This window comes from Manis pentadactyla, chromosome 4 (genome assembly GCF_030020395.1).
Source record: "Manis pentadactyla isolate mManPen7 chromosome 4, mManPen7.hap1, whole genome shotgun sequence".
NCBI classification, from domain to species: Eukaryota; Metazoa; Chordata; class Mammalia; order Pholidota; family Manidae; genus Manis; species Manis pentadactyla.
Genome location: NC_080022.1, coordinates 4,291,072 through 4,425,910, shown reverse-complemented (window position 1 = coordinate 4,425,910; position 134,839 = coordinate 4,291,072). Strand labels below are relative to the sequence as shown.

The 134,839-nt window shown below is 56.0% G+C and overlaps 7 protein-coding genes and 1 long non-coding RNA gene across 37 annotated transcripts; 5 read left to right on the top strand and 3 right to left on the bottom strand.

Moving 5' to 3' along the window:
* Nucleotides 1–1,694: 1,694 nt before the first annotated feature.
* ZBTB48 (zinc finger and BTB domain containing 48) lies at nucleotides 1,695–8,951 on the bottom strand. Of its 5 annotated transcripts, none has more exons than XM_036925348.2 (11): nucleotides 8,798–8,951; nucleotides 7,586–8,282; nucleotides 6,852–7,093; nucleotides 4,669–4,780; nucleotides 4,041–4,133; nucleotides 3,597–3,683; nucleotides 3,302–3,456; nucleotides 2,834–2,970; nucleotides 2,600–2,764; nucleotides 2,175–2,314; nucleotides 1,695–2,053 (listed from the first exon to the last, which is right to left on the bottom strand). In XM_036925348.2, the coding sequence occupies exons 2-11, from the start codon at nucleotides 8,273–8,275 to the stop codon at nucleotides 1,757–1,759; spliced, it is 2,118 nt and encodes a 705-aa protein (XP_036781243.2). In that variant the 5' UTR covers nucleotides 8,276–8,282; nucleotides 8,798–8,951; the 3' UTR covers nucleotides 1,695–1,756. The 5 variants fall into 5 exon arrangements, with proteins under 5 accessions (XP_036781243.2, XP_036781246.2, XP_036781245.2 ...); XM_036925351.2 differs by having other exon boundaries at nucleotides 2,175–2,263; XM_036925350.2 differs by having other exon boundaries at nucleotides 3,597–3,662.
* A 155-nt stretch (nucleotides 8,952–9,106) lies between these two features.
* On the bottom strand, nucleotides 9,107–16,684 carry TAS1R1 (taste 1 receptor member 1). The gene is made up of 6 exons (XM_036925346.2): nucleotides 16,425–16,684; nucleotides 14,694–15,000; nucleotides 12,238–12,999; nucleotides 11,617–11,829; nucleotides 11,274–11,394; nucleotides 9,107–10,354 (listed from the first exon to the last, which is right to left on the bottom strand). Exons 1-6 carry the CDS (start codon nucleotides 16,613–16,615, stop codon nucleotides 9,423–9,425), a joined length of 2,526 nt encoding a protein of 841 aa, XP_036781241.2. The 5' UTR covers nucleotides 16,616–16,684; the 3' UTR covers nucleotides 9,107–9,422.
* An 860-nt stretch (nucleotides 16,685–17,544) lies between these two features.
* NOL9 (nucleolar protein 9) lies at nucleotides 17,545–36,762 on the top strand. Of its 2 annotated transcripts, none has more exons than XM_036925359.2 (12): nucleotides 17,545–17,934; nucleotides 18,719–18,938; nucleotides 19,297–19,424; nucleotides 21,928–22,063; nucleotides 22,196–22,289; nucleotides 22,811–22,908; nucleotides 27,192–27,353; nucleotides 27,545–27,842; nucleotides 28,792–28,903; nucleotides 31,457–31,634; nucleotides 32,804–32,937; nucleotides 33,840–36,762. In XM_036925359.2, the coding sequence occupies exons 1-12, from the start codon at nucleotides 17,572–17,574 to the stop codon at nucleotides 33,987–33,989; spliced, it is 2,073 nt and encodes a 690-aa protein (XP_036781254.2). In that variant the 5' UTR covers nucleotides 17,545–17,571; the 3' UTR covers nucleotides 33,990–36,762. The 2 variants fall into 2 exon arrangements, with proteins under 2 accessions (XP_036781254.2, XP_036781253.2); XM_036925358.2 differs by having other exon boundaries at nucleotides 22,193–22,289.
* Nucleotides 36,763–61,338: 24,576 nt separating this feature from the next.
* On the top strand, nucleotides 61,339–91,834 carry PLEKHG5 (pleckstrin homology and RhoGEF domain containing G5). 12 transcript variants are annotated; one of them, XM_036925371.2, is made up of 22 exons: nucleotides 61,339–61,473; nucleotides 69,671–69,747; nucleotides 82,099–82,228; nucleotides 83,164–83,266; nucleotides 83,635–83,692; nucleotides 84,011–84,102; nucleotides 84,521–84,657; nucleotides 84,930–85,075; nucleotides 85,590–85,784; nucleotides 85,856–86,044; nucleotides 86,382–86,477; nucleotides 87,131–87,181; nucleotides 87,314–87,463; nucleotides 87,799–87,909; nucleotides 88,038–88,187; nucleotides 88,289–88,426; nucleotides 88,564–88,683; nucleotides 89,169–89,301; nucleotides 89,393–89,508; nucleotides 89,955–90,145; nucleotides 90,615–91,385; nucleotides 91,626–91,834. In XM_036925371.2, the coding sequence occupies exons 1-22, from the start codon at nucleotides 61,341–61,343 to the stop codon at nucleotides 91,633–91,635; spliced, it is 3,297 nt and encodes a 1,098-aa protein (XP_036781266.2). In that variant the 5' UTR covers nucleotides 61,339–61,340; the 3' UTR covers nucleotides 91,636–91,834. The 12 variants fall into 12 exon arrangements, with proteins under 12 accessions (XP_036781266.2, XP_036781271.2, XP_036781273.2 ...); XM_036925376.2 differs by lacking the exon at nucleotides 61,339–61,473 and adding an exon at nucleotides 68,696–68,843; XM_036925378.2 differs by lacking the exon at nucleotides 61,339–61,473 and adding an exon at nucleotides 69,429–69,568.
* A 1,424-nt stretch (nucleotides 91,835–93,258) lies between these two features.
* TNFRSF25 (TNF receptor superfamily member 25) lies at nucleotides 93,259–96,879 on the top strand. 4 transcript variants are annotated; one of them, XM_036925387.2, is made up of 9 exons: nucleotides 93,259–93,505; nucleotides 93,646–93,780; nucleotides 94,113–94,280; nucleotides 94,362–94,440; nucleotides 95,177–95,232; nucleotides 95,324–95,431; nucleotides 95,605–95,639; nucleotides 96,152–96,332; nucleotides 96,486–96,879. In XM_036925387.2, exons 1-9 carry the CDS (start codon nucleotides 93,262–93,264, stop codon nucleotides 96,812–96,814), a joined length of 1,335 nt encoding a protein of 444 aa, XP_036781282.2. In that variant the 5' UTR covers nucleotides 93,259–93,261; the 3' UTR covers nucleotides 96,815–96,879. The 4 variants fall into 4 exon arrangements, with proteins under 4 accessions (XP_036781282.2, XP_036781280.2, XP_036781279.2 ...); XM_036925385.2 differs by having other exon boundaries at nucleotides 95,312–95,431; XM_036925384.2 differs by having other exon boundaries at nucleotides 94,113–94,440.
* A 470-nt stretch (nucleotides 96,880–97,349) lies between these two features.
* Nucleotides 97,350–126,102, bottom strand: ESPN (espin). Of its 10 annotated transcripts, XM_036925361.2 has the most exons (15): nucleotides 125,605–126,101; nucleotides 122,361–122,554; nucleotides 114,197–114,383; nucleotides 113,891–114,073; nucleotides 113,628–113,759; nucleotides 110,913–111,114; nucleotides 109,784–110,061; nucleotides 107,085–107,246; nucleotides 106,805–106,997; nucleotides 104,294–104,439; nucleotides 103,936–104,199; nucleotides 100,541–102,176; nucleotides 99,411–99,490; nucleotides 99,305–99,316; nucleotides 97,353–98,158 (listed from the first exon to the last, which is right to left on the bottom strand). In XM_036925361.2, exons 1-15 carry the CDS (start codon nucleotides 125,896–125,898, stop codon nucleotides 98,078–98,080), a joined length of 4,044 nt encoding a protein of 1,347 aa, XP_036781256.2. In that variant the 5' UTR covers nucleotides 125,899–126,101; the 3' UTR covers nucleotides 97,353–98,077. The 10 variants fall into 10 exon arrangements, with proteins under 10 accessions (XP_036781255.2, XP_057355645.1, XP_036781256.2 ...); XM_036925360.2 differs by having other exon boundaries at nucleotides 97,350–98,158; nucleotides 106,805–107,246; nucleotides 125,605–126,102; XM_036925365.2 differs by lacking the exon at nucleotides 100,541–102,176 and having other exon boundaries at nucleotides 97,377–98,158; nucleotides 125,605–126,099.
* Nucleotides 114,195–118,355, top strand: LOC130683290 (uncharacterized). The gene is made up of 3 exons (XR_008996862.1): nucleotides 114,195–114,301; nucleotides 115,218–115,276; nucleotides 118,046–118,355. It is a non-coding gene; the product is annotated as an uncharacterized LOC130683290 (long non-coding RNA).
* Nucleotides 126,103–130,203: 4,101 nt separating the features above from the next.
* Nucleotides 130,204–132,284, top strand: HES2 (hes family bHLH transcription factor 2). 2 transcript variants are annotated; one of them, XM_036925391.2, is made up of 4 exons: nucleotides 130,204–130,355; nucleotides 130,446–130,541; nucleotides 130,867–130,903; nucleotides 130,981–132,284. In XM_036925391.2, the coding sequence occupies exons 1-4, from the start codon at nucleotides 130,311–130,313 to the stop codon at nucleotides 131,247–131,249; spliced, it is 447 nt and encodes a 148-aa protein (XP_036781286.1). In that variant the 5' UTR covers nucleotides 130,204–130,310; the 3' UTR covers nucleotides 131,250–132,284. The 2 variants fall into 2 exon arrangements, with proteins under 2 accessions (XP_036781286.1, XP_036781285.1); XM_036925390.2 differs by having other exon boundaries at nucleotides 130,804–130,903.
* Nucleotides 132,285–134,839: the final 2,555 nt, after the last annotated feature.

Here is a 134,839-nt window from a genome sequence, read left to right as displayed (position 1 = left end):
CCAGTCCTCGCTCCACCAGCACCGAAGCTGGTTTCAGCCTCCCCGGCCCCACCTCCGGGCCCTCTGCCCCTTGCCTCACTCCCCCACCCACTTCAAGGTGCTGCCCTAAAATGCAGAGATCCCCATCTTTTCAGTGGGTGAACCTTGAACCTGGCTGGGTAGACCCTTAAAGGAGGATACAAGATGAGGCCAGGGTGTGAAACTGTCCCCACATCTTCAGGGCCCATCAGCACCCAAGGAAGAGGCCAGGGCCTGGGCTGGGAAGGGAGCAGCTTTGAGGCCAGTTTGCCTTTTTAATACCCTGGCCAACACAGCTCTGAAGCACGTCACCCATTACATTTTGACAGTTGTCACTTCTGAGCTCCCCCGTGGTCAGAGAGCAGAAGGGAAGATGCTTCAATGAGTTCTTGGGTCTAAAATAGAAGGTAGGTGTCCTCCTCAAACTCCAGGAGGAATTGAGCACAGCACAGGCTGGTGTTTCAAGTCCTGCAGGGATGGGATTGGGAAGGGAGCCCTGACTGAAGCCCTTGGCCGTGACCAGTACTACCAGTGACTCAGCTCACTTCATGCCAAGCTCCACCAGCACGTGCTTCAGGTGGGGCAGGTGTCAAATGCTCACACAGGTTCTTTGACATGCCTTCCATCGCGTGGTGGGGTCTGTTTCCTTCCCCTGGGTGTATGTGGGGAGTGATGTCTCGGGGACTGCCTGGACCTGTACAACATGACGGGTGACGTGGCCTCCAGAGTTGACTCATCAAGGGCCTTGCAGCACTGGCCTCAGGACATTTGCCCTCGCACCCTGCCGCCGTGCTGTGAGGGAGCCCAGGCAGCCTGCGGAAGGACCAGGCCCACAGCCCACGCCGACCTCCAGGCACAGAAGTGAACCACCTTGGAATCAGACCCCTCACCCCCTGGGAAACTTGGACACCTTGTTACCCAACAGCAGGTGACTGGGACATTGGCTTTTTCATTTAATCCTTGTCCATGAAGCGTGTACTGTTGCTAATTGCATTTAAAGATGAGGAAATGAAGTAGTAACTTGCCTCAGGTCACAGAGCAATAAATAAGGAGTTAAGGGACTTGCAGCCAGCCTCCAGTGCCCCACCCGCCCATCTCTGAGACACAGAGCACCCCACTCCGCCTTTCCCCAGGACTAGAACTTGGGTCCCCAGGGGCTCTCACCGTTCTAGGCCTGGCCTTGCCTGAGCCCCTGGCCTCCTAGACAAGCAAACCAAGAGAGCCCTCTCAAGGAAAGGGGCCTACAGTTGTCATGCCACCAGTCAGTGTCCAGAGCTTGCTCGGCCATGAACCCAACCCTCCAGCCAGCAAGGCCCTCACCAGGGGCCCTGGCTACTCTGCTGGGACTCCAGAGGCTTAGTAATGAATTCTACCCAGCAGGCTGGCGCTGTTACAAAATAGGAACACTACTGTGTATCTGGCCACTGTTCCCAGTTCTAAAACCCTGACAGAATGAGGGACAGGAGATAGATGAGTGTTCTGGGCAGAGGCTTGGCCCCCAGAACTACCCACCAAGTTTCACTGCTGAGATCCAACAAGGCAGGGAGGCTGCTGGCCCAGCCGCGAGGTGCAGAGAGGACTAGACAGGGCACTTTCTTCTAGAGGACATGGTGGGAAAGCACACGTCCCTGGAGGCCAGGTTACTGGGGAACACACCACTGGATGGGCTGAAACAATCAAGTCCAAAGCCATGTTTACTGGGGGCTGGAGCCAAGGAAGCTGTGGTGGGCAGGGTGGGCTACGTGTCACAGTCCTCAGGGATGGCAGCTGTGATGATGAGTGAGGGCTCCATGACACCCGGGCTTGCAAAGCTCTCCTCCGCACACAGTCTCTGGCCAGGGAGCTGGGAGGCCAGGCCGCCCTGGGCCAGGGACTCTACGATGACCTCGGCAGAGCCCACCTCCAGCTCAGCAGGCGGCTGGAGTGCCACCACCACCATCTTCTCATCCTCAATGACCAGGTTCCGGAGTTTGCGCTGCCGCGGATTGTAGTTCTCCACCCGGTCATGGATCTCCATGTGCCTCCGCAGGTGGGCCTGGGCAGAGTGGGGGCTCAGGGCTGCGAGGGCAGGAGGTGCTGGAGGGGAAGGGTTGGGGGGAGGGCTGGGGGTTTGGGATAGAGGGATCAGGAGCAGGTGACCCAGGGTCCAGGCCTACCTGCCGGGTGAACTTGTAGCCACATTCTGTGCACTCAAACTTCCTGACCCCCTTGTGCCTTCTGACGTGCACACGGAGCTGCTCCACCGCTGCGGAACGGAAGGGACCCCCAGCATCAGCAGAGGGGACGGGGGGGCGCCCTGAGATGGAGGCAGTCCTGTGGTTTGCAGCTGCTGTTCAGGGCCCTGCCAGGCTCTATAGTACCACCCCAAGGTGCACAGGACCCCTGGGAGCTTCCACCCCCCCACCAAGCCGAAGCAGCGCCAAGCTCACAACTAATGGCGTGGGAAATGGAAGAGATGGCTGCCCTGACCCCCCACCCCGGGGCGAGGAGACCCTCGGACTCTGGCCGTTGGTAGATGGCCCGGCCCTCTGTTCCCCCCAGGGCAGGGGCTGGGGCAGTGGCCTTCCGCAAGCCCAGGTACCTTTGAAGGTCTTCCCACAGATCTGGCAGAAGTGAGGCCGGCCCTCCTGGTGGCGGCTAGCCACATGCCTCAGCAGGGGCCCCTTCTCGGTGAAGCGCTGCTCACAGAACTCACAGCTGAAGGGCCTCTCGCCAGTGTGGGTGCGGTTGTGCTTGTCCAGGCTGGCTGTGGGGACAAGGCCAGGGCTCACACTGGGCCTCGGCACCAGGATAGGAGCGGGTGGGCCTGACTCACCTTGGGTGCGGAAGGTCTTGCCACAGAGGTGGCACTGGAAGGGCTTCTCGCCCGTGTGCGTGCGCAGGTGCATGTTGAGGTTGGCCTTCTGGGTGAAGGCATGGCTGCAGAACTCACAGACATACGGCCTCTCGTTCCTGTCCGGGTTGGGGACACAGGGACAGGCCTGTCTGAGCAACTGGAACAGGTACAGGCTGCATCGAGCTGCCCAGCGGGAGAAGGGCTTGGGCAGTGCCAGCGAAAGGGCACCAGCTCCATCGCCATGAAGTTCAGAATCTGCCCTTGTCTTAGCCTGACACCACCTCCCCCAGCCTCTCTGCCTGGCAAACCCCTCATCCTTCAGGTACCCCCACCCAGGAAGGCTACAGGTGCCAGACTCAGGGTGGTGGGTGCTCTGTCCCGTGTGACAGCGAACTCTGCCTCCCCAGCCCATTCCCTGGCCTGGAGCCGGCGGCAGGGCCAGCCCACCTGTGCTTGGCCTTGATGTGCATCTGTAGGCCGTTTCGGCTTGAGGCCCGGTGCCCACACTCCTCACACACAAACAGCTTCTCCCCACGGTGCTTGAAAGCTTCGTGCAGCTGGAGTTCTGTTCGGGACAGGAAGCACTTGGCACAGGTGGGACACTGCAAGGCAGAGGCAGCAAGGCCAGGGTGAGGACAGGTGGGCCCACAAGACAGAAACCACACTGCCTACCCATTCTGGACACAGCTACAACTGCCTCATGCTTGCTCATCCCCAGCCCTCGGTGCAGCCTGGCACTTACAGCATGGGGCTTGGGGGCTCCATGCAGCTTGATCATGTGGCTCTGCAAGTCCTTCTTCTGCATGAACTGCTGGGAGCAGGAGGAACACTGAAAAACAGGCCCACATCACCTTGGAGGTGGCCTGTGCCCACGGAACCCTGGCCACCCCCTGGGCTAGAGGCAGGACCCAGCCCGAGGCACCAGGAGGCTCCTTGACCTGGTGCAAAGGACACACCAGAGAGAGACCCCAGTGCCATGCTCACGGGTGCTAAGCTTGCTCTCCAAGGGAAGAAACAAGAGCCCAGAAAGGGCCTGTGGCCCAGCCTAAAGGTATGGGGACACCAGATGAGGCTCCATGACAGCTGGCAAGGGAGAGGCACTGGCACCATCCCACATTCAGGGCTCTCGGGAGGGGTCCTGGGGCTGTCCCTTAGCCCACGGCCCTGGAGACAGGCCAAGCCTGACCTTGTAGGGCATCTCCCCCGTGTGGGACACCGTGTGCACTCGCAGCTCCATCCTCCGGCGGAAGGCCTCCTGACACACGGAGCACGTGAAGACCTGGCAGTGTGGGGGGCAAGCGGGGCCGCATCAGGGGGGGCCCTGCCTGCAACAGCAGCCTCTGCCTGGGCTTCCACTCGCTGCTGGGAGGAGTCTGCCCAAGGCGGGGACGCTAGGTCGGGAGAGGGCAACACAGAACCTGCTTGCCCTGACCCTGACCATCGCTGAGCGGTGCACACCCCCCGTGACACCCCCAGCTACACAACGCTTACGGGCCGCTAGAAAGAAAAGGGTAGCGTTTAGCCAGTCATGTTGCAGGGCAGGCCAGTGGGGTCAGGGAGGTGGCCATTCTCACAGCCATCCCCCACCAAAGCCCAGGGGGCCAGGCAAACCCCAAATGCACCCCACAAAGTCCCTCTGGGGTTTGTCCCTTCTACCCCTATGACCTGTGTCTCCCACCTGTAAAACCAAGGAGTTGACTTGACGGCATCCAAGGACCCTGCAGCTCTCCTGAGTTTACATTCCTACAACAGTTTCCTGGGACCCCTCACGGATGACAGAAGACAGTGGCCAACAGGTCCCTGCCCACGAGTACCTGTTCTGAGCGGTTCATGCAGTTCCGGGCTTCATGCTCCAGGAGGTTCTCCTTCCGAAAGTAACATTTGCCACATTTGGGGCACTCAAAGGGTTTCTCCCCAGTGTGTTTTCTGCCAGGAGAAGCACAGCAGGTGTAGGAGGGCAACAGGCTTCCCACCTCTCCCTCATCCAGTGCCCCCATGTGCCCCGACCATGCTGTGAGCACAGCAAAGAGGGCAGTCCTGAGGCTGCGCTGGCTCACCATCCGGGTCAGTCAGACCCAGCAGGTGAGCCCAGGAACCTCTTCCTGTGTGGAGACTGCAGGGAGAGGGCTGGGGCTGGACCCCACACAGCTCGCTGCCAGGGACAGCCACACAGGCCAAGGGGGAGGCCAGCAGGCTGGCATCTCTCTGAAGGCAGAAATAATCCCTGGCTGCCAACTCCCTGGAGAAACCACTCAGTCTGCCTAGAACTCCTCTATGGAGGCTCTACCTTCAAAAGCATTCACCTCCACCACTACCCACCTGTGCGCCCATGCGGTCCCCTGGCTGCCGTCAGAGCCTGCCACCTGGTGGTCTGCTCCACACCTGCCTCCTTCAGCAGCCACAGGGGCCTCAAAGAGGGTCAGACCCTGTCACCTCTTTGCTCACAACCCTCCAGTGCTTCCCTCCTCATCCTAAGAAAAGGCCTGGGGCCCAGGAAGGTGTATGTGGCCCCTTCCCCGCCACGGCCCCCACTCTGCCTCTCCTCTTGGCCCACGGCTCCCCTGAGCCTCCCTCTGCACTTCCTCACCTCCTCTGAGGCTGCTCAAATCTCCTTTAAAATCGCCACCTGACCCCACCCTGAGCTCCAGCCCAGCAGCGCTGCTGCCCTTTTTCTTTAATCATGGTGCTTTCTATCTTCAAACACCGTAAAGTTACATCTCTGTCAGTTCAGGGTCTGCCTCGCTCTGGTGGAAGGCAAGTGTTTTGCTCACTAAGGTATCCCAAGCACACAGAACAGTCCTGTCAGCTACCCAGCAGGCAGCTTGTTGAATGAACTAAAAGAACCCTGACCTCAGAGCACAGAACAGTGCCAGGAGAGCTCTCACAACCCACCAGAGACCAGACGCTTCTCTCATCCTCTGCTGCTACATCCTGTCCTTGTTCCCCAACCCAAAGACCTCAAGAGGCTGTCACTCCCTCCCAGTTCTCAGAGCCAGTCCAGCAGCCTGCAGCCCAAGGTGGGGATGCGAATGGGCCTGCACTGTCCTACACTGGGGGAGTGCCCAGGCAGCTGCAGACTACCCAAGGTGCCTCCCACACTAGGCCTTCTCCAGAGCCCACACTGGCAGCGGCTGCCCCAAAGCAGGAAGAGCAAACAGGTTTCACCTCCAGCTCCAACTCCAGTCAGCTGCTAGTGGTTTCCCAAAGTGTCATACTGAGAGAACACATGCCCAACTGATTTGGCAAGAAATCTCACTGTGGTGGCCTAGTGATGCCTTGAGTTAGGGAGTGGCAGGCATGTCACCTAGCTGCCATCCCTGGAGGCCTTGTGGAGACTGGAGTAACGCCATCCAAGAGAACTCCCAGGGATAATGGAAACATTCAGTCTGTGCTGTCCAGTTTGGCGGCTGGGAGCCACATGTGGCTACCAAGCACTTGAAATGTGGCTAGTGTGTTTGAGAAACTGAACTTACTTAATTTTAAGTCAAAATACCTTTATATGACACCTGATTACCTTATTGGACACTGCAGCTTTAGACAAGTGACCTTTTGTGCTGCACTGACATCCACCCTAGGGCTAGTATTTCCTCAGAAATGCAGGCGGCACCAGCCCTAAAGATTGACATCTTGGCCCAAAGCTCACACTGCCAGACTTGAGAAACACCCAAGGTCAGGCTTCAGCCACAGCACAGGGCCACAGGCTTTTCTCGATCCCTGGGCAGACGCCAGCTGGAGGTCCAAGTCCACAGTGGGTGGAACCTGTAGACAAGGTGTCCACAAACCCACTCCAATCAGTGGGCTCACAGGAGGGGGGGAAGGAATCTGAACCAGGGCTAAGTTCTCTCTCTTTGATTAGAGGCATTCCAACGCCAGGCATTTTGTGGGTTTGAGGTGTAGTCCCCAACCCCCACACAGCCCAGAAGTGTTAAGTGCAGACCCCCTCTCCCAACATGGGGAGGGCAGATGGGGAGAGAAAATAAAAAAACAGAACATTTACCTGTTGTGGACTTTTAGATAGTATTTGCTGAGGAATTTTTTATGACATGTAGGGCATTCAACCGGCACTGCTGGACCTTTTCTGTTCTCAGTGGGCTCAGCTGCTATGGCACCTGTGCTCAGGGCTGGTTCGGCAGCACAGGGCTTTCTGACTACGTTTGATTTCCTCCTGGCTGGCACAGTCTCAGTCTCAGAAACATAATCGCCATCCCCATCGTCTTCAACTTGAACCACCACTTCCCACTAGAGCAGAAGAGGCAGTGGGAGGGAGCAATGTCACGAAATTAATTGGCAGGGCTTCTGGGGATGGACCTAAAGGGCAGGCAGCTCCATCCAGTTCCATCCCAAGGCCCAACCCAGACACATCACCAGGCCAATCCCTTCATCAGTGACTCTTCCCTTCAGGGTCCCAGAGCAGGCAGCTTCTGGATTTTGGATTTGGAGGGCAGTGGATCTATCTATGCGGAACTTGAAGTTTGGATTTTACTATCCTGGGGAAACATCTGTAACCCTAATGCTACCTATTCCACCCCAAAAGGCTGGCAACCATGGACAGCTGTGACTTGCAGAAAAGACAGTGTGAGACTGCAGGATGGAGCCAGCTTCCTATATTCCCGAAAAACTTCTCCCAAACCCACATAACAAGAGACTGCACCTTGGGATCCAGATTATCCCAGAAGTCAGTCTCTTCCCCCCACTCCTGCCTCCCCACCTCCAGCACCCTGCAAACAGTACCTCATTACTCCCACCCTGCAGCTGGGCACCTTCAGCCTCGAAGGGCCTTGGGGGCATTTTGCAATCCTCAGGCTCCTTGTCCTCTGGGGAACAAAGCTTCAGGGCCTGCTTGAGTTTCCCACGGAGGAAGAAGGGGCTCTCGCTCTGAGCAGGGAGACCAAGCTGGGGCCTCTGGGGGCTGGGACTGCCACTGGGCTCCTGATCCCTAGGAACCTGACCCAGGGTCCTTGAAAATTCCTCTTCCTCCAAGTCTGCCTGCTCCTTAAGGTTGTTGTCCACGTCCTGGGGGGCAGGTTTCCCCAGCCCACTCTGGCCACTTGGTGCCTGTCCCACGGAGGTTTTGGCCTTGAAGCTCTGGCACAGCTCCACAGCCTCTGGTACTCGCAATTCCCTGGCTGCCAGGAGCACCTGATCCCAGTTCCCTGAAGTGAGGGCAAGGTGACCAGTGTAGAAAAAGTCCAACAGGAGGCCAAAGATCTCCGCGAAGCCGGCAGGGAGGACAACACTACCCCCCGAGCCATCCCCGTAGAGGCTCTGGAAGAAGTGGCTGCAGCAGGCAAGGACGCTCCAGTGCGCCTTGAACACCAAGCCCCCTACGTCCAGGGTGGCGTCGCAGTACTGGCCCTTCTCCCGCTGCTTGTTGAGCTCCTGCAGAACCCTCACACTGTGCTGGATGAAGGAGCCATCCATGGTCTGTCTGGAGAGGAGGAAGGCGTAAGTGACACCCTGGGCAGCCCAAATGGAATAACAAGATAAAGTCCCCAGATTTGAGACGAGAGAAAGGGGAGGTAAACTCCGCTCTATAAATAGTCACGTTTATCACAAGGAGGGCTTGGGTCAAAGAATGCACGCCGAACACCTCCGTGGGGGCGGGGCCCGGGGAGCAGCCCAACTTGAGGCCGACCACAGAACATGGGTGGCGGTTGGGGGAGGAGGCATGGCTTGGCGGGGGGACAGGGCATGATCGTGACGGGGTGCTGGTGGGAGGTACTAAAGTTTGGGAAAAGAGGGATCAACGCGAACTGATCGGCCTGGCACAGCGAGAGGACCTCGGGCAGGGGACAGCGGCGGCTGCGGACAGGTGAGCGGAGCCCACGCCGCGCCCACACGTCCTAAGCCGCCGGGCTGAAGGCCACCGGTCACACTTCCGCCAGCGGCCGCAGCGATCCACAGCTCTTCCCTCCCTCGCACCACGGCCCCCGACCTCCTCACCCGGGACTGTCCTGCGCAGGCCCCACCGGTCTCGGGCCGCGTCGCCTCCACAACCCCACCGACCAACCGCCCTGGCCGTACGTGCCCGGGCGACCGTACGAAGACGCGGTCGCTGCCGCCGGAAGTGACGACAGGGCTCGCTGCCGTGGTGGGACGCCTCAGAAGCGCAGGGATGCCAGCCCCGGCCTCTGGGGGCGGGACCACTCAGAGAATGGGCCAATGGAATGAGGACATGGGCGGGGCTAGCCCCGGATCTCTCGGGGCTAGGCCCGCCTCCCTGAGTTGCCCGGCAACGGCAAGCTGGGCTCTGGCTCCGGCAGGGTTCTGGCGGGTCCCGAGATTCCGGCTGCGGTTACCCCGCGCGGCGCCCTCAGGCTTGAAGAGGCCGCGCCCCACCCTCGCCCCAGACAATACGTTCAGCCTAGACGCACATTTCACCTCTTTATTGGCAGCCGGGAACCCGGACTGTGCTTTCCTGTGGGCTTACACTTCCCGAGCCAAGACCAAGGAACCCAAAGGCCTCCCAGACAGCCCAGGCCCTGCGCGCCCCGCTCGACCTTCAGCCCTCAGGGCAGGGGAGGCTTCCAGTTGGCCCGGCCTGGTGTGGCCCTGCGCGACCCAGTGGTCAGGTAGAGCCGCAGCGCCTGGTGTAGTTCAGGATGGAGGCCTGGAAGTGCTCCGTGCTGTTGAGATCTGGGCGGCACAAGATCACATAGCACTTGGGGAGGAAGTAACCGCTGAAGCCACTGCTTAGGCTGCTCAGCACTGCCAGCAGGTTGACCGCGGGCAAGTACTTGCCCTGGTAGACACTGGCCGTGGTGAAGAAGGCTATCCAGGACACGAAGTTGAGGAGCAGGCTGAAGGTGACGCATTTGGCCTCGTTGTAGTTCTCTGGCAGGTCCTTGCCCAGGTAGCTGCAGGCAAAGGCGCTGACCGAGAGGAAGCCATTGTAGGTGAAAGCCAGCATGAAGCCCAACGAGTTAGCCTCTGTGCAGTCAAGCACCACCAGCTGAGGGAAGCGCTGGTATTCTCTGACGGGTAGTGGGGTCCACACCACAAGCCAAGTTAGACAGATAAGCAGTTGGGCTGTAGAGCTGATCACCACAAACAGGCCAGCACCATGGTTTCGGACCCACGCATTGTAGAAGGTGGGTACCTTGGCAGAAAACTTGAAAATGAAGACCAGTTGGAAGGAGCGGATTGTCAGGCAGGACAGGAAGATGGCAAAACCAAGGACAAAGAGGGCTTGGCGTAGCAAGCACATGGGCACTGTGGGCTCCCCAAAGAAGCCGTAGAGACCACAACTGCCCCCAGCCAGGGAGCCCAACATGAGGAAGCACAGCCTGCCCCCAGCTGACCTCACCACAGGGGTGTCCAGGTGCCAGGCAAACAGGCCAGCAGTCCCAGCCACCACCAGCAGGAGCAGGGTATTAGCTGCCAGCAGCATGCAAGAGATGGGCTCATGCCAAGTCAAAAAAACCACTGTGCGTGGGAAGCAGGTCTGGCTTCCCTCAGGTGCCCACTCTTCTCGCCCACATGGCTGGCAGCTGTGGAGGTCTGAAAGGGAAGGTGGAGAGGGCTTCTGAGAGCCATATGAGCAGAGCAGGAATGGGGAAGGGAGGCCGTGCAGGCCCGCAAAGTGCTGGGACAGCTAAGCTCTGCTGGGCACAGTGAGATAAGGCTAGCTCTAAGTGGAGCCCCAAGATCATGTGTTTCTTCAAAGTGTCTGTGTTAATTACAGATTCTGGAGACCCTTTGGTAGGTGCTGTAAGCTCATGACCACAGAAGGGGTTTACCAACCAGGAGGTCCAAAGGGAGGGCCTTACTCCAGTAGCTCCGCCACACACCAGGAAGGCTGTGATCCAAAGGGAACAGCCAGCCCCAAAGGATGGGCTCTTTTATCTCTCTCCAGTACTTCCACTAACTAAATCCACCTTCCTGAGCTGCCACTCTGTGATTTCTCTGAGTTAACTCTCAGTAAAAAGAAAGAATGTGGGCAGTGCCCCAAACCCATGTCTACTTCAGTATGTTCTCTGATCTTGGTTTTGCATCTCTGGGTGGAGTATGCTGCTTGTTTTTTTCCTGCTGTAGATATGCCTGTGTCTGCATTCAGGCCAGTCTATTCAAGGTCTGGCCTCTTTTGCTTGGGCACTAGAAGGGATTTTATGCAGACAGCATGGGTGGGCACAAAGGAAACAGAGCTACAACTCTCTGGATAAAGAAGTGGAATAAGGACAAGATTGTACCTGTTGGAGTTGGGTTGAGAGCTCTCTAATAAAGGACACAACTAGGTCTGAAGCTTTCAACTGGTTGTTTCTGCTTGATCAGAATTCAGTCTGGTGGCAGGCATCCTTAAACCTGTACCTCACTGGCAGCCAAGGGATTGAGCCCCAGGCTCTGCACATGTGGGAGAATCCTTCATCTGTGCACAGACCCAGGAGTGCTGGCCATTTCGCCCACTCCATGGGTCACTCACCACTGCTGTTGAGGAAGGTCCCAGCCTCACAGGGCACACACTCAAAGCAACAGTGGTAGAAACCCACAATCACTCTTTGGTGCCCTTCAGGACAGTCACTGGAGCACACGGACTTAGGCACCTGCAAGAAGCCACAGGGTTTCTTAATCACATGCCACAGTCAGGGGATGCTCATATGGGAATGGAGAACATTTGTCCTGGCAGGGCTGGGTAGAGCCAGGGTGGCCTAGTACCTGGCATTCCCCCCCCACCCCCTGCTGGGTAAGCTGTGTCAGCGTTGTCCCCAGGCTCCAGGCTGCTGATAAGGCAGTAACCTGGCTGGCAAGTGACCATGTCTCATTACCTGGTTGTCCTTTCCATGCCACTGGATTTTGGTCTTATTTATGTCCAGCCGAACTGGAGACTGTGTGGAGGAGCCAATGACCCTGAAGGTCCACTCGGGACCATTCCAGTCCCAGACAATTATGTCATAGCCGTTGAGAGGGTCCCCACTGTCATTAAATATCACAATGTCCTCGTGTAGAAGGAAATTCACCTTGTGGATCTGCCCCAGCAGCTGGAATAAACAGCTGAAGATGACACAGGCTGCTCCGACTGGGCCCTCCCAGACCCAGACAGCCCGGGAAGCAAATGCCTAGGGCCTGGTTGGGCTTCTATCAGGGCAGTTTCGGCCTGTCTGGAAGTTCATGGCCCCTTCCTCAGACCCCCCCCCTCCTCTCTTTGACCCTCCCATCTGGCCTCCTGTGTGCGAGGAAGCCTCCAAGAAAAGAGCCTTTACAGAGATTTTTAGCCCTGGCCCAGAGGCACAGCAGGTTGCGGGGCACCAAGGTTCAGAGAAGGGAAGTCTGGGAGAAGGAATCTGCCTTGTCCCCACCCCCAGCCCTTAGGGTACCCACGGGGTGACCACTCGGCTTGCCTCAGGAAAGCCCCCTGATTCAGGGTGCAAGGGGCTAGGCTGCCTCACCTGCCAGGGAGAGACTCGGCCCCTGGAACAGGCTCCAGAGGCACAGCCCAGGAGTTGGTGGAGGCCATGCGCCACAGCATAGACAGCCTGGTACACGTTGTAGGCAGAGCTCATGGAAAAGGCTTCAAGCGTGGGCATCTTCTGTGCCGTGAAAGCCCAGCACTCTCTGCACAGCTGGTTGCCGCTGCACCGGGAGCCCCTGGAGCATGGCTTTTGGGCCCCTTTTTCTGCCAAGACATAGGCCTCTTCAAACTCCTTCAGGCCAGGGACAAGCCTCTGCCGGATGGCCACTCCCAGCACCGTGCCGATGCCCCAGATGCCTGGCACACTGGTGATGTATCTGGAGATGGCCCAGTCTTCTGAGGCAACCCACACCTTGGCAGTCAGATTGGCCAGCACCACGGACTCGAAGAACACCCTGGCCAGCTGCCTGCTGGAGAAAACGACCACAACAGTGGTCCTTGCTTGTGCCAGGTGCTGCATCATGCTCTGCATGCTCTCATCACCTGGCCGAGCAGAGAAGGGCATGATGTCCTTGGAGGCGATGCAGATGCCCTGCTGAGTGGCCCGGTCCTCAAGTGCCTGCAGCCCTAGCTGCCCGTAGTCACCATCACTGCCAACCAGCGAGATCCAGACCCACCCGAACCTCTGCAGCAGCCGCACCATGGTGTCTACCTGGTGCTCATCACTGGGAATGGTGCGCAGGAAAGAGGGGTAATGCCGCTTCTCCCCAAGCAGCACACTGCTGGCCTCGTAGCTGATCTGTGGGGGTTCATATCAGCAATTCAATGATGTCAGCCTCAACTGAGAGCTCCCCCTCCCCTGCTGGTCCTGCGCTGGGCACAGAGACACAGGGAAGATGGAGTTGAGGTCCCAGCCCCCGTTCTAGGGGAGAGCATTACTGGACCCTTGAGGCCAAGTTACACACAGGGAAGGGGCAGGCCCCAAGGGGAGGCTTCTGGGAGAAGTTTGGAATCTGCCTGGTGGATGGAGGGGACAAAAGTCGCAAGCAGGGGATGAAGTGGTGTCATGTTCTGTGCCCTACAAGGACTTTCGCTCAGCTGGAGGTCAGATGCCAGGAAGATGGGGAGCATGGGTAGGTGTGTCTGGGCAGGAGGCCTTAACTCGCATGCTAAGAGGCCTGGACTTCATCTGCCGACCGTTGGGAGCCCCTACGGGTGTAGGCAGAGAAGTGATATGTTCCGACTTGTGTCTTAGGAGCCTATCTCTAATTCCGTGAAGAATGTGTTAGAAAAGCCTCAAGGCCAGAGTCAGGGAGAACCCACTGGAGGCTGATAGAACCATCTAGAAGAAAGACATGGTGGTCTGAGTTAAAGATGTGGCAGTGGCGATGGAGAAGATGGGATGGACCTGGCAGCATGGGAAGGTGGGAGCAGAAGCCATGGTGCTGGGGAAGGAGGAACACAGGCAGGATGGCTGGGTCTGGCTTGGGTAGAGATGGTCACTCAGGCAGGTGGGCTGGCACCAGGATGCAGGAAGAAGGGGCTTTTGCTGTGTTAGGAGGTAAGTTCAGTTTGGGGCCTGCTGGGTCCATGAAGTGGAGACACTGGGTGTGGCTCAGTGCTCAGGAGTCCAAACAGAGGCTGGAGAACGGGAAGTTCAGCTGTGGCCAGGGCCTGCCCGGAAATGGGAGAGGTCTGCCCTCGGGGAGTCACCCACCTTTTCATGGGAGGCAGGGGAAGAGGTGCCACAAGGGAAGGTGGGTCGTAAATGCCAAGGACAGAGTGTCCCAGAAGGACTGGTCAAAAATGTCACAGTCGTCACGTAAGGTAAAGAAGGGCCGAAGAGCTTTTGGTGGTCTCGGAAACTAGAAGGCTGAGATCACAGCAAGAGCAGGAGCAGTGAGGGCAGAATACGGGGCAGTGGGTCGAGAAGCAAATGAGAAGAGTGAGAAGCAAACCAGCGAGAGATGGTGCAGGGGCGCCTCAAAAAGGGGCTGAGAGCAGCGCTGGGGGTAGATGTGCTGGCAAGGTGAGGGGATGGAAGCTTCCAGGCAGCCTGGGGAGAGGTGGGCAAGCAGAGGGACAGGACTGGTCATCAGCACACTGAGAGGCCCCACCTCTGAGCCACAGCCTGGACGAAGGTGGGGAGGGAAGTGGGGAGATGTGGAGAAGTCTGTGGGGTGCAAAACGAAAAGTGTTCAGTCCTCACAAAGGACATGGGACAGTGGAAGGAGAGGGGGCAGAAGTCTCAAAGGAGAACAGGTCTTCCCGAGGGCGCTCAGGCAGGCAGGTCTGGGAGCAGCTCTTAGGGAGGAAGGAACCCTGAGGCGGGAGCATGAGAGGCAAGACCTCTGCGTGTGACTGACAAGCAGTGACCACCCAGGAGATCCAGCAGCCAGGCCGGCCTCGGGTGCAGCAGCCCCCTCCCCCTGCCCCAGCACAGGCTGGACTTGCCAGAAGAGGAGATGGGCCAACTGCTGGGGTCCAGCTTACCAGGGGCACCAGGAAGGGGCTCAGCAGGGCAGCGCTGGTGGCAGCGTGGTTCGTGCTGTCGGGCCCAATCACCGCCATGGCCGTGGGGGAATAGTGGGAAGGGTTTCCTTGGATCTCTATGTGATGTGTCCCCAGCAGGGAGAGCACACGCAGCGTGGCGTACACGTTGGCTGACTCCGAGCACACGTCATACAGCTCATACCCCAGGGTGACATTGGGCAGCAGGGCTGTAGAGTTGTTTATCTCCTCAATGCCAAACCGCATGGCCTGGAAGAGGTGGTAGCCATGGCCATTGAATCTGTCAAGGCTGCAGGTAAAGCAAAGCTGAGAGCTGAGAAGGGCGGGGTCCTGCAGAGACCTCCAGGCTGCCTAGAACCCCCAGCTGAGTGGGGAAGAAAGGAAGCTCTGAGGTCATTCCCTGCAGTTCCCTACAGCCTTGACCTCAATGTGGGCCCAGAAGCAGACACACAGTTCTCTTAACAGGCCTTGGGAGAGGTGGGGAACAAGTTGTAATGCACAACCCATCCCACTCCCCCCTGCCATTAGCATTGAAAGGCTCAGGGAGTCCTGAAGTGGAGAAACCAGCTGTGTTAGCCAGGGTTCTCCAGACACATAAAACCAATAGGACATATATACATATGAGAGAAAGAGAGGGTTATTTTAAGGCTTCAGCTCACATGATTGTGGTGGCTGGCAAGCCTGAAGTTTGCAGGACAGCCTGGGAATTCCTGCAAGAGTTGATGTTGCAGTCTTGAGTCTGAAGGCAGAATTTCTTCGTTTTCCAGGATCTTAATCTTTTCTCTTAAGATCTTCAACTGATTGGATGAGGCCCACCCATATTATGGGGGCAATGCGCTTTACTCAGTTTATTGGTTTAAATGTTAACCACATCTAAATATTCCTTTACAGCAACATTAGACTGGTGTTTGGCCACTGGGTGCCAGAGCCCAGCTAAGGTGACATGTAAAGTTAAGCCCATACCTGCTTAACCTCATCTGACCAGTGCTTCTTATAGGAGCACTCATGAATGTGGTGAGGGCCTGTGCTTCTCATTGCCTAGTTTAGGAAACTGCTGGCTGGATCCCAACAGAGGCATGCTGGGAACCTGCTTGAAGTGCTGCCCATTTCACTTTCCTTATTAGAAGGGTCTTCTGTCATTTCTATCATTTCTGTCCTTGAGTCACTCAGGAAACTCAATGCCTCCTGCCCAGTGCAGTCCTTCAGTTAGTTATCTGCAACCCGTTTAATGTGTCCCCCAAGGCTTCTGTCCCCAGGCTCCCATCTGCAGTCTCTTTAGGCCAGTCCTCATCTGAGGCTTTCTAGCACCTTCCTCTGAGGTCAGCCATCAGGTTTGCTTCACGTTCACGGCATCCTGCTGTGGAAGCCCTGATTCCCTCAAGCCACTTCATGAAGACACTGATCAAATTGATTTCTGCTAAGCTCCTGAAGCATCCATGCCATGTGTTTCCTCTGCCCTCCTTATAGTGAACCACACTTGCCATGAGGAGTCTAAGGAGTTTGAACTTGGGTGGGAGTCAGGAGGGGATGGGGATGGGGGAAGGCCACACCTGTGTAATCCTTCTACCTCGTTATGTCATAAAGTCAGGAAATAACCGGACTGTAATTGTGATAGAAAGGGCAAGGTCCTGGCTGAGAAGGACAGAAGGACAGACAGACGTCCTGGATGGCAAGGGCCCCACTAGGTGGTGGTTCTGATGACCCCTCACTCACCTGTCACAGAGGGTCACGGTGGGTCTACGTCTCACCCCCAGACAGTCCGAGTGGAGAGGAAACAGGCCTGCAATGAGGTAATCCCCAGGGAGGCTAAAGTCGGGAGATGACTCTGTGCCGTGGCAGCTGGAGGCCCAGCAGCAGGAGAGGGAAAGCTGCAGGCCGACCAGGAGAGCTGCCTGCAGTAACATGCTGGCCAGACAGCCCTGTGCCCAGCATGGCCGAGCAGCACCCTTGGACCAGGTCTGGGCATTTAAATAGCGTAGACAGCAGTTGCCCGGATGCTTCCCAACTTCATGCCTATGAAAGGGGTGGGACTGGACCCCAGCTGCGGGAACCAGGCTGTTTGCCTCCGCCTTCCGGACCTGTGGTCCTCAGGAGCTGGGCAGGGTGAAGGCACAGATGCAAAACTGGGCGGCACCTCTTACCCCTCCTCTGGAAGGCTGTGGTTCAGTCCTTGCTCTGCTACCCGGGACTTCTTCACCTGCTCAGGAGTCCTGGCTACTGGGGTGGGGTGGGGTCAGAGGAAGGTAGGGACACAGGGGCCCTGAGGGACGGGGTGTGGAGGGTTGCTATCAGGGTGTGATGCGTTGTAGAATCTTTGACTTGGGTCTCGGTTTACCGAATGAGATATAGCTTTGAGTAGACCTCCCACCAGTCCTTGGTTTCTGACACCGAAATTCTGAGTGAATCATTGTGGGTTTGCCTTGTTATTCAGGGTTGCTCCCTTCAGCCCAAAGACAAATGCATGCAAACAGAGGGTATGCAAATAGAACGGTTTTGTTTAAATTGATCCTGGAGCTCTTTCTGCCAGGGAAAAAAAAATACCAGCTGGATTTCTAGAATGGCGGCCCTGGACTCAGGGTAGGGTATCTGGCTTTCCCTGCCGAGGCGGCCGGAATGGGACCTTTGCATAACGTAAATGGGGCCCTCGGTGGGTCGGCCAAGACATTATGTCCCTGAGGTAGCCGCCGGGAGACCCCGCAGGCCGGCGGGAGCCTCTGTGGGAGGCTCTGTAGGACCCGCGGCAGCCCAGGTGCGCTGCCAGGGCCGCCGGCAGAGGGCGCCCGCGGCTCCAGGCCACTCGAAGGTCCTCGAGGCGGGGCGACTGGCTCTCGCGAGATTGTCGCAGGCGCCAGCGGCCAACATGGCGGACTCTGTGCAGCCGGTGAAGCGGGGGCGCCTACGCTCCACGTGGCTGCGGGCCCGCAAGGCCCGGACCCAGCTCGTCCTCAGTCGTCGGCCTCGCCGCCGGCTCGGGGCCCTGCGCTGGTGCAGCCGGAAACGCTTGCGGCGGCGGCTGCTGCAGGCCCAGGCGGCCGGCGCGGACTGGCGGGAGGGCGGCTCCCTGGTGTGGCGCGCGGCGGCCCGGAGGCCCAAGACCGCAGCCCCCAGTCCGGCTCCCAGCCCGGCCGCGGCCCCGGCCCCGAGCGGCCCCGCGGTCCTTCCCATCCCGCCAGTGCGCCCGGCCGGTCCGGGCCGCGCGTTGTTGCTCCTACCGCTCAGGCAGGTGGGTCGCGCCGCGGAGTCCGGCAGCGGCGTCGGGGTTGGAGACGCGGCCCGGGGGTGGCCGGCGAGCGAAGCCCGTGGCCCACTGGCGGTTCCTCGCGGCGGTGGTTCTGAGCAGCTAGTAACGAGGACCCCGCTGTACGGTTCTAGGCCTTCGGAGCCGAAGGGGATTGTAACAGTAATAATAGTAAAAGTAGTCGCATTTACTGGATGCTTAGAAATGCCAGGCTCTAAGTATTCTAAGTGTGTCAGGTTTGTGAACCCATTTAATACTCCCAGACCTTTATTGAATCTTATCCCTATTACTATGAATGTCACAGACGAAGAAACTGAGGTAGCTTAGGTGATTTGCCAAAAGGTGTACAGTAGAGGCAGAGCCAGGATTCAAACCCACGCCGCGCGCTCGCAGGGCCCTTGCTCTTTGCTTGGATGCCTCTCTGGGAGGGCCCTCTGCAGTGAAGGAGAGAAGTGAAAACCCAGGAATGGCAGAGACCTGGCAGGCAGTGTGCCTCTGGGAGGACGTGGGGCTGTGAGAACAGCAGAACCCAGCCCTCGGGACCCCTTGTTCTTTATGTGTCAGTGTTCACCCGCCCTGTCCAGCTGTCCTGGAACATAGTCTTAAGCTAAAAATAGTGAGTACTTGATCTTTGCCTAGTGCAATGTGTGGTTACTTAGAAACCAGCCACCTTTTGTTATGAGTAGCGATTTAGATTTTAGAAAATCCCAGTCATTAGTAACAGAATATGTAATGTTATTTCTTACCTTCTTTTCTCTTGCCCTGCTAGGGTTTTACTTTTAGCGGGATCTGTCGTGTGACCTGCCTCTACGGCCAGGTGCAGGTGTTTGGTTTCACCATCAGCCAAGGCCAGCCTGCCCAGGATGTCTTCTCTCCCTACACCCACTCGCGCCTGACTATCAATGCAGTTCACTACACGATGCCTGAGAACAGCAAGAAGGAGATGAAAAGGGAAGCCCGAACTTTGCTCAGATCTCATCTTAACCGAGGTAATACTGGGTAATTGACTGAGGGTGTACTGAAATGAGGCTGGCAGTTTTTAGATGCTAATTATAGCCTAGACATTGCACACTTTTTTGTATCTGGTTAAACCCTCACAAGAGTCGTGAGATTGAAACTATTCTCACTATTTTACAGGTGAGAAAAGTTGCCCAAGGCCCACACAGCAAACCTGGTTGACTTCTATTATTATTATTTTTTATGCAATGGGGCCTCCTGAAAAAGGCTCGCAAATACAATTTCTCCTCTCAAAAAAGTTTACAGTTTAACTGAGGAAGTGGTAGTCCTAAAGGGCATAGAATTTAATGAAGTTACTATTTTTAAAGTAGTTGATTTTTCTCTTTACAGATGACAGGAGTTGGTTGATGAAGAACTTTTCTCCTCTGTGCTCCATCTTGATGCTGGAACGTCTGAAAACCTCCACTGTAAACTTCATAACCAGCCACCCAGGTTTATCTAACGTTTTTGTACAAGAGGTAAAACCAGTTCTCTTTCAGAGTTTTGCTGATACTTTGACTGAAACAGTCGTGTCAGATGACTGTAGGATGCTCCCTTGGAAGATGAGTCTGTCGTGCTGTCGGTTATACAGCTTGTAATACCTATGAACAGTAAAGAAAGTATAAGAAGGGATATTGTGAAAAAATGTCTCTTTTCCCCTCTTGTGTCATTCTTCAGTGAAAGTCATCATTTCATATTGTAGTTGGTTAAATGCCTTGTGGTATTTTCAAAATAGTTACCTTAGTATCTTGATTTATTAATCTAAGGATATATTTTCTCAAAACTATGAATGAGTTCAGAGTAATTTCTTGGACTTTCTCCCATCTCTCTCTCTCACCTCCAGATTTTTTGCTGGCCATGTTATTAATTTCCTGAAGTCCGGTTTTATTACTCTAATTGTTTCCCATGAGCCATAAATTGAGTCTAATCTATAGGATTATTAGACAGATTGGATGTGAGGAACAATCAGGGAATAACACCAGGCTTTTTGGCCTGACCACTTCGGTGCACAGAGCTGCCATTAACTGAGATGGGTGTGCTGTGGGAGGGGCAGGTTTAGGTTATGCCTGTTAGACATTCAACTGAAGATATCAAGTGGGCAAGTTGAATATATGTCTGAGTTCAGGGAGTTGAAAATTTAAATTTGGGAGCTTTTAGCAGAAGAGGTTTCCAAAGGTCTCTTCCCTAAAGATCGTATAACACCCAGGGAGTTGGTACAGACAGAAGTGAGAAGGTTCAAGGTCTGAGCCCCAAGGCACTCCTGAGAAGTGGTCTAGAGGAGGGAACAGAGAGACTGAGGAGTGGGCATCACTGTTAGAGGAAAACCAGGTGAGTGTGCTCAGGGAGTCTTAGCAGGAGACGGAAGTGAGCAGCTGTGTCTGTGGGTGCTGATGGTAAGATGAGGCTGAGAAAGGAACCGCGTGTAGAAGCGTGGTCTGGACACGAGTGGTGGAGTAGATTGCTTAGCGGGATGACATCAGAATGGGTTCAAGAGCCTGGGAAGAGAGGAATGCAAAGGTTTAGTAGTAAAGGATTTTGCTTTTGTAGAGTTTTGCTGGAAAGGGAAGGAAAGAAATGACAGAATAGCTGGAGGAGTAAGTGTTCAAGATAATTTTTTTTTTTTGGTGGGATGGATTGAAAAAACTTAGCACTTTTGAACACAGCAGGTGGAAATGATCCAGAGGGGAGAGCCCTGACAAATGCAGTAGAGAGAGGAGCTGGTGGTGCACATGTGTCGAGGATGGGCTGATATTTGGTGTCTGAGTGGAAGAGGGGTTGGCTTTAGGAGCATAGGCAGTTCATCCAAAGTAACTGGAGGAAATGCCCCAAGGGGGCCAAGGGCAAGTAGAAGTTCTCCAATTGCTCCCTGTTGCTCTGAGAAGTGGACCAAGGTCATTGCTAAATGGGGGTGTATGGAGCAGGCAGGTGTTGGAGGCTTGAAGTGAGAGAAGGTATGAAATGAGGACTGGAAGGTGAACAGATACTGTGTTCTCATATATTTAATCTAGTGCAGAATGGCGGAATCCAGTAGCCTGGCCAGGGCTACAGAGAAGGAAATGGGCATCCCCACCTTTGCTACTTGTAAGTGGGCATTATAAATTCCATGGCCAGAGACATTTTTTTTTCGTTTGTTTTCAGTGTTGGTTTTTTCTGGGACTTACCCAACCATCACTGTTTATATTCTGTATGCTGCTATCCCACATTTACGTGTTAATACATCCTGGAGTTATTTTTTCATAGAAAGTAGATAATCTCATTTTATAAGATACTTTTATTTTGCCCTCAGTGGCTGATAGTTGAGCACAGTGTAGAATTGTAGTTTCAAAGGATTTTTCCTCAAAACCTTGAAGGTTTTGCTCTGTTGTTTTCTAGGACTTAGAGTTGCTGACAGGAGGTCATTCCGTTTATGATGTCTTTCTCCTCGGGGTTCAGGAATCGCATGAGGATGTGATCGTGGGTGGTCTCTTCCACGCTGTGGCCTTATTCCCTCTGAGCCCCACTGCTTCAGCTAGGAGCCTGCTCTTCCATCCCTTAGGTTGCTTTCCCATGGTTTCCTGACATTTTTCCCAGATGCCGCTGCACTTAGTGGCCCTGTCTTCCACATCCTGTCCACTCTACATATCGTTTTTGTCTTCTTTATGTGTTTGGAGATTGTCTTGGCTTTCTTCCACATCACCAACCTCATCCACAGCTTTGGTCTTCTCTTGAATTTGTCTTGTGGCAATCACTTTAGTTTCCCCACATTTTCCTTTTCTTTGGAGTCTCCTGTGGAGGTGATGACAGCTTGGAAGTAAGTGTGCACTATAAAAAAGAGACGTTAGTAATAGACTTGATAAGACTTACTGAAGGGTTGTATTTGGGGGGTGAGAGCGAGGGGATTGAGTTTATATTTTATAGCTCATAACTGCATGAGGCTTATTAATTTAGAAGTGAACTGCCTTTGTTTTTACTTTTTCTTAAAGCTTGAATTGTCAATTTCAGACTCCAACTTTCCAAATTAATTCTGAATATTTAGCCTTGAGGTCTGTTGGCATTAGAAGAGAGAAAAAAAAAAAAGGCCTTCGTTTAACAGAGAGGATGCTTTCAGCCGTGGAGGAGCTTGTCAGCGTTTCTCGTGGTGAGTAATGCACACCAAGCAGCTCGGGCACTTATCCGCATCTGCCAAAGCCTCGGAGCACTGCTTATGACGATTAGAGTCCTGAAGAAGGTGGCTGGTGCTCAGGGTCACTGTTTGTTTTGCCTCCAGAAGAAGTAGATGGCTGCCCTATCATTCTAGTTTGTGGACATCAGGACGTTGGAAAGTCAACTTTTAATAGATACCTGATGAACCAGTTGTTAAATAGGTAAGTGTTTTCATTCTTGTTTTGACATGAGCATGAAGTAGGATTCTCAGTTTAAGAAACTGGATGGGAATGCATCCTGACTTCTAAGTAGAGATTACCAAAAACTGTATAAAGCTGCTCAGCTGAGTGTTGGCATTCTCTGAGTGCTGTCTTCGGACTGAGGTGACAGCGCTCTCTATGTACAGACATTGCCTATGGGGGAGCTTGGGAGAGGGGACACTTGGTCTCAGAATCTCTTTGTCCATATCCAGAGATTCAGAATAGGGATAAGTTCTGTTGTATTTTAAAGGTGAAATGTTAGGAAAGACGAAGTTGTATCCACATAATGAATGGGCCCTGTCACCCTGCCTGCATCACATTTTTCTTTACATTTTTTTTTATATTGATTGTCATCTTTGGCGCCTTCCACCTTAAAGGCCACGTAGGGTGGATTATGCCTGTATTGCACAACATCTTTAAAGTCAGTTTGTCGTTTTGACGTAGTAAAGGTAATTAAGATTTTCTTTCTTTTAAATTTTCAGTATTCCCTGTGTTGACTATTTGGAATGTGATCTGGGACAGACAGAATTTACTCCTCCAGGTTGCATTTCTTTACTTAATATTACAGAACCAATTCTAGGTGTGTATTATATATTTCTTAAATGTCTTGGTTTTATAAAACTAAAAAGTGATACTTAAAAAAAACTCAGAGAATATGAAAGTATAAAATATACAAAGTGAACATCGCTCCCTAGCAAACTCATGGTCTTCCCATAAGTGTTCCTCTAGCCTCAAAAAAAGAAATGGTACTTTGTAAAGGTTCCATTTTAGTAAATAGAGCTGTCAATTTTGTTTTATGTAATCTAGAAACATGCCATTCTGTAATACTAACATCTTATGGAACCCTGTACAATGAACTACACCAAGAAATGAACACTGACAAAATAGTATTAATTAAACTATAGGTTTTATTCCACATTCACCATTTATCCTTCTAGTGTCCTTTTTCTGCTAGAGAATCCAATCCAGAACCCCACATTGTTTTTTTAATGGTAAAATATATATAACATGATATTTGCCATTTTAATCATTGATATATGTACAATTCAGTGGTATTAAGTACCTTCACAGGGTTGTGTAACCATCACCACTGTTTATATCCAAAATTTTTCATTGTCCCAAACTGAAATGCTCTACCTGCTAAATAACAGTTCCTCCCTTCCTCTCTCCTTCCAGCTCCTAGTAACCTCTATTCTGGTTTCTGTCCCTATGAGTTACCCGTTCTAGGTACCTCATATAAGTGAAATCATACAATATTTGCCTTTCTGTGTTTGGCTTCTTTTACTAAGCCTAGTCATTTTAAGGTCTATTTGTATTGTAGCATATATCAAAATTTAATTCTTTTTTATGGCTGTATCACATTTTGATAATACATTCATCTGTTGATAGATACTTAGATTGTTTCACTTTATGGCAGTTGTGACTAGTACTGCTGCGAATATCGGTGTACAAAGATCTTTTCAAATCCCTGTTTTCAGTTCTTTTGGATATATAACTTGGAGTGGAATTGCTGAGTAATACCGTACAGTAGTTCCATGATTGACCTTTTGAAAAACTGCCAGACTGTTTTTCACAGTAGCTGCATCATTTTACTTCCCATCTGCAATGCACAAGTGTTCTTACTTCTCCACAACATCACCAGTACTTGTCATTTTGATTATAGACGTTTGATTATTTACATCCCAGGTGTGAAGTGGTATTTCACTGTGGCTTTGTCATTTCCTTAATTACTAGTGATGTTGAGCATCTTCCCATGTGTTGATTGGCCATTTGTATATCTTCTTTGGAAAAATATTTATTCAAGTCCTTCCTTGGCCTGTTTTTAAATTGAGTTGTTTGTTTTTGTTGAGTTTTTGTAGTTTTCTGTATGTTTGTTTATTATTTGTATATTATCAGATACATGATTTGCAAATACTCCTTTCTATAGGTTGTCTTTTTGTTTTCTTGGTACTCCCTTTGATGCACATAAGTTCTTAATTTTTATGAAGTATAATTTATCTGTGTTTTCTTTTGGTGTCATATCCATGAAGTTGTTGCCAAATCTAATGTCACAAAGATTTTCTGTAATGTTTTCTTCCAAGAGTTTTATAAGTTTTAGCTTTTACATTTTGGTCTTTGATCCATATTGAATTAATTTTTGTATTTGATATAAGGAAAGGGTTTAACTTCATTCTTTTGCATGTGGATATCCAATTTTCCAGTCACTGTTTGTTAAAAGGACTGTCTTTTCCCCATTGAATGGTCTTGGCAGCCTTGTTGAAAATCATTTGACCATATATGTGAGGGTTTATTTCTGGCCTATTTATTTTATTCCATTGGTCTATATGTCAGTCCTTATGCCAGTCCCACACTAAAAGAGAAACATGAGTTGGGAAATGTGAGTCTTCCCACCTTACTATTTCTCAAGATTGTTTTGGCCTTCTGGGGACCCCTGCAATTCCATATGAATTTGAGGATCACCTTTTCCATTTCTGTGAAAAAGGCTGTTAGAGTTTTGATAGGGATTATGTTGAATTTCTAGATCACTTTGGATAATATTGACAACAATGCTATGTCTTCCTGTCTGTGAACATGGGATATGTTTCCAACTGTTTAATTTTTAATTTCTTTCAGCAATATTTTATGGTTTTTAGTGTGTCAGTCTTTTATTTTCTTGGTCAGATTTGTTCCTAAGGATTGAATTCTTTTAGCTGTTACTGTAAGTGGAATCACCTTCCTAACACCTTTTCAGATTATACATTGCTGGTGTATAGAGACACAAGTGATTTTATGTGTTACTCTTGTATACTTTGCTGGGTTCCTTTATTACCTCTAGTAGATTACTGTGGATTCTTTGGGATTTTCTATATATAAGATCATGTCATTTGCAAATAGAGATAGTGTTACCTCTTCCTTTCCAATTTGGCTGCCTTTAATTCCTTTTTCTTGTCTAATAGTTCTGGTTGGAACCTCCAATACAGTGTTGAGTGGATGGAAACATCCTTTTCTTGTTCCTGATCTTAGACAGAATGCATCCAGTCTTTCACCGTTTGATGTTAACTGGATTTTCCATAGTTGGCCTTTGTCAGGTTGAAAAGGTTGCCTTCTATTCCTAGTATGTGGAATCTTTTTATTATGAAAGAACATTAGGTTTTGTCAAATGCATTTTCTGTGTCTGTTGACATAATTGTGTGATTTTTTAGTTGGCTTTTTAAAAAAGCAGGTGATGATACGTTAGGTTACTAGATATGTTAAGGATTGAATAGACTTTGTCAGGAGGAAGTCGTAAAATGTTTACATTGTTTTACAGCTCTATCAGAAATAATTGTGTAAAACTTGGTTCTTTAGCTGGTTTCAATGTTTCTTTTTATTCCTTTTACATCTTCTCTAGTCCATTTAGTTTTCTTTTCTCTTTTTACTCCTTAATTTTTCAGTGGGTGTTTCTAAAAACAAGGACACTGCTACATCATCACAATACAACCACCAAAATCAGGATAGTGGCCCTGCAGGAGCACTGTTACTCGAGCCTTGTCCAGTGTCCCAGCATCCGTGTAGGTCCCGTGTATACTTCCAAACCTGTAGTCTGCTTCGGTTGGGATCAGTTCCTCTGGCTTTTCTTATCTTTATGACCTTGTCAGTTTTAAGGAGTGCATTTCTAGGCTGTCCCTCCTGATTTGATTTAGAAGTAACATTGTTGCATCATGTCAGCATGCTGCCAGTTTGTCCTGTCACTAGAGATGTTGGCTTTGATCACTTGGTTAGGTAGCATTTGTCAGGGTTTTCCACTCTTAGTGTAACAAAGTGTGTTCTTTATTCTGGGATGTCATTGCTTCTAGATCCGCTTACTGGACAGAGCTAGAAATACAAGGACTTTTAAACCCACACACACCATACATGTACGTGTATGGATATGTACATACACACACACATCTTTATCTCTTTCTGTGTATTGTCTCCCTATTTATTATTAAGCCATGAGTTTATACCTGTCACTGATTCCAGTGTAACACCTAGGATCATTCTAGTTAGCCTTCACCCTTCCATATTTATAAGTTCCTTCTCTGATGATAAGAACCCTGGTTGTGTTTATTCTCAATATAATTATGTTTTTGCTCCATTCCTTTTTATTTATTCAATCCCTCTACTATGCAGGCCACCCCCTCAGCTGTGGGTACCCCAAATTCCCTGGCCCCAACCTAGAGGGAGCCTTGCCAACCCTACCAAGTGGCCTTGCATCAGCCACACTGATCAAGGCTTTTGCCCTGCTGACCGTGTTACCACATAGCCTGGGTGACCCCGCTGAGCATGCTGACCCCAGCCCCAGCCCCAGCCAGGAGAGATGGGCGGTGCTCAGGCTAGACCGATTAGGACGGTCAACTCTGGAGTTGGGTCACTTCAGTTCAAGCCCCGTTGATAATTTCTTGGTCAAGTTAATATCTCAATTTCCTTGTCTGTAAAAATGGGGATGATAATACTACCTACTTCATCGGGTTTTTATGAAAATTAGAGACCACCTGTAAAGTACCTAGAACACAGTAAGTGCTGTGTTCCAGTAGTTGACTGGGTTGTTACTAGTTGCCCTTTCATTAGCATGTAAGCCCTGCAAGGACAGGTATGTTTGTTCACAGATGTATCCTAAGTACCTGGTACAATGCCCAGCGCTCAGTAAATGTGTTGAATGAATGGCTCTCTTAGGACATAGTTGGGATTAACCATATTGCAAAAGTGAACATTTCTTTGTAATAAGTTGAAACCTTAGATTTCTGAAAATGGGAGTGCAGCTCTTCTCAGTAGTGGGGAGTCTCTGGTCTCCCCAGGACCACCGTCAGTGATGACGCACCACCTTTTGAGTAGTCATGAATTGACTGCTCTTCTTCTTCTCAGGACCACCTTTCACCCAACAGAGGACACCACAGAAAATGGTTTATTATGGAAAGCCTGCTTGTAAAAACAACCATGAGAATTATATTGAGATGATAAAGTATGTGTTCAGCTCCTACAAGAGAGAGTCCCCTCTTATCGTCAACACGATGGGCTGGGTGATAGGTAAGAACGTGGGGGCCCTGCTGTAGACGAGGGCGGTCAGCAGGAGTGAGCCTGGCTCTCAGGCATCACTGCTGCAGCCTGGCTTTTCTTGCCATTTCTTTGTCTCAGGGTAAGTGTACCATTTTCTCATGGGAGTGTGTTACTCATTTATTAGGGCACTAACTGTGTTTATGTCATCTGCTTCTTCATAGACAAAGGGCTTTTGCTTCTCATTGATCTGATCCGGTTGCTGGCTCCCAGCCATGTTGTTCAGTTCAGTTTTGGCCGAAGTAGATACATGCCAGATCTCACCCCTGACTACGTAGACAGCATGGATGGCCTGTACACGAAAAGCAAGGCCAAAGTCAGAAACAGAGGTTACCAGCTGGCTGAATTTGCAGATAATTTGGAATTTGCTGACGAAGAAAAGGAGAGTCCACTTGTGTTTACTGGACATAAACTGATGTGTGTCCAGTCGGATTTTGTTAATAGAAAAACTCCAAGAAACAGGTAAATATCATGGCTGGAAAATTGTTTTCTTCAGTTTAACAGCATCTTCTGTCCTCAGTACCTTAAAGGGAGTAAGATCTAAAATGTTCATCTCTATCACATCTATATATTTATGAAAGAGAATCAGCTATTTCTAATATATATACAGATAGATTATCTCTCTATATATACATAGATAATCTATCTATATATACACACATATACATACACATTTTTCAGAACAAAGATACAGGTGTTCTCCAACTTACAGTGGTTTGGCTTAACGGTTTTTCGACTTTATGATTGTGTGAAAACAATATGTATTCATCAGAACGTGTACTTGGAAATTTGAGTGTTGGTCTGTTCTGCGGGTAGCAATATATGGTCCGACACCCTCTCGTGATGCTGGTCAGCAGCAGGGAGCCGCAGCTCCCAGCCGGCCAGTGCAGCCATGGGGGTAAACAGCTGAGGGAACCATCCTGCACTCACGCACACTCATTCTGTTTCTCACTTTCAGTACAGTATTCAATAAATTGTGAGACATTTGACAATTTTATTTTAAAATGGGCTTTGTGTTGGATGAGTTTGTCCAACTGTAGGCTAATGTAAGTGCTATGAGCACATATAAGGCAGGCTAAGCTATGATGTCTGTAGGTTATATGTTTTAGATGCATTTCAACTTAACAATATTTTCAGTTTATGGTGAATATACTGGGTCATGACTCTTGTAAGTTGAGGAAGATCTGTGTCCAGATGTGGTCTGCCCTTCTGGTTGCCTGGAGCTCTGACTTGAAGAAGAATCTTTACGCTTCATGTTTTTCCAGGGGGCTTGTAGAGAGACAGGGTCTGCACATGTGCAGGTGGGAACATGCTCTCGTGAATCTGATGTGGTGATAAATGAACTCTTCCTGAGTGGGAGGTGGACTCGAGTGTTGAATCTCTATTTACCTCATTCTGATTGTCTTTTCAGAGAGTCACACAACAAAGTCCTGCGTGATTTGGCGGTGCTGGGTTACCTCGGCCAGCTGCAGCCCCCAGTGCCGCAACCACTTTGTCCCCTGCATGGTCTGATACCCTATCAGGTAACTTAAACTAAACAATATTGTCTTTATATTGTTTACTTAACAAACACTCCTTGTCTTCGTGTGCCAAGAGCGCTTCTCAGCCTCTTGTAACTCTTTGCCCATTTAATCCTCAGAGCAGTCCTGGGTGTGGGGTCCGTAGCTATCCCCATTTTACAGAGGGGAGGCTGAGAAACCGAGCAGAGGCGCAGAGCTGGCATCAGACCCAGGTGGTCCAGTGCCACAGTCTGCTCTGAATGGCTGTTCTGTGCTGGGCATGGCTGAATGTTCTACCTAATCCCAGAGGTGGCATTGGGATTATGCCCAGGCAGTTCAGCCCCAGGGTTCTGCTGACTAGCTGTGTGTGACTCAGTTTCTCAGCTGTAGCAGGGAGGCTATACCAGACTGCACAGAGTGGCCGTGAGAATTCAGTGAGTGTTGGAGTGGTGCATCCAGAGAGTACTTCGTGTTACCAGAAGTAGATTCTAGCACCAGAGTTCTTGCATCTTGGAATACAAGTTCTTAAGAATTATTTTGGGAAGAAACCACCGTAATTTTAAGATTTTGGATGATGAGAGCATAAAAAAGCAACAGGTGTATTTCCTGAGTGCTTACTCAGTTGTGCCCTGTGTTAACCCCTTTATAGGTCACGGTGGTCCTGTTATTCCCATTTTATAGATGATAAAACTGAGGCCAGGCCCAGGGACTTTTTTTTTTATTAAGGTATCATTGATATATAATCTTATAAAGGTTTCACATGAGCAACATTGTGGTTACTACATTCACCCATATTATCAAGCCCCTCCACCACCACCCATTGCAGTCACTGTCCATCAGTATAATAAGATGCTATAGAGACACTGCTTGTCTTTGTGCTATACTGCCTTCCCTGTGACCTCCCCCCTACATTTTGTGTACCAATCATAATGCCCCTCAATCCCCTTCTCCCTCCCTCTCCACCCACCCTCCCCACCCCCCTTACCCCTTTCCCTTTGATAACCACTAGTCCCTTCTTGGAGACTGTGAGTCTGCTGCTGTTTTGTTCCTTCAGTTTTGCTTTGTTGTTATACTCCACAAATGAGGGAAATCATTTGGTTCTTGTCTTTCTCTGCCTGGCTTATTTCACTGAGCATAATACCCTCTAGCTCTATCCATGTTGTTGCAAATGGTAGGATTTGTTTTCTTCTTATGGCTGAATAATATCCCATTGTGTATATGTACCACCTCTTCTTTATCCATTCATCTACTGACGGACACTTAGGGTGCTTCTATATATTGGCTGTTGTAAATAGTGCTGCAATAAACATAGGGGTGCATCTGTCTTTTTGAATCTGAGATCTTGTTTCCTTTGGGTAAATTCCTAGGAGTGGAATTCCTGGGTCAAATGGTACTTCTATTTTTAGCTTTTGAGGAACCTCCATACTGCTTTCCACAATGGTTGAACTAATTTACATTCCCACCAGCAGTGTAGGAGGGTTCCCCTTTCTCTGCATCCTCGCCGGCATTTGTTGTTCTTCGTCTTTTGGATGCTGAGGCCAGGGATGCTAAGTCAGCTTACCCAAAGTGGCAGAGTCAGAGTTGGGTCTGAGACTCATTCTAGAGCCCAGACTGTTTCCTCCCTGGTGTGCAGCCTGTCCAGTACTGAGTCCTCGCTGTGTGCCAGGTGCTCTGCTCAGCACTTTGCATGGACTGCCCTGGTGACATCACGGCAGCCCAGTGAGGGGGAGGCCGTCACGTTCTCTGTTTACAGCTTGGAAGACAGGGCACAGTCAGGCGGTCACACAGGCCTGACACCAGATAAACTTGTCTTCAAATGCTTCCTCAAGAGACACTCCTGAGGCAGGAGCAGTGGACCTGGATGGCCAAGGGTTTGTCTCCCAGGCTTGATGGTGAGAACGGCTCCAGGCTGCCCTGTCGGCTCCACCAGAGACTGTAAGGCAGTTTGTTTGGGAGTTTTGGTTGATGGGGTCATTTTCTCACTTGGAGATGCTGTGTAACTATCTGCCAGTCAGTAATTTAATCTGCTTTTTGCTATTTCAAAGTTGTTTTGAAATTTAAATAATATGTGTAACAAAATACTTTTCTGCTCTAGAAATTTGGAATTACCCAGAAAGTTAAAGGTAGCTATTCATTTTGTGCCCCAGAAATGTAATCTATTAATTCAGTATGTTATATTAGAAGGTGGATGGTGGCTTTTTCTCAGTGAATGGATTTTTACTTTATTACATTAAGAGACCTCTCAGCAAACGGGGCTTTCACAGTCTTCTTCGAATTTAACTCATTTAGGGTGCCTCCAAACTTATGTGTCTCATTAGACAGGAAATTTCCAGGCATTCAGTTCAGATTTCTAGGGAGTGTTGCTGGTATACAAGAAATTTGTGTAAATTTCTTAGGTTCTCTGTATTAAAGCAGTGAAACCCTAAACAAATGCTGGTTAGCATTTCCGTTATGTTTAGATACTTCTTAGCAGGCAGTTTGTCAGACATAACTTAAGATAGTTGGCTAGTCAGCTTATAAAAAGTGGAAGTAGTCTTTCCAGTAGAAAGAACAGGGAGATACAAATCTGTTTTCCAGGTCCCTTTCAATGCAGTTGCACTCCGGATTACTCACTCTGATGTCGCTCCTACCCATATATTATATGCTGTGAATGCCAGCTGGGTTGGTCTTTGCAAAATCCTGGATGATGTCAGAGGATATGCAAATGGGCCCATCCTGCTTGCCCAGACTCCGATCTGTGATTGTGTAGGGTTCGGTGAGTACGAGTAAAGCTTGTGTGTGAACCTAATGCAGTAGATCACTTTAACTATAGATGGCAGACCTTGACCTTATAGCTGACTCTGGGCTGGAGCAGTCAGTGAGCGTGTTGGGGAGGAGGCAGCTCTTTGTCAGCTGCTCCTGCCAGCCTCTCTGCATCCCATCTGGGAACCCCAAGGGTCTGGTTGCCCTTCTCACTTGACAGGCCTTCTCCAGGCAATCTTGCTCACTGCTGGGGCTCTCATGCCATCTTTAGGCTGACTTCCCATAGGATCTGTCCAGCACAACCACAAGCCCGAGTTCCAAGCCCTCCACCTGGATGCCTCACTTGCATCAAAGACCAAGGTCCTGATCTCCCAAATCCTTTCCTCCTGCTTACACCATCTCCTGATCCCAGGCCTGTGAACAGTCCTTCAGAGATTCACTCTAGTGTTGGCACCAGACCTGTGGGTCCTCCTTGGCACTCTGTTGCCTTTGTTCACCACATCCAGCCCACTAGCAGGTCTGGAAGCTTCCATTTCCTAAATCTGTCAGACTCCCCCCCATCTCACCCATTCTCACCACATCAGTCTGAGCTGCCTTCCTTTGTGCACTGGTCCCCAGTCAGGAATGATCTGATTGTGTCATGCCCCGGGGCACTCATCTCACGGGGCAGGACCATGGGCCACACAGTCTCCAGGTAACTGGGGTCCCCACCTCCTTCACCAAGCCTCTGTGACCATTCCCCTGGCCCTCTGAGGTCACTAAATGTCAGTATATGTTTCTGGAAGCATGCTAGGCCTATATAATCCAAAATTAGCAAAGTCCTTAGGTAATGAAATACATGTTTCTGACTTGTGCAATACTGTACTTCTCAAAAGTGTGTCCATAGAAACTATGTTCCTTAGTACTGACCATAGAGAAGGGATGGTGATGGGGAGAGGTCGAGGCGGGTTTTCTCCCTGTGCACGTTTTGTTGGCAGTCCAGGACTTTGGTGTGTGGACCACGGTGGTTCCGCAGCTGAGCACAGAGAAGGGTACCAGGGGTCCTCAGATGCCCCATCTCTTGGCGCTTTGTATTTCCAAAGCAAAGCACAGTTGAAATTAGCCATTCAGCAATTCTGAATGGTAGGGAGGGTTTGATATCTTCTAGAATGGAATATTTTTGTGTGTTTGTGTATCTTCAAGGAATTTGTAGAGGCATTGACATGGAGAAGAGGCTTTACCACATTCTCACTCCTGTGCCCCCAGAGGAGCTAAGAAACGTGAATTGTCTGCTGGTCGGAGCCATTTCCATCCCACAGTGTGTCTTCAAGAGCCAGGTGAGTGCAACTCCCAGGGACAGCCCTGGAGGTAGCCACTGTGCACGTCATAGAGAGTGACCTGAAGCTGGGGCAGGGGTCAAGAAATGGGTTACTGCTTGGGAGACTCAGGCTTTGTTGTAGAGGCTGAGTGAGGCAAGGTGGGGTGTCAGGATGCACCTCAGAGGCTAAGGCCAGGAATTGCCACTGCTCGTGGTCAAGACCCTCGTGGCAGAAGTAGGCTTTGGGCAAAGAGAGCAGAGTTGGCCTCCCAGGATTACCTTCCCTAAGGATGGTCTTCAGGTGCGCCCGTGGGAAGGTCACATTGGCTAGGGGCATCTGTGTGGGCCCAGTGCCAAACTACAGGCCTTCGAGCCTCCTTCTTACCTGTTTATTTTATCTTATTGAGAGAAACACCCACCCCCACCCACCTGTTCTCATGCCATTTGATGTGTATGTGGGGTTGAACTGGCCAGGAAAGAAGCTGTCCCCTTTGTCCCTGGGCTTGTTGCTTTAAGTGGGCCGTTTGAGGGAAAGGGAAGCAAATGTCCTTTTTTTTTTTTTTTTTTTAAGTTATTATTGGTATACACTCTAATGAAGGTTTCACATGAAAAACAGTGTGGTTACTACATTTATCCATGTTATCAATTCCCCACCCAGACCCCAACACAGTCACTGTCCATCAGTGCAGCAAGATGCCACAGATCGACTATTTGCCTTCTCTGTGCTACACTGTTTTCACCATGATCCCCCACACTACGTGTACTAAACATAATATCCCTGTATCCCCTTCCTAAATGTCTTTTAAGACTTATCAGACTCTCACTTTTAACACTGCTTTCTGGGGAAGGATTAAAACAATGCAGACTCTTGTCGGTTAGATTTGGAGTATTTCCACGATTCTCTTTGTGTTTCCATTTCAGCGCGGGCTTGAAGGGACAATACCTTACATCACAACAGATTACAATTTTAAACTTCCTGGAGCATCAGAGAAAATTGGAGCAAGAGAAATTGAGGAAAACTGTGAACGGAAACTATACCCCAGGCCTAAGTTCTATCGAAAAATAAACTGATGCTGATGTCTTTAATAAGGGAAGGAACTTTTCTACCAGAAAGCTTGACTGTCTCCAGCCTGACGTCAGCAGACAATGGGGCTTTTTGGCGGTGAAGGATGCACTTGCATAGCAAATGGTGTTTCCTGTAACTCACGAGTATGTTTAGGGCAAACTCAACTCTCTTCCTAAGGCTCCATGACCTAGAGTTCGGCCCTAGGCTCCGGTATAGCCAATCATACTTTGTTTTCTAAAGTGATAAAGCAGCAAGGAGACGTTTGTACACCACCAGAGCAGAAAGAACACAGTTGATTCCTTAAAAAGATCTTTTAAGAACCTGGTTGTTAGAATCTGGATAAAAATAGGTACAGTGGGGCCACGAACACGTACCAGGGAAGAAGGCAGGCTGGCCAGCAGTACTGTGAGCATAACAGGATGTGGAGGCAGCGATGGCAGCTCCCGCATGCCAGCATCCCCCGCTCATTTGATGCCATGCGAGTTCTCATCTGTTCCCGTGGGTCCAGTGTTAAAAGACTGTGTTTGGGCTGTTTCATTTAATCAAGACTTGATAGGTGAAAGTTTGGACTCAAGAGCTCTTCTTTCTTTTTTAAATCAGGATTTTATGCTGCAAAAATTGCTCTGAAATCCAGGAAGCTTCTCTGCAGCCTTTTTAAAACTAGATTTGTCCTTACTGAGTTCTAATCTGCAGTCAGAGACACGCCGGCAGCGCTGGGCACGAGGCTGTCTGGAGGAAGGACTGGCGGAGCGGCTCTGGGGAGAAAGCCCCCTTCTTGCCCTGGGCAGCCGCGCCTGGACGTGTGCATGTGCACCAGTGTGTGCCGTTCAGCGCTTTGAGAGGGAACAGGAGGCTGGCGTTGAGAGAAAGGATGGAAATACACTGCTGATTTTCTCCCTGGTGGTTTCACTTCTTTCTCCTCCCGGGCTGGACGTGTTGGTAAACAGGATGGCCAGGCGGGGTCATACCATTTCTGGGCTTCAGTGCTCTGCTGGCGTCTTGTCACCCCCCAGGACTTGTTTTGATGCCTCAGAGACCATGTCAGGTCTCCGTTGCCTCGTATTTATACCTAATTTTAGCCTGTGCACATTTTTCTGTCTTGCAAAGAATTTTAGCAGAAAATGTGCCACTGTCAGCTTTGTCTCTGTATCTTCACAGCAATACTCTCCCTGGTCGTTACCAGCAGGGCTCGAGAAATGAGGTGCCCTGTCATTGGCATTTTCCTTAAATCCAGGCTTTCCTTTAGCCTTACCTGCTGGTTGCCTGGAGGGATGCTTCAGTCCTCGGGAAAGAACACAAGCACTGCCACTAGAGGGAGCTGTCAGCTGGCCACCTGGGGCTGGAAGCCGCTCAGGAGCCTGTACAGGACACTCTCCCGGCGACAGGTTCCTTGGCCAGCCCCAGAGTCCCTGCTCAGACTGGCCCCGGGGATGTCTGTCTTTTTTAATTATCAGTGTCAGTGGCTTGGGCTTTCTGTCATTTCTACAGTCTGTTGTGTTTCAGAATGGGGAATAAGTTCTAGAGTGGAGTTATTAACAAAAACTCTTAGTCATTTTTGTGTGTGTGCTTTCCAAAGCAGTACATGCTTATTATAAGAAAAAATACACAGTTTAGCACATGGAAACCTTCAGTCGCCGATTTTGTGGCTCTTTATAGTCCTTTCAGAGAGATCTGTTTATAGGAGAGGAAGATGTGAAAATAGACAAGATTCTCAAATTCTGGGATTCATTTTATTTTATAAACAAAGACAGCCCAGTTGTGTCTGTCCTCTGTTAGGCCTGGGGCAGGATTCAGTGACCCTAAGATGGTCTGTGTGTGGAAACTGATTTAAGAAAGGGAAGAGGGATACTTAGGCTGGCCCTTAGGTCCCATGGATTATGCTTTTGGAGAACAGAACTGGAAGGGGCCTGTGGAAGAGGACATCTCGGGTTGTCGAGGTTGCCTACTGCCTCCACTGGGTCCCCTCTGTGGGCAGTTACGGAAGTAACCTGACGGATGGTGTGAAATCAACTGATGGGGAGGAGACAGGATCCTTCTGTTGTACCAGATGGTGATTTCTTAAAAAATTGTCTATTCGGTAGTTTATTTCCTTAGATTAGGATGTGGCAATAGAGTGGTAAAGGCAGCAGGCTTTCATGTTAAAGCTCTGTTTAAATCCTGTGGGCCACAGGCTGGCAGTGTGACATTGGGGCGGTCTGTACCGTGAGCCTGTGTCCCCCTTTGAGATGGGCTGGGAGCTCTTACCCCAGGATCGCTATGAGGAGTCCATGAGCATGTGGGAAAGGCCTAGAAGTAGCTCAGCGTACATAGCCTGGCTCTGGTTAGACTGTAAACTGCAAAAGAGGGCAGGGACCAAGAGAGGGTACCTCACAGTCACACTGCGGCAAAGCAGAAGCTAAACGTTGAAATCTGCAGCCGTCCTGTCTGTCCTGCCTCAGGGCATGTTTACCTTAAAAGTGGTTTTCTAGCCCGGCATGCTGTCTTCAGAGGCCCCTGAGGAAGGGTCCTCACCTCCCACTGAGTACCCATTCCTGGGGGTTTTCATAAACCCCCACATTCTGCTTTTAAAATTGTATGAATGACTCATGTAGAAAATGGCCCTAAGTTCACCAACACATAGATAATCCCTGTAAATGCCGTGACACTGTTCCTTATCTGGTCTTTTCCAGATTGCAAGTGTGTTTTACAAAACTGGTGTCCTGGTGTATGTATGGCTTTCTGTTCAGCCCTTTTTACTTAACATAGGAACTTTCCTGTCATTAAATATTTTTGAGACTATCACTTTAACTGTAATATGTATATAGATAGGCCATTTTATTCCAGAAAATTATTTAGGCACCTGGAGAAATTATGGCAAAAACAATGGGGGCAGTAAACATTGGAAAGGGGGCTAGTGACATCTGGGTGCATGCGGGAAGACAGGAAACCCCAGTAAATGCCAGCACACGTGTCCATTTCAGTATTGTGATGGGAGTTTTAACTCCTGTTTGGGCCCAGGGATGTGAGAGGGAGTGCCAGGCTCTCTGCATGGTCTCTGGGAGCTTGTTGGGGGAAAAAGAATTTTGCCCCCAGAGGATCTTACAAGCCCACCCTGGGGCCTGTGCCTGCAGCTGCCCCTCAGTAGGGAGGCCCCGGCCCCTCGGCCGCACTTCTGGGTGGGGCCTAGCACACCCAGTGAGACTGCTACCAGCAGAGCCTGAACAGTGGCTGCAATAAATATGTGGGCCACCTGTATGGTGAGGGGGAAGGAGCCAGGGAGTGCTCAAGGCCTCTTCAGAGAGGCTTTGCCAGGAAAAGCGTGGGTCAGAGGATGGGCTGGGGGGTGCCCTTGGAGTTGAGGGGCAGCAGGGCCAATCTGGAAATGCTGGGAGCTGAGTAAGCAAACCTTGGGAATCAGCGAGCAGAACTGAGCCTGCAGACAATGGGTTGGGCTGGGAAGCCAGGGGTTGCCACGGTAACCGGCCCCCATGCCGCTGTGGCTCAGCAGACTGTGGCTTGGGTTTTCCTACGCTTTGGAGCTCACTTGGTGTCTGGGCTGTGAACGTTAACCGGGCAGGGATAAGCCAGACTTTCAGGCCCACTTCCTGGCCAAGGGTCCGTTGGGGGGCTGCTGCTGGCTGGTAGGATTGTGGAGAGAAGGGTCTTCACGCCGTTGCTTTCCAGGAGAGGAGGGAAGGCTCCTTCCAAGGCAGCCGGCAGTGTAAGAAATCTGATGCAGGGAGTGAGTGGGTACCTGGGAACAGAAAATTCAAGAAGAGAAAACCGCCAGCAAGGAAACAGTACAAATCGGGGCGACAAAGTCCACGTGTTAAAATACAAGCGCCTGAGGGCCTGCGATGGAGGGGAGGCACGTTGGCAGGGCTGAGAGCCCTGTGGTTTTCTGTGCAGATGTCTTCAGTGAGAGAAGTTAAGACTGGGAGACTGGGCTGGGTCTGGGTGAGGCCCTCCAGTGTTGGGACTGCAGCTGGGCAGAGGACGGACCTGTGGGTCAAGCATGTGGCTTGGGGGCCAGGCAAGGGGCCACCACCCAGAGGTCAAACATGAATTCCGTCTGGACAAAATGTGGGTCTCCGCCTTGCAGCCGGCTCAGCCTTCGTCCAGGAACTGCTGAGTCCTTCCTCTTTTGTCCGGAAAGGAGGGTTGACAACAAAGCGAGAAGAGACCTTATGGTTCCCACAGGGGCCACCGACCCCCCGGTGGCTGAATTAGTCTGGGCCCTTTAAGAACACCTATCCTGGATCTGGGCACGTTCCTCGTTAATTGGTGAGTTAATGAATTGAGAGCACAGAGTTGGGCAGCCTTGTGGGATGGGAGGGTTTCCAGCTTCCTCTAATGTGAGATGGAAGGTGGGTAGAGAAGTTGCCCCAAGACCCTTCAAACTGTCATGTTTTGTGCATGAAAGTTGTGTCCCCATGGCTAGGATGGTCTGGAACAGGTTGCCAACCTTGTCTTTGTAACTCTGTCAAGAAGGACCATGAAATTCCTCCTAAACCACCAATACTTTTACGTTCACGCTGAATGTATGCCGTGATGCATTTTGGTGGGGCTGGATGGCGAGATCAGAAATAGTGTGCACGGAATCCAACAGCATTCCAGCATCCGAGAGTCAGCGCCCAGGCCCTGGAAACACCCCACTCCTGGGTGAAGAGCAGTGGCCTGGGGCGCTGATCTCTGTGCTCAAGTGAGAGCACCCAACCGACCTTCATCAGCACTGCCCGCCCCCCCAGCCCATCTATGGCTGGTCCAAGGCAGGTTCATGAAGCAGACAGTGAGTCCCTAGAATTCCTCCTCCCTCCCACCGAGGCCCACACTGCAGGGTGAGCTCCCTCCCAGGGAGGGGCCTGCCCTGCTGACTTTCCCTCTCGCTCACCCCCACAGGCAAAACTGACCTATCACCTGTCTGCTGGGAGGGGCCAGTGTGCCATGCCAGATAGGCGGCCCATCACATTAATGTACCAGCCCCCTAGGGGCTAATGTCCAGTTAACTCAAGGTCCATCACTGCTCACCCACTGAGGGGGAGACTGTCCAGGTGTGGGTGAAATGTGGCTGCAGGCTTTCTGGAGGGACCCCAGATCATACCTGCCACATGGATGGTAGGGAATGACCACCTTTCCTGCTTAATTTTATCTTTAAACCTTTTATTACTTTTTTCTTTTTTGACATTAAAAGGTCAGCTAGTTAGCCTTTTGCCTTATTTCCAAGTTTTAGAGTTTAACAAGCGTGAATGTGTCACAGTTAGAATCACGTATTTATTTATTGAGCACTGTCATCAGGCATCATGCCAGGAGTTGGGGGGTGAGGGTGAACAAGATAAATGCCCATCCTTCTAAATCTTCCTAAGTGATACAGACATGTAAGCAGGGAATTGAAAAGTAGTTTGGTGCGTGTTAAATACAGTGACTGTGGGGTAATGAGTCCGGCTCTGTGTAAGAGCTGCCACTCTTGTAACCCCGATCACAGGGGTTCTCTGAAGAAATGACATCACCTGATGGATAAACTGAAGTCAGGTGGAAGTAGTGTGGGAGGAGAGGGGAGCCGCGTGGAAAGGTCTCAGGAAGAAAGCAGGGCAGCAAGGTGGGGACAGTCATGGGATGACTGATGGGTGGGTGGGTGTGGAGCTGGGGGAAGGGAGCCGTAAAGATGGTGCAGAAGTTGGTGGAACATCTTGCATTAGATTTCTTCCTCGGGCCAATGAGAATTTAAGCATTTTCAGCAGGGCAGGTGGCATGCTCATACTTGCATTTTAGGAAAATTATTTTGATAGCAGTTTGGAGAGAGGATTCAGGACGTTTGAGGAGAGCATGGCAAATAAAAAGCTGAAGAATCAGGAGGCTACTGCAGTGATGCCCTTAAAATTAGCTGACAAATAAGCAAATGCACACGTGCCCTCTGTGTTCTGCTTATGCAAGTAACAGTTTCATTAATTTTCAAACGGTACATAGATAATGAAGATACAGATGCTCTGATTTTCTACTCACTGTAATTTCCAATTTTTTCTACAAATAGACCTACATACGTGTGTATATGCAAAATTATTGATAAAAAAATACACAATTTTGGGGGAGGGGTGGAAGATGGCGGCGTGAGTAGAGCAGCGGAAATCTCCTCCCAAAACAACATATATCTATGAAAATATGACAAAGACAACCCTTCCTAGAATAAAGACCAGAGGACACAGGACAATATCCAGACCACATCCGCACCTGAGAGAACCCAGCGCCTCGCGAAGGGGGTAAGATACAAGCCCCGGCCCCGCGGGAGCCGAGCGCCCCTCCCCCCAGCTCCCGGCGGGAGAAGAGCAGGCAGAGCGGGAGGGAGACGGAGCCCAGGACTGCCGAGCACCCAGCCCCAGCCATCCGGGCCAGAGCGCGGACACAGTGTGTGCGCAGGGGGCCCTGGATACTAGGAAAACAGGGAAGCAAGAACAGTGAGCGGGCACTGGAGGCCGGGCGCCGGAGGACATAAGAAAAGCGCGCGACCATTTTTTTTGCTTTTTTGCTGTTTTGTTTTGGCGAGCGCTTTTTGGAAGTCTTAAAGGGATAGGGACCCCAATACTAGGGAAACAGGGCAGAAAGACCGGTGAGCAGAGGCCTGAGGCTGGCACCGGAGAATAAAGAAAAACGAACCACCACCCTTTTTTTTTTTTTTAATTTAAAAATTTTTTTTTTTTTTTTTTTTTGGTGGGCGTTGTTTTGTTTTGGCGGGTGCTTTTTGGAAGTCTTAAAGGGGCAGGGCGGGTCACTTAATCCAGAGGTAGGGAATCCGGGATCTCTGGGCACCCTAACCCCTGGGCTGCAGGGAGCAGGGAGGCCCCTTACGGAGATAAATAGCCTCCCAGCCGCTCCTGCTCCAACGCGACTCCACCACTTTGGAGCAGCTGCCCGAGCCAGGCCACGCCCACAGCAACAGCGGAGATTAACTCCATAGCAACCGGGCAGGAAGCAGAAACCCTGTCTGCGCGCAGCTGCGCAGCACAAGCCACTAGAGGCCGCTGTTCTCCCAGGAGAGGAGGGCCACAAACCAACAAGAAAGGAAGTCCTTCCAGCCGTCACTCGTCCCAGTTCTGCAGACTATTCCTATCACCATGAAAAGGCAAAGCTACAGGCAGACAAAGATCACAGAGACAACACCAGAGAAGGAGACAGACCTAACCAGTCTCCCTGAAAAAGAATTCAAAATAAGAATCATAAACATGCTGACAGAGATAAAGAGAAATACGCAAGAGAAATGGGATGAAGTCCGGAAGGAGATCACAGATGCCAGAAAGGAGATCGCAGAAATGAAACAAACTCTGGAAGGGTTTATAAGCAGAATGGATAGAATGCAAGAGGCCATTGATGGAATTGAAACCAGAGAACAGGAACGCATAGAAGCTGACATAGAGAGAGACAAAAGGATCTCCAGGAATGAAACAATATTAAGAGAACTGTGTGACCAATCCAAAAGGAACAATATCCGTATTATAGGGGTCCCAGAAGAAGAAGAGAGAGGAAAAGAGATGGAAAGTATCTTAGAAGAAATAATTGCTGAAAACTTCCCCAAACTGAGGGAGGAAATAATCGAACAGACCATGGAAATACACAGAACCCCCAACAGAAAGGACCCAAGGAGGACAACACCAAGACACATAATACTTATAATGGCAAAGATCAAGGACAAGGAAAGAGTTTTAAAGGCAGCTAGAGAGAAAAAAGGTCACCTATAAAGGAAAACCCATCAGGCTAACGTCAGACTTCTCGACAGAAACCCTACAGGCCAGAAGAGAATGGCATGATATATTTAATACAATGAAACAGAAGGGCCTTGAACCAAGGATACTGTATCCAGCACGACTATCATTCAAATATGACGGTGGGATTAAACAATTCCCAGACAAACAAAAGCTGAGGGAATTTGCTTTCCACAAACCACCTCTACAGAACATCTTACAGGGACTGCTCTAGATGGGAGCACTGCTAGAAAGAGCACAGCACAAAACACCCAACATATGAAGAATCGAGGAGGAGGAACAAGAAGGGAGAGAAGAAAAGAATCTCCAGACAGTGTATATAACAGCTCAATAAGCGAGCTAAGTTAGGCAGTAAGATACTAAAGAGGCTAACCTTGAACCTTTGGTAACCACGAATTTAAAGCCTGCAATGGCAATAAGTACATATCTTTCAATAGTCACCCTAAATGTTAATGGGTTGAATGCACCAATCAAAAGACACAGAGTAACAGAATGGATAAAAAAGTAAGACCCATCTATATGCTGCTTACAAGAAACTCACCTCAAACCCAAAGACATGTACAGACTAAAAGTCAAGGGATGGAAAAACATATTTCAAGCAAACAACAGTGAGAAGAAAGCAGGGGTTGCAGTACTAATAGCAGACAAAATACACTTCAAAACAAAGAAAGTAACGAGATAGAGAAGGACACTACATAATGATAAAGGGCTCAGTCAAACAAGAGGATATAACCATTCTAAATATATATGCACCCAACACAGGAGCACCAGCATATGTGAAACAAATACTAACAGAACTAAAGGGGGATATAGACTGCAATGCATTCATTCTAGGAGACTTCAACACACCACTCACCCCAAAGGATAGATCCACCGGGCAGAATATAAGTAAGGACACGGAAGCACTGAACAACACAGTAGAGCAGATGGACCTAATAGACATCTATAGAACTCTACATCCAAAAGCAACAGGATATACATTCTTCTCAAGTGCACATGGAACATTCTCCAGAATAGACCACATACTAGGCCACAAAAAGAGCCTCAGAAAATTCCAAAAGATTGAAATCCTACCAACCAACTTTTCAGACCACAAAGGCATAAAACTAGAAATAAACTGTACAAAGAAAGCAAAGAGGCTCACAAACACATGGAGGCTTAACAACACGCTCCTAAATAATCAATGGATCAATGACCAAATCAAAATGGAGATCCAGCAATATATGGAAACAAATGACAACAACAACACTAAGCCCCAACTTCTGTGGGACACAGCAAAAGCAGTCTTAAGAGGAAAGTATATAGCAATCCAAGCATATTAAGAAAGGAAGAGCAATCCCAAATGAATGGTCTAATGTCACAATTATCGAAATTGGAAAAAGAAGAACAGATGAGGCCTAAGGTCAGCAGAAGGAGGGACATAATAAAGATCAGAGAAGAAATAAATAAAATCGAGAAGAATAAAACAATAGCAAAAATCAATGAAACCAAGAGCTGGTTCTTCGAGAAAATAAACAAAATAGATAAGTCTCTAGCCAGACTTATTAAGAAGAAAAGAGAGTCAACACAAATCAACAGTATCAGAAACGAGAAAGGAAAAATCACGATGGACCCCACGGAAATGCAAAGAATTATTGGAGAATACTATGAAAACCTATATGCTAACAAGCTGGGAAACCTAGGAGAAATGGACAACTTCCTAGAAAAATACAACCTTCCAAGATTGACCCAGGAAGAAACAGAAAATCTAAACAGACCAATTACCAGCAACGAAATTGAAGTGGTAATCAAAAAACTACCAAAGAACAAAACCCCCGGGCCAGATGGATTTACCTCGGAATTTTATCAGACATACAGGGAAGACATAATACCCATTCTCCTTAAAGTTTTCCAAAAAATAGAGGAGGAGGGGATACTCCCAAACTCATTCTATGAAGCTAACATCACCCTAATACCAAAACCAGGCAAAGACCCCACCAAAAAAGAAAACTACAGACCAATATCCCTGATGAACGTAGATGCAAAAATACTCAACAAAATATTAGCAAACCGAATTCAAAAATACATCAAAAGGATCATACACCATGACCAAGTGGGATTCATCCCAGGGATGCAAGGATGGTACAACATTCGAAAGTCCATCAACATCACCACATCAACAAAAAGAAAGACAAAAATCACATGATCATCTCCATAGATGCTGAAAAAGCATTTGACAAAGTTCAACATCCATTCATGTTAAAAACTCTCAGCAAAATGGGAATAGAGGGCAAGTACCTCAACATAAGAAAGGCCATCTATGATAAACCCACAGCCAACATTATATTGAACAGTGAGAAGCTGAAAGCTTTTCCTCTGAGATCAGGAACTAGACAGGGATGCCCGCTCTCCCCACTGTTATTTAACATAGTACTGGAGGTCCTAGCCACGGCAATCAGACAAAATAAAGAAATACAAGGAATCCAGATTGGTAAAGAAGAAGTTAAACTGTCACTATTTGCAGATGACATGATACTGTACATAAAAAACCCTAAAGACTCCACCCCAAAACTACTAGAACTGATATCGGAATACAGCAAAGTTGCAGGATACAAAATCAACACACAGAAATCTGTGGCTTTCCTATATACTAACAATGAACCAACAGAACGAGAAATCAGGAAAACAACTCCATTCACAATTGCATCAAAAAAAATAAAATACCTAGGAATAAACCTAACCAAAGAAGTGAAAGACTTATACTCTGAAAACTACAAGTCACTCTTAAGAGAAATTAAAGGGGACACTAACAGATGGAAACTCATCCCATGCTCGTGGCTAGGAAGAATTAATATCGTCAAAATGGCCATCCTGCCCAAAGCAATATACAGATTTGATGCAATCCCTATGAAACTACCAGCAACATTCTTCAATGAACTGGAACAAATTATTCAAAAATTCATATGGAAACACCAAAGACCCCGAATAGCCAAAGCAATCCTGAGAAAGAAGAATAAAGTAGGGGGGATCTCACTCCCCAACTTCAAGCTCTACTATAAAGCCATAGTAATCAAGACAATTTGGTACTGGCACAAGAGCAGAGCCACAGACCAATGGAACAGACTAGAGAATCCAGACATTAACCCAGACATATATGGTCAATTAATATTTGATAAAGGAGCCATGGACATACAATGGCGAATGACAGTCTCTTCAACAGGTGGTGCTGGCAAAACTGGACAGCTACATGTAGGAGAATGAAACTGGACCATTGTCTAACCCCATATACAAAAGTAAACTCAAAATGGATCAAAGACCTGAATGTAAGCCATGAAACCATTAAACTCTTGGAAGAAAACATAGGCAAAAACCTCTTAGACATAAACATGAGTGACCTCTTCTTGAACATATCTCCCCGGGCAAGGAAAACAACAGCAAAAATGAGTAAGTGGGACTATATTAAGCTGAAAAGCTTCTGTACAGCAAAAGACACCATCAATAGAGCAAGAAGGATCCCTACAGTATGGGAGAATATATTTGAAAATGACACATCCGATAAAGGCTTGACGTCCAGAATATATAAAGAGCTCACACGCCTCAACAAACAAAAAACAAATAACCCAATTAAAAAATGGGCAGAGGAACTGAACAGACAGTTCTCCAAAAAAGAAATACAGATGGCCAACAGACACATGAAAAGATGCTCCACATCGCTAATTATCAGAGAAATGCAAATTAAAACTACAATGAGGAATCACCTCACACCAGCAAGGATGGCTGCCATCCAAAAGACAAACAACAACAAATGTTGGCGAGGCTGTGGAGAAAGGGGAACCCTCCTACACTGCTGGTGGGAATGTAAGTTAGTTCAACCATTGTGGAAAGCAGTATGGAGGTACATCAAAATGCTCAAAACAGACTTACCATTTGACCCAGGAATTCCACTCCTAGGAATTTACCCTAAGAACGCAGCAATCAAGTTTGAGAAAGACAGATGCACCCCTATGTTTATTGCAGCACTATTTACAATAGCCAAGAATTGGAAGCAACCTAAATGTCCATCAATAGATGAATGGATAAAGAAGATGTGGTACATATACACAATAGAATACTACTCAGCCATAAGAAAAGGGCAAATCCAATCATTTGCAGCAACATGGATGGAGCTGGAGGGTATTATGCTCAGTGAAACAAGCCAAGCGGAGAAAGAGAAATACCAAATGATTTCACTTATCTGTGGAATATAAGAACAAAGGAAAAACTGAAGGAACAAAACAGCACCAGAATCACAGAACTCAAGAATGGACTAACAGGTACCAAAGGGAAAGGGACTGGGGAGGATGGGTGGGTAGGGAGGGATAAGGGGGGGAGAAGTAGGGGGGTATTAAGATTAACATGCATGGGGGGGTAGGAGAAAAGGGAGGGCTGTACAACACAGAGAAGGCAAGTAGTGATTCTACAACAGTTTGCTACGCTGATGGACAGTGACTGTAAAGGGGTTTATAGGGGAGACCTGGTATAGGGGAGAGCCTAGTAAACATAATATTCGTCATGTAAGTGTAGATTAGTGATACCAAAAACAAAGCAAAAAAAAAAAAGGGCAGTTCCTGTGTGGTAACCTCCAACGAGTTCTACACAAGGGTATAAAGGGCATATAAAAGTGTAGGCAAAGGGTCTGTTTGTGTTTATACAGAGGATCAAAGCCTAATTGGGCTACCCCGAAAATGAACTAAGATACGATATGAAAAAGAACTTCCAACATATGCACTCTCTGGAAGACTCATGCCAGAAGATGATCATCAAAAAACCCCAACAAAGATCCACGCACTGCTACAGCTGTAGATGCACTCATCCCACCAGCTCCTGGACTTGCCATGGGAATGAAGGAGATATCTAAGCTGGCCTGTGCATACAGTAAAACAACAAATTTGACTGGATCTATACTGTTGGAACTCAACCAAGAATTAGGAGAAGTGCAAATTGTAGCGCTCCAAAATCTTACAACTATAGACTATTTACTGTTAAAAGAACATATGGGATGTGAACAGTGCCCAGGAATGGGTTGTTTTAATTTGTCTGATTTTTCTCAAACTATTCAAATTCAGTTAGATAATAACCATCATATCATTGATAAGTTTTCACAAATGCCTAGGGTGCCTAACTGGTTTTCTTGGTTTCACTGGAGATGGCTGGTAATTACAGATATGCTTTGGTTATGTAACTATACTCCTATTATGTTAATGTGTGTGCGCAATTTAAGTAGTAGCTTAAAATATATACATGCTGAAGTTACTCTACAAGAAGATATGTCAAAGAAATAATCAATCTTCCCATGTTTTCTCCCGCCTGCTACTTCTATAGCTTTTCTTCTTCCTTCCTAATTACAACGAATTCTTAAATAGAATTCGTGCCTCATATCAAATTTACCGAGTATCATAACTCCTCCAAGTGGTAAAGATACCTCAAGAAAAATGCTGGGCATAGAAGCCACAGGGCATAAATATGCAAAGAAATAAAAAGCTAACCTTTTCAAACAATAAGGCTTCTCTCTCACTTACCAACTTAACATTTCCCTGTATGGCCCCGGAAGATGACTGGTTAGCCAGAGACGGGTAAGATTCCTCAAGGGAGGAACAACCTAAGACAGGCACAGTCGCAGGGGGGTCATCAGGTGAGAAATTGGGGATCAACAGAGGTGAGGCTTAGAACCTCACCCCCCCTGTTCTGAGAGAAATCTTCTGCATATGTGGATGTTTTATTGCCCTGGTCTAGCTTGGATTAACACATAGTCTACAGGCACACACCTGATCATCTACATTTGCTCTCTTACAACACTAAACTATGTTTTCTACCTTTATGTTGTATCTACCTACCACTTCAGCATCTTATTAAAAATAATAAAGAGAGAAATGTGGTATCCACATATAAATCAAGTATAAAAATCAAATGTGTATTCATATTTGAACTGACTGTTTATAGTTCATAATGCATGAGCAAAACCAAAAGTTTCTGTGATGACTGCCCTGGTACTGTTCACCATGTAACTTATTCACTATGTAAGAATTTGTTCTCCATGTAAGAACTTGTTCGTTATGCTTCAGAAGATTGGAGACTGACGAAAATTAGGCTTGGGGTGGATTAATGATTGTGCATTGAGCATTGACTCCCCTATACAGAATTTTATTGTTGTTAACAACCATTTGATCAATAAATATGAGAGATGCCCTAACAACAACAACCAAGAAAAAGTACACACTTCCAATTGTAAAATAAATAAGCAACCGGGATGTAATGTATAGCATAAGGAATATAGTCAAAATATTGTAACAACTTGGTATGGTGATAGCTGGTACTTAGAATTATCATGTATATAAATGTTGAATCACTGTGTTGTACACCTGAAACTAATGTAATGTAATACTGTGTGTCAACTACCCTTCAATAAAAAATAATTATCTAAAAAAAAAAAAAAAAAAAAAAAAAAAAAAACCCCAACAAAGATCCACGCACTGCTACAGCTGTAGATGCACTCATCCCACCAGTTCCTGGACTTGCCATGGGAATGAGGAAGGAGATATCTAAGCTGGCCTGTGCATACAGTAAAACAACAAATTTGACTGCATCTATACTGTTGGAACTCAACCAAGAATTAGGAGAAGTGCAAATTGTAGTGCTCCAAAATCTTACAACTACAGACTATTTACTGTTAAAAGAACATAAGGGATGTGAACATTCCCCAGGAATGGGTTGTTTTAATTTGTCTGATTTCTCTCAGACGGTTCAAGTTCAGTTGGACAATATCCACCATATCATAGATAAGTTTTCACAAATGCCTAAGGTGCCTAACTGGTTTTCTTGGTTTCACTGGAGATGGCTGGTAATTACAGATATGCTTTGGTTATGTAACTATACTCCTATTATGTTAATGTGTGTGCGCAATTTAAGTAGTAGCTTAAAACCTATACATGCTGAAGTTACTCTACAAGAAGATATGTCAAAGAAATAATCAATCTTCCCATGTTTTCTTCCGCCTGCTACTTCTATAGCTTTTCTTCTTCCTTCCTAATTACAACCCTTAAATAGAATTCGTGCCTCATATCAAATTTACCGAGTATCATAATTCTTCCAAGTGGTAAAGATACCTCAAGACAAATGCTGGGCATAGAAGCCACAGGGCATAAATCTGCAAAGAAGTAAAAAGCTAACCTTTTCAAACAATAAGGCTTCTCTCTCACTTACCAACTTTACATTTCCCTGTATGGCCCCGGAAGATGACTGGTTAGCCAGAGACGGGTAAGATTCCTCAAGGGAGGAACAACCTAAGACAGGCACAGTCGCAGGGGGGCCATCAGGTGAGAAATTGGGGATCAACAGAGGTGAGGCTTAGAACCTCACCCCCCCTGTTCTGAGAGAAATCTTCTGCATCCGTGGATGTTTATTGCCCTTGTCTAGCTCGGATTAACACATAGTCTACAGGCACACACCTGATCATCTACATTTGCTCTCTTACAACACTAAACTATGTTTTCTACCTTTATCTTGTATCTACCTACCACTTCAGCATTTTATTAAAAATAATAATAATAAAGAGAGAAATGTGGTATCCACATATAAATCAAGTATAAAAACCAAATGAGTATTCATATTTGAACTGACTGTTTATAGTTCATAATGCATGAGCAAAACCGAAAGCTTCTGTGATGACTGCCCTTGTACTGTTCACCATGTAACTTATTCATTATGTAAGAATTTGTTCTCCATGTAAGAACTTGTTTGTTATGCCTCAGAAGATTGGAGACTGATGAAAATTAGGCTTGGGGTGGATTAATGATTGTGCATTGAGCATTGACTCCCCTATACAGAATTTTATTGTCGTTAACAACCATTTGATCAATAAATATGAGAGATGCCCTAAAAAAAAAAAAAAAAAACACAATTTTGTAATTGCTTTTTTCCAATTAATACTATATTTTGGACATTTAAAATATACCAGTACCTAATAATCTACCTCATTCTCTTTAATGACTCCCATGATATGTATGGATATACCAGAATTTTTAAGCAGACCCTCTGTGAGTGGACATTTGGGGTTTCCAGTTTTTTCTTCTTGTAAATGATGCCATAGTGAATGAACATCCTTATAACTGTATCTCTGTGCACTTGTGGGAGAGCATCTATGGAATAAATTCCTGGAAGTGGAATTGCTGGGTGGAAGGGTGGAAGTGTTTGCATTTCAATAGTTATTACCAGATTATCATCAGAGAGCCACTCGTTCTCCCCCAGTAGTGTTTTGGTCCTTTGGGTGCTTTGTGTGCATCTGTGGACATCATCTTCCAGGAGCCCATCCCTGACTGAGGGTGCGCATCTGGGCAGGTGTCCCCTTATATGGTCCCCAGGTCCCTCTTTTCTGTCCCCTCCATTACCAAAATGCTGTGGCTCTTAGCTGAGGTGGGAGGCCGGCGGCAGACTACAACGTCATGCCTCCAGGGCTTGGAGGGTGTTGGGCACAGAGGGCACACCACACATACTTCTCTTACCTTTCTTGTTAGGTCCTCTCTTCCAAGGGCCCTCTCGTGCAGTAAGTTTTCAATCGCATAGATTATAGAATCAACTGACCTGTGTTGAATCACAGCTTTTCCTTCTTACTAGCTGGGTGACCTTAGGCAAGTCACTAGCCTTCTGAGCTTCAGTTTTGTTATCTTTAAAGTGGAGATAATACTACTGTCTACCACCCAGGGGTACCGTGGAGATTACATCAGGTGGTATTTGAGTCTGTGTCTCATAATCCTGGTATCTCAACTTTTTGTGGGTCTGTTTCTGTTCGTTTTTAATCTTGGGGTTTCATTTACTTGTATACCTAGTTATCTTTGACTATGTGTTGGGCGGTGTATTTTTAAAATTATTTGAGGCCTAGGATGGTAGGATTTTCATGTGTTTCTGCCACATGCCTGGAGGCACAACTAGTCTGGGATGACCTTAATCTAAATTTAAGTCTGAGGTTCCCTGTACTTTGAACTTTGTTCCCCTAGTCTCATAAGTCCATTAAAAGTGAAGCTCAGTTTCCCAACTTCTTTCCAGACATAAATATACCCTGAGGACAAAGCTATCTGAGTTTATCTCCCTTAGATCCTCCTCTTCTGCATTTTGACTGGTTTGATGGAGTTTTTAAATTATAATCAAATGTATATTACAGTGGTTCAACATCCCCCTCCCCCCTCCCCTCCATCTTCCCTCCCCCTTGGTGAAACACTCGTCACTTCTCAGTGTCTATGAGTCTAATGCTGCTTTGTTCCTTCTGTTTTGCTTTGTTTTTATACTCCACAAATAAGTGAAATCATTTGGTATTTGTCTTTCTCTGCCTGGCTTATTTCACTGAGTATAATACCTTCTAGCTCCATCCATGTTGTTGCAAATGGTAGGATTTGTTTTCTTCTTATGGCTGAATAGTATTCCATTGTGTATATGTACCACATCTTTATCCATTCATCTAATGATGGACAGTTAGGGTGCTTCCATATCTTGGCTATTGCAAATTGTGTGGCAATAAACATAGGGGTGCATACATCTTTTTGAATCAGGGATTTTTCTTCGGGTAGATTCCAAGAAGTAGAATTACTAGATCAAATGATATTTCTATTTTTAGTTTTGAGGAACCTCCATACTGCTTTCCACAGTGGTTGCACCAATTTACATTCCCACCAACAGTTTAGGAGGGTTCCCATTTCTCCACATCCTCTCCAAACAACATTTGTTGTTTCTTGTCTTTTGGATAGTGGCCATTCTAATTGGTGTAAGGTGATATTTCATTGTGGTTTTAATTTGCCTTTCCCTGATGATGAGTTATGTGGAGCATCTTTTCATGCACCTGTTGGCCATCTGTATTTCTCCTTTAGAGAAGTGTCTGTTCAGTTCCTTAACCCATTTTTTGATTGGGTTATTTGTTGTTTGTTTATGAGTTCTTTATATGTTTTGGATGTTAACCCCTTATCAGATGAGTCATTTATGAATATATTCTCCCATACTGTCGGATGCCTTTTTGTTCCACTGATGGTGTCTTTTACTATACAGAAGCTTTTTAGTTTGATGTAGTCCCATTTGTTCATTTTTTTATTTTATTTCCCTTGCGTAGGGAGATGTGTCAAGGAAAAAATTGCTCATGCTTATATTTAAGAGATTTTGCCTATGTTTTCTTCTAAGAGTTTTATGGTTTCATGACTTACATTCAGGTCTTTGATCCATTTCGAGTTTACTTTCATCTATGGAGTTAGACAATAATCCAGTTTCATTCTCTTACATGTAGCTGTCCAGTTTTGCCAACACCAGTTGTTGAAGAGGCTTTCATTTCTCATTGTATATCCATGGCTACTTAGTCCTATATTAATTGGCCATGTATGCGTGGGTTTATATCTGGGCTCTTTATTCTGTTCCATTGATCTATGGGTCTGTTCTTGTGCCAGTACCAAATTGTTTTGATTACTGTAGCTTTGTAGCATAGCTTGAAGTCAGGGGACTTAATCTCCCCAGCTTTGTTTTTTTTTCTCAGGATTGCTTTTGCTATTTGGGGTCTTTTGTGGTTCCATATGAATTTTAGAACTATTTGTTCTAGTTCATTGAAGAATGCTGTTGGTAGTTTGATAGGGATTGCATTGTATCTGTAACTTGCTTTGGGCAGGATATCCATTTTGACAATATTAATTCTTCCTATCCATGAGCATGGGATAGATTGCCATTTACTGGTGTCTTCTTTAATTCCTTTCATGAGTGTCTAGTAGTTTTCAGAGTATAGGTCTTTTACCTTCCTGGTTAACTTTATTCCTAGGTATTTTATCTTTTTGATAAACTTGATAAAATAAAATTGTAAATGGAGTTGTTTTCCTGATTTTTCTTTCTGCTAATTTGTTGTTAGTATATAGGAATGCAACAGGTTTCTGTGTATTTATTTTGTATCCTGCAACTTTGCTGAATTCACTTATTAGTTCTAGTAGTTTTTTGGTGGATTCTTTAGGATTTTCTATGTATAATGTCATGTAATCTTCAAATAGAGTTTAGCTTTTTCCTTATCAATTTGGATGCCTTTTATTTCTTTGTGTTGTCTGATTGCTGTAAGTAGGACCTCCAGGACTGTGTTGAATAAAAGTGGTAAGAGTGGGCATCCTTGTATGTTCCAGATCTTAGAGGAAAAGTGTTCAGCTTTTTGCTGTGAAGTATGATGTTGGTTGTAGGTTGTATATGTCCTTTATTATGTTGAGGTACTTGCCCTCTGTACCCATTTTGTTGAAAGTTTTTATCATGAATGGATGTTGAATTTTGTCAAATGCTTTTTCAGCTTCTATTAAGATGATCATGTGTTTTTTTATCTTTCTTTTTATTAATGTGGTGTATGATATTGATGAAATTATGAATATTGCACCATCCTTGCATCCCTGGAATAAATCCCACTTGGTCATAATGGATGATCTTTTTTATGTATTTTTGGATTCAGTTTGCTAATATTCTGTTGAGGACTTTTGCATCAATGTTCATCAAGGATATTGGCCTGTAATTTTCTTTTTTTGTGGTGTCTTTGTCTTGTTTTGATATTAGAGTGGTGCTGGCCTCATAGAATGAGTTTGGAAGTATTCCCTCTTCTTTTGCTTTTTGGAATGCTTTAAGAAGGATGGGTATTAGCTCTTTTTTAAAATGTTTGGTAGAATTTGGCTGTGAAGCTGTCTGGAACTGGAGTTTTGTTTTTGGAGAGTTTTTTGATTACCAATGCAATTTCATTGTTGGTAATTGGTCTTTTCAGATTTTCTGTTTCTTCAGGTCTTGACTGCTTTGATGTTTTTAAGATCAATTTTTTTAAATTCAGCTTTTTTGGTTGTCCTGAGTGGGAAAGTTGGTCTGATCTACCTAATCCACCATTGTAGGAAGCAGAGTCCTCACTGAAGAAACTAAATTTAGCACATTGTCTCTTTGTAGGTGTTGCTGTTATAGCCAAAAGTGTGGTGTATTTTTAAAGCACAAGAAAATCAAGTTTGTTAGGCTCACAATATAGGTAGGATAGAGGCTTCCTGCTGTGGCCAGCTAAGAGCCACAACTGTGTCAGGAGGTCCACTGTGCTCCCTTATGGTCCCCCGCGTTCCTAAGCTCTTCCCATTTCACCCATAATTGCAATAATGGGTGACAATAACCTTTTAACATCTAAGTTGGATTGCATCCCTCCTCTGTTAAAAAAAACTCCACTGGCTCCTGTATCACTCAGAATAAAAGGCAGAGTCCTCAGGTCCTTATGAGATGGGACCTGATACCTTGTCACGTCTCTGACTTTATCTCCTCTCCTGGCTTAGCACCTTGCTCTGTCACCCTGGCCTCCTTGAGGTTCCCTCACTGGAGTGACCAGTTCATCCTGCCTTTAAAACAGAATGTCCTGTGTCCTGGGAATCCTCTCAGGCTGGGGAAACTGGGGCAGTTGGTCACCTCAGCTCGAACACAAGATATGTTCCCATCACAGAGCCTTTGACTTGCTGTTTTCTCAGCCTGATATGCTTCTCCCCAGATATCTGCATGACTAGCCCCCTCACATCATTCCAGTCTCTGCTCAAAGTCACCTTTCTCAGAGAGGGATAACTAACATAACATGCATGTGAGTGTACACACACACACATGGTCACTCTCGATCTATTACCTGCTTTATTTTTCTTGAGCTACAAATGAACAGGACCCAGACAGAATCTCTCCAGGCCCATATGGAAGGCTCTTGGTCACCAGCATATGCTACAAAGCTAAGACAGGCTAAGCCAAAGCAGCTGCCCTGCCCAGAAACTGCCTTTATAATCCGAGCCTGCATCCTGGGCTTGGGGGAAGGAAGGGTCCTTGGCCTCCGTGGGCCAACAGGGAGACAAGGTCTGGGTTAGCCTGGGTTATCTGGATCTCTGCTGGGTTAGCTGATTCCAAGGGCATAATAACGATAGTTTCCAACCATTGGGATCAGTGTTTCAACAATGGGCTTGATACTTTGGAATCCCAGCTGTCCTGGAAGCCTGGCCAGTCTTTTCTGTGATTGGGAACCTGGCCCAGAAGCCTTTGTTCTTCGGACAGACTTGGCCCTCGAGAGGCCCAGCCTCTCAGTCTGTCTGGCCAGGTTTAAATGTCTGCAGTGGCCAGCGATTGGCAGTGAGGCTGGAATGTGGCCATGCTGCCACATGGCCCTGGGGGATCCAGGCCTCAATTTCATTCTCTCCCTCTTCCCCAGGCTGGGAAAAGCCCCGTACCCTAGCTGACAGAGCACCTGCGTCTAGTCAGGCACTCGTCTCCTCCCAGGGGCTAACCAGATCTGACCCCACACTGGGTGTCCAGGCCTGTGGGCTGCCCTCTGACCTGGGGTCCTCCACAGGGGCAGGGAGCCCTGCCATCTTTACCTTCGAGGATGACACAGAGTTCAGCCAGACCAAGCGTTGAGGCATTTGGAAGTCAGTGCCAGCAAGAACTGACTGTGACTGTGAATCCACCCAAGTTCAAGTGAATAAGCCTGTTCTGGCCAGGCTGGGGCTGGGCCCTGCATTGGGGGAGAATGAAGCCAGTAGTTGCTTCAAGGGGCTCCCAGTCTAGATGGAGCCTGGACTCCATCTTTTCAGTGTGATCACCTGCACCAGAGGCAGGACTAGAAGGCGACATGGCCCAGCAGCTAGGGGATGGCACCACCCATCTGCCAGGGAGCAGTGGGTAGGGGCTGATCCAGAAGGGTCTGAGCAGCCAGGTCACTTACCCAGCAAGGGTGGGAAGCAGGTTTTTAATCACAGATTTTCGTTGTATTTTTGTCATGATTGTAAACCATTGTCTGCAGAGCCCGTGCGAGGAGCAGAGCCTGAGTGTGAAGTCTGCTCCTCTGGATGAACTGATTTGATCCCCTGTGAGCGTCTCTGCTGTGTGGAGGGGGCTGAGGCCCAAAGAGGCTGAGCAACTCCCCCAGTGCAGCATAGCTGGCAGCAGCTAGGACCTGAGCCCCAGGGCCAGGCTGCATTCTGGAGGCTACCTTGGAGGGTGCAAGGGTGAGGCAGGGGTCCAGACGGCAGTGGTGGCCCGAGCCAGGCCAGGGCATTCTAGAGGCAGAGCTTAGAATGGTGTGGGCAGCTGGTCCCTGGCCAGGCCGCCCCAGGCTGCAGTGGGTGGATGGGTGGGGGAGATGAAGGTCAAACCAGATACTGGACAGTGACTGGACCTCCTACCCATCACCTCTGGGGATGCCTGGCTGTCTCTCTTGCACTGGGAGCCCAGGGAGGGGCCCATCTTCTTCAAGGCCCATGGCCAGAAGGTTCAAAGGTCAGGGAGGCTTGTCCAAGCCTAAAGGGCTCCCAGAGGCCAGAGGCAGGGACACATCTGGGGAAGTGAGGGCCCAGGACTCAAGTCACCTGGGATGGGCCCCCTGAACCTCTGTGACTCAGCTCAGGTTGCTGAGCAGTGATGAGCATGAAGGACTGTTGACTGGACCCTAGTGGCATGTGGAACTTGGTTATCTTGGCTGTGGAGGGAACAGCAGGTGGCACAGAGATTGGCAGGCAGACTGGCAACAGCCCTTCACCTCCTGGCTGGCCCGGGCAGGTCTCTAGGCCTCTCTCAGCCTCAGCTTCCTGCTCTATGAACTGGGGGTGACATAACACAGTGACAGAGGCCCCACCTTACAGTCTGAGGTCCAGGGCCTGGCACACAGGGCAACTTGGCAGATGATAGTGTCTCTGCTGTGTGCCCAGCCAGGAGCTGGAGAAAGAGGACTGAGAAGGATCCCTGGCCATGCAGGAGCCTCTGAGGGGCCCAACCTCGGCTGGGCCTGGCACAGGGCTCCTTGCCAACAGGATGCTCCCACTGAGCCACGGCGATGGGCCACACACATTCACACATTGAGTGCTGGGGAAGCCCGGCTGCAGGGGCACTGAGGGCAGGCAGCCTGCAGTGCCCACTCTGGGGACAGAGCAGAAACCCATTGCGGGGGTCTGCCCGCCTTGCTCCCAGGCTCTGCAAACCCCATTCTGGGACCCATTTGTGCCTGGACAACATCTCACTTGTCTTGGTCCCAGTACCTGGGCCCCCAAGGGTTGGAGAAAGGGGCATGTGGGCAGGTAGGAGTATGGGGGTCACCTTTGAGACCCCTCCTGGCATGGTGAGAGCAGCCTGCTCTGGTGGGTGTTGGGACACAGAGGCTGTGGGCTGTGAGGAGCTGTTTGGGGAGAGCGTGTGTGGCTGGGACCTGGTCAAGGCTGGAGGGCTTAGCTGGCTTGTGGCCAGGTGGCTGCAGCCCATGTTTCCACCTGCACCTTCCAAACTGATGCACCCCCAGATGGCTGAGGCTTCATATCCATGTGTCCAGGCCTCAGAATGGTTTACTCTGCAGGGAGGGTGTGTGCTGCCCATGCCAGGCCCCACTCTCACCCCTCCTGTGGGTGCCAGCTCTGGCTGCACTGCCTGCTGGCTGAGGGTTGGCTTCCACCCCATCCTGGGGCACTGGTCCTGAGGTGGTTTTAGCTTATGCCTCTGGCAGGTGGAGGCACATTCTTCTCTTTATCCAGAGCTGGAGGTCTGGTTGGGGGGCGTCCATGGGACACATGTCCTCTCAGGCCTGGCTGATTGGGCAGAGGCAGGAGAGCTGGAGGGCTGGGGTGTGGCTAGTGTCTACCCCCACTGGGTTATATAAGGGGCCTCTGGATGGCTGTACTTAATCCCTAATAGGCTCTGCAGCCGACCTGGGGGCACTTAGACACAGTGCAACCCAAGAGGCTGCTTCTCACACGAGGTGGGCGGCCAACGCTGGGTACAGCCCAGCAGTGCCAGCTCTGTTCGTGGCCACCCCCACCAACCACCACAGCTGGCGCTCCCGGGCTGCCCTGGGCGTCCAGACCTCCCCAAACGCCGGAAGGAGGAGAAAGGGGTGTAGGCACGTGGGGAGCTCAAGGGACCCCAGAGGGCATAGTGGAGGGAGAGGGTCCTAGCCCCTTGGCAGAATGCAGGGACTCCCCAAGTCTTCATCCCCAGGGCGTAAGCACTCACTCCATGACAGGCACCCTGCTCAGCCCCACGTGGGCAGGATCTTGTGACTACACACTGGTGGACCCCCTCTTTCACCCCTCTCAGAAATGTGAAATCTGAGGTTTCAGGAAGCGTTGCCCAGCAGGTGGGCTGCCCAGCTCTGAGGCAGAGGTAGGGTCCTACCCCTTAGGGAGCCGCAGGGCCTGGCATGGTAGGAAAGGAGTCAGCCAGGGTGGCAGAGGGGAAAGACGTGCCTAGTGGGCCTGGGGACCCCCAGTCTGTGAGCTCAGGCAGGAAAGATACCCCCAGGGCCAAGGTCTCTGTCGGCAGTGGCTTTGCTGAGAGGCGGCCAGAGTGGGAGTGGGTGGTGCCTCCGGCCACCTGCTCCTCTTCCTCTTTCAGCCCCTTACTCAGCGGGCCTCTCGGACTCCTGCTTAGGCCCTCACATGGCACTTCTGCTCTTAAGGAAACAGCTGCAGTTTACAGAGGGCACGACCCCTCCCCACATCCAAGACCATTGCCAGGCACTGCCTGAAGCAGCCCGGGGTCCCCAGCCCCCAGCCCCTCTGCCTGTTCAGGCCCAGGCCTGGGCATTGGGAACTCATGGCAGGGGGGACAAGAGGCAGTGGGGTGTCCTCTGCCTGGGCCAAGGCTGCAGCCCCCAGGGGCCTTCCAAGAGGGGGGCAGGAGCCGTTGATGGCCTTGCTCTGGAGGGATCGTCCTGTCTAGAGGTCACAAGGTTCCCGGGGAGTGAGGCAGGAGACGGGGCCCTGGAGCGGGAAGATGGGCTTCCCGCTCAGGCTACTCTGCGTCCCTCTGGGCCTCGGGCTGCCTGTCTGTACCCTGCAGTGATGTGTCATGGAGGGCCAGGCAGTGTGGCCCCGCGGTGAGAGCACGGCTCGGGGGTTCCATGGGGCCCTGCGCAAGCTGCCTCATCCTGGCCTCGGCCTCTCCATCCCTGTGTGGGGGTAATCATGCCGGCCTCGGGGGGCTGGCTCAAGGATGAAAGGAGATGACGCACGAGCAGTGCTCAGCGCGGCGTCTGGCCCACTGAGTGTAGATGGCAGCTGCACATACACTGCCATCGCCCTGAGCTGGCCTGGGGGCCCGGGGGCACAGGAGCATGCAAGACGAACATGCCACACCCCAGCTGTCTCAAGCAGCGAAGAGCCCCCCGCATTTGTAAGCAGCGCCGTCGCTCTCCAGATTCCTCACCCACCTCTGACCCCGGACAAGGCCCGGCATCCGCCTCTGCTTTGAGCCCGGCTGCCTCACAGCGGCGGGGGCTGCTGCACTCCTTGGAGCACCTGGGGGTCCCTTCCTGGCCTGGTTGGTCCTGCCTGGATCCCCAGGCTGCCACACGCTCTGCTGTTCAGAGAGGATGGAGGCGAGGCCGGGGAGGGGGGCCTCCAGCCTGGACAGAAGGGGCGTGGGCGACTTGCCGGGGGAGCTGGAGGCTAACATCCAGGCAGCAGCCTGGCCCAGCCAAGGCAGGGAGGCGGGAGGCAGGAGGCACAGTCGGGGACAAAGAGAACCCGGGGGTGAGGCCTCGTGTGCCCAGGAGAGCGGGGGAGGGGGGCTTAGAGCCGGCTCCTCCTCTGCGGCCCTGGGAGGCTGAGCGCAGGCAGCTGCAGGCAGGGTGCTCGCATGGGGCAGGGGCTCCTTGTTCACCCCACAGCTGAGGGTGCAAATCTTTCCCTTTTGGGTGGGGCTCCTGTTGTGAAACCATAACCTAGTGTGGCGCCCACCAGGTCTGGGTCCGGCGTGGGTAACTGTTCTGGGCCCGCACCCCCTGCAGCCCTGGGCTGTGCTAGGTGGGCACTGAAAGCAGCCGTGGGGATGGCTCCTCTCCCTCCCCCACGCTCGGTCTGATACCCCCATGCTGGCCACTCACCTATAACCACAAGCAGGGGTTCCCCAGCTTTCTGTGGGCCAAAGCCACATGGGTGCCAGTGAGCAAGAACCAAGGGGCCTGCACTGGCTGGTCCCTGGCCGGGCACTGGGGTGGAGGAGGCGGTCAAACAGGCAGGCACATGGTTTGAATTACTTCAGCCGCCTCTTGGCACCTTAGCCCTCAGCTGGGGGTATGCAAGCTGCCTGGACAGCCACCCCTCCCACCCTCCCACCCAGCACAGCCCTAGGTGAACGCCCGCACCTCCTGAAAGCAGAGCCTTCTGCCTCCAGCTCCCCCTGCCTGGGCCTCGCACCTCTCTGTTGCCAGGCATCTGGTTGGGGGGTGCAGCGGCCTAGTGCCAGCTCTGCCCCCATCCCGGCTAGCTCCTATGGGGCCCTGGCAGGCTGGAGAGCCATGGCAGGGTCAGACAGAGGAGGCCTGGCGACATGGCAGAGGCTGGTGGGCAGGCCAAGGATGGTGCCCTTCCTGCCCAGTGTGGATTTCTGAGCACCTGCCCCACTGCCCTCTGACCACTTGGCCTTCCCCCAGGCTGGATTTGCAGCCAGACAGTCCTGGGTTCAAATCCAAGTTCTGCTCCTTATTAGCTGAGTTCCAGTCTCCTCTTCTGTGGCATGGGGGTAATCCTCCCTCTGTGGGAAAGCCCAAACGTGCCTGGGTACAGGAGAGCTCTTCCCCCAAGAGGGCAGCCATGGCTTCTAGTGTGCACTTTCTAACTAGGTGAAACGTGCAATTTTGCAAGGCTCTGGAATAAACTGACTGGTGATTGCATTTTCAGTGTGGCTGGGTTTTTATTCCTCACAGTTCTTTTTGTGGCTGGCTCTGTGCCCCTCAGCTCCTTCACATGCCCAGCCCTCCCCAGCCCCCACCACGGGTCCACCGGATGGGGGCAGTGAAGCTCTGTGATGCTCTTTGCACCGGTTCCGCCTGCCCAGGGTCCATGCTTGGTGCTGCCCTTGGGGTGGGTAAAGCAGCCCAAGGAGGAAGGCTGGGTGGGTGGGCAGCCTGGTGAAGTGTGACCAGCCAGGAAGGAGAGGGGCCCTTGGTGAGTGAGAGCCCAGCGGGCAGAGACCAGAGAGCCGGGAGGCTAAGGCTTGGCCAACAGCTCCTGCCCTTTGACCCCTGGAGGCCACCAAGCCTTTGCTCAGCAGAGCTGGGAGACATGCCTTGAGCTTCCTGGGGAGGAGGCCCAGTCAGGCAGCTGAGAACAGCTCTGCGGTCACCGACAGCACCCCCATGGGTGCTTTCTCTCCTCATTGAGAAATCCAGCAGTGGCCAGCTGGGGCTGGGGGCTGGGGTCAGAGGTTGGGGCAGGGGGCTGGGATTGCTCCTGGGACAGCACATTTTTCTCCTCTGAAAACTTGTCTTAGCCAAGAGACCATGAAACAATCGCACTCTTTGCCGGGCCTCTGCTGTCCCCAGACGGCCGACCCATCCCCTTGGTGGGGGCTCCGAGGGGGCCGGGAAGTCGAAATTTGTAAAATGTCTGTAGGAGGGGAAGAAAGACGCTTTGTGCAGGCCAGGGCCCTGGCCATTGGTCGGTTCCAAGGCCCCCAGACACTCCCAGAATGCTCCCTCCCCAGGGAGGGCCTCGCTTGCTGCCCGAGGCCAGCCCCAGGGGCCCCGCAGCCCCTCCCCGGCCCCTGCACCCACTGCACCCAGGCCTCGGGGACTCAGTCCCTGGGGTCACCCTGCTCTGAGGGCTCGGGCCCAGCAGGGGGGCCTCCCCAGACCTCAGCATGTTTCTCTATTGGAAGAAGCGGGGTGCCTACGAGCTGGAGGCCCTGCCCGGTGACCTGGCTGAGCTGGAGCTCGGGGCCGTGGAGCGCTTCTCCTGGAGCTCCGCCCTGGACATCATGAAGGACCTTGAGGGTAGGTGTGGGCCCACTTTCCTGGGAGGTCTTCAGGAGGCTGCAGCACCAGGGCTGCCTGGCCCCCCGCTGGCCAGAGCCTGTGGCCAGCGCCCCATGTTCATGCTGCTGCCAGCCACTGGCTCGGCAGTGGTATGAGGGCCAGAGCCCCTCCTGAGAGCTGCTGCTGCGGAGAGGGGCTGAGTACCAGGGCCCTAGGGGCTATGGGGACACGGGGGCAGGCAGAAGAGCCTCTCTTTCCTGCGGCCTGCTGGGCTGGGCTCGTGGGCCCACAGCCAGGCTGGGAGCAGGGCAGCTGTGGCTGGCACTGGGCTCCAGGCCTGGGCTCTACCTCTGTCCTCTGCCTCCAAATCAGGGCCACATGCTGGGAAGAGTCCTTCTGAAATGTTCGTGCTGAAGGCTCCAGGACATGTGTCATTTCTCTTCTTGTCCCCATTGCAGATGAGGAATCAGCAGCACAGAAAGATAAAGTCCCTTGAGAGGCAGGATGGGCAGTGGGGACGCTGAGCCCGGGGCCTGTTTTTGGGTGCCCCACTCCCCGCGATCTCCCTCCCCAGATGTGCGCTGTGGGTGGGCCGCCTCAGGTGCACACGCGGAGCACTGCAGGCATGGCACAGAGCAAGGGGGCAGTCCGTGTGGGTCATGGTTGCCATTTTATTGTGGCTGACTGACCAGGTGCCCTGCGGAAAATTCAGCCTTGGGCTGGACACTCTAATTCTGTGGGACAGTTTGGTGCCAGTGACAGCAACCCAGGTCTGGCCTGCAGGAGTGGGCAGGGTGAGGGAGCCTAGGAGTCAGTGTGCTCCCTGCCCTCCTCATCTTGGGTGCGAGGCTCCAGCCACCCCCCAGCCACAGGCCCAGACTTGCAGAAACCTCTCTCAGGTGCAACTTCCACAGCCTGGCAGGGGCTTTCCCTGACCCATTCCTGAGATCAGAGGGCATGGAAAGTGATGAGCAGGCCTGGCATCCGCTGTGGAAGGAGACCACACGGAGCATGGGTTCTACAAAGCGCCATGGCAAACGCTACTCTCAGAGAAAGGGCCCTGTGGGCATAAACAACAGGTGTTTTCATGCGATGGGACACCTCCTGCTTCCTGCCCCACCAACCAAAGCAGACGGGGGTGAAGCTGCTTGGAGGGGAAGCACAGGGTGCACCGGGCCCCACGAGCCCCAGCAGCCCCCAGGGGTGTGTGCAGGGGGTGGGGAGGAGCCCGTAATTCTGGGCTGGGCGCAGAGCGGGGGGCGGGGGCAGGAGGGTGACATGGGGGCAGGCCTGTGTGGCAGTAGGGCAGCGTAGGGGAACGCTCCTGTCCTTTAGCTGGGCACTGTTCTGGAGCCAGAGGGGGCTTGGGAGAGTGGGCCAGGAAGGGGGAGCTGCAGGGGGCTTCGGTCCGCTTATACCGCACCTGGCAGATTCCTGTCCGCCTGAGGCAGGCAAGGTGGCAGAGGTCCTGACAGGACCAGGGCTTTGCCTCACATCATTAAGCCAGTCTCGGCCACAAGCCATGGACGCCCAGCAGGGTCCGTGCCACCCCATCACCCCCAGTTTGTTCTCCACACCTCAGGCATCTGGAAAAGCCCAAGCTTGGCTGTGGCTGGGCGCCCCACTCTGAGAGGCTCTGGGGTGCCTTCTGTGAAGCCCGCTGACCCTCCCTTCGGGGAAGAGCAGTCCTTCCCACCTCTGGGATTCCACAGCCCACTGCACAGGGACCGTTCGCTGCCAGCTCTGGGGCCCCGCAGCTGACGTTTAGAGGGGCCTTGCTCCATGCCAAGCCTTTTTAAAGCTATGGTCCCTGGCATCTTCATGCCCACCCTTTAAGGCAGGGATGATTCTTGGTGTTCCCTCTACTCCAGAAATGAAGGCAAGGCTCAGCGGGGCCATGAGTGGGGGTGCCCAGAGACACAGTTCCTGCCCTCATCCTCAGAGCCACAGACAAGGCCCTGCTCACCCACTTGTCCCCCTGCCTCTCTACCCAAGCTGGGAGAGAGGCCCGGCACACAGCAGGTGGGTCGTGCTGCGCGCGCAGACCTCGGGGCTGTGCTGGGGCAGGCCGGGTGGGCGAGCTGGGCACCGCAGCTGTCTGTGTGGGCTCTGTCCTCTGCAGCCAGCTGGCCCCTGGCCTGGGCCCACTATGGGTGGGTGGTGAGCCCCGGCGCCAGCCCAACCCAGTGATAGGGTGGGGATCGTGCACGGAGCATGACTGTCCGGAATAGGAGTCTCGAGCTGTATCTGCAGCCCTGCTCCTGTTCCTCCCTTGGCCACTCTCAGTTCCTCTGAGGAGCCTCGGGAGGAAACCCGGGGTGGGCAGATGGGCAGGTGCCCACAGCAGCCTCAGCCAGAGGAAGTGGCTGGCTTGCTTCGGGCCTGCTTGCAGGAACTGTGCGGACGGTTTCTCTGGCCCCAGGAAGGAATTCTAAATGCGTCCTCTTGCCTCTTCTTACTGAGGCATGTGGGCAGGCAGGGCAAGGGTTGGGGTCTCCAGGCCCCACGGAATGGTGCCTGCACTGGTTCTGGCCTGCAGGCAGGGAGAGCGTCAGAGGCCATGGTCCCTGCCCTTTCCTCCAGGGAGGGTCCCCACTTGACTGCCCTACCCCAAAATGCCCCGTGGGGCTTTGGGAAGGGGAACACGTTTCTTTCCCAGGCCACCTGTGATTCTCTGACCAGTGTCCAGGGAAGGGAGTGGCAGAAGTCTCCTGCGGCTGGCGGCCATTCACCCAGGACAGGTCCCTTTGGCTTTTGGCCAGGTTTGAGCCAAACCTTGCCCTTCGCCAGGCTGCCCTGGTAAGGGGGCTCTAGCCCTGGCACAGCCCTGGGGAGCTGCCCGAGCATGGCCAGGCTCCCAGGAGGGCAGGGTTTGCGGAGGAGAGGGCATTTAAGGCCACAGCTGCTTCCTGGGAGGGGCAGCCTTTGCACGGCCAGGCCTGGGTTTGGGAAGTGGTAGGCAGTGCAGCTCTGCCTTCGTGGGGCAGAAGGGGCCATTGGAGTGGGGGCTCACAGCCCTAACCTCTGAGAAGTAAGAACAAGAGTGAAAGAGTGACTTCTTGTACACTTGTATCAGGCTGGGGCCAGCTAGGGAAGGGGGCAGTTATGGGATTAAGGGGGAGCCAATTCTTGTGTGCCAAGCACCTAACTGGACCAGGCACTGTGGGGGCACCGTGGGGCAGTGTAGCCCACTGGTCAGGAGCGTAGGCTTGGAGTCTTCAGCTTTCTCACTCACTAGCTGCATGACCTTGGGCAAGGTTCCCAACCCTCTGAGCCTCAGTTGCCTCACCTGTAAAATGGGCACAATGATCAGACCTCCCTCTCTCAATTGTTCAGAACAGCCCTATACAACAGAACTTGGATCATTACCATTTTCTGGTATCCACATTAAAAACACAGTGAAACAGAAGCTGAAAACATGTAAGTTAAATTAAGTTTAATAATGTATTTTATTTAACCCACTATGTTCCAAACATTATCATTTCAACACGTAATCAATATAAAAACTCGTCAATGAGATTTTACTCTTTTTTTTTTTGGCACAAAGTCTTCAAAATCCAGCGTGTGTGTTACATGTACAGCACATCTCAGAACGGACCAGCCCCCCAGCACGTGCTGCAGGGCTGCGGTGGCCAGTGGGTGAGACCTCACTGCAGAGGGTTAGCGGAGAGAGCAGAAAGCCGAGCACCCAGCCGGGCCCGTCAGAGCTGAGGTTATGGGCTGTTGTTCCCCAAAGCCGTCTGCTGGGAGAGACAGGTCAAGAGTCCTAGGCCGGTTCAAAGGCCCATCCCAGGACAGTGGGATGAAGGAGGGAGAGATTCAGCTGGAACTGGGATATGTTGAAACAGAAAGGTCCTCCGGAAGGTAGCTGCACTTGACTTGGGTCTTGGAGAGCCGGCAGGATGTTGGTGGGCAGCGAGGGGGAGGATGCGACAGGAGCAGAGGAGCTCCCGAAGGGCTGCCGGAGTGAGGCTGGTGGGCGGCGATAGGGAGCGGTGGGGACCGTGCACGGTGGAAGGGAGGGGGCCAGTCCACGGCAGACACAACTTGGGAGTGGGAGCCATCGGGCATATGGGTCCAGAGTTGCCAGGCTCCTCTGGTTTGTCCATGGAAGCCAGAAATCTGGATTTTATGTGAAATCTGACTTTTCAAAGTTGGCAACCAATTAAAATTCTTTTGAAGCCTTGTGCTCCGCCAAACAAAACATGTCTGCCGGCTGGCTGCTGCCCAGGCGCCCTGCCGGCCAGTTGTGGTAGAGATGGAGTTGGGGGAGAGACGCGAAGGTGTCTAAGAGGGCGGGGGAGCTGGCGGGTGGGCTTGTCTGCCTGGCTGAGGGGCCCGGAGGGCAGCCCAGAGGGAGCCTCCGGTACACTGGTGGGGGCAGGCTCCGAGTTCCAGGTCTGCCTGGGGTCTGGCTGAGGGGGAGCAGCTAGACATCTGCTCATATTGCCTCAGGTCAGAGGGGGCAGTGCAGGTGGGGTACTAAGGGCGGGCAGTGGAGGCAGGCCCCCGAAGCTGCCGCAGAGTCACAGAGGCCCCTCTACCACCCTCTTGCGCTGCTCCAGGGCTCTCCCTACTAACCGGCTGTGGGTCCCCTCATTACCGCTCCCCAACAATCATGGGGCTCTGTACCCACTCAGACTGACTTTCCATGGTCTCAGGGCTCCAGGGAGTTGCCTGCCTCAATTTAAATTCTCAACAGAGTGAATCTGATTGATGGGCTAGGCCAGGTGGCCATGTGTGGCCCCGTCAGCTGCATCCAGGGTATACCAGCACCTAGTATGACATGTCTCCTCACCCAGCACACCTTTCCTGCAGGGCCGTAGATGGGTGGCTTGCCTAGAGAGTTCAAGGCAGGCCTGTGGTGGAGGCAAGCTGTCCCACGCCTGAGCTCTCCCTCGTCCCCAGAAGCTTCTTTCCGGGGGGTCCTCACTGATTTTCCTGTGTTTGGAGTCTGTGGGAGAGAGCAACACACCCATGGCCCTGGAGGTGGTGGCTTTAGTGCAGAGAAAGCTAGATCCTAGTGTTGCTAGGACCAAGCAGCCCGGTGGGGGGGGTGTGTGTCTAGAAAGCAGATTGGACACCTTGAAGGGGCTGAAACCAGGAGAATTAGAGGCCAGAGACCCCAGCCAGGTAGAACCCCAGTGTCCAGAAGAACCAGGACCAAGAACTCCAGAACCCACGCATCACAACCCCACAGGCTGTGGGGGAGTCTGGTCCCACAGTGGCTGTGTATGGAGCAGTCATGGGAAGGCAGTTCCAGAACCCTAGGGTGTGAAGTAGCCTGGAGCCTGCAGAATTTAGAGTAGAATCCAGAATCTTGGGGCAAAGGGTGCTAGAACCTGACCCAAGGCCCAGAGTTGTGAGAACCCAGGGACCCGGTTCCACCAACAGACGGTGTCTGGCTGAGTTTGAGAAGTCCCCCACAGGGTGCGTGGAGCCCTCCCCCAAAGCTGGCTGATGTCTCAGGTCCCAAGGAACCCAAAAGACAGAGGGGTGCTGCTGGAGTTGTATGGAGAGCTCTGCCTTCCTCCCCACCTTCCAATCAGTACCTCCTGGCAGGCAGGGCTGGACTGCTGACCACAGGCTCCCAGGGGCAGGGTCCTCATAGGGCCATCTCCCAGCTCACCTGCTAGAGGCAGGTCAGGCAGCACTGGGCCTCTGGACAGCTGAGGAAGCAGAGATTCTGAGTGGGTCAGAAAGAACTATGTGCGCTGAGAGATGCAGTGGCCTGAGGGTCCCGAATTTCAGAGGCAGGCACATCATTCTTCTTAGAGCCCCAGGTTCACACTGCACAAAGAGGAGACCGAAGGACACTGTACCACCACAGGTGCCAGCCTCTTTCCTGAGACTCGCCTCCCTGCTGCACTGCAGGCGTGCTGCCCTCTAAAGGGCTGGCCTGACACCAGGCCCCACAGGGAGCTCCCTAAGGCTTGTCAGGGCACTGAGGGGTTCCCAGTGCCCAGCCTGGGACTTGGCACATGGTGGGTCCCCAGGGGACTTTCAGTGTTTGTTTGTTGACTGAATCCAGAAAATCAGGAAGGCCTGGGACCCAGTACAGTTCCAAGAGTCCTTGAGGGTAGGGACTTGGGTTCTGGTCATCTGTGAGTCCCCAGGGGCAGCCCATGTAAGGGACACATGCGGAAAGGCAGGCACCCTTCTCCAGCTGAGAGGCCTCTGGGGAAGGGGCTGGGGGAGCCTTTGGGAGAGGGACCCAGTCCCCACCAGAACTGATTCTGCCATACTTGGGCCTCATGGACCCAGAGCCTCCCAGCACCAACCTGCAGGTGGAGTGGGTTCTAGGCAGCCTTGGGAGCACTGCGAATCCTTTGAGGGAGTCTTGGCTACCTCCCCAGGGCTTCATTTCTGTAGTGCAAAGTGTTTTGTAACCACTGAAATGTCCAAGCACCGCGTGATGCTATTTAAGTGCAAGACCAGGCGAAGCTAATAGATGCGGTTAGAAGTCATGGCGGTTAGAAGCTGGGTACTGCGGCTGGCAGCGCCCACCAGGGGATCTCTACAGCGCGGCTGGCGATGCTCTGCCTCTCCATTTGGTGCTGGCTGTTTTGTGAAAATTGAGCTGTGCACTCATGCTAGCTGCACTTTTCTGTACATATTTATCCTTCCATAAACTTTAAAAAGGCTAGCCAACAGAGATGGTAACAATAAAACAACAGTAGCCACCAAGTCCACTCCTATTTATGAAGCCCCTGCCTGCCTCACACCAGCATTTCTAAATGTGGGGGAGGGAGTCTGCTGGCGGTGGGCAATGGTGTGCCAGGGAGCTGTCCTGGCCTGCATTCCTACCCCCGGGAAGGGGCCATTTCCACTTGGTACCATTCAGTCCAGGAGAAAAAGCAAAGTTGTCTAAAATGCCTTTATTTCCATTTTCCAGGAGATTGAGAAAATGCCTCTTGACCACATAAAAAACAAAGGTGTTTTCTTTTGAGGTGGCTGGGGAGTTGAGGGGCGGAGGGATGGCCTTTGGTCACAGCCCGCGACAGTTCCGAGAGGCGGGTTGTCCTATCGTCCCTGCGGGCGCCCGCGCTGCCCAGCGGGGTGCGGGGCCGGGTGGGCGGCAGGGGTGCGCGGGGTGCGGGGCTCGCGCGGACCCGCAGCAGGGGGCGGGGGCGGAGGGCGCGGGGCGCGCGGAGGGCCGGCGGGAGGCGGGGCGGGACAGGGCGCGGAGTCCAGCCCCCCGCAGGCGGGGCCGCCCGTGGGGCCCCTCCCGCCGCCCACCTGCCCCGCCCCGCCTCCCGCCGCCGAGGGTCCCGCGGCCCCGGCGCCCGATCTGCTCGCGTCCGCCGGCCCGGGCCCGTCCCCCGCCGCCCCGCGCCCCAGGCGGGCCGCCCGCCCGCGTCCCCGGCCGCCCCGCGCCGCCTCCATGGGTGAGTCCTGGCCCCCCGACCGGCCCCGCCGTTCAGGCCCCGGGGCGGGCGGCCTCCGCGCCGGCTCCGGGAGGGGCGCGGGCGGGGGGCGCGGCGGGCAGGCGCCGGGCGGGGGGCTCGGCCCGCCCCTTCTCTGGGGAAGGCCTGACCGGGCTGGGGGGCGGCGGACGCCGGCCCCGGAACCAGGCGGCAGGGGCCAGACTGTCCCCCGTGCTGGGGCCGCGCCGGCAGCGCCCCTTCGCCCGGGCCTGCGCGCTGGCCGCGCCGCAGCCTCTCCGCCCCCTCCCTGCGCCCGCCGCCGCTGTGCCCAGACCCTAGGAAGAGAGGCAGCTTGGAGGGGGCCAAATTCTGGGTTAAGGATGGACAGCGGAGGGGGGTGTTCAGCTGTGGAGGCAGTGATGTGCAGGGCAGGGGCGGGAAGGCCTCCTGGACCCCTGGGGTCCCCCTTCTGCCAGCAGCCCTGGAAGGCTCCCCCAGGAAGTCTGGGGCTCCACAAGGTCACTGAGCCTGACTGGTGGGGAGGAGGGAGGGAGGGAGGGAGGGAGGGAGCAGCTTATTTCCAAAGACGTTTTCTCCCCCTGGAATCTGGATAATTTCCCTGGGGAACTGCAGCAAGAAAAGGGCTCTGCACAGATTCCCATGCAGATAAGTTGGCATTTAAAAGAGAAAGGGACAGTGACCTCCTTTGGAGGGAGGACTGAGGAGCCAGCCCCACCCGTTCTCTGGTAGGGGGGGCCTCTGGGGTCCCTGGGAGCCTGGGTGCCTCCGCCTGGGACACACCCTCCCTGGACCCCCCCCAGCTGATAACCCTCTACTCCTCTCTACAGATAACCGGAGCCTGGCGCAGGAGAAGGGACCGCGCTGTCAGAATCCTGACTGCATGGACAAGGCGTGGGCAGCCAAGGTAGGGAGCCTGGAGAGCCTGGGAGCTGCCAGGGCACAGGGGACGGGGCTCTAACCACCCTCTCTATCCCGGAGAGGGTCCCTGGCAAGGCTGTGGCTGGCTGGGCCACTGTAATTTAGGTTCGGGGTGGGCAGGGCCACAGGGTGGCTGGTCTAGGAGACACACCTAGGTTGCCTCAGGAAGAGCAGGGTGGGGGGGTACTTTGGCAAGGGCAGGGGAGCAAGGATGTCCCAAAGCTCTTCCTGCACTTCAGTCCTTGCAACCACCCTGAGGGGACAGGAACTACGACCCCATGTCACTGATGAGGACTCTGAGACTTAGCAAAGAAAAGGACCTCCCCACTAAGGTTCTGGCTCAGTGCCCAGCTGGCACCCTCCCTGCAGCACTGGACTACTCTTTAGGCCTGGGCATGGATTGGGGATGCTCTGGGACTTCATGAGAGTGACTGCGGCTCTGGGGATGACAAAGGGAAGAAGGGACAAACCGGTCCTGGGGTGCCAGGGCTTGGGAGCTGGGAGCCGCTCAAAACAGGAGGAATAAGGATAAATATATGACAGGGCACTTCTGCCTCTCTCGAGTGGGGCTCTGTGCCACAAGCGCTCTGTGCTCTATGCACCACTGCAGCAGCTCTGCTAGGAAGGCATCATCACCCTGTTTTCCAGATGAAGATACCAAGGTTCAGAGAGGTCCTGTGACTTGACCCAGGCCCTGAAGCTCAGGAGAGACCAAGCCAGGGCTTGACCCAGGTTTGGGCCCTCCCAGCACACATTTGAGTGGCAACGGGAGTAAATGCCACAAGTTAATGTGTCAGGCCCAGGCCCTGAGGACTCACTGCCTCCTCCCTCTGGCCTCCCAAGGTCTGTCCTGTCATTATTCTCGTTGATAGATGAGGAAACTGGCGCTTGGAGAGGTGGTGGCTCACCCAAGAACACATCACTAGGATGTGGCAAAGTTGGGATTTGAACCCAGAGCCCTGATCTGTATAATACCAGAGCCTATGTTCCTAACAACTGTGAACTCAGCTCTGCCAGCTGCAGGAAATTGAAAATGCCACCCTCCCACTCCCCCAGCTCTCCCTACCACCCCCCTCTGCCCAGACACATGCGCATACATTCTGTACAGGAAGACCACATTAGAAGGAACGCGGAGGACTGTTCTGGGGGCGGGGAGAGGTGGGGGAGGCTTCCAGTTGCCGTGGTCACCGGGCAAGGGGGTGGCTGTGATGTCACATACAATCTGCTGGCGCGGATGGTGCCTGGCATTGCGGTTCTGGTCTTGGCTGGTTGTCTCTCCCCCAGATGGGGGCTTCTGGTGATAAACTGGCCTCAGCTACCCCAAAAATACATCCAGCCAGGGACCTGCAAGGCCTTGGGGCCCATCCTGTGGCAGGGACAGGCCCACAAACTGTCAGAGGCCCTGGGCAGGGGTAGGAGGGCCTGACTGCTCAGAGGTGAGGCCGGTGATACAAGAGCTGGTCTTGGAGCAAATGTAGGCCCTCTGCAGCCTCCAGGTCCCTGCTCCAGCCCAGCCTGACCTGCCTGGAACTCAGCATGGCTAACATTGGCATCAGCAGTCAGCAGATCACCCAGCCTACAGGGGCAGAGCCCCAAGCCCTGACACCTGTGGGACCCATGTTGGGGCATTGGGCACAGCCTCACTTTGGGGACAGGGATCCCTGATGATCAGAGACAGGAGGGTTAGTCCCGGAGGACATCTTGGAGAAGGTGGCCTCTGGTGGAGGTGAAAAGGTGGATAGGCAGAGCGTAAGGCAAGGTGGTCCAGGAAGGGCAAGAAAAAAGGGCCCATAGGCAGGTCTTACCAGGGGATGAGCCGGCTGAAGCAGAGGCTGAGAGGAGGTGAGTGAAGCTCAGGTTTTGTTAGAAAGAGCAGCAAAGAATGCCCTTATTAATTTTTTTTCTGTTTGCTTTTTATTAATTGAAGTGGAGTCGACATTCAGTATCATAGCAGTTTCGGTTGTACAACAAAAGAATGTCCTTATTGTTGTTGGTAATAACTACCACTAACTGAACACGTTTATATGCCAGGTGGGGTGTTAGGCCCTGTTGCTTTTCTCACTGAACCCATGAGGGAACCTCTGGAGACACGTGTTGGTTATTCCCCCATGACACGTAAGGGGACTGAGGCTCAGACGGGTGAACGAACTTGCCCACGTCACGCAGCACCACAGGCAGGTCTGGGGTGACAGCAAGCACCTCTTTCCTTACAGTCCTTGCAGCCTTGTAGGAATGGTTAGCAGGATGTGACTAGCCTTTTGAAGGAGATGATGTTATTTATTCATTCACCAAATCAGCTTGAAGCATCTGCAGCGCCAGGCCCAGTTCTTGGCCCTGGAGCTCCCTGGGAAACAAACGTCCTGCCCTCCTGGAGCTGACGTCCTACTCCCCTGGGAGGAGGAGGGAGTAAGGACTGGGATTTGCCAAACCGGACCCCCTGGCTGCCCCGGCGCAGAGCTGTCTTCTATCAGAACTGGACCCTTTCCCTTGTGGACCCACCCTGGAGGTTTTGTTTGAGCCATTCTAGGGTGCTGGGGTGTCAGATGAATCACCTGCCGCACCCCTAGAGAGGGGTAATAGGATGGGCTTCCTGGAGGAGGCTGCTGGTGTCCCGAGGAATGGAGAGGTATTGAGGTGGAGTGAAGCTGAGTGAGCAGGGGCCTGCAAGGAGCAAGCGGGAGGCCGAAGATTTGGGGAGGGAGGCGGAGCTGGACAGGGAGGACCTGAAGTCGGGGAGGAGTTTGGACACCCTGCCTCAGACCCCAGGAGAGAAGTTCCCGCCCCTCTGTAGGATGAAAGTGTGTAGAGTAGCCCACACCCGTGAGGTCCGTGTCAAAGCTCATCCCTCTCCAGCTGTGTGACCCTAGGCAAGTCACTACACCTCTCTGAGCCTCAGTTTTCACACAAGGAAATCTTCTGGAATTGTGGTGAAGATTAAAACAGGGCTTGTATGTGAGGTGCTTAGTGGCGTGTGGCCTGCCCTAGGCGTCCCAGAGAATGCTAACTGTGATTATGTGTTCTTCCACAGAGGAGGAGAGAAATTCCTAGGCTTCAGGTGTGCCCTCCCTCCCCTCCATGAGATCTGAGACCCTACCAGGTTCCACCCCACACCCTAACCAGCCCCACCTAGCCTGACAAATGCTTGTGGCAGATCTGTCCTGTTCCCCGGGCAGGCAGAGCTGGGAATCTGAAGGGAGACAGAGGAGGTCTTCGCTCCCTCTCTCATGGAGGGCCAGGTGATGACAGAGTGGGTATGGTTGCCCTTCTGCAAGGTAACTACCACACAGACAGTGTCTGGACTCCCTGGCTCCTTTCTGGGCCCGTTTGAACTGGGTACTCTGGTCAGAGTCTTTGCAGGGCACCCCAGGGCACAAGGGGACATGGAGGATGGCTGACACTGGCCCGAGACATTGGGTCACCACATTGGAGGGGACAGGAGACTTGGGGGTGCTTATCTTGGAGATGGGCCCCTCAGGGTATCATCTTCAAGCAAAGGTAGGAATTCCAGTAGCCACCATTCACTCAGCACCTGTTGTGTGCCAGGCCCTGCCTCGGTCGGTGCTTCACCACAGGGACCCCTCTAGTCCTCACCCACCCGATGCCATAGGGACCACCCCACCACCAGTGTAGAGACAGAACCCTGAGAAGCAGGGAGGTGAACTGACTTGCTGGGCAAGGCTGAGACTCAAACCAGGGCTGTCTGTTCTTAGAGCCTTCCATTTCTAAGGAGCTGACAGGAGGAAAGGGGGTGCATTTTCCTACACGGCTCCCAAGGGCCCTGGCAGGAGGTGAGTTTTCGTTCAGAATAGGCAAGAGTTTCCAACAGCTGAAGCTGTTCTCAGATGTATAGGCAGTGAGCACCCCATCCCCTGCTTGGTATTCAAGCAGAGAGAGTAGAGGTTGGGTTTGATGACTTTTATTTAGAGTACCCTTTCAGCTTAACAATGGACTGTGAGGTGGCAGGGATGAGTCAGGGGGTGTGTGTCTAGGGAAGGGGTGGCCAGAGGAAGACCGGTGGACACAGGGCAGAGGAAGGGGTGGATCTGAGATCCCTGTGGAGAAAGAATGGGCAGGATGTAGTGAATAATAGGAGAGGGAGTCACCTATTCTGGGCAATGCTTTGGGCCTAAGAGGTGGGAGGTCAGGGTGCCCTTGAGGATGGCCAGATTCTGGGGGTTGCTGGAGGTGACTGGACTTTTTAGATGCTGGCCGGCTGTAGTCAGGTGGCAGTCGGGAGCAAGGGGCAGTACCAGAGAGGCAATGCAGCTGGAATTCCTGGGCCGTGGCTAATTTTGTGGGAAGCAGAAGGGACCTGGCTCAAGAGGCAGGGACAGAGGACCCACTACATGTGACCTGGCCAAGATGAGCTGCCCTGGGGTGGACCCAGCCTCAGGGTCACTGCTGCCAAGGAGGGGGCCTGGGAGCCTGGAGACCCTGGCCCTGCGAGGGGCACAGAGAGGAGCTGCAGTTCTCCTTGGCCCAGATCTGGCCTAGGCCCAGTCCACCCATCTAGCTTGCCCTTTTCCCCCGCTGTGTAGTTAGGGAAGGCAGGGTGTGCTTGGGGCGCGTTGCCTGACGACTTCTGCGGAATCCCGCTATTCCCAGACACTCCCCTCGCCCCCAGTCCTGAGCGCAGAGTTATTCTAAACTGGGCAGCTGGGAACCACCAGCGGGCGATTGGCCCCTATTACAGCCATGCAGGCATGGGCCAGGAAAAAGGGGAGCACGGAGACAGGCGGGCCGTTTCTCAGGCGCCATGGAGGGCGCAGTTCCGAATCCAGCGGAAGCGGGCCTGGCTTGGGGCGATTCCCGGGACTGGGCTCGGTCTGCGGGTCCCTCCGCCTGGACCCCCGGGGGCACCTCTCCGGCCAAGGCGCGCCCTCGCCGGGGACGGGCGAGCTGCTGCCTTCACGCCCAGGTTAAAAGCTAGGGGCTGTGAGCTTGGGGAGCTCCGGACCGGCCGGCCCCTCCCCCGCTCCCGGGCTCCCGGCGCTCCCCGGTCCCGGCCGGCGCGCCGTTGGTACGTCCCGGCCCGCCCAGGTGGTAGCGCCCGCGCCGGCCTACCGTAATCCCCCTATGTCCCGCGCCGCTACCGCCTCCTGTCTCCCTAGCCCGGCGCGACCTCCGGGGCTTTGGCAGCCCTGGCCTGAGCCCCAGCCGCAACAGGGAAGGAGACCCACGTCCCTAGGTGAGTCTTCTGGGGAAACCTGGCGTGTCCGGACGCCAAGATTCCCCCTGAATTAAGGAACAGAAGCCGGAGTAGAGGGTCCCACGCAATCCTTGCCCTGCGGGTGGGTATCGGTGGGCGCCACTGGCTCTACCTCCACTCACTGGAGGGCGGAATGGGCTCAAGCTCTCGTCCCACCCCAGTGACTCTAGGGTGGGGCGGCTCGGAGCTGTGGCCGTGAGGAGCCTCTGGGGCCCCAGCCCCGGTGTGAGAATTGTTGGTAGGGCCGGAGGACCCTGGAGGGGCCTCGGCACAGGGTGGCTGGGAGGCTCCGCCGACCCTGCCCCATCTGGGCGTCCCCGAGTAGGTCCCAGGACGAAAGTCCTCTTGCGGCCGGCAGGGGGCGCGGGAGTGGGCCGCTGGCACCCGTCTGGGGGATGGGGAGACAGAGCAGGACGAGGGACCCAGGAGGGCCCTGGCCTGCCTCTCTTATAGACGAGGAAATGGGGGCTGAGGAGGCCCCTCGGCCCTACAAATTCCCCAGGAGCCTTCCCCAGTTTTGGGGGCTCTAGGAGGATTTTACTATTCCTCTGTCCTTGGCCAGGGTCCAGGCCACACTTTAGACCCAGAGGGCATCACTGAAGAAAATTCTAGAGAACTGACAGGGCTCTCTTCGCACAGGTGGATAAAGGTACGGATAGGTGGGCCCCCGAAGCAGGTCATCTGCAGCCCAGGCATGGGGTCTCTCCCCAATTTCCTCCCAGTGAGCCTTCTATATGGTGCTGGAGAAAGGTGCCATAAGGCACTAGCTGCCATGCTGGGATTCTGAGCTCCAGGGTCTGGCACATATGTGCAGGGACTGGGCAGGAGGTGCATTCACTGACTACAGCCGCTCCCTCTCCCTAGCACTGGGTCCCAACCAGCCTACTTGCTGGGGAAGAAAGGGTCTCACTGGCTTCTGGAGCCCAGGTGGTGAGCCTGGCCTGTGGAGAAGTTCTATACATCCCTGCCATCTGCCCAGCACAGGACAGGGCCTGAGGGTAGGCTTGGTCTCCAGGTGGGCCCCAGAACCCCAGGACTGAAGGGGTGAGGCCCAGGCCTAGGGGAAGGGAGGAGCTGGGTTGGCCATTTGCAGCCAGGAGAGCAGCCTGGTGGAGCTGGCCCCGCCCTGACGGACCTGCCCACGCATGCAGCCACCGCCCCTGAATTCTCAAGGTGCCAGATGGGGCCATGGGGCCAGCTCCCAGGGGAGCTTAGTCCAGGTGGGGAGCCCCTGGGCAGGGGTGTCCCTCCAGCCAGGAAGCTTCAACTCTTGGTTTCAGGCCAGTTGGCTGAGGGCAGTGCATAGAGCTGGCCCCAGGCCTTGCCCCAGACCTGTGGTCTCCTGGACAGGGAGCTCCCTCTCCCACTGCAGACCAGGCTGGGGCCCCAACCTCTTGTAGGGGTGAGGATGTACACAGGCCTCTGCTTTTCTGGGGCTGGGGGGCAGTGGGAGGGGGCTCCGCCTTGGAGACTCCATTATTCATCAGTCCAGCATCTGGTTTCTGGGTATCAGTTTCAACAAGCCAGCCCTGACTCATGAGCCTGAAGCTGGGGCTGGGGCTGGCTGGGGAGGGGCCCATCCCCAGGGAGTCAGGGGCTGGGACCTCTTTGACCTGAGCACAGGCCGTTTCGGCTGTCTCCTATAGGGAGGACATAGGTACCAGGAGGCCTCCTCCTCTGATGTGGGGCTTCTACCCCCCACCCCCAACTCTGCAGGTGCTTTGACCCTGCACTCTTGGCAGCAGGGCCCTGGGCCTCTAAGGAGCAGCCCTCGGCCCTGACTGGAGGAGCCAAGAAACAGCATGACTCAGGGATGGCCAGGGCCTGGTCACTCGGGTGACCTCCAGCGAACTGTCCTGGCCCAGCCCCTATGGTCTCCATTTGATGTGACCTGATTACCGCAGACCAATGGGATCCACTAAGCTGGCTTTGGGATCTGCCTGTCTCGAGGCCCTGCTGCCCAAAACACCTCTTTAGCTGGTCTTTATGCTCCCCACCCCTGCCTGGTGCCTGAGGCACTTGGGTCCAAAGCACAGGCATCCGTTTGCCCATTTACCAGCTAGTGACTTTGGGGCAAGCCACTTAATGTTTCCAATCCTCAGTTTCTTTATCTGTTAAGTGGAGATAGTAACAGTATCTCCTTTAGGGCCTTTGAGAAGAGTGAGCAGGACTGCTGCCGGGAGCTGCTGGCACAGGCTGGCACTGGCGAGTGCTCAGCTGTTGGCTTTTGGGGCAGCTGCAGGGGCCAGGGCCTGAGCGAGACCACCAGAATTTGAAGTGGAAACTGACCGGCCTGGGCCAGCAGGACCATGGTCACGGAGGCTGAGTGGGGACAGCTTCGTTGGCTGTCGGTGGCAGGAAGGGACATCTTGGCTGAGACCCTCACTGCATTCTACTGACATGAAGACCCTTCCCTTGCTGTCATTCATCCATTTATCATCCAGTCTACCCCAAGCACCTGCTGGGAGCCAGGCGTGTTCTAAGTGGGGAGGTCTGGAGAGGATATTCCAGCAGGGAAGACCGATAATCAAGTGAACAAGGAGTAAAGCAACTTCAGGCAGTAGTAAATGCTGAGGAATAATTCAGTTTAAGAGGATTGAGCTGGAGGCTGAGGGGCTGTTTTGAGAGGAGGGTAAAGCTGTCCACCTTTGGAGAGGCAGCATTTGAGCTGGGGTCCAGAGCAAGCACGTGGTGTTCCTGGCAGCGTGCAGTGGTGAGGTGCTGAGCTTGGGGAGTTGTGCGGAGGAGAAAGGCCAGCACAGCAGCCGGGGAGGTGGGGTGGGAGCTTGGCTGTGTGGGGTTTTATTCTAAGCTGCTGGAGGGCTTTAAGGGAGGAGTGGCATGGCTGGGTTTTAGTTTCCAAAGATCTGCCTATCGTGTGGACAGCAGGGGGCTTGTGCTTTGGGAGCAGAGGTGGGCTTCTCATAAGCTGCTGCCCTCCTCAGAGACCCCCACCTTCTTTCCCCGGAGCTGTCTGGGGGTGGGTGGGCTGCTGACAGCCGGTGCCCCTCACCCTATGGGTACTGAGGGGTGTCCCAAAAAATCTGTTCCAGAAGTGGAGGCGGGAGTCTGGCTTTCAGTCCCGGCTGTGCACTTTCATGTCACTTTATTCCCCACGCGATGAATGAGGATCATAGTGCCGCCCTCAGTCCCAAAGTGGAAAAGCGCTTTGACCATCTACCGCGGGGAGCCCTGCACCGCACCCCAGTCCTGAGCGGTGTCCTCTCGGTCACCGATGAGCGCCCCCTAGCGATACAGTCGCGGAAGCTCCCGCGTGGCCCCGAGAGCCGGGGGACCCAGCTGGGACCTGGGGGCTCCAGACGTCGGGAAGGCGGAGCTGGGTTGTGGGGTTTTCCTGACGCGCGGTCTCACCCGACTCCTGGGGGCTCCCCAAAGCCCGCGCTCTCCTCCCTTTCCGACCAGCGCGCCGGCCTTCCGCCTGCCGCCGCCACCTGTGGTCACCCGGCCCCCTCCGTCCCCGGCTGGGAAGAGGGAGGGGGGTCCCTCGGGCTCGGGCTCAGGCGGGGGTCTCTTGGACTATGGGCGGGAGCTAAGATGACCTCAGGGGGGCCTCTGAGCGCCGGATGCGTGGCTGGGGTGGGGAAGCTGGAGGTCAGAGCAGAGGTGTCCCCGGGGCAGGATGGGGAGCGGGGTCCCCGCACCGGGGGGGATGTGTCCCAGTCCCGGCCCCCCCTCTTCGGCCACCAGGTTCAGGAAGCTGCTTCAGGGGAGGAAGAAGGCGACCCGGGCTGAGGCCCTGGGGGGGGGGGTCTGCAGGGCTTAACGAAGGGCCCTGGGTCGGGGGTGGGGTGGAGGTCGGGGCGGAGTGGGGCGCCGGCCGCGATCCGGGCTTCCCCGGCACGGAGCTCCCAGGGCGGGGGCGCAGCTCGGAGCCGGGGCCTGCCGGGGGCGCGGCGGAGGCGCCCCGAGCCGGGCTCCCCCGGGTCCCCGCGCGTTCGGCGTGGCGGGCGCGGCCGCACAATGGCAGGAAGCGGAGCGCCACGCTGTGTCCGGCGGGCGGCGCAGACCGCCGCTTCCTCCGGCCGCCATGGGGACGGGCCCCGGCGTCTCCGGGCGCTGCGCGGCCTCCAGGCCGGGCCCCGGGATGCCCTCCCGGGACCCCGAGCCCTGCTGGGTGGCAGGCCGCGCCCGCGACGGGGAAGGCCAGGTACTGAGCGGGGGCGGGGGCGCGCGCCGCTGCCGGCTTCCCCGTTCCTCGTGGGTCTCCAGGGCAGGAGGGGACTCGCAGCTGCCGAGGCTCCAGCCCGGGCTGCGCAACGCGGGTGCAGGGCGCTGGGGCCCTGAGACGTGGCCCCCAGCCCTGCGGGGGCCAGGCGACGAAGGTCGTGAGCCCACCCCTGGCCCTTTGTGTCCAGGGCTGCGTCCGGACACACCTGCGGGTCCCAGGGCCACCCCTCCCCCTTTCCTTCCTGTGCTCAGGTCCCGCCCACAGCCCTGCTGCTCCTGCCTCCTGCCTCCTGCCTCCTGCCCCAGCCCTTGTGTGAGGGGGAAGACTGACTTCTGGTGCCCCATCTCATGGGGGGTGGCCCGGACTCCCCAAAGCGTCCCACTGTTATTTGTAAAGTTTGGGTCCATTTGCCATCTTTGGAGGTGCAGTGTGACCTGGCATTCTGCGGGTGGGCTCATCTCTTTCGGTTGAATCCTGGGAACTTTTGCTCCTGCACCTGCTGGCAGGGGTGCTCATGTCCTCCAGGGGTGCCCATAGTGGGCACAAAGAAGGTGGGAAGTAGGCACCTGGGTCTGAGATAAAGGGCCTAAGAGTCCGGCTTTGGGAAGGAGTTGCCCTTCTTTAGTGCTGGGGAGACCCCCCTCCCTGGAGGGGGCTGTGGAGACCCTGTAGTCTGGGGACAGAGATGTGAGAATCAGCGAGGGAGCAGACACAGAGCAAGGGGACTCTGCCCACTCCAGCCTCAGCCTCCCAGACCCACTTGAGCCCCTTCTTCCCAGGAATCCCCCAGCCCTCCCATCCTCTGCAGCCTGCCTGGCACAGGTGCCCTCTCCAACTCCTTCCAGGCCTCTGAGATGTCCCAACAGCTTCCTTTCGCTGGGAGGGCATGGGGCTCTCTCTGCAGATCCCTGGAACCTCATCATTAACCAGACCTGCTGAATTAAGTGAGGAAACACCACCTGGTTTAGATGCTGGGCCTGACCCTGGTGTCCCTGAGTCTGGGGGCTGCTGCGAGGGTGGAAACAGAGGAGGGCAGCCACAGGCTGGGCGCTGGCTCCTCTCATTGGTATTATTAGTAGTAACATAATGATAGCAGTAATAATAGAAGGAGGAGGAGGAGGAGGAGGTGCTTCGTGGTGTTCTCCAAAGCCCCCCACAGTGCTGGGAAGTGAATCTTCTTTAGAGCCTCCACAGGGCAGGGCACATAGTTGGTGCTCAATAAATATTTGTTAACTACTGAATCTGCCGTAAGGAGTCAATCTTTGTGTAGAATCTGCAGTCCATATATTGGATTGGCTTAAAAACAAGATTGTGGCAGAGAACCAGGGGCTTGGACTGGAAGGGTCCCAGAGGTCATCTGCAGGACCCTACGACCTAGCATGGCTCCTGCCATGTCACCCCCACCCACTGGGAAGCCAGAGTCTGGGTAACTGGTAGGCCTGCAGCCCCGTGGCCCAGTGCCAAGCGTGGCACCAGCGAAAGGAAGCTGTCGGGACATCTCCAGAGGCCTTGAAGGAGTTGGAGAGAGCACCTGTGCCAGGCTGGCTGCAGAGGATGGGGGGGCTGCCAGGCTGGTAGACTGGGGGATTCCTGGGAAGAAGGGGCAGGTGCCTTCCCCAGAGTCATTGTCAGGCAGAGATGATTGCAGCCGGGGATCCCAAATCTGTAAAGCTGGCCCTTCTGCCAGCAGTACCCTGGGGACGCTGAGGTGGGGGCTGGCAGAGCTGTGGCTGAAGAGAGTGATTTCTACACTCTCTTTAGCAGCAGACTAACTAAAGGTAGAAACAGCTGCTCTGGTCAGCCAGACGGCTCCCCTTGTCCCTGCCTCAAGCCCCAAGCACACACTTGGCCACCTGAGAAGGCTGTGGAAGTGAGAAATGACATCGGGAATCTGGGCCATCATGTCCACAGCCACCCACCTGAGTCCCAGCTCCACGGAGCAAGCCACCTCCCAAGTCTGTCCCCCACCCCTGGCATTTCTGTGCCCATGTTCTCTTTTCTGTCTGATGGAGGAGTAGGGGTCACAGGGCCCAAACAGCCAGCATCAAACCGTGATTTCACTTCCTCTTGTCTCCAGAGCCCACAGGCTGACCCGAGGCCAGCCTCCTTGCATCTTTCCCTTAGCCCAAGAGCTGGAGTAAATGTGATGTGTCCTTGGGGAGGATCCAGTGGAGAGGGGGACACGGTATGGGAGTGGGTGAGTGTGGAACTGGGGTCCTGCACCTGGTCCAGAGAGGTGGAGGTTAGTGGAACACTGGCCTCGGATAGGGACAGGTTGGGGACTCTATGGAGGGAGCTCATGGACTGGCTTCTGGTTCCCCGGAAAAGTAGGAAGCAGAGTCAGTGGGGAGTGAGTGAGCAGTGGGAGGTGGAGGGTGGGGAGAAGACCTGCAAGCTGCCCTGGGTCTGGGGAGAGTAGACATGTGAACCGGTCAGTCTGGGGTCAGGTCACTGAGCAGTAGCCCGTGGGCACTGCATGGGCATCCAGGCACCAGCACCTGTCCCTGACTCCTCTTTAAGTACTTTCACACCCTTGGGATTGGCTCTTAAGGGGCTTGACAGGTTCACAGAGCTGAGGGTGAGGGTCTGGGTGGGGGCAGAGGCTTCTGCGTATTTGGGGGTCCCTTCCTGCCTGCACCCCAGGAAGAGGCCCTGATAGCACTCAGCTTGTGGTTGCCTACTGGAGGTCTCCCCTGCGCGCTGCACTCCTCCCTGGCAGGGCTCTGGTTTTCTCTGCGTCCCCCAGGTTGGATGCACAGTAGGAGCTTGGGAGCCATTTGCAGAGACAAAGAGCACCAGGTGCCCTATGGGGAATGGATGGTTGGAGAATGAAGAGCAGCCCCCATCAGGGCCAGGACCTGCACCTGTGCACTATGTGGGGCGCAGGGGAGCCTGCCTGTGGTCCAGCCCAATCCACCGCCCCCTCCTTCCCTGTGCAGGTGTGCCACCACGCTGACTGCCAGCAGCTGCACCGCCGAGGACCGCTCAACCTCTGCGAAGCCTGTGACTGCAAGTTCCACAGCGCCATGCATTATGATGGGCACATCCGCTTTGACCTGACTCCGCAAGGTGAGTGCAGGCGGGGACTCCAGCCTGGCCGCCAGAGCTCCTGGAGTAGCTCAAAACGTCCTGTCTGGGCACAGTGTCTTGGTAACTGTCCGAGCCATGAAGAGGACATCAGAAGGACAAGAGTTGACTGTCAATAATGAACCCCAACTACACTGTGGCCCCTTTTGTTCCACATTTCTTAGTGAGAGAAAAAGTTGGGGGACTGTGCCCCATCTTGAGAGTAGACCTGTCCCTACCAGGTGCTGGGTCTGTGTCTCCCACAGCCGTCTCTGCCCCTGACTTGGGCAGGGCCAGCGCCAAGCAAGCCCCTTTGTTCTCGTCCTCAGCTCGGGGGAACTGGGCAAATCCTCTAGCCAGGCTGCTGGCGAGCAGAGACAGACGGAGTGGGGTGGGCAGGTCGGAATGAACTTGTAGCAGGAAACAAGAAACCCCTCCTGCTGCATGGGACCTGGCCCAGGCCCAGTGCCAACTGGCTGGGCTGGGATGGCTTACAGCACCCGGGCCTGGCCAGAAATGCCAACCCTTTGTCTCCTTTCTCAGCTGGTCAGAGGGACAAAAGGACTCTCCCTGTGCCAGGGCTCCCTGGGACTTTGGGAGTGAACACAGTGGGGGAGGGAAGGCCTGAGAGAAAGAGTCTGGGGACTTCGGTTCCTTCCTGCAACAGGACTTCTTTATTCCTATTTTATGGGACGGTAAACTGAGGCCACAGGTGGCTTAGTCTTGGGGATGGGGAATCACCTGGGGTGGGGTGTTGTTGCAGTGCTGGGGTGAATAAGCAGTGACAGAGCTCTCTGCTAACAGAGCTGAAGGCCTTGGCTAGCGTGGGGGGCAGGGGGCGCTCAAGGAGCAGGTGCTGCCCCTCTGCAGACACCATGTTGGAAGGCTAAGGAGGGGCCCGGGGGGGAGCACACTCCCCCTCCTACTTTACTCCAAAGGCTCTGTCCTGGCCCGGAACGTGTCCACCCGGTCATGCCCCCCACGCACCAGCCCTGCAGTGGACTTGGAGGAGGACGAGGAAAGCTCAGTGGATGGCAGAGGGTAGGTGAGGGTCAGTGGGCAGAGCAGACGCCTGAGGGCTCCCAAGGCTGGGCCTTAGATCAGAGACCCAGAGACCAGAGGCTTCGGAAGAGCTGACTGGAGCTCCCTCCCCACCCCTTCAGCTGCTTTGGTTCCTGGAGGGGGCCTCCCCTCCTGGGCCAGCCTCCTGGCATCAGACTCCCTAGGACTGGGCACCCCGGGTGTGACTCCCGTGTTGGCCACCAGAGGGCGCACAGCCCCTTGTGGGCCCTGGCCTGCCTGAGGACAACTGAGTTGCCTGGTCACCTGGCAAAGAGTGGCCAGCCAGCCAGGGCCCACTCCCATCCCACCCACACTTCCAACCTCTGCCCTTACTGGCTTTCCTGCAGGGACCCAAAGAGCACAGGCCTGAAACTTTCCAAGAAGGCGAGGAGGAGACACACAGATGTAAGGAGCCCCTGGCTGGCAGAGGGGGCTCTCGACAGCCCCTGCCCCTCCCTGGCGCCTTCCTTTCCATCCTTGGGGCTGAGCCCATGTGCTCTGACCTCCAGGACCAAGGATGGGGCCTGGAATGAGTGTGTCCCTGGCCACCTTGCCCTGCTCCGGGAGCTACTCTCCGGCAGGAGGCATGTGGGGTGCTCCCTGAGAAAGGAGGGCTGGGGAGATTCCTGCCTTCACTCCCCTACTGGGGCTCCCATCCTGGACCCTGGGTTGGGAGGGTGGGGCATGAGGTGTGCAGAAACTAAGAGGCCCATGTGCTCTCAGGACCCAAGCAAGGAGTGCTTCACCCTGAAATTTGACCTGAATGTGGACATTGAGACAGAGATCGTCCCAGCCATGAAGAAGAAGTCACTGGGGTAAGGCCGAGCTGGGGCAGGTGCAGCCTCCTGCATACATGACTGTGTATGTCCATGTGGGCCTGTGAGTGAGTGCGTCCCCCACCTATGGCAGACCCAATGGTGTGGTGTGCACACCTGGGGAGGGGGATGACATGTGACCAGGACCTTAGCACCTGTGTGTACCCACCCCATGTATGCATGGCCCTGGCCCTGGTGTGCAGACCTGAAGGGGTGAGGACATGTGTGTAGATGCATGCAGGAGTGTGTGAACCTGTGGGCAGGTGTGTGTTTGCACTCACACCTGTATGTCTGTGTACCTGTGTGTGATCTGTGGACATCTCCCTTTTCCACTGGTAAGGCAGGGTGGAGCTGGGGTTGTGTAGTGTGGGGGTCCTTGTGCCTGCCCCTCACGTGCACACCTGCCATCCTGGGACAGGGAGGTGCTGCTGCCTGTGTTTGAGAGGAAGGGCATCGCACTGGGCAAAGTGGATATCTACCTGGACCAGTCCAACACACCCTTGTCCCTCACCTTTGAGGCCTACAGGTTTGGGGGACACTACCTGCGGGTCAAAGGTGAGCAGCTGGCTGGGCAGCTGGGGCCTGGCTGGGCCTCCTGGAGACAGTGCTTCTTCTCAGGCTCGTGTTCCCAGTGGCCAGGGCCCTGAGCTGGCTTATTACCATACAGGTGTCTCTGCTGGGTGGGGGAGGTGGGAGGCGGCAGGGCGGGGCTTCAGGGGATGGCAGCGAGGCTGCTGTTTGGATCCTCAGAGGAGAGAGGGCTGGGGTCCCCTTCTCGCTGGACCTGAGTACTGAGGACCTCTCTTTGCCCCCTAACGCTGCCCCAGCCAAGCCAGGGGACGAGGGGAAGGTGGAGCAGGGAGTGAAGGACTCCAAGTCCCTGAGTCTGCCAATCTTGCGGCCAGCCAGGGCCGGAGTGCCTGCCCTGGAGCGCGTGGACCCCCAGAACCGCCGGGAGAGCCTGGATATCCTGGTGAGGAGGAGGGGCTTTGTCAGGACTGGGGGGCGGGGCCCCCGAGCAGAGGTCAGCTGGGCCCCCACTGCTCCCTCTTGGCCTTTAATTTCCTAAATTAAACAGCCTAAGTGGGCTGGCTCTGAGAATAATGGGCTCTCTCTGGATCTAACTGTACCCCAAGATGATGGATAGAGAGCCTGCTAGTGTCCAAGGAGGGTGTGTGTGTGGGTGTGTTGGTTGGATCCACTTGGAGCTGCACGTGTAAGTGTATCTGAGTGTGTGTGTGACTCAGTGTGTTTCTCCCCACTTACCTGAGCTTGGGACTGTGGGGAAGTGGGGGGGTCAGTGCGGGTGCATCTGCATCTGGATCTCACAGCCCCTGGAGCATGGGTGGGTCTCAGGGGAGGTGACATCCCAGGGTGGAGCAGGGAACCTTCCACATTCCAGGCTGGCCTGAGGTTCAGGAAACCCATCATAAGTGGGGCTGTGGGTGCCACGATGGGCCTGGGTTTGACCACCCCTCCCTGGCCAGGCCCCTGGCCGCCGGCGCAAGAACATGTCAGAGTTCCTGGGGGAGGCGAGCATCCCTGGGCAGGAGCCCCCGACGCCTTCCAGCTGCTCTCTGCCCAGCGGCAGCAGTGGGGGCAGCGACAGCTGGAAGAACAGGGCGGCCAGTCGCTTCAGTGGCTTCTTCAGCTCAGGCCCCAGCACCAGCGTCTTTGGCCGGGTATGTGGTCCCATGGGCCCTGGGGCAGGGCAGCTGGCTGACTCCTGACCTGACCATGGGTCTCCTTCCAGGAGGTGGACAAGATGGAGCAGCTGGAGGGCAAGCTACATGCCTATGGCCTCTTTGGGCTGCCCAGGCTGCCCCGGAGGCTGCGCTTTGACCATGACTCATGGGAGGATGAGGGGGATGAGGAGGAGGAGGGGGATGACGACTGCCTGTGGCTGGAGGACAGCTGGCGGGAGCTCATTGACGGCCATGAGGTGGGTGCCACCACCGCCCTTCCCTCCCTCTTCACTGGGAGAAAGGGGACATTATTCCCCCACTTCATGGGACCCTTCACAGGGCCTAGTGACAGGATGTTCCAAGGACAGTCCTGCCAGGCTGCTGTCATCATGAACCCACTTTGGGGAAACTGAGGCAAGGTGAAACTGGGGCGTGCCACTTGGCTCTCTTAATGGCAGAGGAAGGCCCAGAACTTGGGCACCTCCATGTCCCCACCAGGAAAAGGAAGTTGCATGCCAGGTGGCTCACCCTTCCCTTTCCCAGGGGTCCTGGCACACTCCAGGGCTCCTGGCCAACCCCCTGCCCTTTTGACAGAAGCTGACCCGGCGGCAGTGCCACCAGCAAGAGGCGGTGTGGGAGCTTCTGCACACGGAGGCCTCCTACATTAAGAAGCTGCGGGTGATCACCAATGTGAGTACAGGGCTGCACCCTGGCGAGAGCCACCCTGCCTGCCTGCCCCCCTTCTGGATGCTGCTGAATGGAGTTTGGGCCTTTGCAGGAGCAGGTGCCAGGCAACAAAGGGGGGAGGGAAGAGACAGAAGGATAGAGGCTGGGGAGGTGAGTCCCACAGGCCCAGACACCTGGCTGGGGGCTTCGGGCAAGCTTGTTGGGTCGGCTGTGTGAACACAGACCTTATTCTTTCATTCATTCACTCAACGGCTATTTCTGAACACCTGTGTGTGCCAGGTGCTCAGCAGCCCACACCCTAGATGTGGATGCAGAGTGGGTAGGCCCCAGGGTGGAGGGTGGAGGGAGTTCCACCTTGGGGGAGCATGTGTCCCGGGCTTCGGGGCTCGAGGAAGGCCCCTGCCTTTGAGCTGAAACTTGGAGGCTGAGCCAGGGCACCGCTGGAGAGTGTAGGCAGGGCTGCAAGGCCAGTCTCCCAGGGCTTCCCTCCAGGTGGGGTGGGCCATGGGGCCTGCGCCTTTTCTCTTAGGATGAACCCTGTCTGTTCCAGACTGTGTCAGGGCCTCCCGGGAGGGGAAAGGGGAAGAGGGGAGCCGGGGTCTGGGTGGGGCCTCAGGGCTGAGACCACCCCGCTGCAGCCGCCCCTGCCCCCACAGCTGTTCCTGTGCTGCCTCCTGAACCTGCAAGAGTCCGGGCTACTGTGCGAGGTGCGGCGGGGCCCCGGGGAGGCGGCAGGACCGGGACGGGGTGGGGCCTGGCCGCGGGGATGCGGGTGGAGCTGGCAGGTGGGGTGGGCGGGCCCTGACGGGGGCGGGGCCGAGCGCACCTCCCGCCCCCAGGTGGAGGCGGAGCGCCTGTTCAGCAACATCCCTGAGATCGCGCGGCTGCACCGCGGGCTGTGGAGCAGCGTGATGGCGCCGGCGCTGGAGAGGGCGCGGCGCACGCAGGCGCTGCTGCAGCCCGGGGACTTCCTCAAAGGCTTCAAGATGGTACGTGCCAGGCGGGGACACTGAAGCACGGCTGGGCGCCGATGCCATCTGCCCATCACCCCCGCCTTCCCCTCACTGTGGCCCCGTACGACTCCTCGTGGTCAGAGGCAAGGAATTCCGAGTTGTTCGGCGGGGGTTAAATCCCACCCGGCCTTCTGCTCACTGCCTGGCCTAGGGCGGACACTTTCACTGAGGCTCAGTTTGGAAACGGGTGATAAGCTTGCCACCCCCGGGGTGGTCGCCAGTAGCAGTAAGGGAGGGCCGTGCAGCTTCGGGAGCGGGGCGCGGCCGCGGGGAGCGCGCGGTCACCGGTGCTGTCGTTCCGCCCCGGCCAGTTCGGCTCCCTCTTCAAGCCCTACATCCGATACTGCATGGAGGAGGAGGGCTGCATGGAGTACATGCGTGGCCTGCTGCGCGACAACGACCTCTTCCGGGCCTATGTCACGGTGAGGCCGGGCGGGCTGGCTGGTGTGCAGGGGCGCCAGCCGCGGGACCACCTGGGCAGCAGGGGCACTGGGCTGGCGGTGGGTGGGGCCTGCCCTGAGCCCAGCCCCGGCCTCCCCTTCCCCCACAGTGGGCCGAGAGGCACCAGCAGTGCCAGCGGCTGAAGCTGAGCGACATGCTGGCTAAGCCCCACCAGCGGCTCACCAAGTACCCGCTGCTGCTCAAGTCGGTGCTGAGGAGGACGGACGAGCCGCGCGCCAAGGAGGCTGTCGTCACCATGGTGACCGGGACGCGGGCGAGGTCCCCGCCCAGCCCTGGGTCCCGCCCTAGCGGTCGGGCGCTCCCCGGCCTTGGGCCTGAACCCGCGGTCCCCCGCCCTAGATCGGCTCGGTGGAGCGCTTCATCCACCGCGTGAACGCGTGCATGCGGCAGCGGCAGGAGCGGCAGCGGCTGGCGGCCGTGGTGAGCCGCATCGACGCCTACGAGGTGGTGGAGGGCAGCAACGACGAGGTGGACAAGGTGGGAGGCCGTCCTTCGCGGGGTCCCTGGCCCTGCTGTCAGGGGAGAGGGATCATGCCGGGTGTCTCGCCTGAGAGCTGGCTGGGGTGGGGACTCAGACCCTCACCCTTGCAGACAACGTGCTCCCCCACCCCCAGCTCCTGAAGGAGTTTCTGCATCTGGACCTGGCAGCGCCCATCACCGGTGCCTCCCCGGAGGAGACCCGACAGCTGCTGCTGGAGGGGAGTCTGAGGATGAAGGAGGGGAAGGACAGCAAGGTGACTCCGGCCCCCTGCCCCACCCTCGCCCTGCGGGCTCGCACCACCCTCTGGGGACCTCCTGGGCCCCAGGCAGGGCTTCTCAGCTGCCAGTCAGCGGGATGGTGATTCAAGAACTAGTGATCCCGGGAGGGATGACCCTCTGTTTGGAGCCTGTCTTCAAGTGTGGCAGGAGGCTCAGCCCTTGGGGGCTGGCGGGGGGCCGTGGTCTCACCCACCTGTCAGTGTTATGTGGGTTCCTGGGGGTTGGGGGGAGGCTCATTTCATGAGCAGGCCAGGAATAGCCCGGAGCCTTGCTACTGAGCTATTAATCCCAGGGGCCGTGTAATCCAGAGATTGTTTTTCATGTTAATTTTACTCTCAAGTTCATGGGGGGAAGAGGAGGTGTTTGACAGTTTAAGTGCCCCCAGGAGAGGGTCGTGGGGCAGACACGGTCCCTGCCTGAAGCCCCCGCACCCTGGCCTTGACCCCGGGTCTCTCCCCAGATGGATGTGTACTGCTTCCTCTTCACGGACCTGCTCCTGGTGACTAAGGCAGTAAAGAAGGCCGAGAGGACTAAGGTCATCAGGCCCCCGCTGCTGGTGGACAAGATCGTGTGCCGGGAGCTGCGGGACCCTGGTGAGCAGCAGGCCAGGGGCTCCTGGCCAGGGGCTGTGATGGGCAGAGGCCATGGTCCTGAGCGACACTGACCAGAGACCTTCCTAACCAGGCTCCTTCCTTCTCATCTACCTGAACGAGTTCCACAGTGCTGTGGGGGCCTACACGTTCCAGGCCAGTGGCCAGGCTTTGTGCCGTGGCTGGGTGGACGCCATTTACAATGCCCAGGTGGGAGCAGAGAGGTGTGCAGGTGGGCAGGGTGGGCCAGGTGGGAGCAGAGAGGTGTGCAGGTGGGCAAGGATGCCTGACCCTAAGGCAGCAGGTGGGTGCCTTTGTGCCCCCTCCCTCTGCACTGGAAGAGACTGTGGGGAGCATTAGCGAACTAACAGGGCAGAGGTCACAGGACCAACACCCCAAGGTCAGCCCCGTTCCCTGCCACAGCCCCGAGGTCCGCCATTAGAGCCTACCACGAAGTGCCTCCCCTGCGAGGCGCCTTAGAGGGCCCTGTCCTAGGCCACTCCATGAACCTCTGCCAGGGTAGGTGACATGTTCCAGGCTCTACTGAGGGTTCTTTCCTCCAGGGGGGGCTGCCCCTGAACCCACACCTGTGCCGTATGGAGAGGGTGGGCCTCCCAGCTCGTTCTGCCCTCTGCCCCCGCACCCCCCACCCGCAGAACCAGCTGCAGCAGCTGCGTGTGCAGGAGCAGCCAGACAGCCAGCAGCACCTGCAGAGCCTGGAAGAGGAGGGGGACGAGCAGGAGGAGGAGGAAGAGGAGGAGGAGGAAGGAGGAGGGAGTAGCACTTCGGCTGCCAGTTCCCCCACCATCCTGCGAAAAAGCAGCAACAGTCTCAACTCCCAGCGCGGGTACGCCTGCAGGACCACCCAGTGGGCCAGAGCACCCCAGGACGCCTGACCCTAAGGCCGCGGGCACGGGTCCAGGCCCAGCCGTGACCCCTTCCTCTGAATGGCTTCACGTTATGAACCCAGTGCCAGGGAGGGCCCTGTCTCCCCTCAGTCCAGGCAGGGATGGCATATGTTTCTCAGAGTTGAGTGCCAACTCTGAGCCATTAGTGGCAGCTGCATGGAGCTGAGCTGAGGGCTCTTAGACTGTATCCAGCAGAAGAGAATGCTGGGACGGGGACAGACTCCATCACTGGTGTCTGTTGTGGGCGCAGGAGCTGGGAGATCAGGCACATGTGCCACATGCTTGCCGTCTCTGAGCCTCGTGCTCCAGAAGGCAGAGGCTGTAGACCTCAGCATTGCCCAGCATGGGCTGCACCAGGCTGCCTGGGTTTCCTTTGGCTGGGCTGACGCTCTCCTCCTGGTCCCACAGTGCCTCAGATGGCTCCACGGAGACCCTGGCCATGGTGGTGGTAGAGCCTGGGGAGATGCTGTCCTCTCCTGAGTTCGAGGGGGGCCCCTTCAGCTCCCAGTCGGACGAGACCTCTCTCAGCACCACTGCCTCATCGGTCACGCCCACCAGCGAGCTGCTGCACCTGGGCCCCGTGGACGGCCGCTCCTGCTCCATGGACTCCGCCTACGGCACCCTCTCCCCAGCCTCCCTGCAAGACTTTGGGGCCCCAGCCCCTATGGCAGAGCCAGTGCCCCGGCCTCCAGAGCTGCCACAAGCCCTTTCACCCTCGCCTCGCCTCCGCCGCCGCACCCCTGTCCAGCTGCTGCCCCGTCTGCCCCACCTACTCAAGTCCAAATCTGAGGCCAACCTCCTCCAGCTGCTGTCAAGGGCCACCAGCCATGGGGCACCCCCAGCCCCCAGCCGCAGCCTGTCGGAACTCTGCTTGGCCACTTTAGTCCCTGGTGCCAAGTCTCAGGGCCCCCCTCGGGAAACAGGACCCAACTGGGATTGCCGGGGAGGATCAAGACCTGGCAGTGACCTCGAGCCGTCAGAGCTGGAGGGCAGAACCAGCTGCCCAGCTGGGGAGCCCCATGCGCCCACCTGGAGGAGCAGAGGGCTGCCCTCAGGGGCCTCACCCAGGGCTCAGCCTGAGCCCCCTCCAGGGATCTCTGCCCAGCACAGGAAGCTGACGCTGGCCCAGCTCTACCGAATCAGGACCACCCTGCTGCTGAATTCCACGCTCACTGCCTCGTGAGTGGCCTGGCCTGGGGTAGAGGGCAGGTGGCCCAGTGTGCTGGCCCTGGGGGAATGGGTAGGGGTGCTGTCGTGGCTGGAAGCAGATGGCTTTTGGAGATGGGGATGGGGGTGGGCTGTGGTGAGCCATGGTGAAGGGGCCTGCCAATCTCAGCGAGGAGAGAGGGTAGCCAGAGCCCCCCTGACTGGCGTCAGCCAAGGAAGGACTGTCTTCCTCTCTCCTCCCTTCCCCTGCAGGGAGGTCTGAGCAGAGGGAGGCCCCCACGGGTGCCACAGATCAAGGGACAGCAGACAGCGTGCCTCCTGGGGCATGCCAGCCCCTGTTCCAGCTGCTGCCCTGTGTGTGTGCTAGCTGGAGTGCCAGGCAGGATCCCTGCCACCAACCACGCCAGGGCCCGATTTGCACTTTGCCATACTGGGTGGAACTGCAAGAGGCCTCGGCAGAGCCCCAGCCCAGGCCACAGAACCCCCTGGACGGTCGCCTCCTTCACTAACCTGCCCCCACCCTCTGCCCAGGCAGGGTCCCTTGTCCCTTACTCCCTGAAGTCACCAGCTCTGGTCCTCTGGGCTGGGCTCCAGGGGGCCCTTCCCACCTCCATCCTCATCTGTCCCCGCCCCCTCCCCGCAGTCCCGCTGGCCACCCCAGGCCTGGGTTGGGCTTGTGTAAAGTTGCATATTTATTGAACTTTTGATTCTTTTATAAAGACTTGTATATATTCCACTGGAAAGAGCCCCTTGCTTTTGGAAGCCACCCCTTTCCAGACTCAGGTGCTCCTGAGTTCCAGTGTGGGTGCCTTTGTGCCCCCTCCCTCTGCACTGGAAGAGACTGTGGGGAGCATTAGTGAACTAACAGGGCAGAGGTCACAGGACCAGCACCCCAAGGTCAGCCCCGTTCCCTGCCACAGCCCCGAGGTCCGCCATTAGAGCCTACCACGAAGTGCCTCCCCTGCGAGGCGCCTTAGAGGGCCCTGTCCTAGGCCACTGCATTAACCTCTGCCTGGGTAGGTGGCATGTTTCAGGCTCTACTGAGGGTTCTTTCCTCCAGGGGAGGGAGCCCCTGAACCCACACCCATGCAGTATGGAGAGGGTGGGCCTCCCACCTGGCTACTTTGAGGCCCAGAGAGGGGTCGTCATTCACCTGGAAGCGGTGGTCTCAGGGTTGGGGCTAGTACCCAGGCGTGTGGACCCTGACACAGCCCTGTCCTGTGTACATCTTGCTGCCCCGAGGCCACCGCAGGTGAGCTCAGGTGAGCCCCAGTGTGCCTGGGCAGGCCCTGTGGCCTGGGGCTGGGCTTCCAGGGAAGCACAGGGCCCCGCCTGGCCCCGCCCCCGCCCCTAGGCGTGCGGGGCGGGCCCTGGGGCTGGCTGGGTGCAGAGGCGAGGCAGGGAGGCGGGGAAGCCCCCGGTGGAGCATGCCCTGCCCTTTGGAGGGTCAGCGTGGCACCGAGGGCCATGGAGCCTCTGCTGAGGGGCTGCTCAGTGGCTGTGGCTCTGGTGAGTGGGGATGAGGGGGGCACAGCCTCGGGCCCGGATCCCTGCTGAGAAGGAAGGGGCCCAGCGAGCCTCTTCTCCAAGCCTGGCTGGGGACTGGGTTCACCCCTCCCTTCCGACCTAGTTATAGGCTCCTTGTGGCGGGGCCCTTCCGCTGAGAGGAAGCACCCTCCCAGGGGCCGGAGAGGTCTGGGGGCCCCGGGCAGAGAGAGATCAGGGTCCTCCACCTGACAAAAAGCAAGGGTGGGGGTGGGGCTGACAGACGCCTGCCCTGTGCCCTGCGCCCTGCGGAGCGGCTCCTGTGAGGGCTGGCAGGAGCCCTCTGCTCTGGGTCTCTGAAACCTGGTCTACGTGGGGAAGGAAGTGGTCCTACCCCACATCCATGGGCACCCCTTCTGCTCAAGAACCCGAGAAGCGGGTTGCTCTGAGGGCAAATGCAGTGGGGGGGGACTGGGCAGGGACAGCCCCCCCTCGGCCGGCCACTCAGGAGCCAGCAGCGCCTGTCCCCCAGGCTCTCTTCCTGCGGCTGCTGGGGGCCCAGGGCAGCGCCCCCAACCCTAGCTGTGACTGTGCCTACAACTTCCCAAAGAGGGATGGTCTGCATTGTTGCCGGGGCTGCCCGGCAGGTGAGTGGCTATAGAGGTGAGAGGGATGTGGCAGGAAGAGAGGGTGGGGGGAGGCTGGGAGGGAAGCAGGGAGCCAGAGATCACCAGGGAGGCAGGCTGGAGCCCCCTTAGACTGTCTGACCCCAGTCTGTGTTCCACAGGGCACTACTTGAAGGCTCCCTGCACAGAGCCTTGTGGCCATGCCACCTGCCTCCCGTGCCCCCAGGGCACGTTCCTGGCCAGGGAGAACCATCATGAGAGCCGCTGTGCCCGCTGCCAGGCCTGTGATGAGCAGGGTGAGGGGCTCCTGAGGACAGGCTGTGGCCAGGACCTCTCTGAGGAGTTGATGGCTAGGACCTAACTGTGTGCGAGGGCCCTGTACCCTGTACCCACCCACCCTGACCCAGGTTGCTTTCGCGTCTGTTCGTCCTGGTGACCTTCCTATCTCTGCACATGCTTCTCAGCTTCTGGTCCACAGTGAACTCCATGCTTCTCTCCCTTTTGGGATGGTTTTGTCTCTGGCATATCTCCATCTCCATTCTCCAGGGGCTCTGTCTCACCTCTCTGGGGGTCTCTGGCCCTGACAGCTTCTGCTCTCCCCATCTCCCTGAACCCCTGTCTCTGACAGGCTCCCAGGTGGCCTTGAAGAACTGCTCGGCTGTGGCAGACACCCACTGTGGCTGTGAGCCGGGCTGGTTCCTGGAGTGCAAGGTCATACATTGCATTGAGAGCTCACCCTTCAGCTGCCATCCGTGCAAAGACTGTGGGGCCCTGCACCGCCACACACAGGTGCCCTGTGAGTATCCCACTGAGGGCTGTCTGCCCCTTCGCCTCCCTCCCTGCCTTTCTCTCTCCCATGCCATCTCTTGGACTGCAGGTTCCAGCAGAGACACTGACTGTGGGACCTGCCTGCCTGGCTTCTATGAATATGGCAACAACTGCGTGCCCTGCCCCACGTAACTGCTGGCTGCCCTGGGCTGGGGAGGGGAGGCTGAGGTCAGAGTGGTGGTCTCAGGGCAGGGAGAAGGGACCTTGGCCCTGTGGTGGGTGGGCCCCACTTCAGAAGACATTGAATGGTAAAGGGAAATCTGGATTCACCTTATGCCAGATAAATAAGGGGAGTGTCTTCACTCTCTTAGTAGTCCTTTCATCTGTACATTAAGGATAGGATTTGTCACTTAAAGAGAGAGACATTGATCTAGTTTCAAAACCTAGGCTAAGATTCAAGAACTGTGTCTTGTTCTTGGGGGATCTTGGGCAAGTTACTTCACCTCTCTGATCTGTGGTTCTGCATCCAGCATGGGGATGCTAGTCGTTTTTCCCCAGGGCTATGACTAAGGGGTAAGGCACTTGATTCATTATCCGTTCAGCAAGGGTTCACAGCTGCCATCTTCCAGAGATGTTCTAGGTGCTGGGATACAACAGGGAACAAAATAGGCAAATCCCATTCCTTATGGAGTTGACATTATAGTGACCTCAGTCTAGCCTAGGAGAAGCTCAGTAAATACTGGTTACTGGGGACTCCTGACATTTCAATAGTACTTCAGGAACTTTCTTGGGAAGAGTGAGACTCCCAGGGGGAGGGGGCGCTGTAGGCGGGTGTGCCTCCGGGATGGAGAAGCTGTCAGGCAGTCCTCGGCAGCCCCTTGGCAGTGTGTTCCCCCATCTCACACTCATCTCCTCTCCTTGCAGGAGCACCCTCGGGAGCTGTCCTGAGCGCTGTGTGGCTGTCTGTGGCTGGAGGCAGAGTAGGTGCTGGGAATGCAGGCAGGAGAGCTGGGACGGGCCAGGGGAGGCTGGGGGATGGCTACCACCCCCACCCACCAGCTGCTCTTTCAGTGTTCTGGGTCCAGGTGTTCTTGGCAGGCCTGGTGGTCCCACTCCTGCTTGGTGCCACCCTGACCTACACATACCGCCGCCGCCAGTCTTGCAAGCCCATGGTTCCTGGTGAGTGTACATGTGTGTGCTTGCACACACACACATACTCCTAGGGGCCTGGAGTTAGGGTGGGAGCACAGAGCCCACTCAGCCCCGATGCAGAGGGATGCCAAGAGGAGCTGGCCCAGCGCCTGTCCCGGAGCCTTGCCTGACTGCTAATTAGACTCTCTTTGTTACTCCAGACGAAGCTGGGATGGAGGCCCTGTCGCCCCTACAGGTGAGAATCTCAGTGCTATTCTGGGAGGAAGGTGAGCAGGCACCCAGGCCTCAGCCTTTTGGAGCTGAGAGGTTGGGCCTTAATATGATTCATGGTCCCCAGTGCGTGGCTCTGCAGCTGGCACACAGACCTGGGGTACCTGTTGGGAGGGGTGAGTGAGTGGACGAGAGCAGCCCCAGTGCCTGTCCTCAGGCGGCCATCAGTCTCTTGGTGTCTGGACAGGTGAGCAGGAGCTAACGGTTCAGTGAGTGAGTGCCACCATGGCCAGGCCTACACCGGGATAGTAGGAGGACTAAGAGGGGGAATAATAGGACAGCATCAGGGCAGGGTCTTCCTGACAGAAGACACAGCTTGGCTCCAGGGCTCCACCAAGACAGCATGGATGACTGGGGGAGGTGGCCTAGGAGGATGTTTGCTCACTGTGCCCAGGACTGGCCACTCCTGGCCAGAGACCCAGCAAAGGGTCCTCACTAAGCAAGCAGGGCTGACCAGAAGCCTCTCTTGGCTTCTAGGCCACTCATCTCTCACCTTGGGACAGTGCCCACAACCTTCTGGTGCCACCCAGCAGCAGGGAGAAGGCCTGCACTGTCCAGTTGGTAGGCAGTAGCTGGAGCCCTGGCGCCCCACAGACTCAGGAGGCACTCTGCCGGGAGGCGCCCTGGTCCCGGGAGCAGATGCCCGGCAGAGCTCTTGGTAAGGGACCTCCGAGGTCTGAGGCCTTGGTCCCATTCTTCGGAGGCACCACTTGCCCACTTTCCATTCCCTAACTGTCCTGGTACCCACCCCCCCTGCAGCCCTTCGATCACAGCCCACATTCCCCATTGGCTCTCCCTGGTGCGTCCCCAGGCTCCCTGCCACCGCCATCACCAGCGCCCCCGACAGCCTCCGTAGCTGCCGTGCTCCAGCCCGGCCCGCAGCTCTACGACGTGGTGGACGCGGTGCCCGCGCGGCGCTGGAAGGAGTTCGTGCGCACGCTAGGGCTGCGCGAGGCGGAGATTGAGGCTGTGGAGGTGGAGGTCGGCCGCTTCCGCGACCAGCAATACGAGATGCTCAAGCGCTGGCGCCAGCAGCAGCCAGCGGGCTTGGGCGCCGTCTACGCGGCCCTGGAGCGCATGGGGCTGGATGGCTGCGCCGAGGATCTGCGCGGCCGCCTGCAGCGCGGCCCGCCCCCCTAGCTCGAGAGTCTGCTGGCCCTTGCAGAAGCCCTAAGTACGGTTACTTACCCGTGTAGACATTTTATGTCACTTATTAAGACCCTGGCCCGGCCCTGCGTAGCAGCGCCAGCCTCATCCCTGCGCCCCCCGGGGTTCCGGTGAAGGGGAGAGCAGCCACGACTACCGGGAAGGGGTCAGGAGGTTGCTCAGCTGTTTCTCGGCCTGATCTTGGCTGAGGCCCTGGTATTAAATCAATTAAGAAAAGCTGCTGCTTGGTGTTAACGCGGGGCCCGGGTGTTTCGTAGCCTGGGCTCGGTTTCTTGGCGTCGAAAAGGCCGCAAGTCTCGACACCCCAGGGTCAGGGACTCGCGTTGGAGACCCTCAAGGCCCGTAGCTCCCGCCCCGCCTGGCCCAGTTACCCCGAGGGAGAGAGGAAGTCGCGGCGTCGGCGAGTGAGATTGAAGGTCGGCTCCGGGCGGCTGAGAGCTTTAATAGGGTGCGGGGGGGCGGCAGCTGGGGACACAGGTTCAGGGGCCCCTCGTCCTCCTCCCACTGCACCAAGGCGGTGAAAGGGGCCGGGGCGCAGACGTAACGGGAGGGAGGTGGGGGCGGAGGTGGGGCCCCGGGAGCGGCAGCTCCGTCCCGACGGGCAGTTTGCAGTTTTCATCTTTTCTGGTAAACAAATGACTGAGAGGAAACCCTTGGCGGGGATGGGAAATGCGGCCCGGGCGGCGCCGGGCACAGATCTGGGTCATGGAGGGAGGAAAACCCCTTTCCAGAGCGCGGGGCCCGCCTCCGCCCAGGATGCGCAGGCGACGCGGGTTCCGGGGTGCGGGGGAGGAGGCTGCGCCCCGCAGGGAAGCCAAGTCGCACCCCCGGGGCTGCGGAGAGCTCTGCACATGCCGACGGCCAACGACATGCAAATGTATGTAAATAGTCATGCAAACAGGGAGCATCTTTTCGCGTCAGCAGCTCGGGCACTTTCCTGGGTGGTGGCGGCGGCGGCGGCGGCGGCGCGCGCGCGCGCTCTAGCGTCACCCCGGGCTGGGGGTGCGGAGGCTAGGGGTGCGGGGGCTGGGGTGGGGTCAGGGAGGTTTGCGAGCGCGGGAGAGGAGCGCGGCGCGGCTCCCAGCCCTTCCACTCGGGCCGCGCAGGCCAGGGCGGGGGTGGGGGACGGGTCCCCCTAGCTCGCGCGTCGGCTGGCAAGAGGGCGGCATTTAGTACTTAGCGATGTCCCCCTTCTTCAGGATGATCTGTCGCTGCCAGGGCGCCAGCTTGGTCTCGTCATAGCCCAGCGTCCGCAGCTTCTCCGACTGCTCTTTCTCCCGCTGCAGCTCCTCCTGCTTCTGTCGCTCCTCCTCTTTCCTAGGCATGCGGTAGGGGTAGAACCCCAAGCAAGGGGGAGAGGGTGGGTCAGGCACCGTGAGGGGGTCGCCGGTAGGTAGGAGTGGGTTACTGAGGGCAGAGGCTGGGTTTGCTGAGGAGGGAGGGACTAATTAATGGTGGGCAGGGCAATTGGTTCTAGGGGGCTAAGGGCTAGGTGATGGGGGGGTGCGGGAGCGGCCAGGGACTGGGCCCTGGGACAGGTAGGCAGGATTGCTTGGGACACAGGTACTTGATTGGGAGCACAATGGGGACACACAGGAGCTGGGCGAGTGAGAGACTGTGGCTGGATTATTGCTGGCTGGGGGTGTTACTGGAAATGTGTGGGGTCACAGTGTGGCAGAGGATGAGGAGGGGGTGTTATGGGGTCAGGGAATGAAATTATTGAGGCCTGGACTGGGTTTGGGCTGCTGGGGGTAGGCACGCATTATTGGGAGACAGCAGCTGGGTGTTCGGGACAAGTTATTAGAACAGCAGGGTGAGATCTGCACTGCTGATGAGACGGTCACTGAACATATGCAGCTGTTCAGCATTTGAAATGTCAGATGAGATGTATATAGGCAGAATATGCATGCAACATCTCCAATACTTCGTTTTTAAAAAAGACTATGTTGAACATCTCATTAGTAATTTTTATATTGATTAGGTATTGAAATCATATATTGATATATTGGGTCAAATAAAATTATTAAAGTTACATTCACCTATAGCTTTTAACTTTTTCAAAGTGGCTACTAGAAAATTTAACATTAAGTATATAGCTTGTATTACATTTCTGTTGGTCAGCACTGAGCTAGATTAAGGGGGGTGGGCAGAAACGACATTTTGAGGAAGAGACGATCAAGGTTATTGATACTGAGGTGGGGTTCACGGCAGGCCAGGTTAATGGAGCTGGGGGGTGGGTAACAGAACAAGGTTATTAGGCCATAAAAGCTAGACTTTGGGGTAGAGTGGCCAAGTTATTGGGGGAGAGGGGTCTCGTGGTATTATTGGGAGCAGACAGGCTGTGCTACCGGGCTGAGTGACAAGGGGATGAGCTCCGGATGGGGCTGGATGAAGGGGCAAAAGGACTGTGACTGGGTGGGTGGGTGGGTGGGTGAGGGGCAGGTCGGGCTCAGCCCCACTCACCGCTTCTGCTCCCTAGAAGGAAAAAGAGGCAGCGTTACTTGGAGCCACTGCTTCAGGGACACAAGACACCCTGCCAGGCCCCACATCTTCTGGAACCCCAGCTCACCTTTCCTCTTCTAGCTTCTTCCGCAGGAGGTCCCGCCTCCAGGCAGGCAAGCTGGCCAGCCGGTCCTCCTCCTCCTTCTCCTGAAACACAAGCACAAAGCTTCAGGGCCACTGTGGGCTGGGAGGTAGGGGGCCAGAGGGTGTGCTCCCCCGACCTGGGGGTCTTGCATGAGTAAGGGACAACAAGACATAGGTAGAGTTGATGCCTTCCATGGGCAAATGGATGAAGATGCCTGGGCACAGTCCCCTCAAAAGGGGACTTCTGTTCCCCACCCCCTCATAACTCAGGTCCTATGTCCTAGAAACACTGCGAGAGGTCAGAACTGAGGGTAGGGGATGTAGGAGGAGAGCAGAGAATCAGGTTCCCCACAGGGGCAGGCAGACAGATGACCCTGGGCCCATGAGCCAGAATATCTGGGCAGACCCACACCTGGGCACCCACAGATTCTGCCAGCTCAGTGAGGCTCAAGCTGCCCCCAGGTTCCACTATGTAGGACCTTCTGGCCCAGGCCTGTCCTATCCCCAAATGGAATAGACACCAGCTCTACAATTGTGCCACCACAGTGACATGGCAGGTGGAGGCATCAACAGGCAGCTTACAGCAAAGAGTTTTATTACTTGGGTGTTACAGCGGAGAACATGTCACACAGAACACTGCACACGTGGCTCCCGTGATCTCCGCTAAAGAGGTGTCTGTGAGCGTCAGTGGAAAACCAAAGAGCCACACTGCCCCACGGAAGGCCCACAGTCCCTCAGAGAGGCTGCTGCTTCCACTGGCTCCAGGTAGAGGCAGACAAAGTCTGTAGGACCAGTGGGGGACACCCGGTGTGCCCTGTGCCATATCCTGCCCCTTCTGGCCAGCGCCCCCACATTCGGCCATGATGGGGCCTCAAAGACTGTGGCAGCCTGGTCCTAGGCACACTGGGCTTCCTAAGGCCACCCGTCCTGGGCTCTTTCTGCCCGCTTCTGGCCTCCGGAGGACATCAGACAGGCATCCACGCCCATGTTACGATGCTTGAGGGTAAATTCCTAATTCTGCTGCTCAGATGTCAAAAAGCTCTGCCTCCTTCTCCTTCCAGAAGGAGAAGCTGCGGTCGATGTAGCGGCATATGTCCTCGTTGCTGAATTCGCCCATCTCAGACACCAGCTCCAGGGTGTCTTCCGCTGGGGCTTCTGAACTAGGAGGGTCCGATGTCGGTGGAGGCGCGGCTGGCGGGGGTGGGGGCTGTGGTGCAGGTGCTGGGGCCTCGGGCTGCCCCTGTGGCCAGTCCTCCGTGTGGGCTGTAGCGGCCTCTTCCCCCGGCTCCCTCTCCTCCTCTTGCGCCTTCTCCGTCTCTTCTTCCTGGGCCGGCTCAGCCTCTGGGATATCTCCGAAGAACTGGAGCCTGAGGTCTTCGAAGCCATCGCTCCAGCCGCGCCGGCCAGCCTCCACCTCCTCCAGCACCACGCGGTGGAAGAGGCGGATGAGCTCCCATGGGTGGCTGCCCAGCCTGTCGAACATCTCATAGCACAGCAGGTGGCGGAACTTGCGCTCCTCGCGACTCAGGCCCATCTCGAGCAGCTGGAAGTAGCCGAGCATGAAGAGGTCAAGGGTGAGGCTGTCGTAGCGCGGGGGCGCGCCGCCGTCGAGGGGCGGCAGGAAGTGCTCTGGCCAGTACAGGCTGTGTGCCAGGCCCGGGACGCGCGGCTGCTGCGCCGGCACCTGCTGTAGCAGGCTCCGCCAGTGGCCCAGCAGCTTGCCCACCCGCTGCCTTTGTTTCAGCAGGCGCAGCAGCCGCTGCTCGGGGCCGTCGGCAGCCTCGGGCCGCGCGCAAGCGCCGCCGGCCACCACGCGGGGCAGCAGTCTGCGCAGGCGCGCATGGGCGTGGCGCCCGGGGCCGCGGAAGGCCCACCTGCGCCAGTGGTCCAGGAAGAGGTAGACGATGCGCTCCTTGCGCATGTCGATGTAGTCCTGGACGCCGCACAGCTCGGTGGAGAGCGGCGGCCTGCGCGCTAGCTGCTCGGGCTCGGGTGGCGCCGCCTGGCGTCCTGGCGCCTCGGGCTGGCCCAGAGCGCCCGGAGGCTCCTCGGGGGCAGGCAGGCCGTTAGCGGCGTCGCGGGGCTCGCCGGGTCCGACCGCCACGTAGTCCTCCTCGAGAATGGGCTCGCGGCCCGGGGCGCCGGCGGGCCGTGAGAGCTTGTTTCGCGGGCCACGGGCGGGCTCCGGTCCCTGGGCGCGCAGCTCATAGACTGCGCAGAGGTGCCGCACCGAGACGCCGCACTCGAGGATCTCGCGCGCCACGGCCTCGCGGCACCAGCTGAGCGAGTGCGAGCGGCCCAAACACAGAGGACCCGGGCGCCAGGGCGCGTCGGGCAGCGGCGCCAGCGGCTGACCCGTGTCGGCGGCCAGGAGCTCGGCCAGGTGCGCGGGCCGGCCGCCCAGCGCGGCCAGCAGCGTGGACATGCTCTTGAGCAGCGTGGAGATCTTGCTGCACCAGAGAGGCAGACTGGCTGCGCGGCCGTGCATGCGGCGCGGGTCGACGGTGAAGCGCGGCGCCGACAGGGCGGCCGAGATGGGCAGCAGCTGTTCCAGCTCCAGCTCCAGCTGCTCCAGGTGCGCCTCCAGCTTCTGCGCCTTGTGCAAAACCTGCAGGTTCTCAATTTGCTGCTCAATGCGGAGGATATCGGCCTCGGTCATGAGCTCGCCGAAGGGCCCGAGGATGGCGTTGTGCTCCCGGGAGTACCTCCAGCCCTCGCGGGGGTAGCAGCACGAGCTCGCGGCCGTCAGCTAAGGCGAGGAAGACAAGAGAGGGGAGGGAGGCGGGTCTCCCTCTGGCCCGGCTCCCGCAGCGGCCGCCAGGGACGCCCTTTACATGTCCCAGGTGGTGTAATGGCTCCGCGGGGCTGCGTTTGCAAGGATGGGCTGTGCCTGGCCAGCAGGCGATTACAGTGGGGCGAAGCTTCGGGCCGGGCCACCGCTCCCGGCGCTGGATAGTGTCCACTTTGATCGCCGGCGGGGACACAGCTGGTCGTTGGGCGCAGTTCCAGAGGCAGGGCGGGCAGACGGGGTCTCCACACCTGGCTTGGTTGCTCATTACACCACCGAAGGAACATGCAAAAGGCGTTGAAGCTGCGATGCGCGGCAGCCGTCTTCCACCCCATCCAAGGTCTGAGATTTCAAGGCCAGATCCCAGGAAGGCCTCTCCTCGTCCCAGACCGGTGAGCCCTTCTCAAGCAGCCCTGCGGCCCAGTCCCTCCCTGTCCACCCTGTCCGTGTTTTCCTGCTAAAGGAGAGGTGACGCTGTGGCTTCCACTCCTATTCCCACCCCTCACCCTGGAATAATACGATTTATAGAGCTTGGTATGCCAGGCACTTCCTAAGAGTCTCATTATTCCTCACTTTAGTGCTGGGTTTTTCCAGCCTGGGGGGCTGACCTCATCCCTTCGCAGACCTCCCAATGCATCCTAACCCATGACATACAATCCATTCCCCATATACAAACGTGAAGATGCCACTTCCCTGCTTAACCCCCTTCTCAGGCTCCTCACCACTCCCAGAGAAAGTCCACATTCTTCAGGGCTAGGTCCTGGTGAGCCGACCCCACTGACCGCCCCAGCCTCCCACAGGACAGTCACAGTGCCGGGCCGTGCTGACTCCTCAGCTCCCCCTCCCAGCCCCCGCTCTTTGCCACTCCTTTCTGTGTCCACCTCCTGCTCATCTTCCAAGTCTACCTTGGACATCACTTCCTCCTTCCCTAACACCACCCCTAAACCAAACAGGATGTCGGCTTGGAGCAGCGCCAGTCCTCTGACTCCCCACCACAGCACCACCCATATTCTAGCAGCCAGTTATTTGCCAACCTGGTTGCTCTCTCACCTGGCCCTGTGATGGCACTAATCACTGTACTGAGGTGCTACTGGTTGGTTGGTTGACCCCCCTTGCCCGGCTCCTGCAGCCACCTTGAGACCCCGCCCTAATATATTCACGATAAATCCCCAGAGGCTGCCACGTGGGGCGCATACACATCCCCCAGGGAATGTGTGTTGAGTGGATCAAGGGCAAACCCTCCTGCCAGCCAGTGATAATCAGCCTATCTGACAGATGAGACAGTTGAGGTTGGATGAGGCTCAGCTGCAGTGGCTGGAAAGTGACAATGCAAGAAGAACTGAAGTTGGCTAACTGGGACCAAAAACCTCTCAGCTACTCAGTGTGGCCCCTGAGCCAACATGGTGAGCCTCACCAGGGGCTTGCTTGCCATGCAGACACTCAGCCTCACCCAGAGCTCCTGAATCAGAATAGGCCTTTTTATAAGATCCTAGACGATTTGAAGGCCCATTGGAGTTTGCCATCTTACTGAAGGACAGGCTGCTGGTGGATGGAGACTGGAAACAGTCCCCAGGAGAGGGGGTGTCCAACCCTGCTTTTCTCCAAAGGTAATGGGAGCCGCCTGAGGTTGAAGGGCACAGGCAGGGGGTGGGGAGTTGGGGTTGGGCTCTGAGCCAAGGTGACAAACCCTGGGCCTTCTGGGAAGCCCCACCACACCCACCTTCCGTCTCTGCTCCTCCTCCTCCTGCATCTTCAGCTGCAGCTTGCGCACCATCACCTGGCGCTTCCACTCAGGTATGGGCCGGCCCTGCTCGTCGTGCGTGGGGATGAGCGCCTCCACATCCAGCTGTACGCCTGGTGCAGGGGTGGCAGGTGGTGCCGGTGCCATGCTTCCATTGAGCAGTGGCTGCGGCCCCACTGCCGGTGGGGTGGGGCTTCGGGCCCGTGACAGCGGGGGCGATGTCAGCTGCAGTGGTGAGTCAGGCTGCAGGGAGAAGCAGGGGAGAAGGAGCGGGACTGAGCGCCGAGCAGGCAGGGACCAATGGAGCCTGGGCAGGGGCGCCTGTTGGGCTGCCTACCTGGGAGGCCGGTTGCCCACTGCCAGAGAACACCGTGGTCAGTCCCTTGCTCTGCGGCGTCGGCTTCAGACTCTTGCCAGCCTTGATCTCAGCCAGTAGCTCTGAGTTGTCGCCCGTTGGGGACATCATATTGAAAGACTTGGTGCCTGTGCGAAGGCAGGAGAGGAGGCACTTGTTGAGGTCGCGTCTGAGTTCCCTCTGCCCCTACCTGCTCTTCTCCTGCCCCCTCCCCAAGTCAGGATGGGCGGGGCCAGAGGGCTGCGCTCCAGATCCTGAGCCCTGAGTGGCTGCTCTCAGGACCCCAGAGGCAGGTCCTCTGCTGGCAGCGCGCAGCCCCAACATCCTCGGGGCCCTACTCACGGGGTGTGGGGCCCCCAGCTGGAGGCCCCTGGGAATTCATGAAGGTTTTTGGGCCAGCCTTGGGAACTCCAGCAAATGTCTCCACCCAGCGCACTGACTGCTCAGCTCCAAAATACTACCTGGGGCCAACCACCTGACCTTTGTCCTGGGTTCCCTGGTTCAGCCCTGCTGGGGTGGAGTCTCCCTCCAGCCCTCTCTCTGCATCAGCAAAGCTCAGTGACCCTTGGACTAAGTCTCCTGAGGCCTCCATGGTTATATGGACTCGGGACCCTGGATGCCAAAACCCAGCCTGTTCCCCCCTCCACACACACCCACAGACAGACACATGAGCAGACACACTGGTTGCAAGCCTGGAGCACACTTACGGCAAGACGCTTCTCACTCTGGGGAACCCAGGAGAGCAGAGCCCTTACTAAGCGTATGGGGCGTGGGCACCCAGGAAGAAGGGCCAGGGGATAACATGCAAATGTGCCACCCAAAGTTTGCATTTTCCAACTAGACCAACAGACATGACTGGATCTGGGGAGGTTGTCTTTAGAGCTGATGAAGGCATGGCTGGATGAGGGAACTAAATGAGAGGCCAACAGCTCCTGAGTTCTCTGGGCTGGGGATCCCAGAGCACAGCATCAGGAGATGAGAAAGGCACCAGGCAGGCACCAGCCTTTCATTTATTTAGGCAAAACTGTCAGGCACAGAATTTGCAGGTGTGGTTGGGTAGGTGTGGGGTGGGAGGCCCTGTCTGTGGCCTGGGGGACCCCTCGCCTGCTGGCCTCTGGCCCTCACCTCTCCTCAAGTCCCGAACCCCTTGGGCCTTGCTTTTCCTGCACACACCTGTTGCCACCCCACCCCTCCCCCTTGCCCCCTCAGCCAGGAGCCATGCACGCAGCTACTCACTCTTCCTGTGCCTCAGGACTCTCACTTCTAGGACCGAAAGGAGAGAAGTGACAGCGAAGTTAGGAGTGGAAGGGGGCTGGGTGAGGCTAGGACAGTGGTCAGGGAGGACAGGAGGAGGGGAGGGCGACGTGCAGAGGAGGAACCACACGCCCCTCTGACCCTGGCTCAGGACGCTCTGGGGCTCCGTGAGGGTGCTCCACCCAGCCTAGCTTTGCTGCTGTCCCTGAGGATTGGGCAGAGTGCCACTGGCTGGGGCCCCCCTAGCAGAGGCCTCAATCTTGGCATTGGGTTGTCAGAGGGCGCCTAGCCAGGCTCTGGCTGAGAAGGGCTGTCTGGAGAAGCCGAGTCTACTTTTCTTCTGTTCCTAGCCTGGCTCTGAGCTGCAGAGGGAGGAAGCTGACTCCACAGCTGCAGGCCTTTCTGGAGGCCCAGCTGGTAGTGGACATGCTACCATGGGCTCCGGCGAGCAGGGCTGGGGCTCCCTAGGCCTCTCGGGGAGCCCAGGCTAGCCCTATCCCAATCTTAATGTACCCCTGTTCTCCTAGTCAGGGAAACAAGGCTTTGGATGGTGCCACTAAGCATGGTCCCTGCCCTGAGTGTATGGGTGAGGGAGGCTGGGCTGGGAGAACGAGCACCCACGTATCACCCCCTGGGCCTTCCAGGAGCCCTGGCATGCAGGAGACCAAAAGGAAGCCCAAGAATCTTGGTCACCATGTCTAACCCTGAAAAAAGGGTGCCCTGGGGAGCTGCCAGGAGGGGAAGGGCAGTTGTGATAGGTCACTGGCCTTGGTTATGCATCGGGGAAGGGCTCCCGGCTGTAGCTAGCTTGGAAGAACACGGGAGAGAGAAGAGGAGAGGAAGACTGACCCAGGATAGAGACGGGGCAGGAAGAAGGTTGGTCAGCAGCCTTGCCTCCTCGACGCTAGTTCTACTTCTCAGAGCCTCCCTCTAGTACCAGCTCGTCAGCAACACCAGCCACCAGAGCTGGGAAGCCCTTCCTACTGGATGGGAGGCTGGCCCAGAGAGTGAAGGAGACGTGCTGGAGGCCACACAGCCCAGTCCAGCTCTGGCAGGAACTAAAGCAACTCAGAGCCTTCCCATAGGGTCAAGTCCTCACTGGGGCACGGGGGCTGCGGGAAGAACAAGTAGGAAAAGGGGAAACACCAGCGAAATCGCAGCTGAGGAGGGCGCGGTGTCTAGGTTTCCCTCCCCTTCAGGGCTAGTGCCACCCCCATTCCTCAGCCCATCCCTACTCACTCCCGGTGGACGACGAGGACCGACGCTGTCCGCAGCCAGGGCCTGAACCCTCGAAGGGCAGAGGCGGAGGAGGCGGCGGCGAGCTCAGGGCCTCGGGAAGCGGGGGCGGCGGCGGGGGCGGGGGCAGCTCCCTGGACGCTTTAGGGTCCGCAGCGCAGCCGTTGTGCACGTGATTCCCAGGGAGCAGCGCCGCCTGCGGGGGGCAGAGGGGCCAGCGAGTGAGAAGCGGGGCGGCCGGGCTGGTCCCCGCATCCGGCTGGTGCGTGCTCGGGGCACGCACCTCTTCGCTGTGCGCCATGTCCCGGCGTGCGGCCAGCGGCTCCCGGGGGCAGCGGCCCAGCTGGCCGTAGTAGTCCCCGGTGCTGGGCTGCTTACTGAAGGCGCGGGGCTTGCGGCCGGAGTCCTGCCTCCGCAGCGCGTTGTGGCCGTCGCGGGAGTTCAGCTGTGGGGAGACAGCGGCGGAGTGGGCCGCAGGCACTTGTCCCTTATGACCCTTACGCTCCCCTCCCGACTGTCCACCTTCCCCAGGTGCGCGGCCAGCTCCTTCCCAGATCATCCTGTTCTCGGAGTGGGATGGGCAAGGATCACGGGGGCCTCGGTGGCACCGCGGGCTTGGTCGGTCCTACAGGGAGGGAGTCGGCGCGGACCAAGGGGACACGGGCCCCGCTGAGGCTAGAAGGGGCGGGCCCAGGCGCGCGGTGGCCCAGGCTAGACGCCAGGGGGAGCCGGAGAAGGGGCAGCTCCCCGCTTAGCCAGCGTTGAGGCCTCAGCCGCACCTGACTCCCCGCTGTCGGACGGTCCAGTGCGTCCCGGAGGCTCCGCAAAACCCTCTCTTGCCTGGGCCGCGGCTCCCAGGGAGCCCTCTCAAAGCCCTTGTCCTGTTAGGCTCCTGCTTGCCCAGGGCCCTCAGCCACTCGGCCCCGGGGCTGGGGCTGCTCCTACCTGCGCCCGCGCTGGTGGCCCCGCTGTGCACCTGGCAGCGGGGGTGGCCTGGACCCGACACCTGCGCTACTTGATCCTTCCGCTCAGGTTACAGCCCAGCCCGTCCTTAAGAGCGCCTTTGGGTTCCGTCGGCCTGACATCACCCAGGGCCCGCCAATCCCAGACTGAAATCCTCCTCTGCTCAGCAGCAGGGGATGCCACGGGGTGCCCAGTGCTCGGCCACACCCTGCCGCTGAGCCGCGCCTGCCCTGTGGGCCAGATGTGGCCCCGGCCTCTGTGCCTCTCCCTCCACTAGGTGCTGAGGGCCTGGCCTTCATCCCCCCCACTCATCTCCTCCAGCCACCCAGACAAAATGCCGGCCTGACCGCCGGTTAGTGGAGCCTCCCATATTTGGTCGGCCTGGGTTCCGGGTCACATCCCTGCCCTTCCCCTCCTGCATCTGGAAACCATCGCCATCCGTGTAAGTGACACCAACACCCGTGCCCAAGCCTCGGGTTTCAGGGGCTACAAGGCAGGCTCGGATGACAGCGCTGTGGCCTGCCCCATCGCAGCTGACCCCTGCTAAGCCCAGCCTGGGGAAAAGGACAGGAGGCTGCAGGGCTAAAGGCAATGTCAACTTGTGGGGGCTAGCCCCTGCCCCACCCCCAACCCATGAGCCTCTGCTGCGGCTCCGGACCCTCCACGCCCCAATAAACCAGGCTCATGTTGCAGGAAACGCAACACCGCAGGATTTGTTTTCCGGGCCAGCCCGCCCCCTTGGTGTCCCCTGCAGCCACCAGGCCCAGGGCACTATGACCCTGCTCCTGCAGCAGCCAGGCTAAGGCAGGCCAAGGGTGGGGGGCAGCGTGGGGCGGTGGTGGCAGGCACACAAAGGGGCCTTTGTGGAGCAGCCTGTCTGTCGCCTGTGGACCAGCACGCACACGCCCGGAGGGACGGAGACCATGCAGTCCTGGTGCTCTGGTTCAGGGGAGGGAAGGGGGCACAGGATAGGCCACCTGTCTTTGGGCTTTGGGTAGGGTTCACATAACCCCTGCAGGCCTTTCCTAGGCCCTCTCCACATGGTGGAGATGAGAGGGGCACCTGATGATAGCTTGGTCTGCGATGGCATAAAGGAGGGGCCTGTGGAGTCACTGCAGAGGCTGTGTCCCTCCCTTCCCCCATCAGGTGACCTGGGTCACCTATATGAATTGGTTACTTAGCTTGGCCCTGCAGTGGCTTGCCTTGGGCTTGAGAGAGAAATACAAGGTCAAGGTTCCCACAGAACCCTTGGGGGCATCCACCCCACATTCAGCCACTTTGAGGTTTCAGGTTGCTCCCCACCACTCAGACCTGCCTTGCTCTGTCCCCATTGGCTAGTACCCCAGAACTCCTTTGAGCCTCCCTGCCCAGGAGCCTCAGAGCTGCCCAGACCAGCCCTCTGCTCCAGAGCCTCAGCCAGGATCCCAGGGGCCCTGACATCCTGGGTACCACACACTCAACATGCCCACACTGAGTTCTCACCAGCTAGCTTGAACCTGGCTCCCATCTCGGGACGGGGAGCTCCAGCCTCAGCTTCCCCAGCCCCCCAGCCCCCACCAAGTGCTGAGCTCTGCAGGGGCCCCCTCACCTTGCCTCTCCCTCCCCCTAGCCCTCCCCTTCACAGTCATGCCACCTCATCTCCCACCTGGAAGACATCTCCCTGGGAGCCATTTTCTACCTGAGCCCAGGGATGTGGGCATGCGTAGGTCTGTGGAGTTTGCACATACTCTCTGCCAACGCCACAATTGCCCTGTCACTCTGTGCGAAAGGGGGAAAGGATCCAGTTCCCAGGAGGCACAGGTGTCTGCCTCCAGACTCCCCACAGGGTGGTGGCTTTGTCTTCCCATCTCCCTGTGACTAGCCTGAGCCTCCAGGGGGCTGGCCAGGAACTTTGACTCTTGAACAGGCCATCGTCCCAGGGACCCCTGCCCTGTGCCCAGAGCCAGACAGTCTCTTGGCCTCAGCTGTCCCCCATCAGCCCCGTACCCTGAGGCAGGCAGGTGGGTGGGGATTCACTACCTCCTTCCTGAAGGCCTCGGTCTCCACGTGGCGGAGTTTGTTCTTTGTCTGCATGTACATGTCAGCTGCATGTAGCCCCACAGGGGGCTTGGGAGCTGGGTAGCCCGGTGGAGGTGGGGGCAGTTGGGTGTCTGGGGGCGGGGGCGGAGGAGGGAAGCTTGGTGGCGGCGGCGGTGGTGGTGGTGTGGTTCTGTCTGTCTTGTTCCATGGCAGGCCCAGGTCAGGGCTCAGCATGTCCATGTAGCTCTGTATATCTGCAGCTCTTGAGCTAGGAAGCCCTGGGGAGGGAGGGAAGGCTGGATTTGGGAGTGTGCAGAGAGGCTGTTTCCGCAGTGCTGAGACCCTCCCACCAGGAAACAACTTGCCAAGTGGCCTCAGGGGTGCAGTTTGGTATGACCCCACTGAGGGCCCCTGACCTCCCCCTGCCCTGCACTTGTTGTGAAAAGACCATGTGCTCGGGTTTGGAGGGAACCTGGGCTCCAGGGCATTCCTGCCACCTTTAGGGCAGAGAGGCAGCTCCTCCGGCAGATCTGGGAGGAGTACGCATAGCCACACCCAGTCTTTGCAGGGCACCCTGCCATCTCTGCAGGCCACCACCTAGTGGCATGAAGCAGGCATCGCAGGTGGACGGTCGCTCATGCTCAGGGTGTGGTCAGCATGAGTGAACATGCATGCCTGGCTTCTGACTGAGCATTTGTGCATCCAGGTGTGCTTGTGAGTGTGTGCACAGGCTTCTCTGTGCTTATAAGCATGTTTGCACTGGTCTGTGGACATGGTGTATGTGTGCTGGTAGTTGTGTGCATATAGCTGCACAACTCTGTATGTGTGGTTGTGCATTCATATCTGTACATTGCACACATGTATGAGAGTACACTATTGAGTGTGGGTGGGTAAGTGTAGGGCCTGGGGAATGTTTTCTGCACGTGTAGTGAGGATATTGTGAATCATGTGCAGGGTGCATGTCTGAGGGACAGTACATGCGGGTGTATAGGTGTGCTTGTGCTGGGCACACATAAGTGTGAGTGTCCCCTTGTGGTGACCTGGCAGCCTCCAGCATCAGCTGTGGGCAGAGCAGGCCAGGGGCTGGCTCCAGCCTCTCTCCCTCCCTCTTCCCAGACCCGACACTCACCAGGAGCCATGTGCCGGCCCTTGACGCTGGAGTGGCTGGAGGAGCAGGAGTCATAGTTGGAGAGGGTGCTGGTGGGCGAGCTGAGGTCAAAGTTCGGTGGCTGGACGGACATGGTGGTATTGGGTGAGGACATGCCCGAGTCAGGCTGCTTGGTCTCCAGCTCAGCAGACGTATCCCGGGACAGCACACGATGCTCCACGCTCTGAGCAGAAAGAGGGGAGACCGTTGGAACGACCTGACTGCTCCTGGCCAGGGTTCTGCTCAGGCATGCCCTGCATGACCTCGGCCAAGCCACTTCCTTTTCTGGGCTCACTTCCCCATCACAAGAGGGTCCCTCAGGGTCTTCCCAGGCTAAGATTCAAGCCCAGCAATGCCACACCTACTGGGAAACTCCTACCCCCGGTCCCTCCCTGCTCGGAGGCAGGCGGTGAGAATCTGCTGTGACAGGGGCCCCAGGCTGGACCCCAAGGGGAAGGCTGCTATGTCACCAGCCTTCTCCGTCCTCAGCGCAGCCAAGGCCTGGGCTCCCGCGTGTCTGTGGGGAGGGGTGCAAGGTCTGCATCTGTGAGAGTACTTGCCCCGGCTGGGGGTGAGGCAGGGGTGCAGGGCCCCTACAACCTGCAGGAAAGACTGATCCCCCATCATGTGGCCAGCAATCCATCTCTCTTTGCCAGACCATAGCAAATCCCAGTAGCAGTCCAGCCCCTGTCTCCTGATGGGCCCCTTGGGAAAGGGTGGGGCCCGGGGTGGCCCAGCTTAGGTGGGTGTGCAGCCTGAGCTCAGGCTGCTAAGCCTGCCATCCCCCACCATCCTTGCCCCTGCCCACAGGCCTGACCCCCCAGCCTGAGATGGGCTGGGTTGGGGGCCCTGCTTACGTTGCCCATGTTGGCTGTGCTGCCGGCAATCCTGTCCGTTTGCTGCCTCTTGCCCAGGCCTGCTCCTCCCTGCCCTGCGCCCCCTCCCTGGCCGAGAAGTGTCACAGGCCCCCTGGGAGTGGGAGGCAGGCCTAGCACCAGGTAACAGCTCAGCGGCCACGCTCATTGGCCCCATAATTAGGGGCTCTGTGGGAGTGTTTGCCTTTTCTGGGCCAGCATCCTCCGTGACTTGGATCTGTCGCTGCCGCTGCTGGGCCCATCTGGGCGAGGGGGCCAGGGCCCCGTCACCCCACCCAGTTTGGGGGTACCCGGCCCTGCTGCCTAACCTATGAGCCAAGGGGAGCCCAGCTGAAGATGCTCTTTTCTTGGACGACAGCAGTGGGCACTCAGGAAGCCCAGCCCTGACCCCAGAGATTACAGAGGTTAGGGGCACAGTCTCTGCAGCCTGGAATGGTGGCTTCAACACTCGCCTCTCTTGTGCACTAGCTGCACGACCTCGGGCAATTCACAATATCCTGTGTGTACCTGAGTCTCTTCACCTGTGAATGGGAATAACAGTACTGCCTGCCCCTTCAGATTGTAAAAAAGATTTTAGAAGTTAGTGAAATAGCCAGTAAATAACATATGGGTCAACTATCAGTATTAATGTGAAGGTTAACCGAGATCACACCCTAAGGCGCTGAGCAGGGTACCTGCTGGAGTCAGAATTCCAGGAATGGTGCTTATTGTCAGCAGCAGCAGCCACTGTCAAGTGTGGACGGAGGGGCTAGGGCTCTGTGCCACCCCCACTCCATCCCCAAAACAGAATGCCGGTCTCTCAGCGGGAAGGAACCCACCTCTGATGCAGAAATGCCCTTTATAGCATCCACTCCGGCTTGTATTCCCTACTGGCAGGGTGCTCACCACCTGGCGGGCCACTACTCTCTCTGGGTGGCCCTTCTGGGGGGAAATCCTCCTGGGTTCAGCTGCAGTCTCTGACCCCTGGGCCTTGCTGTGCTTTGGCGGGATACCAGAGCCAGTGCCCCTATGTGCTCACAGACAGGTGAGACAGTGCTGTGGGCAGGGGGCTGTCCCACTTCTCTCCCCCAGGCCTCATTTCACAGTCCCTCTCGTGGCCCCATTCACTGTGCCCTGCAGCTGGCCCTTCAGGAGGCACTTGTGCAGCCCAACCCCATTTCCTCCCTCCTGCTCCAAAGCAGGATCACACCACATGGCGCAGAGCCCTGGACTTGAGTTACCCATACCTGAGCTCCTGTCCCAGTGGGGGACTTCATGACCCTGTGACCATAACAAAATAATTTAAAGAATAACACAAGTTTCCACTTCTCATAACCACCAAGTAAGCAAACGACAGTGTAGCGGTGGAGAGGTGGCTGCAGGCCCGGACCCCCACCCCCTGGGCTCCACCATTTAACAGCTGTGTGGCCCTGGGTCTCCCTGAGGCTCAGTTTGCCCACCTGCGGTGGGGGCACTGACACTACCCACCCCAGAGCGTGGCGGTGACAGTCAGAAGAGCTAGTACATGAGGGCTGTGGGCGACGAATGAACTGGACTGCCCCACTGGCAGGTACACGTCTGATTTCTCTGAGCCTCCTTCTTACCAGGATGACGCTGACCCCCCTCCCTTGGCCTCTCTGCCTCCATCCCCTCACTCTCTGGGCTGAGAGGTCCTGTGGCTAATGGTCTGCGGCAGAGTTGTGTGACCTAGGAAGTGTAAGGGCCTTCAGGTCCCTGAGCCGCAGCTCCCTCCGTGGTTAAAGGGGGTAACACCACCTGCCTCTGGAGGAGGTGGGGTACCGCGGGGGTGAGGTAACTCCGGGGTGCAGCACCCGGGTCGTACCAAGTTCTCCACGGTGCGCAGGTAGCCGGTGCAGTGGCTGTGGCCATTGTAGTCCGAGAGGTCGGCGGCAGTGTACCCGTCGCGGTCGCGCACGTCCAGCTCCGCGCCGTTCACTACCAGGATCTGGCAGCACTGCGGGGGCCCGCGGTGAGGACGCGGGCAGCCGGCGGGGTCCGCGGCGCCGGGGCGGGGCTGTGCTGAGAGCGCAGCGCCAGCAGAGGGCGCCCGCCCCGCCCGTCCTCCCAGCCCCGCCCCGCCCTCACCTCCAGCTCCCCGTTCTCCGCCGCGTCATGCAGTGGGGTCCCGCCCCACAGGTCCGCGGAGATCTCGCCGCCGTGCAGCAGGAGCCAGCTGAGCACTTTGGCGTGGCCGCGGCTCGCCGCGAAGTGCATGGCTGTGGCGCCATCCTTGTCCTGCTCCGACAGGCTCACGTCGGTGCAGCTCACCTGGGCGGGAGGGGGCGGGCAAGAGAGGGGCTGGGCTGGGAGCTAGGCCCCTCCTGGCCCCGCCCCCGTCCCGTGAAGCCCCTGTCCCTCCCGCGCCCCGCCCCAACCTGTTCCCGAGCTCACCAGCCACACGATGACCGGGCTGTGGCCCATCTGCGCCGCGGCGTGCAGGGGGGTCATGCCATCGTGGGCGCTCACGTGCGGGTCTGCACCGCACTCCTGTACCAGGTACTGCGTCACCTCCAGGTGGCCCTCCTGGCACGCCAGGTACAGGGGTGTGGCACCGTTCTTGGTTTGGGCATTCACTCCCCTGCAGAGACGCAGCACCCACTGTGGGCTTGAACCTCCAGCCCCGCTCCAAAGGCTTCTTACGCCCCTCGCCCCCTTCCGGGTAGCTCCGGAGGGCTGGGAGGGTGGGTAGACAAGGCCTAGCCACGGGACAGCTGTCTCTGACTCCCTCTGGTCCCCTAGCCCTGCATCAGCCCCCCTGGGCCTCTCTGGCTCCCCGCCCCCCAGCAGCTTCCTTTCCGCAGTGCACAGCCGAGTCAGTCCTGCCCTCAGTAGACAGTCCACCTTTTTACCAAGGTCTACAAAGATGTGATGACCTGGCCTCTCCCTACCATGTCAGCCACACTGACCCATGGTCACTGACCCCAAACCTGCTGTCTGACTTCCATGCTTTTGATCATGTCCCCCTTTGTCTGGGATGTCCTTCCCTCTTCCTCCCTCTTTAAAACTCAGTACAGAACCCTCCACCATGAGGCCTGCCCTGATTTCCCCAGGCAGTCCTTCCCACCTCTGTGCCCCATACTGCCCTGGGCACACATGCCTGTCATGCTTAGCCAATCATAATTGACTTTGGCCTCTGCCTTCCCCAAAAGACTGGATTCCCAGAGGACAGAGTGTCAGGATTGCCAGATAAAGCATAGGATGCCCAGTTAAATCTGAATTTCAGATAAATCATTTCCTAGTGTAAGTGTATCCCAACTATGGCTATTTATCTGAAATTAAAATTCAATTGGATATCCTGGTTGTTGGTAATCTGGCAGCCCTACGGGGTTCACTGAGCACTGTGCCATGATATTAGCAGGCAGGCTGTCACTGAATACCCTAACTTAAGTTATACTGTCATTCCATTTTTCAGAGGTGCAACTGAGGCTCAGGGATTGTGACTTGCGAAAGATCACACAACAGATGCAACTGGTAAGTGGCATTTGATCGCATGTGTCTGTGTGGTGCAGGGCCTGGCACACAGTAGGGACACAGTAGGCACACAGGGAGTGAAGAAGGAATGGGGACTAGCCATTCCATGTCTTCACTCCCTGGGGCCTAGCTTGCCCCTCATCCCTGTTCCCCACTCCCTCACAGAAGGGGAGCAGGGAACCAGCCATGGAAAGTGGAGTGCTGCTGGGAATAGGGGAAGCAGTTTTGGGCCTGTTTCCCCCCCCCCCCCCCCCCCCCCCCGCTTCACCAATGGGTGTGAACAGCCCAAAGTGCAGTTACCAGAGTCTGTCACTAGGTGGAGCCACAATCTAGGCCCAGACCCAGGAGCGGCCCACCGCCCTCCACAGTGTCTGAGAAGCTTGGGAAGCTTGGTAGGGGCTGCGTCCCCCTGTGCCAGGTCAGCCCTCTGCGCCCCAGGAAGTGCAATTCACCCGATTTCACATCCCCCCACCCGTCTGCCTCCCCCATCTATGGTTCACAGCATCAGTCACGCTCCACCGCCATCCATCCACATCCTCCTTCCCTCCCTCCCTCATCCCACAGGTAGCTGTCTATCCATTACCGCGGGCACCAGGCCACCCACCCTCCTCCATATGCCCACTCGTTCACCCTCTTGTTACCCCTGACACGACTTGGTCCCTTCCTCCCACACCCACGTGGGCCTCCCAGTGACTTCTCCTATCCCTGAGATCCTGGTCCTTGTCCACCTCCCTGACCCCTGGCCCCAGGTTGCTTGCGGCTCCCACCCGGCACCCGGTCTGACAAATGCTCCCCCTTCCCCAGACACAGAGCTGCCATTTGCTGGGCTGTTGCCGAGCCTGGCTGCCCTATGTTACCCCACCCGTGTCAGGGACAGACGGGTGCCCATGAGCTGGTGTGGCCCACCCAGCATACAGTGGCAGACAGAGACCCCCCCCCACGCCTCTGCCTGGGAACACGCTGGCTCTCGGCCACCAGCCTCCACACCAGTGCCGGCGTGGCCCCCGCCCCCCACATTCACATGCTGGTGCACCTGTGACAGCCTGTTTAATATTTTATGACCAACACACTCGGTGGCCTGAATTATTCACCCTGTAACCAAGGCACAGCAGATGCTGGGGTCCTGGGGATCAGCGGCTAGAGGGGGCCACTCCCCAGGGCCCACTGGGCTCTCTCTGGGGGAGGCCCAAGGCAACATACACAGCTCGGGGCACCAGAGCGGCGGGAGCCCTGACCTCTCAGTAACCCCTGCCTGGCAGGTATCCATGACCCAAGGGTGCCCAGCCAGCCTGAGAAGGTCTGAGAAGCTGGCACAGAGCAGGGCCTGAGCAGGAGGGGACAGCCATGGCCACAGCCTCCTGCCAGGCTGCTGGCTGACAGCCCCTGCTAGAGTCCCCAGTGCACAGGGCGAGGCGGGTGTGTGTTTGAATTTATCACCATTACTATGAGTGTTTCAGTCCCTGCCTTCATGACTCCCGTTCTGGGGTCACAGGACAAGAGGCAGACACGCTGATGGGCTCAGATGGGAAAAGCGGTCCCAATCTTATCCTCTTCTACTTTTCTTGGCAGCAAAAAGTATGGGTGCTTTCAGGCTCACTGGGAAAATTATACAAAGATGGATGAGTATAAGGAACAAAATTAGTGAATTTAGATGGAGAGAGAGATGAATTTCTAGTAGCAGTAATTAATAATAATTGGTAACAGTGAGAGCAGATGCCATTTGCTGGGTAACTGCTCTGTTCCCAGGGCTGCAATGAGTGGCACATACAGATTCTCGCATCAGGTCCTGATGGCCTCAGGCACTAGGTGTTAGCACTGCTCCCCTTTTACAGATGAGGGCACTGAGGCCCAACGGCTAAGATCTCTGGATAAGAGGGAGGCAGAGAAAGACCCGGGGTGAGCAGGACCTGGGGTGTGAGCCCCCACAAGCTGTGCCACAGTCTTGCCTTGAGTCATGTTACAGCTTAGGATCCCTCTTCCCTGTGCCTCTCGTTGGGGGCAATGCTGGCCTGGGGCATCTGGACCCCCCAAGCACAGGGCAGGCAAGGCGTGGTTTCTGTCATGGAGAGTCCTGTCCAGGGGAGATGGGAGGGGTCTCAAGAGACCTCACCTCTCCATGCCTCTTGCAAGAGAACAGAGAGCAAACTTCCCAAGGCTGCTCCATTCCCCCGAGGGCAGGCAGGCCTCAGCTTCCCGACCACCAGCCCCTCCCCCATCCGGGCCTCAGCACTGTCACTTCAGTGCTACCAACACCAGTGGTTTTCCCCATCCTCCTCCAACCTGGCTGCTCCCTAACAGATGCCCTCCGCCTCCTGGACACCTGCTCCTCTTGGCTTCCTGGACAAGCACCTATCTTCCCTTCCAGGCTTCCTGGGCCCTCAGCCCCTGCCTGACCTCCAAATATCAGGGTATCCCAGGGCCTCCTTTCTAAACACACTCTTCCCCCATGAGGTCACCTATTCTCTGGGGCCAAAGGCCACCTGTGCCTGATACCACTCATCTCTCTAGCTTGGACCTGGAGCCTACACCCATGCCCCCACCTCAGCCTACACGTCCATTTGTGCATTGACCAGGCCTCTCAAATTTTACCTACCTAGAGCAGATCCTCAGCTTTCTCCCTACACCCTCCTCTTCACTGTAAAGGACACCATGCCACCCTCCCTTGAGCCCAAGCTCTAGGAGTCTCTGGAGACCCATGACCCTTGACCTCTATATAGGTTTGAAGCTTCCTAACAATGCTTGCATAAAATCATGTTTTTTTCCTCTTAGGAAAAAAGATGATATGAACAAACTGTAACTATTAAATAAGTCCCTCTAATGACACCAAAGGAACATGGCATGCTTGGAAGGGTTTGTTGGAAATCTCTGCCCAACATTGGTGCCAGCTTACTGCTGTCATTGCTACAAAGGACAAGGAGTGACCTGCCCACAGAACCAGATTCAGGCCAGAGAACATCATCTCCAGCAGCCCTTAACCCCACCAATAATTCCTGCCTCAAGGGAGGCCAGAGGGGCTGCTACCCACAAGTAGATGGCGTTGTGGGGGAGGCTGCTCTGAATAAAAGTCACAGAACCTTCAGCAGCTCTACGTCTCCAGTCACGCCTCTTGGCTTATTTAAAAAGACCCAAAGTGGGCCTGCTCAGGGAAGAACCACAGCCTGAGCTGCGGAAGGTTCACTGCAGGTACACATATCACGAGGGTGCCTCGGGCTGGCCGGATGGGGCAGAGCAGTGAAAACAACAGAGCACTGCCCTCTCACAGCGCCATCCCACCAGGGCTGCCACATGGCAACCGACACACATGCGAATAACCACTTCTCCCAACGTGGCATGTGCTCTCCACCTGTGTCCTCAGCTCGCTCCCATGAGCCTCCGTGGAAGTCGGCTCCACGAAGCAGTGAGGGCTCACTGCAGCCCTAGCACCACCCAGGCTGGCATTTAGGGCGTGCTCGGATGCTGACTGTTGAGTGAATGTGTGTGGGAAGGAGTGCAGGCGGCAGGGCCAGGGGCTCCGGGATGCTTCCTCACACGTGGCCTCAGCTGCTCCATTTGCCAGATGGGTCCAGGGAGGCCCAGAGGGAGTTCTGTCCAAGGCCACACACAGTGAACTGCAGGCAGGGATGGACAGGCCCCCGGGATTCCATACCCCTCATCCATTCAACAGGTATTTATTGTGTGTCAGGCACTGGGAAGGGGGAAGGACAAGGTCTGCTCCCATTAGCTGGGGAGATGGACGGCAAGAGAACTCACCGAGACCCACCGAATGGAAGGCCAGGGTGTGTCATGAGAAGGTGCAGAGAATAGGACAGCCCAGAAGTGTGCGTGTGTTCTGTGGGGTACAGGGCGTTACAGTCTGCAGGAGGCTCAGGGGGGCCATACTGAGAAGGGGAGATGGAGCAAAGGCTAGAAGGAGGGGTGAGTGCAGCTGTGGGGTTCTCGGGGAGTTGCTCCAGGCAGTGGGAACAGCATGACAAGGCTGGCCTGTGGGTGGGGCAGCGAGGACCCCGGGGGGAGGAGCAGACAGGTGCTGGGGGAGCAGCCAGAGGTGAAGTGCTGGGGTCACAGTAGGGGGGTGGCTGGGCCACCAAAGGAGATGGCCTTCCCTGTCAGAGAGTGGGGAGCCTGTGGCCCATCCGGGGGTCTGACTGGCATTCTCAGAGGTGGACAGAGCTGGGCAGGAGGAAGTCCAGGGAAGGGAGGCCCGTCGGGCTCGGTGACAACAGGCCTGGGCCAGTTCTGGTGGGGGGAGCCTACCACTACCTCCACTGAGAGGGGCTTCCCCTCACCCTCCCAGGCCTCTCCTTCTCAGAGCCTCCGCCTGGGGACCCTGACGTGCCAGCACAGGCTCCCCCCACCGCCCTGCTGCCCAGGTGAACTCAGCAAACAGCAAGGGTAGACCCTGCCAGCAGGTGGTCAGGAGCCAGGGACCACCCGTTCCTAGCCCCTGCCCAGTCTGCCTTGCCTGGTATCCCAACACCTGGTTCCCCTCCATGAGCCGTTAGGGCTCCTGGGTGGTGGGTCGGCCCTCCCAAGTCCGTCTCCCTAAGACCCAGGGCCTGAGACAGCTCCGGCCCTGCCTGCCAGCCTCTGCCTCCAGTTTAGGAGCCTCTTTCCACAAGGAGGGTCCCCACAGGACAGCAGCCCCCAAGGTCACTGGCAGTTCCTCTGCTTTGGGGAGGATTTGCCCAGTGGACTGGGGTAGACTGGAGGAGGGGAAGGGGGCCGCAGGGGGTCCCTGCAATCTCAAGCCTTGCTTGCACCCCAGGGTGCAGCCCCACACCAGCAGGGCTCTCCCCTGAGGCCATCTAGCCCTCCTGCCCCCCTGGGGCTTGTCATTGCCAAGGCCCACAGCCGCCACAGTCTCCCTGGGCAAGATTGAGTTTCCCACCGGGAGGTCTGGGAGCCCTTCCTCCCTCACCCGCCCTCCGGGGAGAGCTGAGCCCTTGTGAATAATTCATGGTGCTTCACAGCAAGCCGGGAGCTCGGTGGGCAGAGCTGCAGCCTCCATACCTGCTGCCTGGGCCCCCCGAGTGTGCCCTGCGGCCCAGGGCAGCCCAAGCCTGTCCCCTCCCCGGCTTCCAGCCCTGGGGTCCCCAGCCTTGGGGAACAGGAGTCTTCACCCCTGAGACAGAGGCTAAGTGGGTACTGACTCCTAACTCCTCTGCTGGCAGGCCCCACCCCAATTCCCAGCCACCCCCTCTTGCCTACCTGGCAACCACACAAAAGCACCTCCTTATCAGCCGGGTCACATGCCACTGTGGGAATGGAGCCCAAGTCCACCACCCACCTCCCCGAGATTCATGGGGGCCATTGAGGGCTAGCGGATCATCAGCCTGGGCCATCTGGCTAAAGAGGCAGCACTGGGGCCCAATCACAGTCAGCACCTGGCATGGCATAGGAGGGGTCAGGGTCCCCAAGGCCCCAACACCCGACAGGGTGTTGTTCCATGGCACCAGCCAGTCTTCCTGAGGCTGGGATTCCAGGTCCTCCTAGACCCCAGGCTTCTCTGTGAGGAGGGGCCTCACCCCACCCCTCCCACCCGAGTTCCTCAGCAGCGGGTGGGCTTGGAGCCCTCTCAGTTCACATGGTTTGGTCTAAGTTGGCATTGCCATCAGCCTGGCTTTTTTGGGTCCCAATATATGTGACTGGGGAGGTGGGTGGGTGCAGGATGGAGACCATAGCCTGTCCCTCCCCTCTCAGGACCTCAGTGTCCCCTGTGATAAGCGAGCGTGGGACAGGAGCACTGTAATCACCACAGTGGTTTTAACAGGTCAGCTCCACAGCCTCTGCACGGAGAGTCCAATCCAGGGTCTGGCTCAAGCCCCCCAGGGCTGCCGATGGGTGCCAGGCCAGGAACCTACATTCAAGGACCTCGGGGCCCTTTATTCTGAATCCCTCTGACTTTGACGTGATCCAAACCCTAGCTTGTCCGGAAGCAGAGAATTCACGCCGAAGTGATGCCAAGTGGACCCCGGCAGGGGTGCCGCAAAGACTGGCCTGGCTTGCAAGACACACTTTCTGGGCTCCCACCAACCAGTCCAGGGGCTGCTGCTGCAGCTACTCTGCCATGAGGCCGTGGGGCCAGGCTGGCCTCCTGCCTGTGCCCTGGTGGTCAGTAACCCTGCAGGCGCACTGGGGAGTGGAGCCAGTGTTGGGACCAAGCCCCTCACCTCCTCGTGGCTGCTCTTCTCCTGAGGCTGGGTCCTCTGCGGCTGCTTATGTCCCAGGTGCCCACTTGGACTGACAAAGGAGGGTCAGAGCCCCCACCTGGCCGGTCCTCAGGGCCCCGGATGCCCCACTCCCTCACACAGGGACTGGGTAGCTTTCCTCCGGGACCCCTGCCTCACCCCAAGTCCACCTGAGGCCTGGTTCCCTCCCTACCCAAGAACCCCCACACGACTCCCTGCTCTGCACTGAGCCCCAATCTTCCTGTACCCCCACCCCACTTCGGGGAGCTCCCAGCCCACTGCTTGGCTGCACTCTCAAACCAGCCACTCTGGTGGAGGGACCCAGGGGGTTTGGGACCCCCACCCTGTTGGTAGTGGGAATGGGCTGAGGGGCCACAGGAAATGACAGGCTGATCTCCGGAGGCCTAGCCAGGGGGGCTGCAGGGCTAGGAGGCAGGGTGGGAGTCCGGACGGGCAGCCCCCTCCTTTCACTGTTCGTGGCTCCTCCTCCTCCTGCTTGGCTACCAGTTTAGGAGATGCTCCTGTCTCTTCACCCCTCCTCTTCATTGAGAACAGCCTTGCAAACAGCCTAGGCTAGAGCTCAAGAGAGAGCCACCTGGCCTGTGGCAGGTGGGTAAGCTTCCTGGAGGCATGTGACCTTGGTCTGCATGCCCAGCCTCCCAAGTGCAGTGGTTGGGAGCCTCTGCTTGCAGAGCTCAGGAGCAAGTGGCCGTGAGCAACCTGCCGAGGGGACACATTTCAGCTTGGGTAGGCGCTACCCCCGGCCTGGCCCTCTGGCCACTAGAATGGCCCAGGAGTAGTAATTCCCCTGGAATGCTGGAGGGGCACAGACTTTAGGCATTCCCCCAGAGCCCTGGCCCGTCCCACCCAGTGATCCCCCTGAAGAGTGTCCTTACTCGGGGTGATGCCCAACGAGAAGCCTCAGGGAGGGGAAGTCTCCTTTGGCGGCAGCATAGTGGACAGGCAGGGCACCCGTGTCTGTGGCCACGGTGGGATCCCCACCGCCATGACGAAGCAGCCAGTCCACCACCTCGGGGTGGCCGAAGCGGGAAGCTAGATGTAGGACTGTGGCACCAGAATTGTCTTTGTCCTGTAGGAGGAGAGCCCATTAGTCTTAAAACCTTGTCCTGCCCCTCATCTCTGGCTCAGACTGCTTCCTGCATCCCAGGAGATCATGGGCCAGTTCTGTCCCCAGGCACCTGATTGGCCCTCTTTGAGCCCCAGTGCATAAGTGGCACCACCATGCCTTCCATGCTGGGCTTCCCAAGGCCTGCAGGTCACGACGGTGAAGGGTCCCCACACAATAGACTTTTAGGACTTGCACCCTATTGTCCCAGCAGGAACACCTGTCACCCAGGTGCTCAGAGAACAGCGGAAGGAGTGAGAGTGGCTGGGCCACGAAGGCTGGGCTGTTGATGCTGCACCAGGTGGCATCAGGATTCCTTGTCCCCCCCTTCTTCCCCTCCCCCGATGTCACACTGAAGCCACCTTTGGTGCAGAGAACTGCCCCTTCAGCAGATCCCCTGCTCCTGGCTGGGGGAGCAGGCTGTGTTCTCTCCGTGTGGAGGAGGAAGTTTCTGGGTACTGGTGGGCAGAGACTGGGCAGTCAGCCACTGGTGGTAGGTGTGGGCTGGAGGTAGCCTCTGGAAGGGGCTTGGGCAAGACCCCTCTCCCAGGCACCCCAGAGCAGGCAGGCTGATGGTCTGGGCCCAGAAGTGCTAAATGCATTGTCCGTGAACATCCAGGTGGGAGTGTCTGCTATGGGAGGGGGCTGGCAGATGCTGCTTTGGTGAGGGGCAAGGAGGAGAATCCCTGAGAACCCAGAAGTCCGCATGCAGAGGCTGCCCAGTTTGGGAGAGTGGGCATCAGTTCTAGAACAGAACCAGCTCCCAAGCACATGGGACAACTCAGAGGTGGGCAGGGACCTGGGCAGGGGCACTGGGAAGGGTTGGGACAGAACTAAGAGGTGGGCACAGTTTACAAGGATCAGGGAGGTGCGGCCCCTCTGGCCTTCTGCCCAGAGTGAAGGTGCTGTGCGGGCAGGTCTTGCAGAGGTGCCTTGAGGAGGTGAATCCCAGCAGCAGGAAAGCCTCTAAGACTCGTGGAAGAAATGCAAAAGGAAAGGGGGCAGAGGGGATGGGCTAGGGACAGGACTGGTACGGAGCCATCAGGCTCAGGGTGGGGGCCAGCAGACTGGCTGTCCGGCTACAAGGAGGCAGGCAGGAAGGTGAGGCTGCGGCACAGCCCAGAGGAAGCTGAGGACACCACTGAATCCTCTGTGTGCTGGAATGCCCAGGGAGGACCGGAGGACTTGCCCAGTCCGTCCCCTGAGCCCAGGGGACAGGGCTGCTGGAGGTGCCCCAAACAGGACCATGGTGATGTATGCCCTGAGCCCCAGCTCTTGAAAAAGGCCCCTGCTTCCCACTGGCCTCAGGGATTGGGTATCTGAGGCTCCAGGGGATCCTTTTGGCCCCAGTCTTCTGGGTGGGGGGTGGCAGTAAGGAGAGGACCCCAGCCCTATGGGCTCTGGCCTGCCCCTAAAGCTCAAGCAGCTATGGAGGCCCAGGAACATCAGGTGTTGTGGTGCTGTGGCTGGCACCCCAAAGCTGCTTATCTCTGTGGGCTGAGCAGGACCAGGGATCAAGGTCATCCTCCCCCAACCCATGTACTTCTGGCCCCATACCCAAGCCTGCTGGAGCTCGGGGCTGGGAGATTGATAAGCTGAGCACAAGGCCACCTGCTGCTCCACATCCTCTGCAGTGGCTGGGGAGGATTCTGGCCAAGGCTGGACACCAGGATCAGGGAGGCAGGCCACCTCCCAAAAGAGGGGTCATGGGCCGTGTGCCAGGAACTCCTGATAACAGAGCCGGCCAGGAGATAAAGGGCTGGGCTGGGCATCCTCCCAGGAAGGGTGGGACGGGAGGCCTTTCCATGCTGAGTGAAAATTGGAGGGGGGGATGGGGTCTGGCCATCCTTAGGACACAGCCAGCTCTGGGTCACCCCCGCCTCCTCTTTCTGCGTCCAGTTAACCCAGTAGATTTGCTAGGTGGAAAACCAGTTCTGGTTCCTCCCTCTGTTGGCTTTTCCTCACAACCAGGATGTAACCCCAAATCCTCACCCCAGCCTGCAAGACCCTCTAGGACCAGGTGCAGTGGCTTCGCCACCCTCACCTCATTCTAAACACCCTCACCTCCTTGCTGTACCTGCCCCAGGACAAGAATGCGTGCGCCTCGGGGCTTTGTAGTTCCTGTTCTTGGTGCTTAGAGCTCTCTGATGGTCACCTGGTCATCTCCTCATCAGCCAGGACCCCCTCAGAGGTCACTCACCCGCCCCAGCAGCCAGCCCCCTGGCTCGCCCAGCATGGCCCAGCAGTTCCTGATGAGGACTGGTTTACTTTTAGCCTGTGGGTTTGCAATTCACTGTCCCCACGGACCGGCAGCTCCGGGACAGCCGGCACACACCCGAATCCCCACCCCTAGGACCCCTTGTATATGCTCTGTTTGCAGCAGGAGTGAGCAGGAGAGAGGGGCCTGGCTTATACCAACCTGGGGGCCCCCGAGTGAAACCAGGTGGGGTCTCAGGGAAGGCAGACTCAGGCTGGACTGGAGAAGCAACATGGAGCTGGGAGGCCAGAAAGTGCTGATGTCCCCGAGGGTCAGCTCAGGCCCTGGGGAGCCCCCACTTACCAGGCCCTACACTCTTCCCCTGTGCCCTGGCCTTAGAGACATGGCCATCTCAACCTGGCGTGGGCTGAAGGACTTGGCCCGCACCCCCTCCAGACCTGGTCCTGGAGGACAGGGCCTTCTGATTCTGCTGCCCAGGCCCTTTGTGCCCCTCCCACCCGCCCGGACTCCCTGGACTATCACTTTGCTCCCCCTGCTTCAATGCTAGCCAAGTTAAGCTGGTTCTCTCCTGTTCCCCCATTACCCAGGTGCTCTTCCGGGCAGCAGCCAGGGCTTGCCAGGGTATCTGCCCAGGTGCTCTCGACCGGGGAGCCTCCAAGCCTTCTGGAAGGAGCTCCCAAGCAAGCTCAGTTAGACAGCGCCCAACACTACCCACCGTTAGGTCTGGGGGACCCTGGGCCAGAAATCTCTCTTGTGGAGGAGGCCCCAGGGGGCCTAGTGAGCGGCCTGAACTCACCTGCACCGGGCAGCCGCCCTCGGAGAGAAGCCACTGCAGGCAGGAGAGGTGGCCGGTGGCGGCGGCGTCGTGGGCCGGCGTGGCGCCATTGCGCGCGCGAGCCGCGGCGGGCAGGGCGGCCTCCTCCACCAGGAAGCGCAGACAGTGCAGCTTGCCGGCGCGGGCGGCGTGGTGCACCGGCAGCGCGTCCAGCGGGTCGCGCAGCGAGGGCCCCAGCAGGCCGGCGGTGTGCAGGGACTTCAGCACATCCAGCTCGCCCTGCCGCGCCGCCTGCAGAGCCTGCTCCAGGGCCATGGTGCCGCCAGCGGCCCCGCTACCCGGTTCAGCGCGCTCCCCGCGGCGCCATGCACCTGTTCTCAGACACCTGGAGAGCCCGCGGCGGGGCCGTCGGGGCTGGTTTGTCCGGGAGGCGGAGCGGCTGCGGGCCGGCCTCTGCTCCGCTCTGCCTCGCCCGCTCCGCCTCCGCCGCGCTCTGGGGCAGGGCCCCCGGGGCTCTGGGCTTAGGCCTGGGCCCGCCTCCGCCCCCGCCCGGCGGGATGCGTAGCCGCGCGAGGGCCGGACCTCTGCGACAGAGGCAAGGGCGCCCAGGGCCTTTTCTCAATTTACCTCGTGTAAAAATGGAGACCCCCGAGGGCGGCCAAAGTGATTTCAAATTTGAGAGCCTTCCAGGCGCTGGCGAGCAGAGCCCGGAGATGCATTCATTCATCAACCCAGTGCCCACTATAGGCGTTTCCAGGCGCTGGGGACACAAGCCAGCAAATGATTACTGCAATTCGAGAGTGACAAGAACAGGAAAATGGGGTGACAGGGAGTGAGTTGTACCGGCTCCGCTGTTGGTCCGGAAAAGGAGGCGGGGTGGGCTGGGAGTGAGTGGTAAGAAGGGGCATTCCAGGCAGGGAAGACTCAAGGGCAAAGGCCCTGTGGCAGGAACAGGCCTACAAGTCCCTGAGGGGCTCTGGATCTATGGCCCTGTGGGTGTGGTGGGTGCTGGGTCCTCAGCCCCCCTGGGTCCCTCCAGACCCTGAGAACTGTCCTCAGAGCCTCCTGGAGGGAGGGAGGGGTAGGAGGGAAGGAGGAAAGTGCAGGAATCCCTGGTGCACTCAGGTCTCTGCATCTAGAGGCCATGGGCTCACAGAGCACCCAGAGTCGCTGTTTGGGGTCAGGGGGTAGTCAGCTATGAGCTGGAGCCCCTAAGGCTGCCACATCAGAAGGGAAAGTGGGATGGGAGGGCGGGGGAGTGGGGAGATGTGCCAGGGCGGTCACCTGGAGAGCAGGGCCAGGACCCCCTCCCTGAGGGTGCAGGAAGGGCCTGGGAGGGCAGCGGGCCATGAGAGCAAACGTGGGCCAAGTCACCCTGCCAGCTGGGCTGGAGGCCTTCGTGGAAGCCGGGGGAGGCACAGCAGGCTGGACGGGAGTTTGAGCTGCCAGAGGTGGGGGCTGCAGAGCTGCGGGACCACAGTCAGCATGTCCGGCAGCCTTGAAACAGCCTGTGCCCTTCCTTTCCCACCCTTCCCCCTGCCCCCCCCCCCCCCACCGGCCACTGGAGCCCCGTGAGGGCCTGGCCCTGGGCTGTTTCCTGCAGTGTCTAGCTGGGCCAGAGGTGCTGGAAGTGCTGTAGAGCAAAGCTGCTTCCAGGACCAGCAGGAGACTTAGTTCAGGACTGTCAGATACCATTTTCTGGGCCCACCACCTGGTGGTGCCAAGCACAGTGGCCTCCCTTGCTCCCAGGCTGCTGTGCTTGTGAGGCCAGTGGGCTTCCAGCTGTTTCCACCTGGCCAGACTGGCCTTGCTTCCTTCATGGAATCTGTGGCTGCTAGGGTCTGGGACCTCAGCCCAGTAGCTTGTGGACAAGGGAAGGGAGAAGTCTCACCCCCGCAGCCTCCAGTGCTTCTGCGAGCTCTTGCTGCCTGCTGAACTGTCCCCCCTCTAGCTCTCCCAGGGGCCGCTGCATCCTGAGGCCTGCAGGTGGCAGGAGTGCTGAGACAAAAAGTCACTAGGATGGCCTGTTGTGGGGGCCCCTCCCCTGTGCCTCCTCCAAGATTAAAACTCTCTGCAATTCATGTACTTCACTTCCAGCGTGGCTGTCCTGGTCCTGGACACCTCATGTATCACATGGTTTTGTCATTTTGGGGGCCAGATTGCAGTGATGTGTAGCAGTAAGGAAGAAAAGACCCCCCTGAACTCCTATCCCTACCTATCAGGACAGCTCCATGAAAACCACATGTGAGCATCCATTCTTGGTGACCGTCTTCTCAGACTCCTTCCAGGACACCACTCACACTCAGGCCGAGGTCCAGGCCTCCATCCTTTCTGGGCTCCACAGGATCCTCCCCAGCAGCTATACAGAGCCCACACCAACAAGAACACGTTTGAGGAAGCCTGCTGCTTACCTGGCACTGTGCCCAACTTCCCCTGCATTTTAATCGCCACAGAGGCGCTATGAGAGAGGTACAACCACTATCCCCATTTTACAGCTGCAGAAATGAAGGCACAGAAGGTTTTAGTGAACCTCTCTTGCCGAGGTGAAGCAGACCGGAAGGGACAGAGCTTACTCTGGTGGATATTGCCGTGCTCTTCTTCCTCCGCACCCAAAGTTCCCACTGCCCAGAGTACCCCCACTCTTTCCCATCCTCCAGATGTCAGCTCAGGGACACTCCCCACCACCACCACCAAGGAGACCTCTATTATCCATCTGCTGGGCTCAGGCCATCTGCCCACCCCAGGTATGTGGAAAGCACTTGTTCAGACCTCCCTTTCACCCCCCACCCCCTGCAGGGACGGAGAGCAGTGTGGACCCTGGGACCCTAGGTGGCTCCAGCTTCCTTAAAACCTGCATCCCCATGCCCTGCCCACCCAGTTGTCTTATCCAAGTTTACCTGAATATAAACGACTACTTCCTCCAGGTGACCAGCAAAACCTCCAGAATCTTGGCTTTAAGGGAACCCAAGGATTTGGGGTAACTGGTACTGGGAAGGGAGTTTGCTCCCTCACCTTCCAGTCTCCAAGTGGTGGTCCACAGGCCTGGAGGGGGATGTCCCAGAAGGAACTTTCCCCAGGCCCTTCCCCCAGGAGCTAGTACTGGGGTCTCAGCAAGGATACAGATGTTGGTGCAGGGGGGCTTGTGGGCACAGAGCTGAGTGAGCCAGTGTGTGTGGCTGGGGTTGGGGCAGGAGGGCATGAATAATCCACAAAGTCCTGTTCTGAGTCCTTAAATAATTAATTACCTTGAAGGGGGCTAGCACATAGGTACCCTGGGTTCAATGATGCCAGGGGGATAAGGCCTCAGGCACCCCCAGGCCCTGCCCGGCAAAATGTGTTGAACAATTTGTTCTCATAATTAAGACTGGTATGGGGTTAATGGAGGTGAGGGCCAAAAGGTGCTTGGCATACAGTATGTACTCCATAAATGATGTCCAGATGGTCCTTTGTGTGGCCACGGACAAGTATGGGTGATCCTACCTCTCCCTCCCTGTGTTGCTCCAGGTCCCTTCCCGATGGGCGCGCTGGTCTTCGCAGGCCCTGCTGGGGAAGAGCACGCCACTGGGGGGCTTGGGGAGAGCGGTGGGAGTGGGGTGCGGAGGTGAAGATTGGGCGGCGGGGGCGTAGGAATAGGGCCCCTTCAGCACCCTGGACAGCGAGGGTCGGCTCCTCCACTTCTGGCTCCGCAGGTCCAGCCGCCCTTTGACGCGGAGCGGGTGCGTGCGGGGGGGCAGAGGGTGGCCCCGGCAGTCTGCAGGGCGGTCCGCTAGGCCGGCCGTTGCCCCGCCAGCCGTCTGGGGGCGGGCAGGCCCGAGCAGATGGACCGGGGACGCCCAGCCAGTTTGCCGCAGCAACGGCCGCGCGGCGCGGAGACGCACGGGGGGCAGCTTGGGCCAGGCGGGTAGCGGGAGCCGGCACCCGGGGCCGCCCCGGAGCTGGAGCCAGTTGAAATGAAAATGGCCTCTGTGGGCTCCTGGGATGCCTCAGTTTCCCCATTCAAACCAAGGACGGGAATCCAGGTGCCCCTAACTCAGTGAGCCGCGGGGGAGTTCTATGGAGTCCTTGCAGTCCCGGACAGGCTGTCCAACTTCCCTTGTCCCGCCTGCGCCAGTCCCCGGCGGCTAGGCCCTGAGCAAGTTGAGGCCTCTCCCCAGGGCTCAGCTTCCCCTTCAGTCCGCAGAGCGACTGGTAGGACGAGTCCGTGCCCCTAGCGGAAACCCACGCGGGAGCTCCCCGAGGCCTGGGCCGTGGCAGTCCCGCCGCCGCGGGGTCCGCTGCCGGGTCGAAGGCGGGGCTCCGAGCAGGCTGAGCGCGAACGACTGAGGAAGGGCAAGGACCCGGGGCCCCACTCGCAGGGGCAGGGGAGCGATGGCTTCCACGGAGCCTACCCACCCTCCTGAGGGTGCTCAGGGGCGCCCCGCGCTCGCGACCCCGCTGCAGAGGGCACGCGAAGGCCTGGAGCGGGATCCCGCGGGCTCCGCGGTGCCCCTCCCACTGCCCCCAGTTGAGGAACAAAGGCGGAAGGTGGGACCTGCAGGGCGGGGTGCGGCAGGGCGGGGCGGCCGTTGTCACCTCCTTAAAGCCGGGCTGCGGGCGAGGCGCGCACTCCTTCCGCGAAGCTGGGGCAGCGCGCGGGGCCTCCCCACGGGCCTCGGCCTCCGTTCCACGTCCGCGCTGGCGCCGGCCTCCCACGCGCGGACCGTGGCCGCGGCGCTTTACGGTCCAGCATGGGGCTGCCTCGCAGGGCGGGGCAACCGGCGGAGCTACGCAAGGTGGGAGCCGGGGACTGGGTGCTGGGACCGAGCGGCCCGGAGGGGGCCTGTGCTGTGACCCGCCTAACGGCACCTCCGCGCGCCCCATAGAGCCTGAAGCCCCTGCTGGAGAAGCGCCGCCGCGCGCGCATCAACGCGAGCCTCAGGCAGCTCAAGGGGCTCATCCTGCCGCTGCTGGGCAGGGAGGTGAGTGCTGGGCGCTCGGGGCCGGGGCGGGGCTGGGGGTGCGGCTCGGGGGCGCGGAGCGAGGAGGGCGGGAGGCGCCGGCGGGGTCTCCTGTGCGGCGCCCTGGGGCCAGGGTCTGCGCGGCTGGTGCTAAAGAGACCCCCTGCGGACCGCGGCGCGCCCGGCACCCGGCTCCGGGCAAGAGCGCGGTGCCCACCGCAGCCTGCCGGAGCGCTGCCCTGCCTGTCCGTCCCCTGCCTCTTTCCTTTGTGGCCGGGCGCAGAGCTCCCGCCACTCCAAGCTGGAGAAGGCGGACATCCTGGAAATGACCGTGCGCTTCCTGCAGGAGCTGCCTGCGTCCTCCTGCCCCGCGGAAGCGCCCAGTGAGTGACCCGCCCCGCCCCGGCCCTGCCCCGCGCCCCACGCCTATCCGCCGCCTCACTAGCCTCTCGGTCCGCAGCGCCCTCCGACAGCTACCGAGATGGCTACCGCGCCTGTGTGGCGCGCCTGGCCCGCGTGCTGCCAGCCTGCCGCATCCTGGAGCCCGCACTGAGCGCTCGCCTGCTGGAGCACCTGCGGCGGAGAGCGGTGGGCGCCACCTCCGAGGGCGGGCGCGCTGGGGCCTCCTGCGGCCCGCCCGCGCCCTCACCTCCGCCTGCTCCGGCGCCCTCGCCCGCTCCCTCGCCACCTGCGCCGGCCCGCAGCCCCGGCCTCTGGCGTCCCTGGTAGCTCCCTGGCCAGTCCACGGACCCTGCTGACTGACCTGGAGCGCTGGGCAAATGAGGAAGTTCTTGGTGGCGGCTGCCGCTCTCACCACCAGCAACCCGCCCAGCACCCGCAGGCAGGGTGGCATCCGGATGTTCCTGATCTTTGTGGCAGACTGAAAGCCTTGGGGGCTCAGCTCAAGGAAATAAGAAGAGAGGCCCAGCCATATCCCAGCTTGGGGGTGTTTGGGCTGGAGGAGAAAAGGTAGGTGGCTGCAGGGGGAGAAAGAAGCCCCCACCCTAGCTGGTGAAAATGGCTCTGGAACTGGGCCAGCCACAGCTGCTCATGCAGAACCCACGCCTGAGCCAGGTGCAGCCACCTACTGACTGGTCACTGCCTTCCCAGCCCTGCTTGGGCCTGTCTCCTTGCCAGCTCAGCTTGGGAACCTGTGGGCACACAGCAGCAAGGGCCTCTGCAGGCAGGAGAGCCACCACCTTCACCCTGGACTCTACTGCCCAAATTTTCCAGTTACATGGACAGTATGCACCCAGGGCTCTGTGGCTGGGGGACTTCATTAGGTGGTTTGGGGAAGGATTTATTTCTTTCAGCAGGTTAAGGGGCAGCAAACACCCTGCCTGTGTTTCTTGCAAACTGCTCCCAGCTGCTTGTCAGGACTGGTTACTGGAAACAACTTGTTCTCAAGACTTTTCTTTCTCCCCCATGGAAGCCAGCAGAGCCTGCAAAGACTCAGGCAGGGGCCTGATGGGGGGAGTCAGGGGAAGAGGTGGTGTCCTAATTCGGACTATGCCACAGAAACCCACGATGACCTAGGCACTGATCTGGGTGGCAGGATGTGGGGAAGCTCTGGGCATTCCTGAAGAAGCCAATGTTAAGACAATGGGGTGTGTCCCCTGCAAAGTGTGCTGTCCCACCGCTGCTCTGGGCCCAGCCAATTGGACTGTAAGTTCCTGGAGGGCAGGGCTGGGGGGCTGAGCGCACCTCTGTTCCCTAGGAACTCAGCACTTGGACGGCGTTCAATAAACATGGTGAGCTAACAAATAGTGATTGACTGGATGGCCGTGCATGAGCCCTGGACAGACTGGCTGCCCCAGCTGCCACCGCCGATCCCTCTCTGAATATCTGCTCTGCCCAAGCCAGTGCTCCCCGAGAACAAATGCGTGGGGCTGTGGAGAGGAGGGAGGGCAGTTGCACTTGCTTTCGCCTGTTCCTGAGAAAGCAGACCTGCTTTCTGGAGCAAGTGGAGAAGGAAGGGCTGGTGATGCATCAGTCCACACCTATCGCGTGAGCTACAGCTTTCTCCTTGGGTCAGGGACTCCACCTCAGCATACCTGGCAGGCTCCTTGTCCCTAAAAACAACTTTTACTACAGGTTTGAACTCTGTAAGAAGTGACCAACCAGAGACCCCTCTTCTCCTTTCATACCCATCTGCCTTTTCTTGCTTCTGAGCTCTGTCTGGGTCCCCAACTCTGACTATCTTTGACCTGATCCCAATCACGCAATAATACAGGAAGTCAGGGTGGGGAGGGCAGATAGGCCCGTGACTCACAGGGTCAGGTGTTCTGGGGAACTTGAGCCAAGTGGCCATCCGGGCCCTAGCAGGGTGCTGAGGCATGCCCAGGTGGGTGAGGTTCTGGGCGTTAGGCGTGAAGCCGGTTTCCCAGCAGGGGTGTACAAGAGCTGCCTAGAAGGTCTCAGCTGGTACTCTGAGCTCGGCTTATGAAACAGGGATGCCAGCATCCTCCACAGGGCACCTGTGCGCAGCTCCCCAGGTATTCCTGAGGGTGAGCACAAGGTACTGCCAGCCTTTCACATGTGGGAGGGAGGCTGCCTCACTCAGAGGGGCATTTCATGATCCTTAACAAGGCCCACATTGTGCCCGGTGGCCAGCTTCTACGATGGCCTCTCTGCCATGGTCCCATGACTGAATCTAACTCTGGCTGCTTACCTCGCTTGGTTGGAGAAATGCCCCCGTGTCATAAGCCAGTGGGTGAGATGAGCTAATGAGCCAAGGACAGTCAGTGCACTGAAAGACTCAGGCTGGGGCCAGGCCCCACGTGTCCTGGCCCCAGTTAATCTGGAGAGATCAAATCTCATTTCTGTGAGTGAGGATAAAGAACAGTTTGCCAAGGAGGACCCCTCTAATAAACACAAATTGCTCTGTTCTGCCTGTGAAGCCCAGGCTCTGTGGACGAGTCTCCCACTGGTTTATCTGGAAAGGATCAAAATGAACAAAGACTGTGGGGAAAGATCTGAAGCTCTGCAGAACCCTCCCCACCATGCTTTGGAATGACCACCCTGGAGATGGTGGTGGGGTAGGGGCGGCCTTCTGCTATCAATATGTAGCGTTATTTACATCAATATTTACTTTTAGAAACATGCCAGGTTGCCTTAGACGTTCCAGAGAGGAACTGGCCCACCTGGTGGTACTATTTCCCTAGGTTTACACTTTGCCAGGCCCCTTACCAGTGTAGCTGTGCCTCCGGGCTGCTGAGTATGTGAGTGCCTGTGTGTGTGTGTCCCTGTGCAGCTGGGTGACCGCCCTGCAGAGAGCTGCCTGGGCATGTGATGTGGGGGAGGAGGCAGCCACCCACTGAGGGTTCCCAGTGAGCAACCAGTTTCACTCTAGGTTTTGAGAGGCCCTGGTAAAGCCCCAGGCACTTAAAGCAGCTACAATAAAACTTTGAATGGTTTCAGGAGCGTGAGAAAGGCACTGAGGGCACAGACCTGTAAGGCACATGAGGTGTCTGATCACTTGATGTCCACTGGGGGGCAGTAGAGAGCAAGGGCCTAGTGGCTGGTCACAGGACCCACTTTGTCAGCCCTGGGAGTGAAGGAGGGCAATTCCAAGCTGAGTATGTGCCCATGGCGGGTTCTGATGTGGAGGGTGGGCCCGAGCGCCAGCTGCCTCTGTGCTCCGTACATTAAAATCCTCAGGGGGCATAGGGCAAAGTTCTGAAGGAACAAAGAACCCTTTCAGACCTCAGAAATCAGAGGCAGATCAAGCTTAGTGGGACTACATCTGTGAGAAAACTAATATGATATTATGAATATAGAGTTAATATGAAAATGAATATTTATTCAGAATGAAAAAATCAGTCACATCCAACTAGCAATGCTTGAAGTTTCTGTTCCATCCTTCTGGTTTCTTTCTCTTTAAGCGATTTGCCAGACACACGCCACAGAAATGCTTCTTGGTAACAACCTGGCTTCCTCTCTGCACCTAGAACATTCTACTGCTCCCTGTCCTTGCTTGGGAGCAGATCCAGGCTGAAGCTTCATCAGCCTTATGGTAAATCCACCTTGGCCTAGAATGGACTCTGGATCTGCTTGAATAACGGTGACAGGATGAATGTTCTCCGCTTGTGCCAGCCATTCACTACAGGCTGTATATCTATCACCAGACACATATTTATACAAACATATACAGCATTTCAGACAATTTCGTTTCTCTTCTCACCTATCTGGGAAGCTTGTGAAATGCCTGCCTCCAGAGGGTCTGATGCCACACTGGGTGAGTCTGCTCCCACATAAACACATCTGAGAGGGTGGGTGACAGGCTGGGGTTGGGGGTGGGGAGTTAGCGTCCAATGGGG

Excerpts from the sequence above, each read along its gene's own strand:
- TNFRSF25 (XM_036925382.2), top strand. The coding sequence starts at position 93,262 with ATGGGCACCCCTTCTGCTCAAGAACCCGAGAAGCGGGTTGCTCTGAGG. Across the intron at positions 94,441-95,176 it reads AACTGCGTGCCCTGCCCCAC|GAGCACCCTCGGGAGCTGTC; the intron begins GTAACTGCTGGC and ends CTCTCCTTGCAG. Across the intron at positions 95,640-96,151 it reads AGGCCCTGTCGCCCCTACAG|GCCACTCATCTCTCACCTTG; the intron begins GTGAGAATCTCA and ends CTTGGCTTCTAG.
- TAS1R1 (XM_036925346.2), bottom strand. The coding sequence starts at position 16,615 with ATGTTACTGCAGGCAGCTCTCCTGGTCGGCCTGCAGCTTTCCCTCTCC. Across the intron at positions 11,395-11,616 it reads GGCATGGAAAGGACAACCAG|GTGCCTAAGTCCGTGTGCTC; the intron begins GTAATGAGACAT and ends GGCTTCTTGCAG. Across the intron at positions 10,355-11,273 it reads GACCTTCCTCAACAGCAGTG|ACCTCCACAGCTGCCAGCCA; the intron begins GTGAGTGACCCA and ends CTTCCCTTTCAG.
- ESPN (XM_036925360.2), bottom strand. The coding sequence starts at position 125,898 with ATGGCCCTGGAGCAGGCTCTGCAGGCGGCGCGGCAGGGCGAGCTGGAT. Across the intron at positions 114,384-122,360 it reads CTCGTTGGGCATCACCCCGA|GGGAGTGAATGCCCAAACCA; the intron begins GTAAGGACACTC and ends GCGTCTCTGCAG. Across the intron at positions 107,247-109,783 it reads CCGAGGCCTTCAGGAAGGAG|CTGAACTCCCGCGACGGCCA; the intron begins GTAGTGAATCCC and ends GTCTCCCCACAG.
- PLEKHG5 (XM_036925369.2), top strand. The coding sequence starts at position 79,019 with ATGGGGACGGGCCCCGGCGTCTCCGGGCGCTGCGCGGCCTCCAGGCCG. Across the intron at positions 81,357-82,098 it reads GGGACACGGTATGGGAGTGG|GTGTGCCACCACGCTGACTG; the intron begins GTGAGTGTGGAA and ends TTCCCTGTGCAG. Across the intron at positions 89,302-89,392 it reads CCGGGAGCTGCGGGACCCTG|GCTCCTTCCTTCTCATCTAC; the intron begins GTGAGCAGCAGG and ends CTTCCTAACCAG.
- ZBTB48 (XM_036925348.2), bottom strand. The coding sequence starts at position 8,275 with ATGGATGGCTCCTTCATCCAGCACAGTGTGAGGGTTCTGCAGGAGCTC. Across the intron at positions 4,134-4,668 it reads GCATGAACCGCTCAGAACAG|GTCTTCACGTGCTCCGTGTG; the intron begins GTACTCGTGGGC and ends CCACACTGCCAG. Across the intron at positions 3,457-3,596 it reads GAGCCCCCAAGCCCCATGCT|TGTCCCACCTGTGCCAAGTG; the intron begins GTAAGTGCCAGG and ends TCTGCCTTGCAG.
- NOL9 (XM_036925358.2), top strand. The coding sequence starts at position 17,572 with ATGGCGGACTCTGTGCAGCCGGTGAAGCGGGGGCGCCTACGCTCCACG. Across the intron at positions 17,935-18,718 it reads TGCTCCTACCGCTCAGGCAG|GGTTTTACTTTTAGCGGGAT; the intron begins GTGGGTCGCGCC and ends TTGCCCTGCTAG. Across the intron at positions 22,064-22,192 it reads GCTTGTCAGCGTTTCTCGTG|AAGAAGTAGATGGCTGCCCT; the intron begins GTGAGTAATGCA and ends TTTTGCCTCCAG.
- HES2 (XM_036925390.2), top strand. The coding sequence starts at position 130,311 with ATGGGGCTGCCTCGCAGGGCGGGGCAACCGGCGGAGCTACGCAAG. Across the intron at positions 130,356-130,445 it reads AACCGGCGGAGCTACGCAAG|AGCCTGAAGCCCCTGCTGGA; the intron begins GTGGGAGCCGGG and ends CGCGCCCCATAG. Across the intron at positions 130,904-130,980 it reads CTGCCCCGCGGAAGCGCCCA|CGCCCTCCGACAGCTACCGA; the intron begins GTGAGTGACCCG and ends CTCGGTCCGCAG.